Source organism: Ranitomeya variabilis, chromosome 3 (genome assembly GCF_051348905.1).
Source record: "Ranitomeya variabilis isolate aRanVar5 chromosome 3, aRanVar5.hap1, whole genome shotgun sequence".
NCBI lineage: Eukaryota > Metazoa > Chordata > Amphibia > Anura > Dendrobatidae > Ranitomeya > Ranitomeya variabilis.
Window position 1 is genome coordinate 589,471,998 of NC_135234.1, and position 144,179 is coordinate 589,616,176.

Genomic DNA, 144,179 nt, shown 5'->3' on the forward strand with positions numbered 1-144,179 from the left:
GAAGAAGCTGAATTTACTACTCTTAGATATTGACTTATCAGTAGCTTAAAATTCAGATTCTTCCCACTGAGGAGCGTTCAATTAAATGACCCTGCTGTGTAATATAATCCAGCAGTTATGTTTTAAGAAAAGCTCCTATTTTTATAATCTACTTAATACCTTTCTGAAAACATTACTTTTATATAGTTGATATTGCAACATTTTAAGCACAACATTAATATACATATAGTAGTTACCATGCCTTAAAAGATAACAAAAAGGTGATTTATCTCCCCAATGTTCCTATCCCTGCGTTGTTATAGTAGTAATGGAAAAATATTTCATTATATTTTGCCACTGTTTTCATTAATTTCATAACTACTTGACCTTGATAACCTTTGTAAATTAACTGATCAATAAGAAAATAATTTTTCAGTACGATTGATGTCGCAAAATTTTAAACCTGATTTTTATGCATTCATTATATTTTAAAAAGTAGATACATTGTTATCTGTGCCTTACACTAAAACCTAGAACAAACGACAGCAGAAATGGAAGGTGTTATTAAACGTAATATCTGTAAATTAGTCATGTGCACGTTAAATGCACAATGTTTAAAATTCCTGTTAATTTTCCAAGGACTGTATGACTACATTGTCCCGCACCAAATTATGAGGGTTATGAAGGTGTCACCCAATCGTAAAGTAGCACTTCCATTAAGTTTTTTATTCATTGTGCATTGTATATGTGTATGTATTGTAGTGTGAGTGTATTAAAGGGAACCTGTCACCCCCCCAGGCGTTAGTAACTAAAAGAGCCACCTTGTGCAGCACTAATGCTGCATTTGGACAAGGTGGCTCTTTTAGTTATGCTCCTTGCATACGCTGAAATAAACACTTATAAAATGTGTCCCCTCATACCGTGAAATCGCCAGGGAGGTGGGACTTTCCTTCCTAATCAGACGCAGCACAGCTGTCATTCATACCCCCTTGGCGCCGGGCGCCGCCTCCTCAGCGTTGTTTGAATCTGTCCCGGAGCCTGCGCTGTTATGTTATCCCTTGGGCATGCGCAGTTAGCACTGCCTGTCTTCTGACATCATTTGATGTCAGGCTGACTGCGCCTGTGCGGCCGCGCTGCCCAAAATCCCGCCCCGCAGTGTCTTCAGATTTATTCATACTGCGGGGCTGGGATTCACGGGCATGCGCAGTGCATATCTTTGCCTCTCACTCATCTCCCTCCGCCTTCTTCAGACTGTGCGGCATCAGCTGATCCCTAATCGCATGTAATCACACCGAACCAAACAATAAAGATGTCTAATCACTTAACAAGGCTCCGCTCATATTTATCTTGCGTTCTGTGATGAGTTTCCGTGTCAATCTCTGAAATACCTGATTCAGACGGAACCCCCAGCACATGATTCTCTATAATTTCACTCCCATCCTACTTACCTTCTTACAATCTCCTGCAACCCCTCCACCTAGTAAAGAACTAGTCATTTCTCCCCCCATCCTCCCCAGCCATCTCACCTTCTCCTCAGAACTGTTCCTCCACATACAATCCTCTTCTCCAGACACACACGGCCACATCATGTCCTATCCTGCTCCCACCTTCTAACGCTCTGTCTGCTACTCCTCATCTCTGGTAATGTATCCCCAAATCCCGGTCCTCCTCAACACATCTCCACACTCATTTCTAACCCCGTGCCATGATCCTCTGCATGTTTTCCCAACCATGATAACCTCATACCCATTCATCCAGCCCCAATGCCCCCGGTCCCTCTACCTGGAGCACTATGGAACGCACGCTCTGTCTGCAACAAACTGCCATTTATCCATGACCTCTTCATTACCAACAAACTCTCCTTCCTTGGCATCACTGAAACCTGGCTCACCCCCTCTGACTCAGCGTCTCTGGCTGCACTTTGCTAAGGTGGATTCCACCTCTCTCACACCCTTCGCCCCAGCCACAAATGTGGTGGAGGGGTTTGGCTTGCTCCTGTCCGACTCCTGCTCCTTTACTCTTATCCCATTACCACCCTCCACTGCTCTTCCCTCGTTTGAGGTGCACTCCGTCCGTATCTATTCCCCCTCCAACCTCCATCTGGCTGTCATTTACTGCCCCCCAGAACTAGCCATCTCCACCTTTCTCGACCACTTCACTACCTGGCTACTTCATTTCCTCTCTGCTGACATCCCCACTATCATCATGGGTGACTTCAACATCTCCATTGACACTTCCACCTCAGCTGCCTCTGAACTTTTATCACTGACTGCCTCCTTTGGCCTCACTCAATGGTCCTCTGAGGTCACTCACAAAGATGGCCACATGCTGGACCTCATCTTCACCTGCCTCTGCTCCCTTACTAATCTCACTAACTCTCCCCTCCCCCTGTCTGACTACAACCTACTAACATACTCTTTCCTCTCTTCTCCTAGTGTGCAACCCCCACTCCACAAATGCACTCACCCTTGCAGAAATCTCAAACACCTCAACTTACAATCACTTTCTGAGTCCCTTCTCCCTCTTACAGACAACCTCCCTTCATGACACAGATGCTGCTGCCATTTTTTACAACACCACAATAACAGCAACACTCGATTCGGCCGCCCCCTCATGCATAGCAAAACTCGTACACTCAACAGGCAGCCCTGACCAGCCTGACTAAAGAACTGAGACGGGTCTCCAGGATTTCTGAGCAGAGATGGAAGCAATCCCACTCTGCCGACCACTTCACTGCATACAAGCAGTCCCTCGCTATCAGGACTCTGAAAATTTTGATTACCTTTTGTGCATTGCTGCAAGATGGCGTCTTTGGTCTCATGTGCACTGTGTCTTCCTGCTATCTAACTCCACCCCAGCCGTTAGTCTGTGCTAGAGTATTCTGCCTTGTATCCAGCTCCTGACAACTCCCTGGCTTTGCACCTGCACCTGCTCCTGTGAACCTGTGTGGAGATCCTGCTACTCAGCTCTGAGTTTCTCCTGCATACATCGGTTTCCAGTAATCCTCCATCTGGCTGCTTGTGTTTGTTTCCATCTGCATTTGCTGGACATGTAAGCTGTTGCTGCTCTGCTTAAACCTGAGACTTTTACCCAGGCCTCCCTGGTTGTGCTAAGATATTATTTGAACTGCCTTATAAGCATATCTATCTGTGTTTGGACTACCAAGGACTTATTCGTGTCAAGTATCCTCCAGAATAATTGTGCTTCATAGACTTTCTGCGTGATTGCATTTTCCTCTGAAGTTTCCTATAGACTGTTAAGCTGCGTTTAATATTTACACCAAGTGTTGTGGACTTGAGTTTCTCTCTGCACCTGTTTGAATCACCGTGTGATAATATAGACTTTACCACTTCTAAAACTCTGTCCTGTAGTTGTCTTGTTCCATGCAAAGAGTCTCCTGAGTTATCCCTTATAATCTTTACACTCGCCAGCTTCACGTCCATGCTCACTGATGCAAAACAAACTTACTTCTCATCTCTCATATCCTCCCTGTCTCACAACTCTAAACAGCTTTTCAACACTTTCAATTCTCTACTCCGTCCCCCCGCACCTCTTCCCTCCCCTCTCATTTCTGCTGAAGACTTTGCTTTTTTCTTTAAACAGAAGATCGATACGATCAGAAAAATCTTCGGCCCACAGCGCCCAATGTCCCTCTTAGCTGCTCAACCTTGTTCCCCCAAAATCAGCTTCTCCATCATGACAGACGATCAGCTCTCCGCCCTCCTGTCAAGATCACACCTCATCACTTGCAGGCGTGATCCGCTACCATCCCACCTCATCCCTAATCTCGCCATGGTTTTCATCCCAACCCTAACATATCTCTTCAACCTATCACTCACAACAGGTGTCTTCACCTCATCCTTCAAGCATGCCAAGATCACACCCATCCTCAAAAAGACTTGGAATGTACCTTAATGTAACCAGCAGACGTTTCTCCGGTGGAATCGCTCTACGGAGCTGGGTGTCCTGTCTCCGTATGGCTCCTTGGACACGAGCAAGCAAATCCCGGAACGAGTCTTGCGACATCCTTGTATATTCATGGAATTTCTCCGGGTTGGCATTAAGCTCGTCATACAGCGTGTGATAGGCTCCACGGCTCTCACGTTGTTCGATAATGGGGTGTCTCCAAAAACGCCTACGTTGTCTCCTTCTCCATCTTTCGCGATTTCTGTCTTGCTCCCAAGCAAACGCACAGGCAAGAAACAGCTTGATGCTTAAATCCAGGTTGAAATAAAAGCTCTCCATGAGAAGATCCATTATGACACAGCATACAGGAGCAAAATCTGAAGATTTTAGCTGTTCAAGGGTCTATATATAGAGATTCCATAATACACGCCCTCTGTAGTCCCATTGGCGGTGTCTGGTTGTCTAGATTTTTCTCTTGTGAAATTTCACATCATGCGCACCAAAAACGCAAACGCAGGAAAAATGTGAAACTAGCCTAAGAGTGACATTTTATTCACCTTGTTCCTGCCACTCCCACCTAAAACTGTCTCCAAAAAGATAATGTATTTGTAGGAAGGATGGTAGAAGGAGTGATTCCTGGTATTATTGCCCCAATTGCATATCACAACCAGACCTTTGTGTTTTGAAATCTACCACACAACCTCCCATTTTTAATGTGAAATGAATAATTGAATAACTGAATAACTTAGATTTTCTAATTAGTGGGTCCAAGTAGAGAGAAACGTTCTTTGGATAAGTGATAGAAAGAATATTTTTATCATTAAAACACATTTACCCTATTTCAAAATTAATTCTAGGACTTGATAATCACATACTAAACCATTATTGTTAGGGCTAGCGGAACGCACCGAGTAAATATAGATGTTTATTATTATTGATGGGTTCGCAGCCCGGGGTCCACCGTGCAGGGGAACCTGCTGCTAGTAAATGGTGGCACTATTTGGCGCTATAGACTAGCTCTGTTACCTCACAGAGTAGCCAAGAAAGGAAAGCTCTGCGCCCTGTTAGACTTCACAGGAGCACAGGTTAACTGCCCATCAGAGAGCAGTCAGTGGTCATGCAAACATACAATCTCCTCACCGGAGGAGCCGGTATTCTAGGGGCTTATTTCAGCTGGGGCCCTCAATTTTACGCTCAGAATCTCCTCGCCGGAGGTGCCGGCATTCTAGGGGCTTATTTCAGCCGAGTCCCTGAACACACATAAATGACCACACTAGCGCATGCACGTAACAGATTCAATACTAGCGCATGGCCGTGCGGTCATGAGAGCCTTAAATAGCTGCAGCAAGTACAGGACCTTCCTAGAAGGGCCAATGAGAGGCTGCTACAGAGCCTGAGCACCTTCAGGACCTTCCTGGAGGACCAATGGATTTAGCTGCAGTATCTGAACATGTGACCCTCGATCTCCACTGAGAGATCTTATTCTGGGCATGCTCAGAACGAGAAAAGCAGGACTTAGTCCCAGAAGTATCTGCTTGCCGCTGCCCAGCACTGACTTCAATGGCAGAAGCTGGAAAAGCAACAGTAACCCTTTGTACAGAGTCAGACTGAGCGGGATGCTGGGACTGATGTCTCCGCTGAGCAGGCTCCACTGCGGCAGGAGAAGAATGGGAGACCGCAGCGGAGATGGCCCAAGATTCCCCCTGTGCAGAGGTGGGAACTCGACCCCTAACAATTATTCAGACAAATTTTTGTCCATATTCCCACGTCTGTATACTGGATGTTTGGCTTTCCCCAGCCTAAACATAGCAGCCTGCAGCCTTCCCAGAAAAGGCACATCCTTTACATGTGCCAATTATGGCGCTTTGCCTGGCTCTTTTCACTTGTCCTAGAGCATTGGCAAGCGATGTTATATTTTTGCATTGATGTCAGCAGACCTAATGAACACTAATTTATTTTTTTTCTGTTGTAAAACATGATAGAGCCCGCTGTATCCCACTATGTAATTTTATGGCGGTGACATGAAGCTGTCTGCAGCCCTCATGCACATTAAAATATTAATTATTTTCAGTTGATAAATGTGATACAGCCCCTATATCCAACCTTTTCAGTTATTGGCATTGAAATTGCTCTGTGTGGAGAGCTATTGCACATTAACCCCTTCCCGACATGAGCCGTACATACATTCTGCTCTACGGGAGGTGCATTCCCGCAAAGAGCAGTATATCTATGGGGGCACGATCGTGTAGCCTTACGCTGAGTGCCGCAGTGATTGGGTGCATGTGCTGGCACCGATCACGGGCATTTAACCCCTCTGATGCCGCTGTAAGTAGTAGTAGCAGCATAGAGAAGCATTGCGCAGGCAGGGGGCTCCCTGTGTGCCACCATCAGACCAACGCGATGCGATCATGTTGGCCTGATGATCTCCATTGAGACCCCCGGCACCAGGATGGCCGCGGATCCTTCTGGGTCCTGGAGGGAAGGTGGCTTGCCTCCTTCCCTGCCTGTCAGATTGCTGATCTGATACTCTGCTGTGCAGTGTCAGATCAGCACTCTGACATTATATAGTGATGTTCCATACTGGGACAATGTAAAAAAGCTAAAAAAATATTACAAAGTGTAAAAATATATTTTTTTAAATCAGTAAATAAAGAAAAAATATATATTTTTTTTCTAATAAGTACATTTATTTATGTGAATTAAAGAAACAATAAAAGTATACATATTCGGTATCGCCGCCTCTATAACGACCCGCTCTATAAAACTGTCTCCCTAGTTAAACCCCTCAGTGCACACCATAAAAAAAATTAAAAATGAGGCAAAAACAATGCTTTATCATCATGCCGCTGAGCAAAAAGTGCAATAAAACGTGATAAAAAAGACAGATGTAAATAAAAATGGTAACACTGAAAACATAATCTTGTCCCATAAAAAAACAAGCTGCCACAAAGCTTCATCATGCTGTAATCGTACTGACCCAAAGAATAAAGCTATCTTAACACTTATACTACACGCAGAACGGTATTAAAAAAGCAAAAACAAAAAGCAATTGCTGGTTTTTGTTTATTCTGTCTCCCAAAATTCAGATTAGAAAGCGATCAAAAAAGTCATGTGACCAAAAATGGTACCAATAAAAACGTCAGCTCGTCCCGCAAAAAACAAGCCCTCACATGACTCTGTCAGCCTGAAGTATAAAAATATTATAGCTCACAAAGTATGGTGATGCAAAAACTAGTTTTCGCAATAAAAACCGTCTTTTAGTGTGTTACAGCAGCCAAAAATAAAAACCCTATATAAATCTGGTATAACTGTAATCGCACCGACCCAAAGAATAAAGTCGCCTAATCACTTATTCCGCACGAGTAATGGTGTAAAATATAAATAAAACCAATTCTTCACCTACTGTTGATTTTTTCATTCTGCCTTCCAAAGATCGCAGTAAGGCTTGCTGCACAGTCATCCTGCGCTCTGCGCTGAGTGCTTACACCAGGGTTTCCGTGTAAATCTCTGAAATACGTGATTCACACAGAACCACCGGCAGAAAATTCCCTATAATGAGGCACATGGAGTCACTCTGGACACCATATGACCTGTGATCTGGTGGTGTTGTCTTTTTAGGATTACACAGTTTTTTTGCACTTCTAAAAATGACACCACTGAACAGAGGCCAGATGAAGTCCAGAGTAAACTGCTGCCTCATTGTAATAAATGGATCCCTCGAGAGTTTCATCTGTCATGTCACACGGAGACCCCAAGGTAAGTGCGCAGCGTAGAGCGCCAGATAAATGTGATCCCAAACGTTATATAAAATGTTCCCAACAAATGCTTTAACTCAATCCACAAAAAAAAGCAAGTCCCCACTCAGTTCCATCATCTATTAATGGAAATATAGGGGCTTCCATGTTACTGGTAGCACAAAGGCTCTGAAAAAGCAAAATGGCTCCTCCCTGCCCAAAAGCAAATAGGCTAATTCTGCACTCCCAAATTCAAATATCCCCCTCCCTTCTGAGCCGCAGTGTGCCTAAACAACATTTAACACCCACATGTTTGGCATTTGTGTAGTGATGAGAGCCTGTCTAATTTACAGGTGCGTGTCTTCAGAAGCATGAGCTGGGCATAATGTTCTGGTCACTACAGCATACTGTAGTAAATATAATGGCAGCTTGCAATTTTCACTCAGCAACATCCACTGCTGCCTGTTTCTGGAAAACACCCATGGAGTCAAAATCATCACTACATCTGTAGATTAATTCCCAAAGAGTTATAATTTCTAAAATGGGGTCACTTGTGGGGGGTTTCCACTGTTTATGCACATCAGGGGCTTTCCAATCATGACATGGCATCCGGTAATTACATTTTACATTCAAAAGGTTAAATGGTGCTCCTTCCCTTCAAAGCTCTGCCATGCACCCAAACACCAAACAGTAGTATACCCCCACATATGGGATATCGGTGTACTTAGGAGAAATTGACACAACAAATCCAATGGAGCAATTTTACCTGTTACCCTTATGAAAATGCAAAATATGGAGCTAAAAAAGGTTTATCTGGGAAAACTGTGATTTTTTTATTTCCACGACTCTACGTTATAAACTTCTGTGAAGCACCTGGGGGTTCAAGGTGCTCAATACACATCTAGTTAAGTCCCCTAAGGGATCTAGTTTCCAAAATTGTGTCACTTGTGGGGGCTTTCCACTGTTTAGGCACATCAGGGGCTCTCCAAACACAACATGGCAACCACTAATTATTCCAGCATATTTTACATTCAAAAAGTCAAATGGTGCTTTCCTTTCCTTCTAAGCCCTGTAGTGCACCCAAACAGTTGTTTTCCTCCAAATATTGGGTATCTGCGCACTTAGAAGAAACTGCACAACTATTTTTAAGGAGCAATTTCTCTTGTTACCCTTATGAAAATGCAAAATTCAATACAAATCAATACATTCAAAAAGTGAAATGGTGTTCCTTTCCTTCCAAGCCTTGCTGTGTGCCGAAACAGTAGATTTCCCCCACAAATGGAGTATCAGCATGCTCAGGAGAAATTGCACAACAAATTACATGGTCCATTTTCTCCTGTTACTCTTGCAAAAGAAAAACAATTAGGTGTAAAGGAAATTTTGTTGTGAAAGAAAACTAAAAATTCCTGTGAAGCACCTGAAGGGTTTATAATCTTCTTGAATATGGTTTTGAGTACCTTGAGGGGTGTAGTTTTAAGAATGGTGTCATTTTGGGGTATTTTCTGTCATATAGGCCCCTCAAAGTCACTTCAAATGTGATGTGGTCCCTAAAAAAATGTTTTTGCAAATGTTGTAAAAACGTGAAATTGCTGGTCAACTTTTAACCCTTATAACTTCCTAACAAAAAAAATATGTTTCCAAAATTGTGCTGATGTAAAGTAGATATGTGGGAAATGTTATTTATTAACTATTTTGTGCTACATGATTCTCCGATTTAAGGGCATAAAAATTTGAAATTTTAAAATTGTGAAATTTTCTAAAATTTTTTCAAATTTCTATTTATTTAACAAATAAACGCAAGTCATATCAAAGAAATTTTACAACTATAATAAAGTACAATAAGTCATGAGAAAACATTGTCAGACTCATCGTGATCCATTGAAGAGTTCTGAAGTTATGATGACCTCATAAAGTGACAGCGGTCAGAATTGTAAAAATTGGCCTGGTCAGGAAGGTGAAAACAGGCTTCGGGGTGAAGGGGTTAAAATGTATTTTTTTAATTTTTTTTACTAACGTCATACAGCAGCCGAGATTTGAGTTTGAAATTATTTTGAACCTATCTTCTAGACTATGTACATCTTTGGCATCCAATTTCTCACGGGCATCTTTTATGGCTAGGTTGAGATGTGCATCGTACCTCCCATAGCCGCCCTGTTATTAATCCTGTTGTATGATCCCATTCCTGTCGCTGTTATGCCCCTTTTCCTGAGCAGGTCATGTAACAACACTTCGGCCTTATTTCTCTGGAAAACCTGCACCTTACCAGCAGCAACTGTATGAAAGAGGGCATTTCAATGCCACAGACAATCTTCTAGATTATACAGGCCTCATCCACACTAAAAATATGTTTTTTATGTTACTAACGTCATGCAGAAGGGGAGATCTCAGCTTGGAATTGTTTTGAGCCTATCTTCTGTGCATCTTTGGCTTCCAATTTCTCTTGGGCATCTTTTATTTCTAGCTCTGGTAGTTGGTGGTGGGTAAACGAGTAATCATTGTAGGCTGGATCCTGGATCTCATTTCTCCCATAGCTGCCCTGTTATTGGTCCTGTAGTACGATCCCATTCCCGTCATCATCATGCCCCTTTTCCTGATCAACTCATGTAACGACAAGTCAGCCATATTTCTTCGACAAACGTGCACCTTACCAGCAGCAACTGTAGGAAAAAGGGCGTTCCAATGTCACGGGCAATCTTCTAGATTTTACAGGCCTCAACCACACTGAAAATATTTTTTTATGTTACTAATGTGATACATAAGGGTATGTTTCCATGTTCAGGAAACTCTGCGTGTTTGGCCATGTTACAGCATAGTGGAGGGGATTTCATGAAATCCAGTCTCCACTATGCATTAAAAGACGCATGCGGCATACCCACGGAAACGGACATGCGGCGCGTCTTTTAAGAATGCAGCATGTCCTTGCATTGCTGAAACAACGCAAGGACAATGCAGGTGACCTGCCAGTGACCTCAGGTGCAGATTTATCAGGAATTTACCTGCATAAAATCATGACCAAATCCTGATGCAATCCTGAACGTGGACACATACCCTAAGGGGACATCTCAGTTTGAAATTGTTTTAAGCATCTAGTCTATGTCATACAGGCCTCTTCAACAGGACCAAAAAATTCTTCTGTTACTAACGTAATACAGTAGTGGATATCTCACTTTGAAATTGTTTGGAACATGTAGTCAGTGTTATGCTAGCGTCATCGACAGACCTCCAAAAATTCTTCTGTTACTAATGTAATACAGTAGGGGACATCTCACTTTGAAATTGTTTGGAACATGTAGTAGATGATATACAGGCCTCATCCACACACAAAAAAAGTGCAATACAAGAAAAAATAAAAATAAAATAATAAGCAGGTAATAAACCAGATAGGATGACAATACAGACTAAAAGGAGAAAAGAAACAAGGTAAAAAAATATATATACTCTGCACACACTGAGAGCAAAACTTGTACAAAGGAATTAAAAATGGTATGTACCTTTAAGGCCCGCCTATCCAAGTACAGCGCGCCCCGACGCACATTTTGGATTAATCCTTCGTCTTTTTGCTTTTTATTATTTTTCTTATTTCTATTATATTGTATAATAACACATACACATTTTTAAAACTATTATTGTCCTGTTGTAATTCTATATTTTCCAAGCACAGGCACACCGTTTGCCAAGTAATATTTAATAAAGGCATTTTTATTGCATTTTTTAATTATATTTGTATTATTGTTACTGGATGTTGTAGTTTTTAGTGTATTGTATTGTTCTCGCATAATTGCAGTCTCTGATATCTTTAGTGGGGTTTATGTGCCTGCTGTTGCTGCTACTGCTGGAGATGTTAACACTAATTTGTGGATATGGGAACAGTCCTGCTTGGGTGTCCATCTGCTGGGTTGATGTAGTGGAAGACATGTCAGTCCCTATTATAATATTTCTACTGTGGTAAAATTGATGCCACATTCTTGGTGTCTGCTACAAATTTTTTTAAATGTGAGGACTTCTGGTTGGGTGTCCATCTGCTGGGTTGGGTGTAGTGGAAGGCCTGTTGATCCCTATTAGACTGTTTCTATTGTGGTGAAATTTATGTCACTTTGTTGGTGTGTTCAAATACATTTTTGTAAATGTGTAGATTCTGCATTTGGTCTCCTTCATGTGTGTTGCTGGTAGCAGTAGGCCTCCAATACCGGCAGTCCTCCAATTTCTTCGAGTCAATTACCTGTGTTACTATCCTTACATTTTTCTGACAATAGTAATCTGCAAAACTGATCTGTGTGCCACTTGAGTGTGGCTGAGCATCACTTTCAATTTTTTTGTTTGGTTTTATCACTTATATAGTGCCAATAATTCAACATTCGCTTTACAGACATTTACAGATTTACTGGCACTGGCACCATTGGGACTCACAATCTAAATTTACTATCTGTATGTCATTGTAGTATAGGTAGAAAGATAATTACTGGAAGTTAACTCTTGCAAACCCGGGTATAACATACAAACTCTTTGCAGATGCTGTACTTGGTGGGGTTAGAACACAGGACTACAGTGCTGTAAGGCTGCTAATGTTTTTGTGTTGACAGCTGAACGTTTCCATGGTTGGAAGGCTATCTGTTATGATCCGGTGGTAGGATCACCAAACTGACCTGATAGGAAAACCAGAATATTAGGACGAGCTCTGGGGATGTGGAAACTATACTGACCGCAACACTGAACCTATCCAATACACACTAAAGGCAGCCGTGGAGCGTTACCTAAAAACCTAGACGCCTCGTCACAGCCTGAGGAACTAACTACCCCTAGAGAGAAAGCCAAGCCTCACTTGCCTCAGAGAAATGACCCCAAAGTTTAGACAGCCCCCAAAAATAAGAACAGTTAGTTAAGTGGAAAATACAAACGTAGTAATGAAAAACAGGTTTAAGCAAATGAGGCCCGCTAACGCTAAATAGATTGAAGATAGCAAGGGATCTGTGCGGTCAGTACAAAAACTACCAAAAACATCCACGCAGAAAATACAAGAACCCCCACACCGACTCACGATGTGAGAGGCGCACTCTGCACCCCAGAACTTCCAGCAAGCAAAAAATCACATATAAGCAAGCTGGACTGAACTCATCATATAATGAAACACATTTTCAAGAGAAAAATGAGCAAACATGAACTAGCAAGACTTAGCTTCTCTGGATGGAGACAGGTCACAAGGAAGTCCAGAGAGATCAGAACCAGTACTGAATACAACGACAGCAGGCAACAAACAAAGGTGCAGGTGGAATTAAATAGGAACCAGCAAAGCAGGAAATGAGGCAGCTGAGCCCATCTCCAGACCCGCAGTATCGCTAAAGGCCACCAGAGGGAGCCCAGATGGAATTCACAACAGCTATCACTACGTTGCAAACTGTGTGCCTCACTGCTGTCTTGGGGAAATTCTCACAGTGATATGCTGCTTAGTCACTGAGCTTGAACTGCTGTGACTTTATCACTGATTTTTTTTCCATGGTGCTGAGTTCACGGCAGTTCAGCCCTGCTGGAAATGCAGCCTCAGTGACCGGAAATAACCTCGATGACGTCACCGCTGGTCACTGACTCTGCACTCCGCAGCAGCTCATTCACCAGTGGTTCTCAGGCTGGATGGTCACATCTTGGCACCGTCCAGGTGGAAAACTACTAATCCCCAGACATGGATTACAGAACAATCGACACGTGAGTGATATTGTTGTTTTTTTATTTATTTTTATTACAGAAGAACGAGGGCTTTGGTGAAATTAGGCATTACGTGAGTATACCTGTATTTGTTATTTTTAAATAAAATGGAAAACTGTGTTTAGTCTTATTTCTAATAAAGGACTTTATTCTGGTTGTGTCTTTATTTACCATGTAACTATAGTATTAGTAATGGACAGGTGTCTTATAGACCAGGGGTGTCGAACTGCATTCCTCGAGGGCCTCAAACCATGCATGTTTTCAAGATTTCCTTCTCATTGCACAAGGTGCTGGAATCATTCTGTGCAGGTGATTAAATGATCACCTGTGCAATACAAGGAAATCCTGAAAACATGACCTGTTTGCAGCCCTTGAGGAATGCAGTTTGACACCCCTGTTATAGACACCTCTCCATTACTAAGCCATGGGCTTGTAGTTACCTGACAGTACAAAGGTGACATCAACCCCACAAATATGAACCCCACTGGCCACCGCTACAGGGCAAGTGGGAACAGCCAGGCAAAGCGCTAGAATTGGTGCATCTAATAGATGAGCCTTTTCTGGGCAGCTGCATGCTGCTATTTTTAGGCTGGGGGGCTATATCCATGGCCTCATTCCAGCCTGAGAATACCAGCCCCCAGCTGTGAGCTTTAGCCAGGCTGGTTGTCAAAAATGGGGAGGGGGACCTCATGCCATTTTTTAAAATTATTTGTTTAAATAAATAAAAAATATGGCATGGGTTCCCCTCTATTCTTGATAACCAGCCTTGCTGAAGCTGACAGCTGAGGGTTGCAGCCCCAGCTGTGAGGTTTGCCTGGCTGGTTATCAAAAATACAGGGGAACCCATGCAGGGTTTCTTTTAAATTATTTATTTACAGCACAGGAGCGGCTGATGAATACTCCCTTCCACTGCTCCTGTTCTCACTATTATTAGAGGCAGCAGGTTTTAGCTGATGGGAGCTATAGTCCCATCAACTGACACGAGTGACCAGAGGTAAACTTTATACCTCCGATCACAGCTGAGTGCTCATGCTGTCTTCGGACAGTGTGAGAACTATGGCTCTCTGACCGACGGGGAAGATTTCACCTCTGATCAGAAATGATACGCAGGTGTTTCCCACGCTGTCACACAGCGTAGGAAACACCCGCTTTTATACTGTGTATGTTCGGCTATATTAGGCAATTAAATAGGTAACTATTGCAAATTCGGCAATTGTGAGCTGAACCAAATATTGAAATATTCGCTCATCTTCAATCTACTCGTAGTTTTCACCTGCTGCCACTTGTTCGAGTTGAGATTTGGTAGGCCACCTAGTCACGCCTCTTCATGCTTTCAAAGTTATATGGCTCTGTGGTTCCACCACCTTGCCCATTACAGTCTCCATCTGCTGGCTTGGCTGCAGTGGAAGAGGAGTCGGTCCATGCTATGCTAGTTCTACTTTATTGCAATTGATGCCACTTTGTTGGTGTTTGCCACTAATTTTTGTAACTGTGTAGACTTCTGGTTGGGTCTCCTTCATGTGTTGCCTGTATCAGTAGTCCTCCAAGACTGTAAGGCCTCCACCTCCTTGGAGTCAACTACCCGTGTTACGATCCTTACATTTTTCTGACAATAGTAGTCTATGAAATTTTGATGATATTTGTGCCACCTAAGTGTTGCTGAGCATGAAAGCAGGTAGAGGTGTTGCATGTGGTATCAGGGCTCCCAGCACAGCAGGCCTACAGCAATCCCTCACACACCTCGTCTTACTGTGACGTTCAATTGAAAGCTGTAAATGCTGGCCCAGACCCCAATACCTCATGCATGGCTGATTGCTGCAGTGCCATGCTACAATTTGTACTGTGGGTGAATTGAGATCACTTTCATGGTGTCTATCCCTCATTCGATGTGTTTTGGCAGCTCTTGGGGCCGCTATAAGGTGTTGTGCATGCTTTTGCCTACCATTGCCGTGAATGACTTTTGGTTATGTTCGGTGAATAATCGACAAATAAATCGACGAATACTGCAAATTCGGCAATCGTAATGCGAACAGAACATTGAAAATTTAGCTCATCTCTAATTCTAATATCTACTAATAAAAATGTACTTTGTTCGATGGACACCATCTTTAGTTTTGTTTCCATATGAAAATGTTAATAGTTACATTTGATAAGGAAAAAAATCCTCAATTGTAAACTTTTTTTTAATAAATATCAAATTTGGCCCACTAATTTGTCCAAGCTTTTAATTTTGACCTTCTGTGTATTTGAGTTTGACATTTCTGCTTTAACTGAATGATTTTGGTCACATTCTGAAGTAGAACTAAGGAATTTTAATAAATAAAAAAAAAATCATTATTATAGGTCATTCCATGTGGATGCTTGAAATTGAGTTTGGGTATCCAAAAAGCTTCACATAATCCTAATTGGTTCTGCCAATTGTCTCCCCTTACTAGATGAAAAACTTTTTTCTATAGTACGAAACAAAAAACTGGAGGCATCCCCCTTATGTATTGTTATGAAGTGCTTCTCTGCATCAGAGTAACTGGTATAACTATAAATATTATACCACGTTCACACGTTCAGTATTTGATCAGTATTTTACATCAGTATTTCTAAGCCAATATGGGGGAGTAAAACATTCAGAGGAAAGTATAATAGAAACAAGTGTGCCACTTCTGTATTTTTCACCAAGTCCTGGTTCTTACAAATACTGATGTAAAATACGACCAAATAATAAATTTGCATGTTTTCAGTATTCTAGTGGTGTAACCCAAATATCTTAAATTGCATAATTTGCACCAAATCCAGTATACTACATAATGTGAATTGCAGTTGATAAAAAATGTATATAGTACATTACTTTTAGTTCCTGCACATTTGAAAAATGCATTCATGTTCTGCCAGTTTGAAGTCGAGTTTGAAGCTTGTGTCATTCTGGGAGACAGAAAGTTTCCAAATGAATGCCATTTTCTGGCTACATATCTACAGCCCCCACTGATAATCTTACTGATTATATCATTCTTGTTCACCCCAGGTAAATATCGTAAGACTATGTATTTTATTCAATTGAACTGAGGACTAAAAGGTGTAGAAAATGTTAGCATAGAATTGTGTTTGTCATTGCAAATATTATTGTTGTATAACATTTCATCTCTTGATTTGAGTTTTATTTTATTGATCGCATTCTGAATTCTTTATTTATTGTAACCCCAGGCCATTACCATTGTACACAAAAGCTTAGTATATAGTGTCAGTGTACAAGTAATACAATGATCACCAGTGACATTACACTCAGAAGCTCTGTGGATAGTGTCCGTGTACTGGTAATACAATGATCAACAGTGACATTATACACAGGAGCTCTGTGTATAGTATATAGTGTAAAGGTACATGCAATACAGTGATTACCAGTGACTTTATACACAGGAGCTCTGTATACAGTGTCAATGTAAAGGTAATATAGCGATTCTCTGTGACTTTATACACAGGAGCTCTGTATATAGTGTCAGTGTACAGGTAATATAGAGATCACCCATGACATTAAACACAGGAGCTCTGTTTATAGTGTCAGTAAATATCTAATACAGTGATCACCAGTGAGATCATGCACAAAAGCTCTATATATAGTGTGTAGTTTACATCTAATACAGTGATCATCAATTACATTATACACAGGAGTCCCCATATCTCTATATCTCTCCAGATAAGAAAAAAGGTGGCCAGAAAAAAAGCATAATAACCGACAATTAAGGAAAAATCGGTTAACAACATTTATTAATGCAAAGAATTACGTACAAAAATAAAGGATACAACAAATGCCTCTAATGCGAGGGACGCATCAGGCTAGAGACCCTGTTATACATCTATAACTGAGATTTAGTAATAAAAAAGATAAAGTGCATCATGGAAATAAAGCCATTAGAAATTATTGCATACTAATATGAATGACCATCTCAATGAATACAAAGTTGTTTAATAATTAGAAAGTGCTTGTGCAAAGGAGGGTGAATTCAGAAAGTATAAGCAATCAATGTACTAACGAAACCTCTGGTATATAAGCTGGGAGCTAAACAGTCATTTTCTATCAAGAATTATAGTGCTCCATGCAGCATAAGTAATAAAAAAGGGAGACCTCATACTAACATTATGTACTATATAAAATTTGTAAGAAAATTATTATGCTAAGACCAAAGCTAACTGCAGCTTGTAGTATGAACGGGCAAGTACCTATGGTATGTAACTTACTCGGATAAGATGCAGGGTCCGGGCCGCGTCCCTCAAACCCGATGCGCGTTTTGTCCACACTTCTTCAGGGGGCGTTTCGGGGAAGAGGGACACCGAACCATTTAACTAAGCACTGGGCCAATGAATAGAGTGCTGTGTCTCACATGTATGGTCTTTTTGTTTATCTTTCTTTATTCACAAAGGCTGCGTTTTTAGTGGCGAAACAGCTTTTCATGATTTTGTGTAGGCTTTTGTTTTTACTCTTTCGCTAAGTTCCGCTGTGGGACATGCATAATTTTTGCTCTAACAGGTCTCCCGTACTACAGTTCACAAGTACTGCAATGTGTGAGACCAATGATCACAGAGTCACTAACAGAGCCAATAAGACCCAGGTTACAGCTGGATCTCACAGCTAATTGTACCCTGGAGTCATCAGATGACCTCAGGATATCATGGCAATGATGGCTATTTTAGGTGTCAATCCTGCCATAGGGGATCTTTAATCCCTCTATTAGCCACTTAGTTACCTCTGTCACGATTGACAGAAATATTTAAGGGGTTAATCGACCCCAAAACTATCCGGGGCTGATACCACAGGATTTCAAGTACAGATACATTCTGCTGTAATTTTGGTCAATGGAGCGGCGCTACTGTCTTATTCCTGTTTGCTGTTTTAAAACTATGAGGCAATAAGGCCCCTTAATGACCGACATTTTAATGCGTATTGATGGTCATTAATGGTTTAAAGCACTTGTCCAGGTGTGGCACAAAAGCTGGCAGTCACTCTGTGACTGCAAACTTGTGAACCCTCACACAGGGATTCGAGTTAGGCCGGCACTGGAGAATCCTGACAGCTTGTGCTGTGCTCTCTGAGAACTCACAAGCCTGCTGTCACTGTCACATATGCAGACTTTTGTACCAAACATGGATAACCCCTTTAAAGGGGTTGTCCACTACCAGGACAACCCCTTCTTGATCAAAATATTTTTGTGCTGATAAAATAATAAAGTTTATAATCATCCCCCATGCCAGCATCAATCAGGATGGGCGCATGTGTGTTGAGCTCAATTGTCAATGGAGGTGGCGAGGGAGCTCATTGATGACACATGCAGGTCACTGATGTCATGGGGGATTTCCCCAAGAACCGCTGTGCTGCTATGAGTGCCCGAGGCAGGGCCAATTATGGCCTGGGTTTTCACTATGCATGCACCATAATCATTCCCACTCCGGACACAGCTGTCTCCCAGCGTCCTCCTCCATTTTGGGTGAGTGTTTTCACCTGAATCAGCCACAACATAAAGAGGAGCTTACAGAGAATAACAGCCCCATGAGGAAGCCTACATGAAACGAGCATTGGAGCTGCTGTCAGCTGTTTATTTTTCGCACAGGGTACCATGGGTAGGATAGCCTCTTGATATACCTACCTCTACTATTTGTTCCCTCTTCTATACATATTTAATGTTGTCATCATTTGATATTTTAATCACCTATTAATCGCTATGTATATACCTTACAACATTGTGCTATTTTACATATATGAGCATTGAGGGGAGTGTTCACTACAAATGTATAGTGTAATTTGTATGGTGTTGCTGGATTCATGTCCCACCATTGCCTACTTTGATCACGGTCACACATGTGACTTTCTGTAGACAGACACCATCTTTTGGACTTATTTATATCCATTAGCTTATTTTGTTACCCAAACCTGCTATAATAGTGCGTATTCGCAGCAAAATTATATTTCAATTTTTGTTTCATGACTCCCTGTCTCTCTTAGGATTTATGCTCTGGTGGATTGTACATTGTAATTACTAGTTTTTTGGCCATTTACTGACATATGGTCATGTGGTATTAGCATACAATTATATATTGCCTATGGTTTGGAAGACATTGATAGTTTACTATATACAGCTCTGACAAAAATTAAGAGACTACTGCAAAATATTACTAATGGAATGAGTTATATTATTCAGCACACAAATAATAGAAATACAATTATTGGCACTTAATAGCAAAAACGGTTAATCATGTATCACATTCATAATGGTAGTGACTGAAATACACATGTTCCAAATTATTATGCATATGACATTTTTCTCGTATTTTCCTAAATAGTCCGTGCAAATGACAGTCAGTCTAATAAAAGTCATCACCCGTTAGAGTATACATCAAATTTTATTGAAGAAACGTCCCAATGATAACAGTATAATCTCCAAAATGAATAAAAACTCAAAATGCACTGTTCCAAATTATTAGGCACAGTAGAATTTCTAAATATTTGATATGCTTTAAAGAACTGAAAATGCTCATTTGTGGAATTTGTAGCATTAGGAGGTCACATTCACTGAACAAAAAAGCTATTTAACTCCAAAACATCCTAACAGGCCAAGTTACATGTTAACATAGGAACCCTTTTTTGATATCACCTTCGCTATTCTTGCATCCATTGAACTTGTGAGTTTTTGGAGTTTCCGCTTGTATTTCTTTACTGTTTTGATGTGAACTGCCTCCCACCCTCATAGATCTTTTGCTTGATGACACTCCAAGGGTTCTCTATAGGGTTGAAGTCAAGAGAGGATGGTGGCCACACCATGAGTTTATCTCTTTTTATGCCCATAGCAGCCAATGACTCAGAGGTATTCTTTGCAGCATGAGATGGTGCATTATCATGCATGAAGACGATTTTGCTCCTGAAGGCACGTTTCTGATTTTTATACCATGGAAGAAAGTTATCAGTCAGAAACTCTATATACTTTGCAGAGGTCATTTTCACACCTTCAGGAACCTTATAGGGCTCTACCAGCTGTTTCCCCATGATTCCCGTGCCAAATATGACTACTCAACCTCCTTGCTGACGTCGCAGCCTTGTTGAGACATGGTGGCCATCCACCAAACATCCACTACTTCATCCATCTGGACCATCGAGGGTTGCTCGACACTCATCACTAAACAAAACTGTTTGAAAATTAGTTTTCACTTCATTAGAGTTGAGCGACTTTTGCTTTTTTAGGATCGAGTCAGGTTTCGCGAAACCCGACTTCGGCAATAGTCGGGTCGGATGAAATCGTCCGATTATTGCGAAAAGTCAGGGATCCGACCGAAACACGAAACCCAATGCAAGTCAATGGGGAATCAAAGTCGGCAGTGAGTGGAGGACAGGAAAACACCTACAGTGCCCATTTTAATGCCAAAAACATCAATTCTTGTTACTGAAGTTTGTCAATTTTAATTTACCTTATAACAATGGTTAGGGATTGTAAATTGGGGGTCATTTGGCTAAGTTTTTCGTGGCCCAGGAAACGCGGACTACGTCACAGCGGTGGAGCAGGGAGAGGTAAGTATTTCAACTTTGCAAGTGCTGTGATCCTGATCAAGCAGGGGGGGCCCACTCGTTTGCATTGGCACTGGCACAGGGCCCCTCAAAGTACGGCGGTGTGTTTGCACGGTGGGGGCGCCTCCCACCCGCAGCGTCACTTTTGCGTACTCTGAGTGGCCCTGTGCCAGTGACGTCACCAACGAGTATGCCCCCCCACCTGATGAAGGAACCTGCACTTTCATCTGCACCCTCCTCTTTGTCACCGTGTAAGGTGGTATAGTATGCGGGAAGGGGAACCTGACTTTCAGCAGGGTCAGATTGTGGGTGGCTGTGTAGCATGCAAGGGGAATGTAGTGGTCTGGGTCAATGTACCACAAGACTCATCTAGCACTGGCTGGGCAATGGGCAGGATGAGGAGGAAACACAGATATAGGCCCAAATAATAAAGTGGGCGGCTAAATGCAGTTCAAAATTGGTAACAGGACAAAACAGGCGGCATTGCTTTGTTCAGTGGAGTAGAAAACCCAGGAGCTTCAGACACCGTTAGTAGGGCCCAACCACACTAGTAGGCCCAAATGCAATTTAATATTAAAAATATAGGCCGAAAGCCTGAAGATTGAAGCTCAGGAAAATAACACAGGACAACACCAAGGTGCGGCAGACACCGTTACTAGGCCCAACCAAAGTAGTAGGCCAAATGCAGTTTAATATTTAAAATGTAGGCCGAAAGCCTGAAGATTGAAGCTCAGGAAAACAAAACAGGAGAAAACCCAGGAGCGGCAGACACCGTTTTAAGGGCCCAACCACACTACACCAAAGTAGTAGGCCCAATGCAGTTTAATATAAAAAATATAGGCCGAAAACCTGACAATTGAAGCTCAGCTTTTTTCTGAGGAGGACAGCTGTATTGAGTGGCGCAGACAGACACAGGTAGTAGGCCTTAAACTAAAAAGTTGGCTCAATGCAGTTTAAAAATGGTTACAGGGGTACACAGGCAGCATTGGTGTGGTCAGTGGAGGACGATTGGAAAGAGTGGCACAGAATTACTAGGCCTAAAATAAAAAAAGTAGGCTCTATGCAGTTTTAAATAGGTTGCAGGGGTACACAGGCAGCATTGGTGTGATCAGCGGAGGACGATTGCAAGGAGGGACCGCAGACAGACTTTCTAGGCCTAAAATAAAAAAGTAGGCTCTATGCAGGTTTAAATAGGTAACAGGGGTACACAGGCAGCATTGGTGAGGTCAGCGGAGGACGATTGCAAGGAGGGACCGCAGACAGACTTCCTAGGCCTAAAATAAAAAAGTAGGCTCTATGCAGGTTTAAACAGGTTACAGGGGTACACAGGCAGCATTGGTGTGGTCAGCGGAGGACGATTGGAAGGAGTGGCGCAGACTTACTAGGCCTAACATAAAAAAGCAGGCTCTATGCAGGTTTAAATAGGTTACAGAGGTACACAGGCAGCATTGGTGTGGTCAGCGGAGGACGATTGCACCGAGGGGCAGACACAGTTAGTAGGGCTAAAAAAGTAATAGGCAAAATGCAGTTAAAAATAGGTTACTGGAGTATGCAGGCGGCCTAGCTTTGTTCAGTGGAGGACAACTGTAAGGAGTGTCTGACACAGTTAGTAGGCCAAAATAATAAAGTGAGGTTACTGTCTTTCAAAAAAATTTTTTCACAAATAAACAGGTGGCATACCTAGGTAAAGGGGTGGGCTCCTCTACTGACTTGCAGACAGTGGTAGTTGGCGCAAAGTATTAACTGGTGTATATGTAGGACAGGGCCCCTGAATATTTTTACTAGCAACAATCATGTCAACAAATTGGTATTGGCAGTGCCATTGAAGGATTTAACAGCACAGACTAAACAGTGGTGGAGCAGTGAGAGGTAATTTTGCAAGTGGTAGAGCACTGTTTGACCTGGGGGGGAAACACTCTCTCATGGGTGGCGGTACTGGCCCAGGGCCCCTCATGTTACGACGGTGTGTCTGACGTTAGGTGTGCACCACCGCCACCAGAGACATGTCATTGTACTATGAGGGACCCTATGCCAGTGCTGTCGCCCAAAAGTGGGCACACCCACCTGTCCAGGCAAATGGCACTTGCACGGGTGCTTGCGCAAAGTGGTGACCACGGCCCCATGGGGGGAGTCAGGACATTTAGGGAGGTGTTAAAATGGCCTATGATGGACATACTGCAGCGGCAAATGGAGGAATTGGATCAGTCACTAAGAGGAGTCCAAAAGCAAAACCTTTTTACAGGAAAGCTACGTGTCTGCAGGGGAAGGTGGGGCAAAATAATTAGAAATCCATGATTGGTTCATTTTAATGAAGGTTAGATCATCAACATTTTGGGTAGCCAGACGAGTCCTTTTTTCTGTCAGTATTGAACCAGCAGCACTGAATACTCTTTCTGATAGCACACTAGCAGCTGGCCAAGTGAGCTCCTGTAATGCAAATTCTGCCAATTCAGGCCAGGTGTCTATTTTAGATGCCCAGTAATCAAAGGGGAATGACGTGTGAGGGAGAACATCGATAAGGGAGGAAAAAGAGTTAGTAACCATACTGGACAAATGTTGTCTCCTGTCACTTTGAATCGATGCAGCAGTACCTGTCGTGTCTGCGGTCATTGCGAAATCACTCCACAAAACCCCTCTGTCCAACGCCACTTCTGATTTGTGCCCCTCTAACACCTCTTGCATGTTGCCCCCTGCAGCTCGTGTGAGAACCATCACCGCCGCTGTGTGCTGGGAATGCCTGAACCAAACGGTCTACAAGAGTTGCTTGTTTGGTAGCCAATATTTGCTCAAGGTTCTCATGTGGCATGATATTTTGCAATTTCCCTTTGTAGCGTGGATCCAGGAGGCAGGTCAACCAGTAATCGTCATCGGTCATCATTTTGATAATGCGGGGGTCCCTTTTTAGGATACCAAGGCATAATCAGCCATGTGGGCCAATGTTCCAGGTGTCAAATCAATGCTTGTGCTGGGTTGAGGAGCACTTTCTGCCAAATCCACATCACTTGTCTCCCGCAAAAAACCTGTACCTGACCTTGCAACACCAACAGTTTCTATTCCCCCCTGAGAAGCTTCCTCCTCCCATAAATATTCATCCCCATCTTCCTCCTCCTCCTCTTCGTCCGTAACCTCGTCCCCGAGACTTTAATGAGCAGACAATGGCTGACTGTCATCAAGGCTTCCCTCCTCCTCGGCTGAAGACGCCTGCTCCTTAATGTGCGTCAAACTTTGCATCAGCAGACGCATTAGTAGGATGCTCATGCTTATGATGGCGTCGTCCGCACTGACCAGCCGTGTGCATTCCTCAAAACACTGAAGGATTTGACAGAGGTCTTGGAGCTTCGACCACTGCACACCAGACAACTCCATGTCTGCCATCCAACTGCCTGCCCGTGTATGTGTATCCTCCCACAAATACATGACAGCACACCTCTGTTCGCACAGCCTCTGAAGCATGTGCAGTGTAGAGTTCCACCTTGTTGCAACATCGATTATTAGGCGGTGCTGGGGAAGCTTCAATGATCGCTGATGGTTCTGCATATGGCTGGAGTGTACGGGCGAACGGCGGATGTGAGAGCAAAGTCGTCGCACCTTGAGGAGCAGGTCTGGTAACCCTGGATAACTTTTCAGGAAGCACTGCACCACCAGGTTCAAGGTGTGAGCCAGGCAAGGGATGTGTTTCAGTTCTGAAAGGGCTATGGCAGCCATAAAATTCCTCCCGTTATCACTGACTACCTTGCCTGCCTCAAGATGTACACTGCCCAGCCATGACTGAGTTTCTTGCTGCAAGTACTCGGCCAGTACTTCCGCGGTGTGTTTGTTGTCACCCAAGCACTTCATTTCCAACACAGCCTGCTGACGCTTACCACTATCTGTTCCATAATGGGACACCTCGTGTGCAACACTGGCAGCTGCGGATGGAGTGGTCGTGCGACTGCACTCTGTGGATGAGCTTTCGCTTCGGCTGGAAGAGGAGGAGGAGGAGGAGTGGCGAACGCCTACAGCCAACTGTTTCCTAGACTGTGGGCTAGGCAGAACTGTCCAACTGTGGCTGTCCCCTGTGGACCCTGCATCCACCACATTAACCCAGTGTGCCATGATGGACACGTAACATCCCTGACCATGCCTACTGGTCCATGCATCAGTTGTGAGGTGCACCTTTCTACTGACTGATTGCCTCAGTGCAGGGAGAATGCGGCCTTTGACATGCTGGTGTAGGGCTGGGATGGCTTTTCTCCAAAAGAAGTGTTGACTGGGTTCCTCATAGCATGGTACTGCATAGGCCATCAAGGTTTTGAAAGCTTCACTTTCAACCAACCGGTAGGGCATCATCTCTAACGATATAAGTCTAGCAATGTGGGTGTTCAAACCCTGTGTACACGGATGAGTAGGTTTCTTTTCCTAATGAGAGTCTCTTGGAGGGTGAGCTGGACTGGCAAAGTGCATATGGTGGGACTTGCAGTGGTGGTGGTGGTGGTGGACATGGCGGATTGAGAGGGTTGGTGATGGGATTCTCGATGTAGGCCTACATGCTGTGTTTCCTACCAAAAAACTTGTGATTCCCTGACTGCTTTGCCCTAGCGACGACACCTCCACATTTGCTGCTGTTGTTGTTCTAACCGGTGGGCTTACAGTGGGGGAAGCGATGTAGCGTTGCTAACTACCTGGATTCTGAGCAGGTGCACCAACGGTAGGGGACGTTTGGGAGTTATTCCAGGCTTGCAAGTGCATGCTGGTTACATGTCTGAGCATGCACGTTGTATTTAAATTGTGGGGATTCTTCCCTCTGCTAAATGTTTTTGAGCATTTCTTACAGATAAAATTGCACTCATCATTCGGATCTTGGGTAAAAAATTGCCACACTACACTCTTCCTGCTATGGAATACCTTTTCAGGCATTGCACGCTGTGTTACTTTCACCGGATGGCCATGCTGTCCTAAAACTGGTTTTGGTTTTGCCAAACTTTTTTTGGCTAGAGACGGGCCTGCCAGATGAAAGCAAACGTGATGTAGATGGCTGCTGCCGATCCTCCTCCTCCGCTTCTGAGCTACTGCCAGCGGCACCCTCTTCCCCCAATGGCTGCCAATCTGGGTCAACAACTGGGTCATCTATCACCTCCTCTTCAATCTCATGTTTAGCTATCTCTGTGTCACCGTGTAAGGTGCTATAACGTTCAGGAATGGGCACCATCATCTCATCAGGGTCAGTTTCTGGCTCAGTACACTGTGAGGGAAATGTAGTGATGTGAGTCAATGGAACAGCATGACAATCTAGCTGTGGCGGTGCATCAGTGCACTCCATGTCCGAATCATCTTCTAGTGGGCTGTTAACTATTTCCCTTTCTAACCCAGGCACTGTATGTGTAAAGAGCTCTATGGAGCAACCTGTTGTGTCGCCTGACGCATCCTTCACTGTGGTTTTGGGGGAAGGACACAAGGAATCAACTTGTTCCTGACCGGGAGCATCCACCGACGACTTGCTACTTTTCAATTTTGAACTATCCGAAGAGGAGGCAAAAGAGCTAGAGGCAGAGTCAGCAAGGAAAGCCAAAACTTTTTCCTGCTGCTCCGGCTTTAACAGCGGTTTTCCTTCTCCCAGAAAAGGTAGCGTTCGAGGCCTTGTGTAGCTGGACGATGACGCTGGCTCAACAACTCGAGACTTAGGTGCTATTTTGATTTTCCCTCTACCACCCGATGCTCCACCAGCACCACCACCACCACCATCAGCATTACCAGATGGCAATGACCACCCATGGCCACGACCTCTTCCACCAGCCTTCCTCATTCTTGGAAAAATGTAACCAAACTAACAACCGTTATATGGTACTGAAAAACAAGGTAGAAGGTGTATGTTAACTTGTTGTGAATATAAATCTCCCTTTTTATGTGTGGGTGAGTGCTGAATAAATCAGGCCCACTGTATTACAGTATAGTTTCTGTGGCAGAAAATGACAGACTGAGATACCACAGACAGGACTGGCACAGATGCACAGATTTGGCAATATTAATCTCCCTTTTTTATGGGGGGGAGACTAGTGAATAAATCAGGCCCACTGTATTACAGTATAGTTTCTGTGGCAGAAAATGACAGACTGAGATACCACAGACAGGACTGGCACAGTTGCACAGATTTGGCAATATTAGTCTCCCTTTTTTTGGGGGGGAGACTAGTGAATAAATCAGGCCCACTGTACTACAGTATAGTTTCTGTGGCAGAAAATGACTGACAGAGATATCACAGACAGGACTGGCACAGATGCACAGATTTGGCAATATTGATCTTCCTTTTTTTTGTTTTTGGGAGACTAGTGAATAAATCTGGCCCACTGGATTACAGTATAGTTTCTGTGGCAGAAAATGACTGACTGAGATACCACAGACAGGACTGACACAGATGCACAGATTTGGCAATATTAATCTCCCTTTCTTTTTTGGGGGGAGACTAGTGAATAAATCAGGCCCACTGTATTACAGTATAGTTTCTGTGGCAGAAAATGACAGACTGAGATACCACAGACATTACTGGCACAGATGCACAGATTTGGCAATATTAATCTCCTTTTTTTGTGTTTTTGGGAGACTAGTGAATAAATCAGGCCCACTGTATTACAGTATAGTTTCTGTGGCAGAAAATGACTGACAGAGACATCACAGAGAGGACTGGTGCAGATGCACTGATTGGCAATATTAATCTCCCATTTTTTGTTTTTGGGAGACTAGTGAATAAATCAGGCCCACTGTATTACAGTATAGTTTCTGTGGCAGAAAATGACTGAGAGAGATACCACAGACAGGACTGGCGCAGATGCACAGATTTGGCAATATTAAACTCCCTTTTTTTTGTTTCTGGGAGACTAGTGAATAAATCAGGCCCACTGTATTACAGTATAGTTTCTGTGGCAGAAAATGACTGACAGAGATACCACAGACAGGACTGGCACAGATGCACAGATTTGGCAATATTAATCTCCCTTTTTTTTGGTTTTGGGAGACTAGTGAATAAATCAGGCCCACTGTATTACAGTGTAGTTTCTGTGGCAGAAAATGACTGACAGAGATACCACAGACAGGACTGGCACAGATGCACAGATTAGGCAATATTAATCTCCCTTTTTTTGGGGGGGGAGACTAGTGAATAAATCAGGCCCACTGTATTACAGTATAGTTTCTGTGGCAGAAAATGACAGACTGAGATACCACAGACAGGACTAACACAGATGCACAGATTTGGCAATATTAACCTCCCTTTTTTTGTTGTTTTTGGGAGACTAGTGAATAAATCAGGCCCACTGTATTACAGTATTGTTTCTGTGGCAGAATATGACTGACAGAGATACCACAGACAGGACTGGCGCAGATGCACAGATTTGGCATAATTAATCTCCCTTTTTTTTTTGTTTTTGGGAGACTAGTGAATAAATCTGGCCCACAGTAGACTAGTGGACTTATTCACTAGTCTACTGCAACCATTTCTGCTTGTGAACACTGTTTAGGGGTGGCCAAATAGTAGGTTTATGCACCAAAGCAAGCCATTGAAGGACCATACACCTTGAGGTTCGAGGGACTCCAGAGGCACCAGCAGCTTCAAATAACTGTTTGCTGCTTTGTAATGGTATTTTGGCAGCTGCTCTCTTAATCCAATTAATTTGTCAGGCAGAAACCTTCCTCATTGTTCCTTTATCTGCATGAATTCTGTCTGTGCTCTGTTTCAGTTACAAATCTCTTCACAGTATGATGATCACTCTTAAGTTTTCTTGAAATATCTAATGTTTTCATACCTTGTCCAAGGCATTGCACTATTTAACGCTTTTCAGCAGCAGAGAGATCCTTTTTATTTCCCATATTGCTTGAAACGTGTGGCCTGCTTAATAATGTGGAACATCATTTTTAAGTAGTTTTCCTTTAGTTAGAATCATCTGGCAACCTTAGGGGTGGAGCCGCATATTCATCACTGTAATGAGCAGTACCATGTGACCGCTCACACAGGACAGGCTGCCAGCACTGAGAGGAGGCATCGCGGGAGCTGGGTGAGTATTTCTACTGCAAGCGGCGGGCGCACGGGGTGTGGGAGGCGGAAGGTGACCCCAAACTTTATTTTAAACAAAAAAAATTAAAAAACCTTGATTTTTCATTCCTTCTCTCCAGCAAACGCTGCTGGGGAGTAGAAATGAATGCCGGTTTCAGCACCTAAAGCAGGGGACAGCGCTTAACTGTAGCGCTGTCTCCTGCACGGTCCGTGTGGTCCTCAGTCGGCACACGGGCGGCACATGGCTGCCGCACGAGTGCCACACTGATGTGCCACATGAGCACACGGACACATGGACACGGATAACTCCGGTACCGATTTCTCCGGTACCGGAATTATCTGGACGTGTGAGACTGGCCTAACAAGCATTTTAGAGGCTGTACAAGACACACAAAATATGTGGAATAGTTACAAATTCCGTGACAGTAAGCGCTCACTGAAGCGTTCATGGTTAACTCACATTGCAGCTAACAATATGCATGGAAACAAAATGGCACATAAAAGCAATATAATGCAACATTTTTTAATATAGCCCAATTGTAAAAAAAAATATTTTACCACAAAATACATGTATTTACAAAAAAAAATTAAAAATGTCCCCATCGGTGTCCATGTCCTTTACTTATACAAGCAGGACATTTTTTGCTGTAATTTTGTGTCGGTTAAAAAAGTTATTTTTTCTCATATTTTAGAAATTTATATCATTTGAAGTAAAAAGGTAAGAATGCACTGTGAATATTTCAGAGTGTGTGAAAATATGATGCTGTTTCATGTTCCTTAGTGAATAAACTTTTAAATTATAGTTTCAAACAAGATTGCTGAAATATAAAAAGATGATTGCCAGTGGCAAAAATGAACATGTAAGTCTTGTATGATTCACAGCGATTCACAATTATCAAATCAGTCATTGGTCTTATTTATAGGCAGTTGTCAGGTCACCCTTAAGGCTAAACAGTGACTAGGTGAAAAATGTATGGATAAATAAATAGATACATTGACAGAGAGAATTAGAGGCAGAGACGAAGAAACTTCAGAGAACTTTAAATTTTATTTACGTTATGTGCATTTGTGAGGGAGCGCCAGGGCCGTAGCCATGGCTGAGACTAATGGCTCTTGCGCACCCTGGTCTCCCGTCACATACAAGCAATATCCTTTTCTCAATGTACTTGCCTCTCTGCTCTCTGCACCTTCAGGGTCTCGTCTGAGTTGCTGAAGACCATCTCCATACGATTGCACACAAACAAAGACACAGTCCAATTTCAACTGTAAATGAATAACATTATTTCTTTCCTTTCGCAGCATGTCCATATCAGATACAGCATCAATGTAGGATTACATGCAATTCACAATCTTCACTTTCCCTGTACTCTTCCCTACGCCTTTCAGTGAGTGCCCAGGTCATACCTTTCTATCCGGTACCACAGCGTCCTCCCTGTTCAGCCTTACAACGTTCAGAATTCCCTTGTCGGCTTCGCCCCAGACAAGAGGGCATCTGCCCATGAAGGAAGCTGACACATATTGAGCGACCTGCCTTCCTGTACTGCTGTGGCTTTGGCTACAGCTTCTGTTCTCACTGATTCCCTTCTGGCCCACTGGCCGTGGATGGCTGGGTTTCCTGCTTTCAACGTTGCGGAGGCAACCGCACTGTATGGGCTCTAAGGTCCTTCTAATATAAACACGGTTTATTATCCACGGTTGGCTCCTCCTAACTAACTATATTCACTAATGTACCCCCATTTAGCGTAATAACTGAGGTACCGCACTTTCCCTATTAATCATGTACAAATAGCTAGATACAGCAATAAATATACAATAATACATACAAGGCAATATATGAAGGAAGGGAGTCGAGCATTACATGGTCCCTGTACTCCAGTTTATTAACCCCACATGCCTCATTAGGGATAGTAAGCCATAGATGGGAAGGCTGATATTGCATGTGTGATTTGGGTAATTCGGCAGTTAATTGTGGGTTTTTATGGTGTGACATTGAGATATTACCGTATTCGTGCTGTAGTATCAGTATATGTGTATATATATATATATATATATATATATATATATATATATATATATATATATATATATATATATTTATAGTCGCCAGCTTGGGTATAAATATATATGGATGTAATAGACTGTAGATTTGTGTTTGTAATAAATATCCTTTATTGATACACTGTTTTGTCTCAGCTAGTATATAATATAAGTAAAAGATAATGTTGAGGCATTATTACGTGTATATTAATTATTAATATTCAAGTTCAGCGTTAATAGTTAATATCGGACCTCAATAGAGTTGCAGGGAGAGTTCCCCTTTGATAACTATTAATTACCGTAGTATATTTTTGGAGGAAAATCCATCCTTTAACACTTAGGTAACCTAACCACTCTTCAGGACACAGATATTTAGAAAAATTCTTTATTGTCACCGTAGATTTTTACAGTAAAACACAGTGGAGTGGAATTTTAAGGCTATGTTCACACGTTCAGTGTTTGGTGAGTTTTTTACATCAATACTTGAAATACAAAACCAGGAGTGGGTAAAAAATGTTGAAGTAGTGTATGAGTTTCTATTATTTTTTTTCTCTGAATTTTCCTCTCCTGATTTTGGCTTCCAAATGCTGATGTAGAATACTGACCAAATACTCAACACGTGAATGTGTCTTAGATCAGACATTTAAAGGAAATCTGTCAGCAGATTTTTGCTGCCTCATCTGAAACAGAATGTGGGAAAAGAGACCTTGAATCCCACGATGTATCACTTAGGTTACTGGGTGCAGCACAACCAAAGTTTTAGATTAAGCATGAAGAAGATTTGAGAAAGCTAACCAGGCCTTCATCAGACTCTATATGTACAAAGTCCATAGACAGTGAGCTGCTTATCACAGGAGAGGGTGGAGTTGGGCTAGAATGCACGTGTGATGCCCCAGGGTCCTGGTTGTCACAGTGGCATTGCTTTCCTCACGGGGAGAGTTATGTCACGCTTGGAAGCGATGTAGGATTCATTTTTGACAGGTAATCAGCACATACAACACCGTTCTGACTCCAGGCCAGAAGGGGGAGCTGTACAACCGACTTCAGGGGAGCTGCTCTCTCTGGTCGGGAGGAGTTAGTTGCTAGGCAGTTGGGAAGAAATAGACAGTTGGTGCCAGACAGCAGACTGGAGGAGTCTGAGGCAAAATGATGGGGTGAGAGGCTGTACAGCCTGAGGTGCTGTAGCTCCTAGATAGCGAGATACAGAAGGAAGAACAGCCCTTAGCTAATGTTCTGGAGAGTGAAGCACAGGAGTGTGACAACAGGGGAGAATAGCTGGGACTAGGCTACATCCCTGATTGAGCGCAGACACCTGTAGCCGGAAGACCAAGGCTTTTGTGGGACTCTAAGACACATAGCAGAAACCGGCAGGACAGCTGGATTATATATCACCTGTTCGCCCTAACACCCAGGAGACACAGTGACATATAGAGCCCGAATCGTGATGGAGACCCTGTAAAAAGGCTCGAGTCACATGTCATACGGGTTTGTGTCCCACTTCACTAAAGGACAGAGAGAACGGAGAGGACCTTGCTACAAAGCGATAGGCAGTAAGGGACTATAACAACACAGCACTAGAAGGAAGGCTTTTAGCTCCACCTTGTAAAGCTGGACTCTGAACTCACTTCCAAGCCAGCCGAACCCTGCCTGTACCTGGGATCTGGTGCCCTGGACTGTAGCTGCCTGCTACCATCAGAAACCAGGTATAAAGACTGCACCCCTGTGTCCTCTGTTCTTTACTGCACCACTCACCATCTTCCATCTATTCACCGTGAGCCCTGGAGACCTACTTCACCTGTGGGAAGTTATACCATCTGGCTGCCATAACATCGCCCCATAGGACCCTTTAAATCAGCGTTGGTCATCCCTGACTGAATACCACAGGTGGCGTCATGAACATTTATTATTTTACAAATCCCTTTAAAGACTATCCCTTTAACGTGGGAATATTTAGGATGTGACAATAGGCTTTGTTCCTGAGATACAATATCTGTTGGGTACAGCAATTAACCCCTTAATGACCGCTGATACGTCTTTTAACGTCTGCAGTTAAGGGTACTTAAACCACAGATGTGGAAAAAGTGAATAGTGCCCCCAGAGTCAGATTTTCTCTGGGGTCTCGGTTACCGGGAACATGATTCGGGGTTTTTTTACTGACCCCCGGGTTGCGATCGCCAGTAATTAACCGTTTACCGGCAGTCGCAAAAAAAAGCAAAACGCAATTTCCCATTTAATTTCTCTGTCCTCTGATGTGATCATCACACATCAGAGGACAGAGAAATGGGGCCCCGATTGTCCCCCGATACTCACCTGTCTCCCCCGGTGCTCCTCGTGGCTCCCGATGGGCGCCGCCATCTTGTTCCAGCCAAAAAATGGCGGGCGCATGCGCAGTGCACCCGCCGGCCGACACCCGGGAGATCTTTGGGGTCTTGGCTGCCGGTGGTAGCCGAGACCACAAAGAACATGATTGGGGTCGGTTTTTACCGACCCTTGTTTTGCGATCGCCGGTAATTAACTGTTTACTGGCGACTGCAAAAAAAAAAGCGGTGTTTCATTATCTGTCCTCTGATGTGATTGCACATCAGAGGACAGAGAAATAGGGGGATTCGGGGACCCTGTTATACTTACCGGTGTCCCTGGGTCCTCCTGCGTCCTCTCCTGCCCGCCGGCTTCTTCCTCCAGTAAGAAAATGGAGGGCGCATGCGCAGTGCGCCCGCCATGATCTGCCGGCTGGCAGCTAGAGGAGTTGGGGCTAAATTTAGGGTTAGGGTTAGGGTTGGGGCTAAATTTAGGGTTAGGGTTGAGGCTAAATTTAGGGTTAGGGTTAGGGTTGGGGTTAAATTTAGGGTTAGGGTTAGGTTTGGGGCTAAATTTAGGGCTAGGGCTAGGGTTAGGGTTGGGGCTAAATTTAGGGTTAGGGATGGGGCTAAATTTAGGGTTAGGGCTAGGGTTAGGGCTAGGGTTAGGCTTCTTTCACACTTGCGTCAACATACTGACGCACGCTGTGAAATTTGTGCTCAATGTGGGCAGCGTATGCAGTTTTTCAACACATCCGCTGCCAAGTCTATGTCCTGGGGAGGAGGAGGCGGAGTTATGGCCGCAGATTCGCGGTCGGAAATGGTGGACGCGACGTACAAAAAAAGGTACATTGAACTTTTTTTGTAACGACGGACCGCAAAAACACAATGGATCCCGTGCATGACAGATGCGACGTGTGGCCATCCGTCGTGATCCGTCGGTAATACAAGTTTAGGGGCAAAAAACGCATCCTGCGGGCACATTTGAAGGATCTGTTTTTTGTCCAAAACGACGGATTGCGACAGATGCCACACGACGCAAGTGTGAAAGTAGCCTTGGGGCTAGGGTTAGGGTTAGGGTTGGGGCTAAAGTCAGGGTTAGGGTTAGGGGTTGGGGCTAAAGTTAGGGCTAGGGTTAGGGTTGGGGCTAAATTTAGGGTTAGGGCTAGGGTTAGGGCTATGGTTAGGGTTGGGGCTAAATTTAGGGTTAGGGCTAGGGTTAGGCTTCTTTCACACTTGCGTCGGCATGGGGCCGTCGCAATGCGTCGGCCCGATGTACCGACGCACGTTGTGAAAATTGTGCACAATGTGGGCAGCAGATGCAGTTTTTCAACACATCCATTGCCAAGTCTATGTCCTGGGGAGGAGGAGGCGGAGTTACGGCCGCACATGCGCAGTCGAAAATGGTGGCCACGACGTACAAAAAAAGTTATATTGAACTTTTTTGTGACGACGGTCCACAAAAACACAATGGATCCAGTGCATGACGGACGTGACATGTGGCCATCCGTCGTGATCCATCGACAATACAAGTCTATGGGCAAAAACGCATCCTGCGGGCACATTTTCAGGATCCGTTTTTTGTCCAAAACGACGGATTGCGATGGATGCCACACAACGCAAGTCTGAAAGTAGCCTTAGGGCTAGGGTTAGGGTTTGGGTTGGGGCTAAAGTTAGGGTTAGGGTTAGGGGTTGGGGCTAAAGTTAGGGCTATGGTTAGAGTTAGGGTTGGGGCTAAATTTAGGGTTAGGGCTAGGGTTAGGGCTATGGTTAGGGTTGGGGCTAAAGTTAGGGCTAGGATTAGGGTTAAGGCTAAAGTTAGGACTAGGGTTGGGGCTAAAGTTAGGGCTAGGGTTGCGGCTAAATTTAGGGTTAGAGTTGGGATTAGGGTTAGGGTTTGGATTAGGGTTACGTTTGGGATTAGGGTTAGGTTTGGGATTAGGGCTAAGGTTAGGGTTGGGATTATGGTTAGGGGTGTATTGGGATTAGCGTTAGGTTTGAGGTTAGGGTTGAGATTAGGATTAGGGGTGTGTTGGATTTAGGGTTTTGATTAGGGTTATGGTTAGGGTTGGGATTAGGGTTGTTTTGGGGTTAGGGTTGTGATTATCATTAGGGTTGTGATTAGGATTATGGATCAGGTTGGGATTAGGGTTAGGGGTGTGTTGGGGTTAGGGTTGGAGTTAGAATTGGGGGGCTTCCACTGTTTAGGTACATCAGGGGGTCTCTAAATGCCACAGCCAATTTTGCGTTCAAAAAGTCAAATGGTGCTCTCTCCCTTCTGAGCTCTGCCGTGTGCCCAAACAGTGGTTTACCCCAACAATTGGGGCATCAGCGTACTCGGGATAAATTGGACAACAACGTCCGGGGTCCAATTTCTCTTGTTACCTTTGCAAAAATAAAAACTTGGGGGCTAAATAATCTTTTTGTGGAAAAAAATATTTTTTATTTTCACGACTCTGCATTATAAACTTCTGTGAAGAACTTGGGCATTCAAAGTTCTCACCACACATCTAGATAAGTTCCTTTGGGGGTCTAGTTTCCAAAATGGGGTCACTTGTGGGGGTTTTCTACTGTTTAGGTACATCAGGGGCTCTGCAAATGCAACATAACGCCCGCAGACCATTCTATCAAAGTCTGCATTCCAAAACAGCACTCCTTCCCTTCCGAGCTCTGCCATGCACCCAAACAGTGGTTTACCCCCACATATGGGGAATCAGCCTACTCAGCATAAATTGCACAATAAATTTTGGGGTCCAATTTCTCCTGTTACCCTTGTGAAAGTAAAAATTTGGGGGTGAAAAGATAATTTTTGTGGAAAAAATATGATTTTTTTTATTTTCATGGCTCTACATTATAAACTTATGTGAAGCAGTTGGGGGTTCATAGTGCTCACCACACATTTAGATAAGCTCTTTGGGGGGTCTAGTTTCCAAAATTGGGTCACTTGTGGGGGGTTTCTACTGTTTAGGTACATCAGGAGCTCTGCAAATGCAACATGACACCCGCAGACCATCCCATCAAAGTCTGCATTCCAAGCGGCGCTCCTTCGCTTCCGAGCCCTGATGGGTGCCAAAACAGGGCCCCCCCACATATGGGGTATCAGCATACTCAGGACAAACTGGTCAACAGATTTTGGGGTGCAATGTCTCCTGTTACCCTTGTGAAAGTAAAAATTTTGGGGTGAAAAGATAATTTTTGTGGAAAAAATATGATGTTTTTATTTTCATGGCTCTACATTATAAACTTCTGTGAAGCAGTTGGGGGTTCATAGTGCTCACCACACATTTACATAATCTCTTTGGGGGGTCTATTTTCCAAAATTGGGTCACTTGTGGGGTTTTTTTACTGTTTAGGTACATCAGGAGCTCTGCAAATGCAACATGACACCCGCAGACCATCCCATCAAAGTCTGCATTCCAAGCGGCACTCCTTCCCTTCCGAGCCCCGATGGGTGCCCAAACAGGGCCCCCCCACATATGGGGAATCAGCATACTCAGGACAAACTGGTCAACAGATTTTGGGGTGCAATGTCTCCTGTTACCCTTGAGAAAATAAAAAATTGCAGGCTAAAAAATCATTTTTGAGGAAAAAAAAGGATTTTTTATTTTCACGGCTCTACTTTATAAATTTCTGTGAAGCACTTGGAGGTTTAAGGTGCTCACCACACATCTAGATAAGTTCCCTAAGGGGTCTAGTTTCCAAAATGAGGTCACTTGTGGGGGGGTTTCTACTGTTTAGGCACATCAGGGGCTCTCCAAACACAACATGGTGTCCGATCTCAATTCCAGCCAATTCTACATTGAAAAAGTAAAACGGCACTCCTTCTCTTCCAAGCTCTGCGGTGCATGCAAACAGTGATTTACCCCCACATATGGGGTATCAACGTACTCAGGAGAAATTGCACAACAACTTTTGTGGTCTAATTTCTCCTGTTACCCTTGTCAAAATAAAAATTTGGGGGCAAAATATAATTTTTGTAGAAAAAATGTGATTCTTTTTTTTCATGGCTCTACGTTATAAACTTCCGTGAAGCACCTAGGGGTTTAAAGTGCTCACCACAAATCTAGACAAGTTCCTTAATAGGTCTAGTTTCCAAAATGGTGTCACTTGTGGGGGGTTTCCACTGTTTAGGTACATCAGGGGCTCTCCAAACACGTCATGGCGTCCGATCTCTATTCCAGCCAATTCTACATTGAAAAAGTAAAACGGCACTCCTTCTCTTCCAAGCTCTGCGGTGCGCCCAAACAGTGGTTTACCCCCACTTATGGGGTATCGACGAACTCAGGAGAAATTGCACAACAACTTTTGTCGTCTAATTTCTCCTGTTACCCTTATGAAAATAAAAATTTGGGGGCAAAAATATAATTTTTGTAGAAAAAATGTGATTCTTTTTTTTCACAGCTCTACGTTATAAACTTCTGTGAAGCAACTGGGGGTTTAAACTGCTCACCACACATCTAGTTGAGTTCCTTAAGGGGTCTAGTTTCCAAAATGGTGTCACTTGTGGGGGGTTTCCACTGTTTAGGCACATCAGGGGCTCTCCAAATGCGACATGGCGTCCGATCTCAATTCCAGTCAATTCTACATTGAAAAAGTAAAACGGCACTCCTTCTCTTACAATCTGCGGTGCGCCCAAACAGTGGTTTACCCCCACATATGGGGTATACTCAGGAGAAATTGCACAACAACTTTTGTGGTCTAATTTCTCCTGTTACCCTTGTGAAAATAAGAATTTGTGGGCGAAATAATCATTTTTGTGTAAACAAATGCGATTTTTTATTTTTACAGCTCTACGTTATAAACTTCTGTGAAGCACTTGGGGGCTCAAAGCACTCACCACACATCTAGATAAGTTCCTTAAGGGGTCTAGTTTCCAAAATGGGGTTACTTGTGGAGCATTTCCACTGTTTAGGCACATCAGGGGCTCTCTAAACGTGACATGGCATCCGATCTCAATTCCAGCCAATTCTGCATTGAAAAAGTCAAACGGCGCTCCTTCTCTTCCAAGCTCTGTGGTGCACCCAAACAGTGGTTTACCCCCACATATGGGGTATCGGCTTATTCAGGAGAAATTGCACAACAAAATTTATGGTTAAATTTCTGTTTTTACACTTGAGAAAATAAAAAAAAATAGTTCTGAAGTAAAATGTTTGCAAAAAAAGTTAAATGTTCATTTTTTCTTCCACATTGTTTCAGTTCCTGTGAAGCAAGTAAAGGGTCAATAAACTTCTTGAATGTGGTTTTGAGCACCTTGAGGGGTGCAGTTTTTAGAATGGTGTCACACTTGGTTATTTTCTATCATATAGACCCCTCAAAATGACTTCAAATGTGATGTGGTCCCTAAAAAAAATGGTGTTGTAAAAATTTTAACCCTTATAACTCCCTAACAAAAAAAAAAATTTGTTTCCAAAATTGTGCTGATGTAAAGTAGACATGTGGGAAATGTTATTTATTAACTATTTTTTGTGACATATCTCTCTGATTTAAGGGCATAAAAATACAAAGTTTGAAAATTGCAAAATTTTAAAACTTTTTGCCATATTTCCGTGTATCTGGGCCCAATCATTCATTGGTCCCCTGTGTGGGTGCATAAGTTGCACCAATGGTACTGTATGTCTTTCCCTGCCTGTATATGTGTGGCGAAGCGTATCTTTATACTATAGTTATATATATACATATACATTTTTTCTTTATAAGCAAAATGTATCCATATTTCACAGTTTGTTTTCTCTGGATATTTATAGTATTGAATGTGTTTTTATATTGTCGTGTTAATCTCATTCATTTTAAATTATTTCTTTTCCCTAGCTGACAATTCATGATTATTGCAGGTAATGCTTCAAGCTGAATATTTTTCCACAGTAATTAGGGATCAGCTATAGACAGGACATCATTCTCGCAAATGAAAACTATTTTTATTGTGCGATTAGAAATGTCATTAATGCAATATTATTTTCTTAACAGATTACAAAATTTCAGCATGAATATCAATGAGTTAGCTCTGTGGCCTGGATGAGCTGGAGAGTGATACTATACATACAGTGGGGAAAAAGTATTTAGTCAGCCACCAATTGTGCAAGATCTCGCACTTAAAAAGATGACAGAGGCCTGTAATTGAAATCATAGGTAGACCACAACTTTGAGAGTCAAAATGAGAAAACAAATCCAGAAAATCACCTTGTCTGATTTGGCAAGATTTATTTAGCAAATTATGGTGAAAAATAAGTATTTGATAATTAACAAAAGTTCATATCAATATTTTGTTATATATCCTTTGTTGGCAGTGACAGAGGTCAAACGTTTCCGGCAAATCTTCACAAGGTTGGTGCACACTGTTGGTGGTATGTTGGGCAACACGGACTTTCAACTCCCTCCAAAGGTTTTCTATGGGGTTGAGATCTGGAGACTGGCTAGGCCACGCCAGGACCTTTATATGCTTCTTACGAAGCCACTCCTTCATTGCCCTGGCGGTGTGCTTGGGATCATTATCATGCTTAAAGACCCATCCACGTTTCATCTTCAATGCCCTTGCTGATGGAATGAAGTTTGCACTCAAAATCTCACGATACATGGCCCCATTCATTCTTTCATTTACTTGGATCAGTCGTCCTGTCCCTTTGCACAGAAGCCGCCCCAAAGAGTGATGTTGCCATCCCCATGCTTCACAGAAGGTATTGTGTTCTTTGGATGCAAGTCAGCATTCTGTCTTCTCCGAACATGGTGAGTTTTGTTTTTGCCAAACAGTTCTACTTTGGTTTCATCAGACCATATGACATTCTCCCAATACTCTTCTGGATCATCCAAATGCTCTCTATCAAACTTCTGACAGGCCTGGACATGTACTAGCTTAAGCAGGGGGATACATCCGGCACTGCAGGATCCAAGTCCCTGGCGGCGTAGTGTGTTACTGATGGTAGCCATTGTTATGGTGCTCCCAGCTCCATGCAGGTCATTCACTAGGTCCCCCTGTGTGGTTCTGGGATTTTTGCTCACCGTTCTTGTTATTATTTTGACCACACGGAGTAAGATCTTGCGTAGAGCCCCAGATCGATGGAGATTATCAGTGGTCTTGTATGTCTTCCATTTTCTTATTATTGCTCCCACAGTTGATGTCATCACACCAAGCTGCTTGCTTATTGTAGATTCAATCTTCACAGCCTGGTGCAGGGCTACAATTTTGTTTCTGGTGTCCTTGAAAGCTCTTTGTTCTTCACCATAGTGGAGTTTGGAGTGTGACTGTTTGAGGTTGTGGACAGGTGTCTTTTATACTAATAACAAGTTCAAACAGGTGCCATTACTACAGGTAATGAGTGGAGGACAGAGGAGTCTCTTAAAAAAGAAGTTACATGTCTGTGAGCGCCAGAAATCTTGCATGTTTTTAGGTGACCAAATACTTATTTTCCACCATAATTTACAAAATAAATCTTGCCAAATCAGACAAGGTGATTTTCTGGATTTGTTTTCTCATTTTGTCTCTCATAGTTGTGATCTACCTATGATGTCAATTATAGGCCTCTCTCATCTTTTGAAGTGCGAGATCTTGCACAATTGGTGGCTGACTAAATAATTTTTTATCCCACTGTATATATGTACTGTACCTAGTAATATACATGTATATATACTTACATATCTGCACACACACATATACAGTATACTATGTATATACACATACAGGCTTTACTGTTCTACATTTCAAAATAAGGTATTCTCATATAAACATTTAAATGTATAGCAAAGAGACCCTTGTTTTCCCCTTATGCAGACCTATGAGATTGTTACATATTCTGTTTATTTATTTTCAATGTAATAAATGTATAATTCGAAATCTAGTCCAAAACCGTGACTATGCAGGATGTAATAAATGTATATATTCATGATACAATCTGTATGTTCATGGAAATTAATATCTATTGCTACATGCAAATGTACTGTAAGGGTATGTTCAAAAGTACTAAACCAGAAATTGTAATTTGTGGTTAAAAGAACAGTAAAGTGGTTGAGATACTATTAAATATAAACTAGGCACTCAATTCTGGATTTGTTGCAGCCTCGTTGCCGATTTTGTTTACAGAGTTCAATAAGAGAGTTAAGATCTGCAACTAGTGATGGGCAAGCACTAAAATGCTCGTTGCTCGGGTTGCTCAAATTGGAATGCTCGGGTGCTCGACCCGAGCAACGAGCCCTATGTAAGTCTATGGGAAACCCAAGCATTTTTGCTGCGATCCCCACTGGGGGTACTTTTAGAGTCTAAAAACATCTGAAATCGATGGGAACAGTGCTCAAATGACATGAGAACATCATGGTTAAGACCCCTGGAAGCATTTCTGACCCCCAGGTCACTGATTTGAACAATGTTGTCAGAGTTTTATGCCATTTCTAAGAGGACAACTGAACATGCTCGCCTCTTCCTCTTCCTCCATGTCCTCAGGCCATCCATGCTGAACAGACTGTATGACAGTTGTGCTTGTAGTGCCTTCTATAGCGCATGAAATTAGGTCCTGTTTTTCCTCCTCATCTTCCTCATTGTCACCCAATCCACGTTGGGATGAGATGAGGCTGGGCTGTGTGTAATCACCTTGTATGCTTCCTTGCTCTGTCTCATCATGCCCCACCTGCAATGCATCCTTTTTGATTGTGAGCAGAGAGCATTTCAGAACACAGAGAAGTGGGATGGTGATGCTAAATATGAATTATGACATCATCGCCGCACACCATCTTGGTGGATTCCTCAAAGCTTTGGAGGATGGTACATATGTCTGACATCCAAATCTACTCATGAGGTCTTATGTGTGGTGTCTGAATTGAATGCCGATGGCCTTGTTGATGCTGGTAGTCAACAACTGCTCTCTTCTGCTCACAAATCCTTTCCAACATCTGCAGTGTAGAGTTCCAATGCATGGGGACATCACACAAGTCGGTGAGCTGGAAACTGCAAACACTGTTGAAGCATGGCAAGGGCGGCAGAAGCTGCAGCTGACTTTCTAAAATTGTCACACAGGTGGCTTACTTTGACAAGCAGATGCAGGTAGCTTTTGAGAAAGTGTTGTACAACGAGGTTAAGCACATGGGCCAGGCATGGTATGTGTGTGAGCTTGCCTCCCCTCAGAGCCGCCACCATGTTCCGGCCATTGTCACACACAACCATGCCTGACTGTAGGTTCAGCGGTGTTAGCCACAGATCTGTCTGCTCTTTCAGAGTTGTCCACAACTCTTCAGCATTATGCAATTTGTCACCTAAGAATATTAGTATTCAGTACAGCCTGTTGCCGTTTGGCTGAGGCAGTGCTGCAGTGCTTCCAGCTTGTGACTGATATGGTGATTTCAGAGATGGAGGCTGAAGAGGAGAAGGAGGAGGTGCAGGAGCTGTAGACTGTGGAGGTAACCCTGATTGACATAGGGCCCGCAATCCTTGGTGTCAGTAGGACATGTTCCATCCCAAGGTCCGACTGGGTCCCGGCTTACACTCGATTAACCCAGTGTGCCATCAGTAAGATATACCAGCCCTGCTTACAAGCACTTGTCCACGTGTCCGTGGTTAGATGGACTTTCCCAGTAACAGCATTGTTGAGGGCATGGCTAATGTGGGACACATGCCTGTGTAATGAGGAGATGGCACACAGGGAGAAATAGTGGCAGTTGGGGACTGAGTACCTTGAGACAACCGCCGCAATCAAGTTGCAGAAAGATTCAATCTCCACAAGCCTAATAGTCAACATTATGAGTGCAAGCAGACAAGAAATGTGTGAATTTAGTAGTGTGGCCTATGGGGCGTTTGCAGCTTATTTGCACTTGCGTTCCAAGGACTGGGATATGGACAATTGAATGCTGCACTGGGACAAGGACATGGATGTACTTGATGATGGTGCTAGTTGAGTGTGTGCGATGACAGGTGCAGGGCAGGAGGCATCTTTGCAGGCACCATGGAAAGAGGATTGGCGTCCACGCACAACAGAAGAAGAAGCAGTGGTGTCACCAGCAGTGTTCCTGGACTCTGGGGTTTGGCACCTTGCTGCCATGTGCCTGATCATGCTGGTGGTGGTCAGGCTGGTAGTTTTGCTACCTCTGCTGTCATGATTCCCCAATGGCATGGGAACATCAGAAACACAAAAATAACAGACTAGCTCTCGGGTGATGGAAAGTCAAGCTGACCGTGACCTAAATCTACCACACAACTAACAGTAGCCAGGAAGCATTCCTACGGCTGCCTAGATGCCATGCGCCAGCCGGAGAACTAACTACGCCTGGAAGAGGAAGGAACAGACCTGGCTTACCTCTAGAGAAATTCCCCAAAGATGATAGTAGCCCCCACGTATATTAACGGTGAGTTCAGAGGAAAAGACATACACAGTATGAAGGTAGATTTAGCAAAGCGAGGTCCACTTACTAGATAGAGGAAGGATACAAAAGAGGACTTCACGGTCAGCTGAAAAACCCTTTCAAAAAACCCATCCTGAAATCACTTTAAGACTCCTGTGTCAACTCATGACACAGGAGTGGCAATTTCAGTCCACAAGAGCTTCCAGTAACAGGAAATGACAAAACTGTAAACTGGACAAGAAAAACAAAACAATAAGGACAAGAGTCCACTTAGCTGATCAGCAGACTAGTAGCAGGAACATGCAACTGAATGACTCAGGTTACAATGATGACCGGCAAGGAAGTGACTGGAGAGCAAGGCTAAATAGGGAACTCCCAAAACTGATGGAAGCAGGTGAGCTGAGGCAGAAAAGCACACACAAGTCTCCAGTACCACCAGCCACCACCAGGGGAGCCAAAAAGCGGATCACAACAGTACCCCCCCCCTTAAGGAGGGGGCACCGAACCCTCACAAGAACCGCCAGGGCGACCTGGATGAGCCCTATGAAAGGCACGAACCAAATCCGAGGCATGAACATCAGAGGCAGTTACCCAAGAATTATCTTCCTGACCATAGCCCTTCCATTTAACCAGGTACTGGAGTCTCCGCCTGGAAATACGGGAGTCCAAGATCTTCTCTATAACGTACTCCAATTCACCCTCAACCAGCACAGGAGCAGGAGGCCCAGCAGAAGGAACCACCGGCACCTCGTATCTCCGCAACAACGACCGATGGAACACATTATGGATAGCGAAAGATGCCGGAAGGTCCAAACGAAAGGAAACAGGGTTAATAATCTCCAAAATCCTATAGGGACCGATGAATCGAGGCTTAAATTTAGGAGAAGAAACCCTCATTGGGACAAAACGGGAAGACAACCACACCAAGTCCCCAACACGAAGGCGAGGACCAACCCGACGCTGGCGGTTAGCAAACCGCTGAGTCCTCTCCTGGGACAAATTCAAATTGTCCACCACTTGTTCCCAAATCCGATACAACTGATCCACCACAGCATCTACTCCAGGACAATCCGAAGACTCCACCTGACCAGAAGAAAAACGGGGATGAAACCCCGAATTGCAAAAGAAAGGGGAAACCAAAGTGGCAGAACTGGCCCGATTATTAAGAGCAAACTCCGCCAACGGCAAAAAGGCAACCCAATCATCCTGATCCGCAGACACAAAACACCTCAAATATGTCTCCAAAGTTTGATTAGTTCGCTCCGTCTGGCCATTAGTCTGAGGATGGAATGCAGACGAAAAAGACAAATCAATGCCCAACCTGGCACAGAATGCCCGCCAAAATCTAGAAACGAACTGGGTACCCCTATCAGAAACGATATTTTCAGGAATACCATGCAAGCGAACCACATTTTGAAAAAACAAAGGAACCAACTCAGACGAGGAAGGCAACTTCGGCAATGGCACCAAATGAACCATCTTAGAAAAACGGTCACACACCACCCAGATAACAGACATCCTCTGAGAGACAGGAAGATCAGAAATAAAGTCCATCGAGATGTGCGTCCAAGGCCTCTTCGGAATAGGCAAGGGCAACAACAACCCGCTAGCCCTAGAACAACAAGGCTTGGCCCGAGCACACACATCACAAGACTGCACAAAAACACGCACATCACGAGACAGAGATGGCCACCAGAAGGATCTAGCCACCAAATCCCTGGTACCAAAAATTCCAGGATGACCCGCCAGCGTAGAAGAATGAACCTCCGAGATGACTCTACTGGTCCAATCATCAGGAACAAACAGTCTACCAGGTGGACAGCGATCAGGTCTATCCGCCTGAAACTCTTGCAAAGCACGTCGCAGATCTGGGGAAATAGCGGATAATATCACCCCATCCTTAAGGATACCTGTAGGTTCCGAATCACCAGGGGAATCAGGCTCAAAACTCCTAGAAAGGGCATCCACCTTCACATTCTTAGAACCTGGTAGATATGAGACCACAAAATTAAACCGAGAGAAAAACAACGACCAGCGCGCCTGTCTAGGATTCAGGCGCCTGGCAGACTCAAGATAAATCAGATTCTTGTGATCAGTCAAAACCACCACCTGATGTCTAGCACCCTCAAGCCAATGACGCCACTCCTCAAATGCCCACTTCATGGCCAAAAGCTCCCGATTACCGACATCATAATTTCTTTCGGCAGCAGAAAATTTTCGAGAAAAGAACGCGCAAGGTCTCATCACTGAGCAATCGGAACTTTTCTGCGACAAAACCGCCCCCGCTCCGATCTCGGAAGCATCGACCTCAACCTGAAAGGGGAGAGAGACATCGGGCTGGCGCAACACAGGGGCAGACGAAAAGCGGCGCTTAAGTTCCCGAAAGGCCTCCACAGCGGCAGAGGACCAATTGGCAACATCAGCACCCTTCTTAGTCAAATCCGTAAGAGGCTTAGCAACACCAGAAAAACCAGTTATAAATCAACGATAAAAATTAGCAAAGCCCAAGAACTTCTGAAGACCCTTTAGAGAAGTAGGCTGCGTCCAGTCACAAATAGCCCGAACCTTGACAGGGTCCATCTCAACAGAAGAAGGGGAAAAAATGTACCCCAAAAAGGAAATTTTCTGAACCCCAAAAACACACTTAGAACCCTTTACACACAGAGAATTCTCCCGCAAGACCTGAAAAACCCTCCTGACCTGCTGAACATGAGACTCCCAGTCCTCAGAAAAAATCAAAATATCGTCCAAATACACAATCATAAATTTATCCAGATATTCACGGAAAATATCATGCATAAAGGACTGAAAAACTGAAGGCGCATTAGAAAGGCCGAAAGGCATTACTAAATACTCAAAGTGGCCCTCAGGCGTATTAAATGCGGTTTTCCACTCATCCCCTTGCTTTATGCGCACCAAATTATACGCCCCACGGAGATCAATCTTGGAGAACCACTTAGCCCCCCTTATGCGAGCAAACAAATCAGTAAGCAGCGGCAACGGATACTGATATTTGACAGTAATTTTATTCAGGAGTCGATAATCAATACAAGGCCTCAGCGAGCCATCCTTTTTAGAGACAAAGAAAAACCCAGCTCCTAAAGGTGATAAAGAAGGACGAATATGTCCCTTTTCCAGGGACTCCTTAACATATTCTCGCATGGCAGCATGCTCAGGTACAGATAGGTTAAACAAACGACCCTTTGGAAATTTACTGCCTGGAATCAGATCTATGGCGCAATCACACTCTCTGTGGGGAGGGAGAGAACCAATTTTAGGCTCTTCAAAAATATCCCCAAAATCCGACAAAAATGCAGGAATCTCAGAGGGAATAGATGACGAGATAGGAACCAAAGGTATGTCCCCATGAGCCCCCCGACATCCCCAGCTTAACACAGACATAGTTTTCCAGTCCAGTACTGGGTTATGAGATTGTAACCATGGTAATCCAAGCACTAAAACATCATGTAAATTATACAACACGAGGAAGCAAATCATCTCCTGATGGTCTGGAGTCATACGCATAGTCACTTGCGTCCAGAACTGTGGTCCATTACAAGCCAGAGGTGTAGAATCAATACCCTTCAGAGGTATAGGAACTTCCAGAGGCTCCAAATCAAACCCACAGCGCCTGGCGAAGGACCAATCCATGAGACTCAGAGCGGCGCCAGAGTCCACATAGGCATCCACGGTAATAACTGATAATGAACAAATCAGAGTTACAGACAGAAGAAATTTAGACTGTAAAGTGCCAATAGAAACAGACTTGTCAACCTTCCTAGTACGTTTAGAGCATGCTGATATAACATGCGCGGAATCACCACAGTAGAAGCACAAGCCATTTTTGCGCCTATAATTCTGCCGCTCGCTTCTTGACAGAATTCTGTCACATTGCATTTTCTCTGGCGTCCCTTCAGAAGATACCGCCAAATGGTGCACGGGTTTGCGCTCCCGCAAACGCCGATCAATCTGAATCGCCATTGTCATGGACTCATTCAGACCTGTGGGCGTAGGAAACCCCACTATGACATCCTTAACGGCATCAGAAAGGCCCTCTCTGAAATTTGCCGCTAGGGCACACTCATTCCACTGAGTAAGCACAGACCATTTACGAAATTTTTGGCAGTATATCTCAGCTTCATCTTGCCCTTGAGACAGGGCTATTACAGCTTTTTCAGCTTGAATCTCCAAATTAGGTTCCTCATACAGCAACCCTAAAGCCAGAAAAAACGCATCCACATTGAGCAACGCAGGATCCCCTGGTGTCAATGAAAATGCCCAATTCTGAGGGTCACCTCGCAGCAAAGAAATCACAATCTTAACCTGCTGAACAGGATCTCCAGAGGAGTGAGGTCTGAGAGAAAGGAATAATTTACAATTACATTTGAAATTCAGAAACCGAGATCTATCTCTGGAAAATACCTCTGGTGTAGGAATCTTAGGTTCAGAAATAGGAGTACGTATAACATAATCTTGTAAATTCTGAACCTTCGTAGCAAGATTATTTAAACCTGCAGCCAAACTCTGAGGGTCCATCCTTAAACCGGAGAGATCAGAGCCATTCAAGGATTAGAAGGAGAGAAAGGCAAGGCTGTAAATAGAGTAGAAATACAACTGAGCCAACTAAGTAGCAAACATGAGAGGAAGAAAAAAAAAAAATCTACAGACTTCTTTTACTCTCCTTTCTTCTGCCAATTACTTTAACAGCGGCCGGTCATACTGTCATGATTCCCCAATGGCATGGGAACATCAGAAACACAAAAATAACAGACTAGCTCTCGGGTGATGGAAACTCAAGCTGACCGTGACCTAAATCTACCACACAACTAACAGTAGCCAGGAAGCATTCCTACGGCTGCCTAGATGCCATGCGCCAGCCGGAGAACTAACTATGCCTGGAAGAGGAAGGAACAGACCTGGCTTACCTCTAGAGAAATTCCCCAAAGATGATAGTAGCCCCCACGTATATTAACGGTGAGTTCAGAGGAAAAGACATACACAGTATGAAGGTAGATTTAGCAAAGCGAGGTCCACTTACTAGATAGAGGAAGGATACAAAAGAGGACTTCACGGTCAGCTGAAAAACCCTTTCAAAAAACCCATCCTGAAATCACTTTAAGACTCCTGTGTCAACTCATGACACAGGAGTGGCAATTTCAGTCCACAAGAGCTTCCAGTAACAGGAAATGACAAAACTGTAAACTGGACAAGAAAAACAAAACAATAAGGACAAGAGTCCACTTAGCTGATCAGCAGACTAGTAGCAGGAACATGCAACTGAATGACTCAGGTTACAATGATGACCGGCAAGGAAGTGACTGGAGAGCAAGGCTAAATAGGGAACTCCCAAAACTGATGGAAGCAGGTGAGCTGAGGCAGAAAAGCACACACAAGTCTCCAGTACCACCAGCCACCACCAGGGGAGCCAAAAAGCGGATCACAACACTCTGCTGATGTGGACAGGGCAGATGGTGCAAATGGCCTGTTTGGAGTTATCGGCAGAGTTTTTAAAGAACAACCAGACTTGGGAAGACCTAACACTTGTACTGGCAACTTCCATCATGTTGGTGTTACAGGGAATTGTTGCCCATCCTCTGTCTGCGGCTACTACACTGCTTCTTCCTGCCTGTTGGGGTGCTACTCCTCTCTCTCCCTGTGTTCTGCTGTCCTCGCTTTGCATGGCCTCCTGCCAGCTTGGGTCAGTTAATATATTGTTCACCACCTGATCATTCACTTCCCCACCCTAGTCCTCCTCCTGACTATCTGGCAATTGTGTCTCATCATCGTCCACCTCTTTTGACACATTCCCACCATCGCCTTTGTGTGAACGTGGCTTGTCAAATAATTGGGCATCACCTCTTGACCCGCTTCAAGTGCACCGGAAGAAAGGCCTGAATCTCTAAATTGAAAAGTGAACAGCTCTTTGGAGTGTCCAAGTGTGAGATCAGTTGTCTCTGGGCACTCTACATGGTGCAAGGCTACTGAGACTTAACCATGTGGAAGGCAGGGTGGTGGTGGCGGCAAAGTGACCGGAAGAATTATCCGCTATCCAAACTTTTGACGCTGCTCTGGGTTCAATAGAGGTGTGCTGCTGCGGTCCCCTAGTAATTGTGACAGGAAGGTCAAGCGAGAAGATGTAGGTGTTTGATGTGGCCCAATTTCAGGTTGCCCATGTCCTCGGCCTCACCCTCTGCATGCACCATCACATCCACTTCCCCGTCCCCTGGCACTCTCCTTGCCTATTTTAAATGGACTACAATATTATGCATGTTCACTAAAAATGACTGACTTTAGATCGAACTTATACGTGATCCATGTGCGGGAAAAGCACAATTTAAAATACAGCTCTGGCAAAAAAAATGAGACCACTGCAAATTGTTCAGTTTGGCTGATTTTTATCTTTATAGGTATATTTTTGAGCAAAATGTAAATTGTTCTTTTATTCTATAAACTTCTGACAACATGTCTCCGAATTTCCAAGCAATAATTTTTTTTTTTTTTTTTCTGAAAAGGAGAAATGGTGAAAATTTAAAAACCCCCCGTGCTTTCAGACCTTAAATAATGCAAAGGAAACAAGTTCCTAATCATTTAGAAACAATAATAGTAATGTTTTAACTCAGGAAAAGTTCAGAAATCAATATTTTGTGGAATAACCTTTATTTTTAATCACAGCTTTCATTCGTCTTGGCATGCTTTCCATCAGTCTTTCACACTGCTTCTTTGTTTGATGGCTTGTGACTATCCATCATCCTCTTGATTACAATCCAGAGGTTTTCAGGTTTTCAACGGGGTTCAGGTCTGTAGATTGGGCTGCCCATGACAGGGTTTTGATGTGGTGGTCTCTTAACTTTTAGCCAGAGCCATGTGTGTGTATATATATATATATATATATATATATATATATATATATATATATATATATATATATATATATATATATATATATATATATATATATATATACACTCACCGGCCACTTTATTAGGTACACCATGCTAGTAACGGGTTGGACCCCCTTTTGCCTTCAGAACTGCCTCAATTCTTAGTGGCAAAGATTCAACAAGGTGCTGGAAGCATTCCTCAGAGATTTTGGTCCATATTGACATGATGGCATCACACAGTTGCCGCAGATTTGTCGGCTGCACATCCCAAAGATGCTCCATACAAGGCAGGATGGATCCATGCTTTCATGTTGTTTACGCCAAATTCTGACCCTACTATCCGAATGTCGCAGCAGAAATCGAGACTCATCAGACCAAGCAACGTTTTTCCAATCTTTTACTGTCCAATTTCGATGAGCTTGTACAAATTGTAGCCTCAGTTTCCTGTTCTTAGCTGAAAGGAGTGGTACCCGGTGTGGTCTTCTGCTGCTGTAGCCCATCTGCCTCAAAGTTCGACGCACTGTGCGTTCAGAGATGCTCTTAGGCCTACCTTGGTTGTAACGGGTGGCGATTTGAGTCACTGTTGCCTTTCTATCAGCTCGAACCAGTCTGCCCATTCTCCTCTGACCTCTGGCATCAACAAGGCATTTCCGCCCACAGAACTGCCGCTCACTGGATTTTTTTTCTTTTTCGGACCATTCTCTGTAAACCCTAGAGATGGTTGTGCGTGAAAATCCCAGTAGATCAGCAGTTTCTGAAATACTCAGACCAGCCCTTCTGGCACCAACAACCATGCCACGTTCAAAGGCACTCAAATCACCTTTCTTCCCCATACTGATGCTCGGTTTGAACTGCAGGAGATTGTCTTGACCATGTCTACATGCCTAAATGCACTGAGTTGCCGCCACGTGATTGGCTGATTAGAAATTAAGTATTAACAAGAAGTTGGACAGGTGTACCTAATAAAGTGGCCGGTGAGTGTATATATACAGTACAGACCAAAAGTTTGGACACACCTTCGCATTTAAAGATTTAACTGCATTTTCATGACTATGAAAATTGTGCCATCACACTGACGGCATCAAAACTATGAATTAACACATGTGGAATTATATATATACTTAACAAAAAAGTGTGAGATTATGTCTTATATTCTAGGTTCTTCAAAGCAGCCACCTTTTGCTTTGATGACTGCTTTGCACACTCTTGGCATTCTCTTGATGAGCTTCAAGAGGTAGTCACCGGGAATGGTTTTCACTTCACAGGTGTGCCCTGTCAGGTTTAATAAGTGAGATTTCTTGCCTTATAAATGGGGTTGGGACCATCAGTTGTGTGGTGCAGATGACTGGTGGATACACAGCTGATAGTCCTACTGAATAGACTGTTAGAATTTGTATTATGGCAAGAAAAAAGCAGCTAAGTAAAGAAAAACGAGTGGCCATCATTACTTTAAGAAATGAAGGTCAGTCAGTCTGAAAAATTGGGAAAACTTTGAAAGTGTCCCCAAGTGCAGTGGCAAAAACCATCAAGCGCTACAAAGAAACTGGCTCACATGAGGACCGCCCCAGGAAAGGAAGACTAAGAGTCACCTCTGCTTCTCAGGATAAGTTTATCCGAGTCACCAGCCTCAGAAATCGCAGGTTAACAGCAGTTCAGATTAGAGACCAGATGAATGCCACACAGAGTTCTAGCAGCAGACACATCTCTACAACAACTGTTAAGAGGAGACTTTGTGCAGCAGGCCTTCATGGCAAAATAGCTGCTAGGAAACCACTGCTAAGGACAGGCAACAAGCAGAAGAGACTTGTTTGGGCTAAAGAACGCAAGGAATGGACATTAGACCAGTGGAAATATGTGCTTTGGTCTGAGAGTCCAAATTTGAAATCTTTGGTTCCAACCACTGTGTCTTGTGTGACGCAGAAAACGTGAATGGATGGACTCTACATGCCTGGTTCCCACCGTGAAGCATAAGGGAGGAAGTGTGATGGTGTGGGGGTGCTTTGCTGGTGACACTGTTGGGGATTTATTCAAGATTGACGGCATGCTGAACCAGCATGGCTACCAAAGCATATTGCAGCGGCATGCTATTCCATCCGGTTTGCGTTTTGTTGGACCATCATTTATTTTTCAACAGGACAATGACCCCAAACACATCTCCAGGCTTTGTAAGGGCTATTTGACCAAGAAGGAGAGTGATGGGGTGCTACGCCAGATGACCTGGCCTCCACAGTCACCAGACCTGAACCCAATCGAGGTGGTTTGGGGTGAGCTGGACCGCAGAGTGAAGGCAAAGGGGCCAACAAGTGCTAAGCATCTCTGGGAACTCCTGCAAAATTGTTGGAAGACCATTCCCAGTGACTACCTCTTGAAGCTCATCAAGAGAATGCCAAGAGTGTGCAAAGCAGTCATCAAAGCAAAAGGTGGCTACTTGGCAGAACCTAGGATATAAGACATAATTTCAGTTGTTTCACACTTTTTTGTTATGTATATAATTCCACATGTGTTAATTCATAGTTTTGATGCCTTCAGTGTGAATATACAATTTTCATAGTCATGAAAATACTGAAAAATCTTTAAATGAGAAGGTGTGTCCAAACTTTTGGTCTGTATATATATCTATATATATAATTTTCTAAGGGTTTTTCTGTCTGTCTGTCTGTCTGTCCTGGAAATCCCGCGTCTCTGATTGGTCGAGGCCGCCTGGCCTCGACCAATCAGCGACGGGCACAACATGGCGACGATGATGTCATAAAGGTTGCCTCGACCAATCAGCGACGGGCACAGTCTGCCGCGAATTCGCCTCGACCAATCAGCGACGGGCACAGTATCGACGTAGATGTCATAATGGTTGCCATGGCGACGATGATGTCATAAAGGTTGCCTCGACCAATCAGCGACGGGCACAGTCTGCCGCGAATTCTGGAATCAGGGGGCTTCAGGAAAATGGCCGCGGGATGCCGCGCGTGCGCAGATGGAGATCGCGGCGGCCATTTTCTTGAAAGCGAGTTCGCATCTCGGCTTCAGGAAAATGGCCGCCGCGATCTCCATCTGCGCAAGCGCGGCATCCTGCGGCCATTTTCCTGAAGCCCCGTGCAGCAGAGCACTCCATCTACGCACGCACGGCCTCAGGAAGAGGCCGCCCCCACCGATCACCAGGGGAATAGCGCAGATCGCGCTCTTTTCCCTCAGCTGCGCAGTGGATTCGGCAGTTGGACATGCGCAAACCACTACGCCACCAACGGAAAGATAAGCAAGATCTGGGGGAAGAAACAGCGATGTCACCACGCCCATCCGACCAGACCAGCGTGAGTGACAGCCCAAAACGGCGACTTTACAAAGGTATTTCGGCAGCATAGCTGGGGAATAAAGGCACAAAAAAGACACTAATGTAAAGCCCAGCTCTGCCCCTATTTAACGCTATTTTTATCTCATCTTTAAAAAACGGGGTGACAGGTTCCCTTTAATGCCAGCGGTAAGGGACCACGTTATGCCGCGGGTAACGCACTCCGTTATCGCTGCTATTAACCCTGTGTGTCCCCAACTTTTTACTATTGATGCTGCCTATGCAGCATCAATAGTAAAAAGATGTAAGGTTAAAAATAATGAAAAAACAAAAAACCTGCTATTCTCACCTTCCATTGTCAGACGATGCGCTCGCGCCGGCTGCCATCTGCCATCTGCCGTTCCCACAGATGCATTGTGAAATTACCCAGAAGACTTAGTGGTCTCGCGAGACCGCTAAGTCATCTGGGTAATTTTGCAATGCATCCTGGAAACGGAAGATGGCGGCAGCCGCACGCGCATTGCCAGAGCTTCGCTGGATCCCGGCGGGTGAGTATATAACTATTTTTTATTATAATCATTTTTTTTAACAGGGATATGGTGCCCACACTGCTAAATACTACGTGGGCAGTGTTATATACTGCGTGGCTGCTATATACTACATGGACAGTGTTAGATACTGCGTGGGCTGTGAGATATACTGCGTAGGCTGTGCTATATACTACGTGCCCTGTGTTATATACTGCGTGGCCTGTGGTATATACTACATCGCCTGTTTTATATACTGCGTGGCTGCTATATACTGCGTGGGCTGTGTTATATAGTACAGTACGTGGGCTGTGTTATATACTGCGTGGCTGCTATATACTGCGTGGGCTGTGCTATATATTACATGGGCAGTGTTATATACTGCGTGGCCAGTGTTATATACTGCGTGGGCAGTGTTATATACTGTTTGGGCTGTGTTATATACTGTGTGGCCACTGTTATATACTGCGCGGCCTGTATTAACGCATCAGGTATATCACAGGCCACGTAGTATTTGTCTGCTATATACTACATGGCCCCTATATATATATATAATATATATATAATTGTCTAAGGGTTTTTCTGTCTGTCTGTCTGTCCCATTTATTCATTCGCTGATTGGTCGAGGCCGCCTGGGCCTCGACCAATCAGCGACGGGCACAGCATGGCGTCGATGAAGTCATAATGGAAATCCCGCGTCTCTGATTGGTCGAGGCTGCCAGGCCTCGACCAATCAGCGACGGGCACAGTATCGACGTAGATGTCATAATGGTTGCCATGGTGACGATGATTTCAAAAAGGTTGCCTCGACCAATCAGCGACGGGCACAGTCGGAATCATCATTGTCCATATACTACGGGGACATGCATATTCTAGAATACCCGATGTGTTAGAATCGGGCCACAGTCTAGTATATATATTATTTTCTAAGGGTTTTTCTGTCTGTCTGTCTGTCCTGGAAATCCCACGTCTCTGATTGGTCGAGGCCGCCAGGCGACGATGATGTCATAAAGGTTGCCTCGACCAATCAGCGATGGGCACAGTCTGCCGCGAATTCTGGAATCATCATTGTCCATATACTATGGGGACATGCATATTCTAGAATACCCGATGCGTTACAATCGGGCCACAATCTAGTATATATATATATATATATATATATATATATATATATATATATAATGTGTAATCCTGCACTTAGTTATCTGGTGGGATTTTAGAATTTAAATATGGATAATTTGCCTGTTGTGTTGTGTGGAGGCAGCTGCCACAGATGGTTTACTTGTTACAATTCAAATTGCTAAATTTCCTCCATTTTTTGGAAAAGAGTGAACACAGGGTGAGCAAAATAGCCATGGTCAATCATAAGGCTCATTTTGTTCTACTTGGCATGTTTTATTTCTATACTAGGACAAATATTGTTCTGTCCTCGCTACATGTTACCCTGAGGTGTATGCGTAGTCTGACAGGCAGCTAAACCGATCTACTGTAGTCCAATAAGAAGACTATATCTTGAAGTCTGTGGAGTTTATTGAACATTAGTAAACACATTTGGTGAAACTCGAAGCAATGAAATAAGTATATGTATTAGTACATGTATACAGGTAACATAGAAATACATGAGGCAATTGGCTAAACAGTCTATAAACAACATGTGTTATACCAGCCTTCTATCCAGGCTTATAAATGTAACTCACTAATGCAGGGGTGAGAGTCTTAGGTATCTGGAGACTGCAAAAACTATTTAGAACATTAAAGGGCCACTGTCACCCCCCCCCCCCCCAGCCGTTATAAACTAAAAGAGCCACCTTGTGCAGCAGTAATGCTGCAGTCTAACAAGGTGGCTCTTTTAGTTTTTGATTCATTTATTACCTCAATAAAGCGTTTTAAAAATTGGCCACAAATACCAGATATTGTACCTGGAGGTGGTCCGAATCGTCCTCTATGAATCTCCCAACTGCCGTCACTCTTCTCTTCAGGGGCGATGGTCGCCGCCCCCTTCGCGCTGTTGCTTCTTAAATCCGGCGCCTGCGCTGTGCGTGCCTGCCTGGGGCCTGCGCAGTCTTCATTGTCAGTCACAGCTCAGACGCAGGGTGCCTGACTGCGCCTGTGCGGGCAGTGCGGCCACCCTGTTCCTGAATCCCCGCCCCGCACTGTGTTATTCATTATGCACAGTGCGGGGCTGGGGTTCCTGGGCATGCGCACTGCGCTTGTCAGACGCTCCCCAGGTCCCCCGCCTTCCAGCATTGCCGGAATATACAGGTTTCATTGCCGACGTTTTGAACAGCCACAAAGAACAACGCTGGAAGGCGGGGGACCGGGGGAGCGTCTGACAAGCGCAGTGCGCATGCCCAGGAACCCCAGCCCCGCACTGTGCATAATGAATAACACAGTGCGGGGCGGGGATTCAGGAACAGGGTGGCCGCACTGCCCGCACAGGCGCAGTCAGGCACCCTGCGTCTGAGCTGTGACTGACAATGAAGACTGCGCAGGCCCCAGGCAGGCACGCACAGCGCAGGCGCCGGATTTAAGAAGCAACAGCGCGAAGGGGGCGGCGACCATCGCCCCTGAAGAGAAGAGTGACGGCAGTTGGGAGATTCATAGAGGACGATTCGGACCGCCTCCAGGTACAATATCTGGTATTTGTGGCCAATTTTTAAAATGCTTTATTGAGGTAATAAATGAATCAAAAACTAAAAGAGCCACCTTGTTAGACTGCAGCATTACTGCTGCACAAGGTGGCTCTTTTAGTTTATAACGGCTGGGGGGGTGACAGTGGCCCTTTAAGGAAAAATAGACCCCTATTAGTATAAATTACATGATACTTTGAAGCCGTCAGTAGAATTTCCTGATCCTGACGTGCTTCCCCCTGGGGTTTTCAGGGTTCATCAAGGGACCCAGAGGGGATTACATTGTCCCTCTCAGAAGGCCATAGAAAAAATGCCAGATGCCATCAATATATCAGACTCATATGCGGTCACTTCCGGTTTCATGGCGCTGCTCAAGTGAGGTCACCTTCGGTTTCGGGCGAGGTTTGGATATTTGGATCGATTTTCTGTAAGTTCTTTAATCATTTCCACTTCACAGTATGTACTGGATGACGTCTCTTCCAGTGCGTGAATAGTTGAAAAACAGTTTGCTTTCCACAGAGATCTTGGGATGATCCAATCCTTGCCCTGAAACCAGAAGTGACCGCATTTGAGTCTGATATAATGGCGGCACCCGGGGGTAAAGACGTCGCACACAGCATTTTTTCTATGGCCTTCTGTGAGGGACATGGTTATTCTCTCTACGTTGCCTGATAACCCTTAGAACCACAGGCGGAAAAGCATCGGGTGAGGGAATTCTACTGACAGCTAGTAAGTATCATGTCCTTTATACTAATCTCACATTAATGATTGTGTTTGTCTTGGTGCCCCTAACTATGGGACACTAGCAAAATTATTGAAAACAATGTATAAAGTCGCATGTTTACTGAATAAGCTAAATGTGGAGTATATTTACTTGTGATCTATATGTGATGGAGTCTATGATCTCATACTGATCTAGAATATGAAGGGGTTACCAATGTGAGCGATATCCCAGTCTTTATGTCCTGGCTTCTTTTCTGATTTTACAGCATTATTCTGGGCTTGAATTTATGTGCACTTATTTTTAAGCCACATGCATAAACTTTTTACTAAATAATAAGCATGCTTATAAAGGATTTATATTCAAGATTTAAAAAATACATGGCCCTATATGTTTACATTTTATAAAAATAGTAAGATTAGACATGTATATTGTTCTCTGTTCAGCAGAAGTTTAACTCACTGAAGTTGAGAATATGTCTCTGCAGCCCCCAGGTGACCGGTTGCTGCATTGATGATGCTTTTCCTTCGGGGAAGGTAATATCATGCTCAGAGGCAATGGAGTTCTCTTCACCAGGTAAGGCACACATATGCAATACATTCTGAATCCAGGCCTGGAGGGGGAGCTCAGCACCTGGATTCCAGGGAGCTTCCCTGGGCTTTATGTATCCTGACCTGGAGGAGGAGTTAGTTTAGTCTGGGAGACACACTGAAGTAGAAGGAAGTCTGGAACTGAGTGCAGACAGAGAGGCCTGGCAGCTACGAGGGAGCTGCAGCCTCTGGAAGGAGGAAGACCTGAAGGGTTTGAATGTGGAGTAACAGAAGGGAAGGAGCACAGGAAAGGAGCAGAGCTCAGAGGGGAACTGTGGCAGGGCACCCTCAGAGCTGAAGCACAGTAGCCAGGAACCGGGAGACCAAGGCTTTTGTGGGACTCTAGGACACAGGGCACAACCGGAGGGCACGACACTACACATTACCTGCCCGCACCACACCTGAGACGCAGCAGCACCTGAGGAGCCCGGGCATGATAGAGTCCCTGAAAAAAGGCTCAAGCTGCCCATCATACAGGTACCTGTCCCAGGGGGAAACTGGAGGACCCTGTAGGAAGCTTCAGGCAGCAGGGACCTCACCTTTAATAGCGCTAATTGGAAAGGCTCATGGACCTCTACTGGAGAAGGGAACCCTTTCTTGCCTCTGAGCCGGCTTGACCACCTTCACCCATGCCTGGTACCCTGGACTGTGGCCAGCAACCTGCAGTAAACCAGGTGAAGACTTACAACTGTCTCCTCCATTTAATCATCGGCATACCATCATCTCCGCCACACACTATAGGACCCCTGGCGACCCCGCTTCATCTGTGGAAGTGTATCACCCGTGCTGCCTCAACATCCCCCAGGGGACCTCTTTAATGCAGCGTTGGTCCTACTACTGACCGAACTCCACAGGTGGCGTCACGACAAACTTTGAACATTTTCGCATTTAACGTTAAGGCCCAGGGCCATGGACTGGGTCACAGCCACCAGGACACCCCCCTTGTGACCGGACCTGGTACCGAGTACCCCACTGTCCTGCAGGTGATTCATCTGCCTCTTGCCCTTCTATGGTGATATAGGATGTTTTTTGAATATTGTGTGTGTTTTTCTTTCACTGTATGTCCTTTTAATATAGTATCGGGGCCTAATATGCAGATTCAGGAGAAAGATCAGCGTCCCTCCTGGCATCGCCCCTGGAGGAAGCGGATGCGAAACATGCGTCAGGGTGAGCAGGAACGCTGATCTTTCTCCTGGGTCTGCAGTGCACTTCACTAATTGGGTAAAAACTAATTGTATTCATCCCTTTTATGTATGTACCATTATAGTCCCTGCATTATAGGTATTTCTAGCACTGATTAGGCAGGTCTATATAATGTCATTAGACTGGATATCATTTTGCTGTACGTCTGCCTCATGTACTCTTATGCCTTATTGTATACTAGATTGTGGCCCGATTCTAATACATCGGGTATTCTAGAATATGCATGTCCCCGTAGTATATGGACAATGATGATTCCAGAATTCGCGGCAGACTGTGCCCGTCGCTGATTGGTCGAGGCAACCTTTATGACATCATCGTCGCCATGGCAACCATTATGACATGTACGTCGATACTGTGCCCGTCGCTGATTGGTCGAGGCCTGGCGGCCTCGACCAATCAGAGATGCGGGATTTCCATTATGACATCATCGTCGCCATGCTGTGCCCGTCGCTGATTGGTCGAGGCCTGGCGGCCTCGACCAATCAGAGACACGGGATTTCCAGGACAGACAGACAGACAGACAGACAGACGGAAAAACCCTTAGACAATTATATATATAGATGTAGTTTAAATTTGCTGCCTGATTGGGTGTAAAGACTCTTCTGCTATAGCAGCAGCCCCACATTATAGTTGTGAAGGACTGAATCTGACCCAGTGTCCCTCCTAGTTAGGGCACTCTTGCTTCTTATCTTGTTTTTATTTGATATAAAATGGTTGTTTTGGTTTTTAATATATTATATTAATAAATATTTGGATTTTAATATCTCAAGCTCTTCTTTCGGCTTCTTGAATAGTGTCAGTCCATACTTGTGTAATTATTTGATATGAAGTGCCAGTCTTTTGTTTATACTATTGGACATAATAAAGTTTATTCATTGGTGGTCGACGTGTATGTGGGTTAGGTGTTAATGTCAATAAAAGCTCAACTGAACAAATAGCTTCTCATCCTATCCAAAGACTACTTACAACATCTGTACTGGATGGGATACTCAACTCTCTTTCTTTGGCAGTCACACATCAGTACGCCATGCAGATGAGGCTCAGAAAGAGTATGTGCTCCAGTGGATAGTAAGTGCTGCATCAAGCATTTTAATATCACGCATAGTACAATCATCAGAGATAGCACCCCAATTACCCTTATTTTCACACACATCACAAATTTCCAAATGCCCAACTGAATGTGGGGAACCACAGATGAACCATTCTGCAGCGCTGCTCACACATTCTATTCCATTGGCATCAGAGGTCTGCTCCAAAGAATCATAGAATCAGAGGAGGAAAGCATCTGCACCGATCCCCATAATGTTTTCATGTTGGATCTGGTGGCGAACATAGTAGAGTCCCAGCAGAATCCAGTCCCTCATCACTAAACATTAACCACTGAGAGTGGAGGTGATCCTGATGAGACTCAGATACCAGAGGTGCATGCAGAGTGTACTATGGTGTCAGGGCAGGAAGAATAAGAGGGTGACTCTCAGGGTGAGGATAGCACCGACAAAGCCATCATCAGCATAATTATTCCAGTCACCTACATGCTGGAGCACACTTTGAATATTCTGTGTGAGGATGTGATGGTCCCAGAGGAAAAGGTGGAAGCAGAGGAAGATGCGGAAGGGATAACAATATCGTCAATTTCCAGACCGTCATGGCACTGGCAGATGCCATGGGAGAGTGGCTTAGAGCAATCAAGGGGGGTTCTAAACAACAGACAAAGAGACAAACTGTTAGTAAAGGTGCAGGAGCCAAGGATCAAATGTAGGAGGACAAGGTGAAGGACGTGCAAAAGTCAGGAGATGAAGAGGATAACGATCCTCTCTGATGTCCATGGTTGGTGGGAAGGGAGTAAGGAAGCAACCTTGAGTGCTACTCCACCACCAACACACAATGGACTAGGACCTCATGGAAGCACCTGAAACATGAGCACCTTCTTGCTGCTCTACGTTCAACATGATGCCCGTATTCTTAGGGTTAGAAATAGTGCTGACTACTGGGTTGCCACTCTGTTAAATCCACGGTACAAGAGTAAATTTAGCCAAATGCTTCCCCTCCTGGAAAGGGAGGTGCGCGTGCTGGAGTATCAAAACTGCATGTAAACAATCTTAAGATTGTTTTTTTCCAAGGCACCAGAGAGGCACACAGTGTGCATCCCAGTCCTAGACGTCCAACCCCGGGAACACCAAGGTGTCATCTGAAAAACATTAGCAGCAGTGTCAGTGGTGTAAGCCATTTCTGTGAGTCGTTTAACACATTATTTAGACCAGCCCATGCACCAGGCAATTGATGCCACTTTAGTGGTGTGTGACAATAATTTTTTTTAACTGTGTACACTCCATGTTGTTTCTCCAACTGGTGGGTTGCCTGTAGTGGAAGGTATGTCAGAGGGCTATTATACTGTTTCTACTCTGTGTAAATTGATGCCACTTTAGTGGTGTGTGACAATATTTTTTTGAAATGTGGAGAATCTAAGTTGAGTCTCCCTTCATGTGTGTTGCCTGTAGAAGTAGGACTTTCAGACAAGCAGGCCTGCACTTATTTTCAGTCACCTACCTGTGTTACTTTCCTTATGTGTTACTTTCCTTACCCATCTGAGAGTGGCTGGAAAACAAATAAGAGGTCTTGCATGAGGTATCATGGCTCCCTGCTAAGAAGGCTTACACTGCTCCCTTAATCACCAGGTCATCATTGAAACTTCAATTCCAAGCTGTAAATGCTGAGCCAGACTCTGACACCTCATGCATGGCCCATGACTGAGTGCTGCTGTGCCATTTGCAAATTTCTACTGTGGGTCAATTGATGACAATTTTTATGGTGTCTACACCCAATGTTAGCTGTTTTTGAAGCTTTTTATCTGCCCTTAAGGTGTTGTGTATACGTTTGGTTTGCAATCCCATTAAATCTAATAGTGGTTTGAGTATGTTCATCCAACTGTTCGGTGAACGTCTAAATGTTCGGCGAATTAAACCAAACCGAACCTTGAAAGGTTTGCTTATCTCTCATGAGCACCAGGGCAGCTAAAGGTTTTAATAGATCTTTGATTTAATGAAATAATTTAAAAAAAATCATGTGGACCTTGGTTCATTTGTGACCCTGATTGGGCACCCTCTAGAATACTATTTTTAGAAGTTTGCTGTGTAGCATTACTTTTTTAATTGTCTAAATAAATGTTCTTTTATAGGGATCTTTTTTTCTTTAAGGTTCTAAGTCTATTAATGCCCTGCTGGTCTATTTTGTTTTTGTGTGCCTGCAAAAAGTACCACATAATGCTTCTTACAAGCAAAGCTCTCACAAGGGGAATGAAATGGTGGATATGCTCTGAACACCAGTCTTTGAGGTAATGTGCTTCTTCTTCCCAAAATACACCACTACAGAGCAAGTGACAGGAAGAGCAGAGGGACAAAAAGCTAGTGCCGACAAATAAATTCAACCACTAGACTGAGCCTGTTTACTGCAAAACAAACTCGACAATGAAAATTAATGCTTATGGCAGTGATTATCTAAAGCAATACAGCTACAGCAATACATAATATTACATACATCTGCCACTCTCTGAAGACGAAAAAGACTAAGAAAAAAATCTGCTTTCCCTGTCATTGATAATTTGGCACAATATTGGTATGGCAAGTGCTGCAATGAAGACTTTGACTGCCTAATGCAAACACCCATCAGAAGTTATTAGTAGGTTAAGTTGAATTATGTCTATGAATTACATAATGCCCAAAGCACACTTATCCATGCACTTACTGAATTGACTGCAATGATTTATTTGTTTCTGCTTATAAACAGCAAATTACATATTGTGAAATGTTTCCACACGGTGTCAGAATGCTGAAAATAAATATCATCATGTTAGATGACAAATTGTAAATTAGTAGGATATAAAAGGTTTATGAAACATGAGTGTAATGGGCCGTTATGCCCTTTAAGCCCTTTTCTATGGCAATACAGCACAAATACCGAAAATATTCTGAATAGTATCTTAACAAACCCAATTCTTGGTAGTTCCTATAATTATAGGAGCAATTAGTTTAAAACTTTCCTTTAAATTGTGTTCATTCATGTGTAAATTTGCTGTCATTCACTTTGTTTTTTTTCTTTGCTTTAATTGTAACACATTATGTTATATTTCACAATAGCAATGTGTCAGTAATTTGCATAACTTTCCATAAGTCTTCCTAAATTTAATTATTAAACTTCCAATGTCAAGATGTGCTCCGTATCTTGTAGTATTTTATGTGACATGAAGCCACTGGCAGATGTTAAATTACAAAGCGTAACTTTGAATCATCACTAAGCCAATGACACACAAACTTATTATTTCCTTCATAATCAGCTGAAAAACTAAAATTAATTTCACCAGACAACTGCATAAGAAATGAAGATGATTTTTATGAAACAGAAACTTGTGCTTGACTTTATCTTAATTGGTGTCATATAGGTTCTCAGAGGACTGACTATACATATTTCCATGTACATTTATTTTAACAAAATTAGAGATGATTGAATCTTTTGAAATTTGAACTTGCCAGGTTCCACAACATTTTCCAAAACCTTTATTGCACAGCAAATTTATTTGTCTTGAGTCGCAATAATATAATTTGTTCCAATTGCCCTGAAAAGATGTGTGTAACTCTCTGAGGTTTCCGAGACGCTATGCTCATGCCCATATTGGTTTGATTTTCTTGTACTCCATGTCTGGATTTGCTAGTACCTCTGCATGCACCCATGTGATAAACTTCCTAGGTCTATTCAAGTGCTCACAAGACATACACCCATGTCTTTGTTTTGCTCTAAGATGTGCTATTAACTTTCTTGGTTGCCTGTGAACAGCTCCAGTCCACAGTCATCAGGAAGTCTCCTGGCTGTCTGTGGTTTCCTGTCCATAAGCTACTTGTGTGCGGTTTTCAGGTACCTTACTCACCTGTTTGTCTATGGTTTCCAGTAACCTTGTTACAGATCAGACTTTATCTCTTGACTGCAGTTTCCAGGATCACAACCTGCGCCTGAAGTTTTCAAGACATCTTCATGGCTGTAAGCGACTTTCAAGGTATTCAGACTTTCTAGTTTATCTGGAGTTCTGTCTGCTACCTGTCCATGGTCTTTTAGGACCCATACTTTGTGTCTGCCTGATGTTTTCTGTCTTCGTGGCTGTGTGCGGCTTCCATGGTATTTGACTTTCTTGTTACTCCAGAATTTTGTCTGCTACCTGTCTGTGTCTCCTTGTTGCCTCCTGTTGGTCTACTATCTGACCCAGATGTTCAGTCACTGCTATCTGCCCATGGTATTCAGTAACTCTGACTTTCTGTTGATGGTTTCCATGACTATATTAAAATTAAAGTTTGCATTCTACGTGTCCATGTTCTGCATACTCCATCTAGCTGCTGCATGCTAAATACTGTAAACCAATAAAATTATCTTCATCCAATTTGATCTCAAGTGTGTTTATTTACCATTTCACACTAGATATTATTGCTAAAGTGACAGTGCATATGACTAAATTAATGAAGTGTAAATACGTATAAACAAGATCTCCTTCAATTATTGGCATTAAAATAGAACATATACACTCACTGGCCACTTTATTAGGTACACCATGCTAGTAACGGGTTGGACCCCTTTTGCCTTCAGAACTGCCTCAATTCTTCGTGGCATAGATTCAACAAGGTGCTGGAAGCATTCCTCAGAGATTTTGGTCCATATTGACATGATGGCATCACACAGTTGCCGCAGATTTGTCGGCTGCACATCCCTGATGCGAATCTCCTGTTCCACCACATCCCAAAGATTTCATGTTGTTTACGCCAAATTCTGACCCTACCATCCGAATGTTGCAGCAGAAATCGAGACTCATCAGACCAAGCAACGTTTTTCCAATCTTCTACTGTCCAATTTCGATGAGCTTGTGCAAATTGTAGCCTCAGTTTCCTGTTCTTAGCTGAAAGGAGTGGTACCTGGTGTGGTCTTCTGCTGCTGTAGCCCATCTGCCTCAAAGTTCGACGCACTGTGCGTTCAGAGATGCTCTTAGGCCTACCTTGGTTGTAACGGGTGGCGATTTGAGTCACTGTTGCCTTTCTATCAGCTCGAACCAGTCTGCCCATTCTCCTCTGACCTCTGGCATCAACAAGGCATTTCCGCCCACAGAACTGCCGCTCACTGGATTTTTTTTCTTTTTCGGACCATTCTCTGTAAACCCTAGAGATGGTTGTGCGTGAAAATCCCAGTAGATCAGCAGTTTCTGAAATACTCAGACCAGCCCTTCTGGCACCAACAACCATGCCACGTTCAAAGGCACTCAAATCACCTTTCTTCCCCATACTGATGCTCGGTTTGAACTGCAGGAGATTGTCTTGACCATGTCTACATGCCTAAATGCACTGAGTTGCCGCCATGTGATTGGCTGATTAGAAATTAAGTGTTAACAAGAAGTTGGACAGGTGTACCTAATAAAGTGGCCAGTGAGTGTATATCCACAATCTTAAAATCCCTCAAATTTATTTTTACAGAGCCAATAAGAAATACCGTGTTCTGGCACCAACAACCATGCCACGTTCAAAGGCACTCAAATCACCTTTCTTCCCCATACTGATGCTCGGTTTGAACTGCAGGAGATTGTCTTGACCATGTCTACATGCCTAAATGCACTGAGTTGCCGCCATGTGATTGGCTGATTAGAAATTAAGTGTTAACAAGAAGTTGGACAGGTGTACCTAATAAAGTGGCCAGTGAGTGTATATCCACAATCTTAAAATCCCTCAAATTTATTTTTACAGAGCCAATAAGAAATACCGTGTATGCTCGAGTATAAGCCGAGACCCCTAATTTTGCCACAAAAAACTGGGAAAACGTAATGACTCGGGTACAAGCCTAGGGTGGAAAATGCAGCAGCTAATGGTAAATTTCAAAAATAAAAATAGATACCAATAAAAGTAAAATTAATTGAGACATCAGTAGGTTAAGTGTTTTTGAATATCCATATTGAATCAGGAGCCCCATATAATGCTCCATACAGTTCATGATGGGCCCATATAATGCTCCATAAAGTTCATGATGGGCCCATATAGTGCTCCAGAAAGTTCATGATGGGCCCATATAATGCTCCATAAAGTTCATGATGGTTAACAAAAAAGTGTGAAACAACTGAAATTATGTCTTATATTCTAGGTTCTTCAAAGTAGCCACCTTTTGCTTTGATGACTGCTTTGCACACTCTTGGCATTCTCTTGATGAACTTCAAGAGGTAGTCACCGGGAATGGTCTTCCAACAATCTTGAAGGAGTTCAAAGAGATGCTTAGCACTTGTTGGACCTTTTGCCTTCACTCTGCGTTCCAGCTCACCCCAAACCATCTCGATTGGGTTCAGGTCTGGTGGCCAGGTCGAATAGCCCTTACACAGACTGGAGGTGTGTTTGGGGTCATTGTCCTGTTGAAAAATAAATGATGGTCCAACTAAACGCAAAACAAAAGGGAATAGCATGCCGCTGCAAGATGCTGTGGTAGCCATGCTGGTTCAGTATGCCTTCAATTTTGAATAAATTCCCAACATTGTCACCAGCAAAGCATCCCCACACCATCACACCTCCTCCATACTTCACAGTAGGAACCAGACATGTAGAGTCCATCTGTATGTATGTTGTATGTATGTTGTATTGATGCAGTATGTTGTATGTATGTAGTATGTATGTATGTAGTATGTATGTAGTATGTTGTATGTATGTTGTATGTATGTTGTATGTATGTAGTATGTATGTAGCATGTTGTATGTATGTAGTATGTATGCAGTATGTATGTATGTATGTATGTTTTATGTATGTTGTATGTTGTATGCATGTTGTATGTTGTTTGTATGTTGTATGTATGTAGTATGTATGTAGTATGTATGTATGTTGTATGTATGTATGTTTTATGTATATAGTATGTATGTATGTTGTATGTATGTTGTATGTATGTTGTATGAATGTATGTAGTATGTAGTATGTATGTAGTATGTGTGTTGTATGTATGTTGTATGTATGTAGTATGTATGTTGTATGTATGTAGTATGTTGTATGTACTATGTAGTATGTATGTTTGTGTTGTTGTTTTTTACATTCAACAATTAGCCGGATGATGGGACTACTACTGTCCCATCATTGGCTAATGTGTCAATCACTGTCATTGTAGCAGGCATAGCCCGATGGGACTTGTAGTCCCATCGGACGATTTCTGCACACACGCACAACCCCCAAGAGGCCCGCACAGATCCCCGGCTGCCCGCTCAGACCCCCGGCAGCCCGCACAGACCCCCGGCAGGCCCATACAGACCCACCTGCAGGTGCATACAGACCCCCCATGGTCACGCACAGACCCCGCCCACACACACAGACATTCAGTCTCCGCCCACACACCACCCACACTCCATTATAGTGCATCATTGCATTATGAGAACTTCTGATTCCAGTATTCGATATTGCAAAAGTATCAGTACTCAGTATCGAAACTCCGATACAGTAAATATTGGCCGATACCTGATATTTGCAGTATCGGAATGCTCAACACTAATTACGAGCTCTTAAAAGGCAAAACGGCATCTGCTAATGACTCCAGCAAATTTTGCAGCAAAGGGAACCTGTAAGCAGGATTGTGAATACTAACCTACCATCAGTGTCTCCTTCCCCATAATCCTGCAGAATGTAAGCCCGCAAGGGCAGGGTCCTCGCCCCTCTGTATCAGTCTGTTATTGTTAGTTTGCTTATTGTAAGTGATATTTGTAACTTGTATGTAACCCCTTCTCATGTACAGCACCATGGAATCAATGGTGCTATATAAATAAATAATAATAATAATAATAATAATAATAATAATAATAATAATCACTGTTAGTGCCATTATACTGAATAAAATAATACCTTGGTTGATGAAATTCATCTTGTGGTTGTTGTTTAATCTTTATTTTTAGTTTTGAGTTAATGATATACTTGTGCTTCAGAGCGAGCCTGAGGGAGGTCTTCATGTGGTGCTCTGCATAACTATTCATAAATAAGACTGCTGACTAGGGTTGAGCGAAACGGGTCGATCATTTTCAAAAGTCGCCGACTTTTGGCTAAGTCGGCGTCTCATGAAACCCGATCCGACCCCTGTGCTTGTCGGCCATGCGGTACGCGACTTTCGCGCCAAAGTCGCGTTTCAATGACGCGAAAAGCGCCATTTCTCAGCCAATGAAGGTGAACGCAGAGTGTGGGCAGCGTGATGACATAGATCCTGGTCCCCACCATCTTAGAGAAGGGCATTGCAGTGATTGGCTTGCTGTCTGCGGCGTCACAGGGGCTATAAAGGGGCGTTCCCGCCGACCGCCATCTTACTGCTGCTGATCTGAGCTTAGGGAGAGGTTGCTGCCGCTTCGTCAGAAGCAGGGAGAGCGTTAGGCAGGGTCCACTAACCACCAAACCGCTTGTGCTGCAGCGATTTCCACTGTCCAACACCACCTTCGGTGTGCAGGGACTGTGGAAGCTATTTTTTTTTTTTTTTCCCCTCAGCGCTGTAGCTCATTGGGCTGCCCTAGAAGGCTCCGTGATAGCTGTATTGCTGTGTGTACGCCACTGTGGAAACCAACTGCTTTTTTCAAAGCACATATCCTCTTGTTCCTTCCTTTCTGCACAGCTATCTTTTTTGTTTGTCCACACTTTTTATTTAATTTGTGCATCAGTCCACTCCTATTGCTGCCTGCCATACCTGGCTTAGATTACTGCAGGGAGATAGTAATTGTAGGACAGTCCCTGTTTTTTTTTTGCTTTTTTTGTGGGAGATTAAGATTGGCATTTCTGCTACAGTGCCATCCCTGTGTGTGCCATCTCTCACTGAGTGGGCCATAGAAAGCCTATTTATTTTTTCCGTGATTTGTGTTCTAAATTCTACCTCAACACAAAAACACTACATCAATCAGTGGGAGAAAAATATTGGCCTCAGTCAGGGCTTGTGTGCCACTGCTGTGTGTGCTATCTCTCATTCAGTGGGCTATAGAAAGCCTATTTATTTATTTTTTTTTTTTAATATTATTTGGTTTCTAAAGTCTCCCTGAAAAAAAAAAAAATACCTAAAAAAACAGTGGGAGAGTAATATTGCCCTTTCAGCTTGTGTGCCAGTCTTGACTCCTGGGTGTGCCACCTCTCTCTAATTGTGGGCCATAGAAAGCCTATTTATTTTTTCCGTGATTTGTGTTCTAAATTCTACCTCAACACAAAAACACTACATCAATCAGTGGGAGAAAAATATTGGCCTCAGTCAGGGCTTGTGTGCCACTGCTGTGTGTGCTATCTCTCATTCAGTGGGCTATAGAAAGCCTATTTATTTTTATTTTTTTTTATATATTATTTGGTTTCTAAAGTATCCCTGAAAAAAAAAAAAATACCTAAAAAAACAGTGGGAGAGTAATATTGCCCTTTCAGCTTGTGTGCCAGTCTTGACTCCTGGGTGTGCCACCTCTCTCTCTCATTCAGTGGGCCATAGAAAGGCTATTTTTTTTTTTTGTTTTTTTAATATTATTTGGTTTCTAAAGTCTCCCTGAAAAAAAAAAAAAAACATAAAAAAACAGTGGGAGAGTAATATTGCCCTTTCAGCTTGTGTGCCAGTCTTGACTCCTGGGTGTGCCACCTCTCTCTCTCATTCAGTGGGCCATAGAAAGGCTATTTTTTTTTTTGGTTTTTTTAATATTATTTGGTTTCTAAAGTCTCCCTGAAAAAAAAAAAAAAACATAAAAAAACAGTGGGAGAGTAATATTGCCCTTTCAGCTTGTGTGCCAGTCTTGACTCCTGGGTGTGCCACCTCTCTCCCTCTCATTCAGTGGGCCATAGAAAGCCTATTTATTTTTTTTTTTAAATATTATTGGGTTTCTAAAGTCTCCCTTAAAAAAAAAAAATACATAAAAAAACAGTGGGAGAGTAATATTGCCCTTTCAGCTTGTGTGCCAGTCTTGACTCCTGGGTGTGCCACCTCTCTCTCTCATTCAGTGGGCCATAGAAAGGCTATTTTTTTTTTTGGTTTTTTTAATATTATTTGGTTTCTAAAGTCTCCCTGAAAAAAAAAAAAAAAACATAAAAAAACAGTGGGAGAGTAATATTGCCCTTTCAGCTTGTGTACCAGTCTTGACTCCTGGGTGTGCCACCTCTCTCCCTCTCATTCAGTGGGCCATAGAAAGCCTATTTATTTTTTTTTAAAAATATTATTGGGTTTCTAAAGTCTCCCTTTAAATACAAAAAATACATAAAAAAACAGTGGGAGAGTAATATTGCCCTTTCAGCTTGTGTGCCAGTCTTGACTCCTGGGTGTGCCACCTCTCTCTCATTCAGTGGGCCATAAAAAAGCATTTTTTTTTTTTCCTTGATTTGTGTTCTAAAATCTACCTCAACACAAAAACACTACATCAATCAGTGGGAGAAAAATATTGGCCTCAGTCAGGGCTTGTGTGCCACTGCTTTGTGTGCTATCTCTCATTCAGTGGGCTATAGAAAGACTATTTATTTATTTATTTATTTTCTTATTATTTGGTTTCTAAAGTCTCCCTGAAAAAAAAAAAAAAACATAAAAAAACAGTGGGAGAGTAATATTGCCCTTTCAGCTTGTGTGCCAGTCTTGACTCCTGGGTGTGCCACCTCTCTCCCTCTCATTCAGTGGGCCATAGAAAGCCTATTTATTTTTTTTTTTTAAATATTATTGGGTTTCTAAAGTCTCCCTTAAAAAACAAAAAATACATAAAAAAACAGTGGGAGAGTAATATTGCCCTTTCAGCTTGTGTGCCAGTCTTGACTCCTGGGTGTGCCACCTCTCTCTCTCATTCAGTGGGCCATAGAAAGGCTATTTTTTTTTTTGGTTTTTTTAATATTATTTGGTTTCTAAAGTCTCCCTGAAAAAAAAAAAAAAAACATAAAAAAACAGTGGGAGAGTAATATTGCCCTTTCAGCTTGTGTGCCAGTCTTGACTCCTGGGTGTGCCACCTCTCTCCCTCTCATTCAGTGGGCCATAGAAAGCCTATTTATTTATTTTTTTAAATATTATTGGGTTTCTAAAGTCTCCCTTAAAAAAAAAAAACATAAAAAAACAGTGGGAGAATAATATTGCCCTTTCAGCTTGTGTGCCAGTCTTGACTCCTGGGTGTGCCACCTCTCTCCCTCTCATTCAGTGGGCCATAGAAAGCCTATTTATTTTTTTTTTTAAATATTATTGGGTTTCTAAAGTCTCCCTTAAAAAACAAAAAATACATAAAAAAACAGTGGGAGAGTAATATTGCCCTTTCAGCTTGTGTGCCAGTCTTGACTCCTGGGTGTGCCACCTCTCTCTCATTCAGTGGGCCATAGAAAGCATTTTTTTTTTTTTTCCTTGATTTGTGTTCTAAAATCTACCTCAACACAAAAACACTACATCAATCAGTGGGAGAAAAATATTGGCCTCAGTCAGGGCTTGTGTGCCACTGCTGTGTGTGCTATCTCTCATTCAGTGGGCTATAGAAAGCCTATTTATTTATTTATTTTTTTTCTTATTATTTGGTTTCTAAAGTCTCCCTGAAAAAAAAAAAAAAACATAAAAAAACCGTGGGAGAGTAATATTGCCCTTTCAGCTTGTGTGCCAGTCTTGACTCCTGGGTGTGCCACCTCTCTCTCTCATTCAGTGGGCCATAGAAAGGCTATTTTTTTTTTTGGTTTTTTTAATATTATTTGGTTTCTAAAGTCTCCCTGAAATAAAAAAAAAATTTAAAAAAACAGTGGGAGAGTAATATTGCCCTTTCAGCTTGTGCGCCAGTCTTGACTCCTGGGTGTGCCACCTCTCTCTCTCTAATTGTGGGCCATAGAAAGCCTTTTTTTTTTTTTTTTTTTTAATATTATTTGGTTTCTAAAGTCTCCCTGAGAAAAAAAAAAAAATAAATTAGGTGGGAGATTAATATTGACATTAGTGCTTGAGTGACAGTCCTGCGTGTGTGTCATCTCTGTGATTTTGTGCCACAGAAAACAGAGTGTGTACCATTGTGCCTGATTTTCCTTGTGGTCTCACCAACCTGTTAAGGGATATTGAAATCATACTGAAGTTATAGCTCACCGTGTAAGTTGTTTGACAGCAACAAATAAAGTTACTTTGGTTAAGATTTTAAAACAATGAGGAAGTCTGGTGCAAGAGGTCGTCGTGGGCGTTCATTGTCAGCTGGTAATGATGGTAGTGGTAGTGGAGCATCAGGTGGTCGTGGGGATAAAAATATTCCACCTAAGTCTGGAGCTGTGGAGCCAGTTTCGTCGTCAGGCTACACAAGGCCTCGAACGCTCTCTTTTCTGGGAGTAGGAAAACCGCTTTTAAAGGCGGAGCAGCAACAGCAAGTTTTGGCTTACATTGCAGACTCAGCCTCTAGCTCTTTTGCCTCCTCTTCCGAAACTGGTAAATGTAAAAGCAGCGCGTCGCTTGTGGATGTTCACGGTCAGGGACAAGTCGCTTCCTTGTCCTCCTCAGCAAAAACTACAACAAGAGAGAAGGATGCAGCAGGCGACACAACGGGTTACTCCATGGAGCTCTTTACACATACCGTCCCTGGCTTACAAAGTGAAACACTTAACAGGCCATGCCCATTACAAGTATATTCTGACATGGAGTGCACTGATGCACAGCCACAGCCAGAGTACTATGCTGCTCCTTTGACTCAGACCACCACATTGCCCTCTCAGGGTACAGATCCACAATCAGACCCTGATGAGACTATGTTGCCCCGCCACGAACGCTATACCACCGACCGACACAGTGACACAGACGAAGTTGCACACGAGCTCGAAGAGGAGGTAATAGATGACCCAGTTATTGACCCCGATTGGCAGCCATTGGGGGAACAGGGTGCAGGCGGCAGTAGTTCAGAAGCGGAGGTGGAGGAGGGGCCGCAGCAGGCATCAACATCGCAACAGGTTCCATCTGCCGGGCCCGTATCTGGCCCAAAACGCGTGTCAAAGCCAAAACCTGTTGGAGCACAGCGTTGCCATCCGGTTAAAGCTCAGTCTGCAATCCCTGAAAAGGGATCCGAGTCTAGGAAGAGTGCAGTCTGGCATTTTTTTAAACAACATCCAACTGATCAGCGCAAAGTCATCTGTCAAAAATGTTCAACTAGCTTAAGCAGAGGTCAGAATCTGAAAAGTCTAAATACTAGTTGCATGCATAGACACTTAACCACCATGCATTTTCAAGCCTGGACTAACTACCAAACGTCCCTCAAGGTTGTAGCACCCTCGGCCAATGAAGCTAGTCAGCAACGCAACATCCCTTCCGTCACTGTAAGGCCACCATTTTCCGCACCACCGGCAGTATCTGTGCAGGTTTCTTTGCCAGCCAAAAGCAGTCAGGGTCAGGGAATCACCAGTTTTGTAGGAGGAAATATTGCATCTAGGGCACCGGCGGAAACAATACCGTCTCCAACCGTCTCTCAGTCTGCCATGTACACCGGCACACCCGAAAGTTCCACGATCTCCAGCTCTCCAGTCCAGCTCACCCTACATGAGACTCTGGTTAGAAAAAGGAAGTCCATATCCTCGCATCCGCGTACACAGTGTTTTAACGCCCACATAGCTAGACTAATCTCGTTAGAGATGATGCCCTACCGGTTAGTTGAAAGCGAAGCTTTCAAAGCCCTGATGGAGTACGCTGAACCACGATACGAGCTACCCAGTCGACACTTTTTTTCCAGAAAAGCCATCCCAGCCCTGCACCAGCATGTTAAACAGCGCATCGTCCATGCACTCAGGCAATCTGTGAGTACAAAGGTGCACCTGACTACAGATGCATGGACCAGTAGGCATGGCCAGGGACGTTATGTGTCCATCACGGCACACTGGGTGAATGTGGTGGATGCAGGGTCCACAGGCGACATCAATTTAGGGACAGTTGTGCCTAGCCCACGGTCTAGGAAACAGTTGGCTGTAGGCGTTCGCACCCCCTCCTCCTCCTCCTCCTCGTCCTCCTGCAGAAGCTACAGCTCTTCCACAGAACGCAGTCTGCCAACCACTCCATCGGCAGATGACACTGTTGCACACCAGTTGTCCCATTATGGGCCAGCTACTGCCAAGCGTCAGCAGGCTGTATTGGCTATGAAGTGCTTGGGCGACAACAGACACACCGCGGAAGTTCTGTCCGAGTTCTTGCAACAAGAAACGCAGTCGTGGCTGGGCACAGTAGATCTTGAGGCAGGCAAGGTAGTGAGTGATAACGGAAGGAATTTCATGGCTGCCATCTCCCTTTCCCAACTGAAACACATTCCTTGCCTGGCTCACACCTTAAACCTGGTGGTGCAGTGCTTATTGAAAACTTATCCTGGGTTCTCCGACCTGCTCCTCAAAGTGCGTGCACTTTGCTCACATATCCGACGTTCGCCTGTACACGCCAGCCGTATGCAGACCTATCAGCGGTCTTTGAACCTTCCCCAGCATCGCCTAATCATAGACGTTGCAACAAGGTGGAACTCAACACTGCACATGCTTCAGAGACTGTGCGAACAGAGGCGTGCTGTTATTTATTTGTGGGAGGATACACGGGCAGGCAGTAGGATGGCAGACATGGAGTTGTCAGGTGTGCAGTGGTCTAAGATACAAGACATGTGTCAAGTCCTTCAGTGTTTTGAGGAATGCACACGGCTGGTTAGTGCAGACAACGCCGTAATAAGCATGAGCATCCCCCTAATGCGTCTGCTGATGCAAAGTTTGACGCACATAAAGGAGCAGGCGTCTGCACCAGAGGAAGAGGAAAGCCTTGATGACAGTCAGCCATTGTCTGGTCAGGGCAGTGTACAGGACGAGGTAGCGGGCGAAGAGGAGGTGGAGGACGAGGAGGATGATGGGGATGAGTATATTTTTAATGCCGAACCTTTCCCGGGGGCACAGGAAATTGGTTGCGTGTCACGGCCGGGTTCTGGTTTTTTGAGGGACACAAGTGACGTAGATTTGCCTGCAACTGCCCCTCAACCAATCACAACCGGAGATTTGACAACTGGAACTTTGGCCCACATGGCGGATTATGCCTTACGTATCCTAAAAAGGGACACACGCATTACGAAAATGATGAACGATGACGATTACTGGTTGGCCTGCCTCCTTGATCCACGCTATAAAGGCAAATTGCAAAATATTATGCCACATGAGAACTTGGAACTAATATTAGCAACCAAACAATCAACTCTTGTTGACCGTTTGCTTCAGGCATTCCCAGCACACAGCGCACGTGATCGTTCTCACACGAGCTCCAGGGGGCAGCAGACTAGGAGTGTTAGGGGTGCACACATCAGAAGTGGCGTTGGACAGAGGGGTTTTCTGACCAGGTTGTGGAGTGATTTTGCTATGACCGCAGACAGGACAGGTACTGCTGCATCAATTGAAAGTGACAGGAGACAACATTTGTCCAGTATGGTTACTAACTATTTTTCATCCCTTATCGATGTTCTCCCTCAACCGTCATTCCCATTTGATTACTGGGCCTCCAAATTAGACACCTGGCCAGAATTGGCAGAATATGCATTGCAGGAGCTTGCTTGCCCGGCAGCAAGTGTCCTATCAGAAAGAGTATTCAGTGCTGCAGGTTCAATATTAACCGAAAAAAGGACTCGTCTGGCTACCCAAAATGTTGACGATCTAACATTCATTAAAATGAACCACAACTGGATTTCGAAATCTTTTGCCCCACCTTGCCCGGCCGACACCTAGCTTTCCTATGAAAGGCTCTTGCCTGTGAATTACTTTTCTAATGTCTAATTTGCTGCAGCTGATTGTACAGCATACGACATGTTTACACCTCCCTAAATGGCCAAACTCCCCACACGGGGCCGTGGTATCGCGACTTGGCGCAAGCACCCGTGAGACTGCTGTTTGTCTGAAGAGGTGGGTGTGCTCGCTTTTGGTTGACGGCATTGCTACTGGGTCCCTCATAGTACAATGTAGTGTCTCTGGCGGTGGTGGTGCGCACCCAACGTCAGACACACCGTTGTAACATGAGGGGCCCTGGGGCGGTCCCGCCGGCCTCTACAGAGTTCCCCCCTACCCCAGCTCAAAATGTGCTCTACCACATGCAAAATTATGTCGCACAGCTCCACCAATCTTTAGTCTATTCGCTGACATCATTCAATGTCTGGCACTGACAATACAAATTTGTAGACATCTATGATGCAACTTAAAGTAGTCTGTGTCTGTGTCCTATATTGGCACCATTAAATAGTTACTGCCAAATTACTATGTCAGAAACTCAGCAGATGAGCCCACCCCTGTACCTAAGTATGCCACCTTTTTTTTTGTTTTGGTTGTTTTGCGAGACATTAACATCTATTTATATTTTGGGAGTACTGGGACAGACACTCCTTGCACTACTCCTCCACTCACCACCAAGCTGCCCGTGTATCCATGTAACCGCTGTAAAACTGCCATGAGCCTATTGTTTGTTATTTTAGGCCTTTGAAGCCTGTCTGCGGTCTCTCCTTCCACTAGTCCTCCACTGACCAGACCACTGCTGCCCGTGTACCCCTGGAACCAATTATAAAGTGCCTACAGCCAGCCCATTTTTTTATGTTAGGCCTTTGAAGTCTGTCTGCGGTCCCTCCTTCCACTAGTCCTCCACTGACCAGACCACTGCTGCCCGTGTACCCCTGGAACCAATTATAAAGTGCCTACAGCCAGCCCATTTTTTTATGTTAGGCCTTTGAAGCCTGTCTGCGGTCCCTCCTTCCACTAGTCCTCCACTGACCAGACCACTGCTGCCCGTGTACCCCTGGAACCAATTATAAAGTGCCTACAGCCAGCCCATTTTTTTATGTTAGGCCTTTGAAGCCTGTCTGCGGTCCCTCCTTCCACTAGTCCTCCACTGGCCAGACCACTGCTGCCCGTGTACCCCTGGAACCAATTATAAAGTGCCTACAGCCAGCCCATTTTTTTATGTTAGGCCTTTGAAGCCTGTCTGCGGTCCCTCCTTCCACTAGTCCTCCACTGACCAGACCACTGCTGCCCGTGTACCCCTGGAACCAATTATAAAGTGCCTACAGCCAGCCCATTTTTTTATGTTAGGCCTTTGAAGCCTGTCTGCGGTCCCTCCTTCCACTAGTCCTCCACTGACCAGACCACTGCTGCCCGTGTACCCCTGGAACCAATTATAAAGTGCCTACAGCCAGCCCATTTTTTTATGTTAGGCCTTTGAAGCCTGTCTGCGGTCCCTCCTTCCACTAGTCCTCCACTGACCAGACCACTGCTGCCCGTGTACCCCTGGAACCAATTATAAAGTGCCTACAGCCAGCCCATTTTTTTATGTTAGGCCTTTGAAGCCTGTCTGCGGTCCCTCCTTCCACTAGTTCTCCACTGGCCAGACCACTGCTGCCCGTGTACCCCTGGAACCAATTATAAAGTGCCTACAGCCAGCCCATTTTTTTATGTTAGGCCTTTGAAGCCTGTCTGCGGTCCCTCCTTCCACTAGTCCTCCACTGGCCAGACCACTGCTGCCCGTGTACCCCTGGAACCAATTATAAAGTGCCTACAGCCAGCCCATTTTTTTATGTTAGGCCTTTGAAGCCTGTCTGCGGTCCCTCCTTCCACTAGTCCTCCACTGGCCAGACCACTGCTGCCCGTGTACCCCTGGAACCAATTATAAAGTGCCTACAGCCAGCCCATTTTTTTATGTTAGGCCTTTGAAGCCTGTCTGCGGTCCCTCCTTCCACTAGTCCTCCACTGACCAGACCACTGCTGCCCGTGTACCCCTGGAACCAATTATAAAGTGCCTACAGCCAGCCCATTTTTTTATGTTAGGCCTTTGAAGCCTGTCTGCGGTCCCTCCTTCCACTAGTCCTCCACTGGCCAGACCACTGCTGCCCGTGTACCCCTGGAACCAATTATAAAGTGCCTACAGCCAGCCCATTTTTTTATGTTAGGCCTTTGAAGCCTGTCTGCGGTCCCTCCTTCCACTAGTCCTCCACTGGCCAGACCACTGCTGCCCGTGTACCCCTGGAACCAATTATAAAGTGCCTACAGCCAGCCCATTTTTTTATGTTAGGCCTTTGAAGCCTGTCTGCGGTCCCTCCTTCCACTAGTCCTCCACTGACCAGACCACTGCTGCCCGTGTACCCCTGGAACCAATTATAAAGTGCCTACAGCCAGCCCATTTTTTTATGTTAGGCCTTTGAAGCCTGTCTGCGGTCCCTCCTTCCACTAGTCCTCCACTGGCCAGACCACTGCTGCCCGTGTACCCCTGGAACCAATTATAAAGTGCCTACAGCCAGCCCATTTTTTTATGTTAGGCCTTTGAAGCCTGTCTGCGGTCCCTCCTTCCACTAGTCCTCCACTGACCAGACCACTGCTGCCCGTGTACCCCTGGAACCAATTATAAAGTGCCTACAGCCAGCCCATTTTTTTATGTTAGGCCTTTGAAGCCTGTCTGCGGTCCCTCCTTCCACTAGTCCTCCACTGGCCAGACCACTGCTGCCCGTGTACCCCTGGAACCAATTATAAAGTGCCTACAGCCAGCCCATTTTCTTATGTTAGGCCTTTGAAGCCTGTCTGCGGTCCCTACTTTAAATACTCCTCCACTCACCACCAAGCTGCCTGCCCGTGTATCCATGTAACCGCTGTAAAACTGCCATGAGCCTATTGTTTGTTATGTTAGGCCTTTGATAGCCTGTCTGCGGTCCCTACTTTAAATACTCCTCCACTCACCACCAAGCTGCCTGCCCGTCTATCCATGTAACCGCTGTAAAACTGCCATGAGCCTATTGTTTGTTATGTTAGGCCTTTGATAGCCTGTCTGCAGTCCTTACTTTAATTACTCCTCCACTCACAACCTAGCTGCCTGTGTATCCATGTAACCGATGTAAAACTGCCATGACTGCCTACTGTTTGTTATTTTAGGCCTTTGATAGCCTGTCTGCGGCCCCTACTTGCAATACTCCTCCACTGACCACAATGCTGCCTGGAGTGCCTGCCTGTGTATCCATGTAACCGATGTAAAACTGCCATGACTGCCTACTGTTTGTTATTTTAGGCCTTTGATAGCCTGTCTGCGGCCCCTACTTGCAATACTCCTCCACTGACCACAATGCTGCCTGGAGTGCCTGCCTGTGTATCCATGTAACCGATGTAAAACTGCCATGACTGCCTACTGTTTGTTATTTTAGGCCTTTGATAGCCTGTCTGCGGCCCCTACTTGCAATACTCCTCCACTGACCACAATGCTGCCTGGAGTGCCTGCCTGTGTATCCATGTAACCGATGTAAAACTGCCATGAGTGCCTACTGTTTGGTATTTTAGGCCTTTGATAGCCTGTCTGCAGCCCCTACTTGCAATACTCCTCCACTGACCACACCAATGCTGCCCGTGTACCCCTGGAACCTATTTAAAAGTTCATAGAGCCTAGTTATATATTTTATTTACTATTAATAAGGCCATGATGGACTACGCTGTACCACGCTACAAGCTAACCAGTCGACACTTCTTTTGCGAGAAAAGCCATCCCAACCCTCCACCAGCATGTAGAAGACCGCATTGTCCATGCACTCTGGCAATCTGTGAGTACAAAGGTGCACCTGACAACAGACGCATGGACCTGTAGGCATGGCCACGGAAGATTACGTGTCCATTACGGCGCAATGGGTTAATGTGGTGGATGCATGGTCCACAGGGGACAGCCTACTAAGTCTGTCTGCAGTCCCTAATTCAAATTGTCCTCCACTGTCTAAATTGGAGCTTCCACCTTCTGGCTTTCGGCCTATAGTATCAGAAATTAAACTGCATTTGGCCTTCACCTTTGGTTAGGGCCTACTAACGGCTTCTGCCCCTCCCTGGTGTTGCCCTCAACTAAATAAAGCTGAGCTTCAACCTTCCGGCTCTCATTAAGTGGTTTTTAAAAAAAAAAATGGTGGTTAGGGCCTACTAACGGCTTCTGCCCCTCCCTGGTGTTGCCCTCAACTAAATAAAGCTGAGCTTCAACCTTCTGCTCCAAATTACCATTTTAAAAAATGCAATAGGCTTTTCCGGCCTACTAAAGGTGTCTGTCTGTGTGCCCCTGCCTGGTGTTGTCCTCAACTAAATAAAGCTGAGCTTCAACCTTCTGCTCCAAATTACCATTTTAAAAAATGCAATAGGCTTTTCCGGCCTACTAAAGGTGTCTGTCTGTGTGCCCCTGCCTGGTGTTGTCCTCAACTAAATAAAGCTGAGCTTCAACCTTCTGCTCCAAATTACCATTTTAAAAAATGCAATAGGCTTTTCCGGCCTACTAAAGGTGTCTGTCTGTGTTCCCCTGCCTGGTGTTGTCCTCAACTAAATAAAGCTGAGCTTCAACCTTCTGCTCCAAATTACCATTTTAAAAAATGCAATAGGCTTTTCCGGCCTACTAAAGGTGTCTGTCTGTGTTCCCCTGCCTGGTGTTGTCCTCAACTAAATAAAGCTGAGCTTCAACCTTCTGCTCCAAATTACCATTTTAAAAAATGCAATAGGCTTTTCCGGCCTACTAAAGGTGTCTGTCTGTGTGCCCCTGCCTGGTGTTGCCCTCAACTAAATAAAGCTGAGCTTCAACCTTCTGCTCCAAATTACCATTTTAAAAAATGCAATAGGCTTTTCCGGCCTACTAAAGGTGTCTGTCTGTGTGCCCCTGCCTGGTGTTGCCCTCAACTAAATAAAGCTGAGCTTCAACCTTCTGCTCCAAATTACCATTTTAAAAAATGCAATAGGCTTTTCCGGCCTACTAAAGGTGTCTGTCTGTGTGCCCCTGCCTGGTGTTGCCCTCAACTAAATAAAGCTGAGCTTCAACCTTCTGCTCCAAATTACCATTTTAAAAAATGCAATAGGCTTTTCCGGCCTACTAAAGGTGTCTGTCTGTGTGCCCCTGCCTGGTGTTGTCCTCAACTAAATAAAGCTGAGCTTCAACCTTCTGCTCCAAATTACCATTTTAAAAAATGCAATAGGCTTTTCCGGCCTACTAAAGGTGTCTGTCTGTGTGCCCCTGCCTGGTGTTGCCCTCAACTAAATAAAGCTGAGCTTCAACCTTCTGCTCCAAATTACCATTTTAAAAAATGCAATAGGCTTTTCCGGCCTACTAAAGGTGTCTGTCTGTGTGCCCCTGCCTGGTGTTGCCCTCAACTAAATAAAGCTGAGCTTCAACCTTCTGCTCCAAATTACCATTTTAAAAAATGCAATAGGCTTTTCCGGCCTACTAAAGGTGTCTGTCTGTGTGCCCCTGCCTGGTGTTGTCCTCAACTAAATAAAGCTGAGCTTCAACCTTCTGCTCCAAATTACCATTTTAAAAAATGCAATAGGCTTTTCCGGCCTACTAAAGGTGTCTGTCTGTGTGCCCCTGCCTGGTGTTGCCCTCAACTAAATAAAGCTGAGCTTCAACCTTCTGCTCCAAATTACCATTTTAAAAAATGCAATAGGCTTTTCCGGCATACTAAAGGTGTCTGTCTGTGTGCCCCTGCCTGGTGTTGTCCTCAACTAAATAAAGCTGAGCTTCAACCTTCTGCTCCAAATTACCATTTTAAAAAATGCAATAGGCTTTTCCGGCCTACTAAAGGTGTCTGTCTGTGTGCCCCTGCCTGGTGTTGCCCTCAACTAAATAAAGCTGAGCTTCAACCTTCTGCTCCAAATTACCATTTTAAAAAATGCAATAGGCTTTTCCGGCCTACTAAAGGTGTCTGTCTGTGTGCCCCTGCCTGGTGTTGTCCTCAACTAAATAAAGCTGAGCTTCAACCTTCTGCTCCAAATTACCATTTTAAAAAATGCAATAGGCTTTTCCGGCCTACTAAAGGTGTCTGTCTGTGTGCCCCTGCCTGGTGTTGTCCTCAACTAAATAAAGCTGAGCTTCAACCTTCTGCTCCAAATTACCATTTTAAAAAATGCAATAGGCTTTTCCGGCCTACTAAAGGTGTCTGTCTGTGTGCCCCTGCCTGGTGTTGCCCTCAACTAAATAAAGCTGAGCTTCAACCTTCTGCTCCAAATTACCATTTTAAAAAATGCAATAGGCTTTTCCGGCATACTAAAGGTGTCTGTCTGTGTGCCCCTGCCTGGTGTTGTCCTCAACTAAATAAAGCTGAGCTTCAACCTTCTGCTCCAAATTACCATTTTAAAAAATGCAATAGGCTTTTCCGGCCTACTAAAGGTGTCTGTCTGTGTGCCCCTGCCTGGTGTTGCCCTCAACTAAATAAAGCTGAGCTTCAACCTTCTGCTCCAAATTACCATTTTAAAAAATGCAATAGGCTTTTCCGGCCTACTAAAGGTGTCTGTCTGTGTGCCCCTGCCTGGTGTTGTCCTCAACTAAATAAAGCTGAGCTTCAACCTTCCGGCTCTCATTAAGTGGTTTTAAAAAAAAAAAATGGTGGTTAGGGCCTACTAACGGCTTCTGCCCCTCCCTGGTGTTGCCCTCAACTAAATAAAGCTGAGCTTCAACCTTCTGCTCCAAATTACCATTTTAAAAAATGCAATAGGCTTTTCCGGCCTACTAAAGGTGTCTGTCTGTGTGCCCCTGCCTGGTGTTGCCCTCAACTAAATAAAGCTGAGCTTCAACCTTCTGCTCCAAATTACCATTTTAAAAAATGCAATAGGCTTTTCCGGCCTACTAAAGGTGTCTGTCTGTGTGCCCCTGCCTGGTGTTGTCCTCAACTAAATAAAGCTGAGCTTCAACCTTCTGCTCCAAATTACCATTTTAAAAAATGCAATAGGCTTTTCCGGCCTACTAAAGGTGTCTGTCTGTGTGCCCCTGCCTGGTGTTGCCCTCAACTAAATAAAGCTGAGCTTCAACCTTCTGCTCCAAATTACCATTTTAAAAAATGCAATAGGCTTTTCCGGCCTACTAAAGGTGTCTGTCTGTGTGCCCCTGCCTGGTGTTGTCCTCAACTAAATAAAGCTGAGCTTCAACCTTCTGCTCCAAATTACCATTTTAAAAAATGCAATAGGCTTTTCCGGCCTACTAAAGGTGTCTGTCTGTGTGCCCCTGCCTGGTGTTGTCCTCAACTAAATAAAGCTGAGCTTCAACCTTCTGCTCCAAATTACCATTTTAAAAAATGCAATAGGCTTTTCCGGCCTACTAAAGGTGTCTGCCCCTCCCTGGTGTTGTCCTCAACTGAACAAAGCTGAGCTTCCACATTCTGGCTTTCGCCCTATACTATCAGATATTAAACTGCATTTGGCCTACTAGTGTGGTTAGGCCCTTGAAACAGTGTCTGCTGCTCTTGGGTTTGCTACTCCACTGAACAAAGCAATGCCGCCTGTTTAGTCCTGTTACCAATTTTGAACTGCATTTAGCCTACTTTATTCTTTGGCCCTATATCTGTTTCCTCCTCATCCTGCCCATTGCCCAGCCACTGCTAAATGAGTCTGCTGGTACATTGACCTAGACCACTACATTCCCCTTGTACTCTACACAGCCAGAATCTGACCCTGCTGAAAGTAAGGTTCCCCTTCCCGCATGTTATACCACCTTACACAGGGACAAAGAGGAAGGTGCAGATGAAAGTGCAGGTTCCTTCATCAGGTGGGGGGGCATACTCGTTGGCGACGTCACTGGCACAGGGCCCCTCAGAGTACGCAAAAGTGTCGCTGCTGGTGGGAGGCGCCCCCGCCATGCAAACACACCGCCGTACTTTGAGGGGCCCTGTGCCAGTGCCAATGCGAACGAGTGGGCCCCCCCCTGCTTGCTCAGGATCACAGCACTTGCAACGTTTAAATACTTACCTTTCCCTGCAACACCGCCGTGACGTAGTCCGCATTTCCTGGGCCCACGAAAAACTTGAGCCAGCCCTACTCCCCCCACAACTTTCCCCCAATTCCCTATGCCCAACTATTATTATACAGTTAATTAAGATTGGCAAGCTTCAGAAACAAGAATGGATGTTTTTGGCATTAAAATGGGCACTGTAGGTGTTTTCCTGGCCTCCACTCACTGCCGACTATGCTTCCCCATTGACTTGCATTGGGTTTCGTGTTTCGGTCGATCCCCGACTTTTAGCGATAATCGGCCGACTGCACTCGACTCGACTCTGGACAAAATCGGGTTTCCCAAAACCCTACTCGATCTTAAAAAAATGAAAGTCGCTCAACCCTACTGCTGACAGGTCCTTTCTCCCACAGTGGCCTACCCCCTAGTTTACAGAATGAACATTATATATTCATGTTAAAAAGAAAACCTTCTGCAGGCAGGCGCCAACCGTGGCACCAGTGCTGCAGCATAATCGCATATGTACTGTGTATATATAGTATATGATATGTCTGAGATTCTCCTGATATTACAAAGAAAAAATCAATTTGAAAATGGTGCCCCTCGTGCCTGTGCAGCAGCATCTATTGGTCAGTTGACATGTCAGTTTAGGGGTGTGTAATTATGTTGGTTCTGTACACATCTTTCACAATTAATGCAACAAAACATTATACATGTTTTTCTAAGCATCATTAGAATTCAGCATAGACTTCACCATTCATGGTTAGTCTATTTCAATAGGCACTGGCACTTTAGTATCATATTCACTTTAAAATCTTTTTAACTCCTTTAACAGACCTTTCTTTGGGACCATCAAGCACATATTTGCACAAGTATGTTTCAGTATTGATAATAGATATGAAAGCCATACTTTATGTATTTTTATATACCGTATACAACCCCTGGCAACAATTATGGAATCACCAGCCTTGGAGGATGTTCATTCAGTTGTTTAATTTTGTAGAAAAAAGCAGATCACAGACATGGCACAAAACTAAAGTCATTTCAAATGGCAACTTTCTGGCTTTAAGAAACACTAAAAGAAATCAAGAACAAAAAATGTGGTAGTCAGTAATGGTTACTTTTTTTTAGCCAAGCATGGGGGAAAATTATGGAATCACTCAATTATGAGGAAAAAATTATGGAATCACCCTGTACATCTTCATACCCAAAAATAACACCTGCATCAAATTAGTCTGCATCTAAAAAGGAGTGATCACACCTTGGAGAGCTGTTGCACCAAGTGGACTGACATGAATCATGGCTCCAACATGAGAGATGTCAATTGAAACAAAGGAAAGGAATATCAAACTCTTAAAAGAGGGTAAATCATCATGCAATGTTGCAAAAGATGTTGGTTGTTCACAGTCAGCTGTGTCTAAAATCTGGACCAAATACAAACAACATGGGAAGGTTGGTAAAGGCAAACATACTGGTAGACCAAGGAAGACATCAAAGCATCAAGACCGGAAACTTAAAGCAATATGTCTCCAAAGCAGGAAATGCACCGCAAAACAAATGAGGAACGAATGGGTGGAAACTGGAGTCAACATCTGTGACCGAACTGTAAGAAAACGCCTAAAGAAAATGGAATTTACATACAGAAAAGCTAAACGAAAGCCACCATTAACACCTAAACAGAGATAAACAAGGTCACACTGGGCTAAGGAAAACCACTCTTGCACTATTGATTACTGGATGAAAGTCATATTCAGTGATGAATCACGAATCTGCATTGGGCAAGGTGATGATGCTGGAACTTTTGTTTGGTGCCGTTCCAATGAGATGTATATACAGGTCCTTCTCAAAAAATTAGCATATAGTGTTAAATTTCATTATTTACCATAATGTAATGATTACAATTAAACTTTCATATATTATAGATTCATTATCCACCAACTGAAATTTGTCAGGTCTTTTATTGTTTTAATACTGATGATTTTGGCATACAACTCCTGAAAACCCCAAAAACCTGTCTCAATAAATTAGCATATCAAGAAAAGGTTCTCTAAACGACCTATTACCCTAATCTTCTGAATCAACTAATTAACTCTAAACACATGCAAAAGATACCTGAGGCTTTTAAATACTCCCTGCCTGGTTCATTACTCAAAACCCCCATCATGGGTAAGACTAGCGACCTGACAGATGTCAAGAAGGCCATCATTGACACCCTCAAGCAAGAGGGTAAGACCCAGAAAGAAATTTCTCAACAAATAGGCTGTTCCCAGAGTGCTGTATCAAGGCACCTCAATGGTAAGTCTGTTGGAAGGCAAAAATGTGGCAGAAAACGCTGTACAACGAGAAGAGGTGACCGGACCCTGAGGAAGATTGTGGAGAAGGACCGATTCAAGACCTTGGGGAACCTGAGGAAGCAGTGGACTGAGTCTGGTGTGGAAACATCCAGAGCCACCGTGCACAGGCGTGTGCAGGAAATGGGCTACAGGTGCCGCATTCCCCAGGTAAAGCCACTTTTGAACCATAAACAGCGGCAGAAGCGCCTGACCTGGGCTACAGAGAAGCAGCACTGGACTGTTGCTAAGTGGTCCCAAGTACTTTTTTCTGATGAAAGCAAATTTTGCATGTCATTCGGAAATCAAGGTGCCAGAGTCTGGAGGAAGACTGGGGAGAAGGAAATGCCAAAATGCCTGAAGTCCAGTGTCAAGTACCCACAGTCAGTGATGGTGTGGGGTGCCATGTCAGCTGCTGGTGTTGGTCCACTGTGTTTCATCAAGGGCAGGGTCAATGCAGCTAGCTATCAGGAGATTTTGGAGCACTTCATGCTTCCATCGGCTGAAATGCTTTATGGAGATGAAGATTTCATTTTTCAGCACGACCTGGCACCTGCTCACAGTGCCAAAACCACTGGTAAATGGTTTACTGACCATGGTATTACTGTGCTCAATTGGCCTGCCAACTGAACCCCATAGAGAATCTGTGGGATATTGTGAAGAGAAAGTTGAGAGACGCAAGACCCAACACTCTGGATGAGCTTAAGGCCGCTATTGAAGCATCCTGGGCCTCCATAACATCTCAGCAGTGTCACAGGCTGATTGCCTCCATGCCACGCCGCATTGAAGCAGTCATTTCTGCCAAAGGATTCCCGACCAAGTATTGAGTGCATAACTGAACATTATTATTTGATGGTTTTTTTGTTTGTTATTAAAAAACACTTTTATTTGATTGGACGGGTGAAATATGCTAATTTATTGAGACAGGTTTTTTGGGTTATCAGGAGTTGTATGCCAAAATCATCAGTATTAAAACAATAAAAGACCTGACAAATTTCAGTTGGTGGATAATTAATCTATAATATATGAAAGTTTAATTGTAATCATTACATTATGGTAAATAATGAAATTTAACACTATATGCTAATTTTTTGAGAAGGACCTGTAGATGACTGCCTGAAGAGAACATGCAAATTTCCACAGTCATTGATGATATGGGGCTGCATGTCAAGTAAAGGCACTGGGGAGATGGCTGTCATTACATCTTCAATAAATGCATAAGGTTATGCTGATATTTTGGACACATTTCTTATCCCATCAATTGAAAGGATTTTTGGGGATGATAAAATCATTTTTCAAGATGATAAAGCATCCTGCCATAGAGCAAAAACTGTGAAAACATACGTTTTAAAAAGACACATAAGGTCAATGTCATGGCCTTCAAATAGTCTGGATCTCAATCCAATTGAAAATCTTTGGTGGAAGTTGAAGAAAATGGCCCATGACAAGGCTCCAACCTGCAAAGCTGATCTGGCAACAGCAATCAGAGAAAGTTGGAGCCAGATTGATGAAGAGTACTGTTTGACACTCATTAAGTCAATGCCTCAGAGACTGCAAGCTGTTAAAAAAGCCAGAAGTGGTTCAACAAAATACTAGAGATGTTTTGGAGTCTTATTTTTGTTTGTTTGTTCTTCATGATTCCATAATTTTTTCCTCAGAATTGAGTGACTCCATAATTTTTCCCCTATGCTTGGTTAAAAAATCTAACCATTACTGACTACTACATTTTTTTTCTTGATTTCTTTTAGTATTTCTTAAAGCCAGAAAGTTGCCATTTGAAAAGACTTTAGTTTTGTGCCATGTCTGTGATCTGCTTTTTTTCTACGAAATTAACTGAATGAACATCCTCCAAGGCCTGTGATTCCATAATTTTTGCCAGGGGTTGTATACTAGAGTATAAGCTGAGATTTTCAGCCCATTTATTTAGGCTGAAAGTTCCCTTCCCGGCGTATACTGGAGTTATTGTCCCACGGGATCGGTGGGGGAGAGGGGGAGCAGCAGCTGTCACATCATACACACCTGCTCCCGGCGCAGTCCCTGCTTCTCACTGACAGATGGTCTCCAGGCGCCCACAGCTTCTTCCAGTGTTGAGCGGTCACATGGTACCGCGCATTAAAGTAATGAATATGGACACAACCCCACTCCCATTGGGGTGGAGCGTATATTCATTACTTTAATGAGTGGTACCAGTGACTGCTCAACACTGGAATAAGCTGCAGGCACCTGGAGACCATCTGTCAGTGAGAAGCAGGGACCGCACCGTGAGCAGGTGAGTATAAGGGGAAGGGTTAGCATTCTGATATTCACCTGTCCCCATTCCACCGCCTGGCTCTGTCTTCCGTAACCTCTGGCTATGACGTTCAGGTCAGAGGGCACGATGACATGTTAGTGTGCACCCTCTGTCAGAATAGTCACTGCAAAGAGACGGGACGCTGAGGAGCAGCGGGCAGCGACGGGAGGTGAGTATGTCTTTTTTTATTGCAGCAGCAGATATACAGTACGGCTAATCACATACGCATAAACTGCATCTTATGGGGCCATAATCAACTTTTATGCAGCATAACATGTGGCATATTTTTCTATGAAGCATCTTATGGGGCCATAATCAACTTTAATGCAGCATTATATGGGGAGAATTTTCTATGGAGCATCCTATGGGGCCATAATAAACCTTTATGCAGCATTACATGTGGCATATTTTCTATGAAGCACCTTACGGGGCCATAATCAACTTTTATGCAGCATTATGTGGGGCAAATTTTCTATGGAGCATCTTATGGGGCCATAATCAACTTTTATGCAGCATTACATGTGGCACATTTTCTATGGAGCATCTTAAGGGTTATAATCAACTTTTATGCAGCATTATATAGGGCAATTTTTTTATGGAGCATTTTATGGGGCCATAATCAACCTTTATGCAGCGTTACTTGTCGCATATTTTCCATGGAGCATCTTATGGGGCCATAATCAACTTTTATGCAGCATTATATGGGGCAAATTTTCTATGGAGCATCTTATGGGGCCATAATCAACTTTTATGCAGCATTACATGTGGCACATTTTCTATGGAGCATCTCAAGGGTTATAACCAACTTTTATGCAGCATTATGTAGGGCAATTTTTTTATGGAGCATTTTATGGGGCCATAATCAACCTTTATGCAGCATTACGTGTGGCATATTTCCTATGGAGCATCTTATTAGGCCATAATCAACCTTTATGGAGCATTACATGTGGCATATTTCCTATGGAGCATCTTATGGGGTCATAATCAACTTTTATACAGCATTACATGTGGCATATTTTCTATGGAGCATCTTATGTGGCCATAATCAACCTTTATGCAGCATTACATGTTGCATATTTTCCATGGAGCATCTTATGGGGCCATAATCAACTTTTATGCAGCATTATATGGGGCAAATTTTCTGTGGAGCATCTTAAGGGGCCATAATCTACTTTTATGCAGCATTACATGTGGCATATTTTATATGGAGCATCTTATGGGGCCATAATCAACGTTTATGCAGCATTACACGTGGCACATTTTCTAATGAGCATCTTATGTGGCCATAATCAACTTTTATGCAGCATTACATGTGGCACATTTTTTATGGAGCATCTTATGTGGCCATAATCAACCTTTATGCAGCATTACATGTGGCATATTTTCCATGGAACATCTTTTGGGGCCATAATTAATTTTTATGCAGCATTATATGGGGCACATTTTCTATGGAGCATCTTATGGGGCCATAATCGACATTTATGCAGCATGACATGTGGCACATTTTCTATGGAGCATCTTATGGGGCCATAATCAACTTTTATGCCGCATTATATAGGGCATATTTTTTATGGAGCATCTTATGGGGCCATAATCAACCTTTATGCAGCATTACATGTGGCATATTTTCTATGGAGCATCTTACGTGGCCATAATCAACCTTTATGCAGCATTACATGTGGCATATTTTCCATGGAGCATCTTTTGGGGCCATAATTAACTTTTATGCAGCATTATATGGGGCAAATTTTCTATGGGGCCATAATCGACATTTATGCAGCATGACATGTGGCATATTTTCCATGGAGCATTTTATGGGGCCATAATCAACCTTTATGCAGCATTACATGTGACATATTTTCCATGGAGCATCTTATGGGGCCATAATCAATTTTTATGCAGCATTAAATGGAGCACATTTTCTATGGAGCATCTTTTGGGGCCATAATAAACTTTTATGCAGCATTACATGTGGCACATTTTCTATGGAGCATCTTATGGGGCCATAATCAACTTTTATGCAACATTATATGGGGCATTTTTTATGGAGCATCTTATGGGGCCATAATCAACCTTTATGCAGCATTACATGTGGCATATTTTCTATGGAGCATCTTATTGGGCCATAATCAACTTTTATGCAGCATTACATGTGACATATTTTCTGTGGAGCATCTTATGGGGCCATAATCAACTTTTGTGAAGCATTACATGTGACATATTTTCTATGGAACATCTTATGGGGCCATTATCAACTTTTTTGCAGCATTACATGTGGCATATTTACTATGGAGCATCTTATGGGGCCATAATCAACCTTTATGCAGCGTTACATGTGGCACATTTTCTATGTAGCATCTTATGGGGCCATAATCAACCTTTATGCAGCATTACATGTGGCATATTTTCTATGGAGCATCTTATTGGGCCATAATCAACTTTTATGCAGCATTACATGTGACATATTTTCTATGGAGCATCTTATAGGGCCATAATCAACTTTTGTGAAGCTATACATGTGACATATTTTTTATGGAGCATCTTATGGGGCCATAATCAACTTTTATGCAGCATTACATAGGGCAATTTTTTTATGGAGCATCTTATGGGGCCATAATCAACCTTTATGCAGCATTACATGTGGCATATTTTCCATTGAGCATCTTATGGGGGCCATTATCAACTTTTATGCAGCATTACATGTGGCATATTTTCTATGGAGCATCTTATGGGGCCATAATCAACCTTTATGCAGCATTACATGTGGCACATTTTCTATGGAGCATCTTATGGGGCCATAATCAACTTTTATGCAGCATTATATGGGGCATTTTTTATGGAGCATCTTATGGGGCCATAATCAACCTTTATGCAGCATTACATGTGGCATATTTTCTATGGAGCATCTTATGGGGCCATAATCAACTTTTATGAAGCATTACATGTGACATATTTTCTATGGAACATCTTATGGGGCCATAATCCCCTTTATGGAGCATTATATGGGCCCAAAGTATATAATTCCACATGTGTTAATTCATAATTTTGATGCCTTTAGTGTGAATGTACAATTGTTATAGTCATGAAAATACAGAAAAATCTTTAAATGTCAAAGGTGTGTCCTAACTTTTGGTCTGTACTGTACCTGTAAGCCAAGCCACATGGTGCTCTTTTGGAGGCAGAATGAACAAATCAACAGCAGGTCAAGAATTGGTTTTTATTTATCTTTTTGCTGTTCCTCATGCTGAATAAGTGATTAGACGACTTTATTATTCAAATAAATGCGATTGCAGGGATATCAGATAAATATTGTTTTTTTGTGTTTGGCTGCTGTCAGAAGCTAAAACATATTTCTGCCAACAGGGTTATATGAGGGCTTGTTTTTTGAGAGATGGGTTGACGTTTTGACTGGTACCATTTTCGAGCGCATGACCTTTGGTAGCTTTCTGTTCCAATTTTTGGGAGGCAGAATGAGCAAAAAACAGATATTCATGAATAGTTTTTTTTTTTTTTAATGCCGTTGTACATCGGGAAAAATTGATAAGGTGGCTTTACTCGTATGATTACAGTGATATCACATTTATATTATTGTTTTAAGTTTTGCCACTTTTTAACAATAAAAACTAGTCTATAGAATAAGAATTAGGGTTGAGCGAAACGGGTCGACCATTTTCAAAAGTCGCCGACTTTTGGCAAAGTCGCCGACTTTTGGCAAAGTCGGGTTTCATGAAACCCGACCCGACTCCTGTGTGGGGTCGGCCATGAGGTCGGCGATCTTCTGAATCTGGTATCGGAATTCTGATACCGAGTTCCGATATGTTTGCGATATCGGAAATCGGTATCGGAATCCACATTTAAGTGTAAAATAAAGAATTAAAATTAAAAATATTGATATACTCACCTCTCCGACGAGCGCTGGTAGTAATCGGCATCTTCCATTCCTAAGAATGAGCGCGTTCAGGGCCTTAGAAGACGTCACGGCTTTGTGATTGGTCGCAGCGGCCCACGTGACCGCTCAGCGACCAATCACAAGCCGTGACGTAATTCTCTCAGGTCCAAAATTCCTCATTCTAGGAATTTAGGCCATGACAATTACGTCACGGCTTGTGATTGGTCGCTGAGCGGTCACGTGGGCCGCCGCGACCAATCACAAAGCCGTGATGTCATCTAAGGCCCTGAACGCGCTCATTCTTAAGAAGAAAGGCTGCCGGAAAGAAGCCGAGGGTGAGTATATTCCTATTAGGTATATACTCACCCTCGTACGTGCCCTGCTTCTTTCCGGCAGCCTTCCTTCTTAAGAATGAGCGTGTTCAGGGCCTTAGATGACGTCACTGCTTTGTGATTGGTCGCGGCGGCCCACGTGACCGCTCAGCGACCAATCACAAGCCGTGACGTAATTCTCTCAGGTCCTAAATTCCTCGTTCTAGGAATTTAGGCCATGAGAATTACGTCACGGCTTGTGATTGGTCGCTGAGCGGTCACGTGGGCCGCCGCAACCAATCACAAAGCCGTGACGTCATCTAAGGCCCTGAACGCGCTCATTCTTAAGAAGAAAGGCTGCCGGAAAGAAGCCGAGGGTGAGTATATTCCTATTAGGTATATACTCACCCTCGTACGTGCCCTGCTTCTTTCCGGCAGCCTTCCTTCTTAAGAATGAGCATGTTCAGGGCCTTAGATGACGTCACTGCTTTGTGATTGGTCGCGGCGGCCCACGTGACCGCTCAGCGACCAATCACAAGCCGTGACGTAATTCTCATGGCCTAAATTCCTAGAATGAGGAATTTAGGACCTGAGAGAATTATGTCACGGCTTGTGATTGGTCGCTGAGCGGTCACGTGGGCCGCCGTGACCAATCACAAAGCCGTGACGTCATCTAAGGCCCTGAACGCGCTCATTCTTAGGAACAGAAGATGCCGATTACTACCAGGGCTCGTCAGAGGGTGAGTATATCAATATTTTTTATTTTAATTCTTTATTTTACACTTAAATATGGATCCCAGGGCCTGAAGGAGAGTTTCCTCTCCTTCAGACCCTGGGAACCATAGTATCCCATTGCACTGCATTGGGTTTCGCGTTTCGGCCGACCCCGACCCCGACTTTTTTATAGGATCGGCCAATTTCACTCGACCCGACTTTTGAGAAAGTCGGGTTTCGTGAAACCCGACCCGATCCTATAAAAATAAAAGTCGCTCAACCCTAATAAGAATTATTTTTGCATCCCTTTATTCTGAGAGCTACAACTTTTTTTATTTTTCCACTAATAGAGCTGTATGGCAGCCTGTTTTTGTGGGATAAAAGGACATTTTTAGTGATGCCATATTTTTTTTACATTTTTCTTTTTAATCACATTTTATTTCACTTTTTGCTTAGCAGTTTGATGAAAAGCATAGTTTTTTCCTATTTTTTTATTTATGTATTTTTGCAGTGTTTACTGAAAATGTTAATTAAAGAGACAGTTTTATAGGTTAGGCTGTTCCAGACAGGACAATACCAAATGTGTACATTTTTAAAAAATACATATTTATGGGTAAAATATATACATAACTATATTGGGTCACCATGAGAACAATCGGCTCCTCGCGATTATGTTGCAGGTTGTGTCGATCAGAGGGGATAGAGGGCCTCCTCTCTCTCCCTGCCATCTAAATATTGCAATTGATATTGATTGCACAATTTAGGTGGTTAAATTGTCAGGAGCGATGATTGCACTGCTCCTGGCATTGAATGTCAGATTTCAGCTGAACATTCTGGGGCAATCGCAGGCGCACAGCTCCTGTGCGTGCCAAACTGCCATGCGTCGAAAGTTAGAAAGTACTTCTCAACCTGAAGGTATGGATACGTTGAAGATCTTGAAGGGGTTAACAATCACATACGGTGGCATGTAAATGTTTGGGCACTCCTGGTCAAAACTACTGTCAATGTGTACCATTGAAGATGAAATGATCTCTAAAAAACCTAAAGTTACAGATGACACATTTCCTTTGTATTTTAGACAAAACAAATGTATATACTGCCATATTTTTCATTTTAAAAATTACAAAAAGGAAAATGGGTCAGTGCAAATGGCTGGGTACCCTTGGAGGTTTGATTTCACAGATAACGTTGACCAAGTTTTGAGAACTTAATTAGCTTGTTAGGGTTATGGCTTGTTCACTATCATCATTAGGAAAGGCCAGATTATGCAAATTTTCCAGCTTTATAAAAACCAAACCTCCTCTATCCTTGTGTCAAAAAACAGCAGCCATTGGTTCTTCTAAGCAGAAGCTACTCTGGGGAGATCTCAACCGCGCAGTTCATGCTAGACACCCCAGGAATTTACAGGAACTGGAGGCATTTTGCCAAGAAGAGAAGGCAGCTTTACCATCTGAGAAAACAAAGAACCTCATCCACAACTACCACAAAAGACTTCAAGCTCTCATTAATGTTTAGAGGGGGAAAAACATGGTATTAAGAAATGGGGTATGTAGGTATGTAGACTTTTGATCAGGGTCATTTGTATATTTTGGGTTGTCATTATGATTTAAAAAGCGAGAACACAGTAGTTTGACAATAAATGGCTTCACCCAACCACTAACCATGAGTGGCGAAAAAGTTTTGGTGTTATCATTCATATTCTCTAAAAAAAAGGCAGAGAAAGCAAAAATTCTGCTGGGGTATGTAAACTTTTGTGCATAACTGTAGCAGTGCTTGCAAGATGACCCAGGAATCTCACAAGACGGGAAGAATTTCAAAACAAAGAATTGATGAAAATCTCTTAACCAAGAATTGAAAACTCTTGTCTGGATACAAAAAGCGTTTACAAACTTTGATACATTCAAAACAGAGTGCTACTAGGTACAAACCATGCATGGTGCCAAAACTTTGTCATCTACCATTTGCCTTTTTGTAATTATTTAACATGAAAAAGATGAAAAAAATCTATTTTTTTTGCCTAAAATACAAAGGAAATGTGTCATCTTTAACTTTAGGCCTTTTAGAGATCATTTCATCTTCAACTTGCTTAACTGTTCATAATAACAGTAATTTTCACCAGGGGTGCCTAAACTTTTACATGCCACTGTATAGTGTAAAATAATAAGTAAACACACTTGTGATCAAATAGGATGACTACAATTTTATTGCTTTTCAGTATTTAGTATTGGCATAAATTTATTTATATGTTTTATATACTGTATATATTGTATACACAGGTATCTTTATTCTAGTTAACAGCAATTTTTGTGCACAGTCACTGTTAGTCGTATAGGTTTATAAATAATTTTTTATATTCACTTAAACAAATATAGTTTAAAGTTTTGTTATCTTGTATCAGACCAAATCCCTGTCTAATCTTTGCACATAGCAATATTTGTCAGTGTACATTTTTCACCCAAGTAATTTTCCTTTTGTCCACATACACATTTTCATGTTTATTTATTCTAATCTGTACATGCCATATATATTTTCTTTACTGTATTTTTTATATAGTCCAGAATTTCACATGCTTCCTAGTGCCTAAACCTAGACCTCCAGGTCCCTTACAAACCAGTGACAATCCTCCCTTACATTGGAGTATAGGTTAACATAGAGCTTGTTCATACCCAATAGATCACACTGTGATTCCATGTGTGCATGCGCACTGGGGCATCTCCAGATCCTCAACCAAGCCAGGCAATGTGATCGGTGAGTGCATGCATCTCGTAGGAGACATGACAAGATCTGATTGCAGTCCCAGCGGGCGGAGGATCAGGCAGGTTGAGGCATGAACCGCCGTATACTATCTCATTGATGAAGCCTGACATTACATTGTATTCCTCTGCTGAATGTGTGTTAAATAGTCGAGGTCAATACACTGATGCTTTGGCCTTTTTGATAGGTCGCTACGGTAAGCAGCATAAATACACTGCAGGTGATTGGCCAACATCCACAAAGAGCATGTTTAACATCTGGAATATACGGTCATTTGGATAGGATATTCCATTGTACATCACTGACCCACTTTTTGTGATAAGCTGCAGGATCAAATTACATAATTTAGGGGAGGATTGTATTAGATAAATCACAAATACTCTAATTGGCTGAATTCTTTAATACCTTTGTAAAATGATATCTAATATGTTGATATGTATTATGGCAAATAGTGCCGCATGCTGTTTTTGGTTTAGCCTCATGATTCTTCTATGACAATTTGCTGATCAATTAACCCTAGAATGCATACCTGGGGCCTCGCAGGCCTGCCAGGTTACTTGTTTTCTATTTTCTGTAAAAGTACTTTAGTTAGAATTTTGAAAATCTAGATAATCCTCAGGTATATAGTTGTTAGTAATTTCCAGTTATTCATATATTTTTATGTTACGGACATTTCGGTATAACAACCTTTTTTTGGGACTACCCCATATTCACGCACCTGGGGCCTTTTAGGCCTGTACTAGGTTTACATGAGATACTCAGTCTTTTTGTCTGTATTGTTGCTGGGGAAGAACTTTTACGACTCTGCTATTGCTGGGAAGAGTGTGGATTCTGCATGACAACATGGTCATGTGATCTTGGAATGGAGGCTCCCTCACAAAGTCATGTGTCTCTGACCTCATTGCAGGTCTTTTTGTACTAATTGCTGGAGAGACTTTGGAGGAAGAAGTCAGCTTTCTTTTGTCTGGAAATAGAAACTTTCTGAGCTCCAAAACCAGAGGCTTCTACTGCACTTCAAGAAAGTGATCTGTTGAAGGTAAGAGGAGGGGGGCTGCACTTTACCCGCTTTATATCGCTTGCTGTGCTGGGACCCTAACAAAGAGTCTTATCACATTCTGTTTACAGTGCACAAGCCTGATTGTAATATATTTTTTTTCTTTTTAGTTTACTGACATCTAAAATTACAATGGCACAGTCTACTTCCAGGGGATTGACTGACCATGAAATCGAGGAGATTGTTTTCAATAGTGATGAAGAAAGTGAAATTTCTTTGTCTGATGAAGAGTACATGCCACCAGCTAATGTATCAACTTCATCGTCCAGCGATTCTTCAGATGATGAAGAAGTAGTGGATCCAGCAGAACGTTCAAACAGAACATCTAAAACGAATATTTTTTGGAACAGTACTGCTGCGGCTCCTGCACTCACCCCATCACATAACATTATTAGAGTTGCTCAAGGAGCTGTCGGAATTCCCCAATTCATGTCCAAAAGAGATGTTTTCTGTAAATTTGTTTCGGATGATATTGCAGATGAGGTAGTTTTGTGTACTAACATAGAAGGAAAACGTATCGCGTCAGGAAGAAAACAAAAATGGAAAAATATAACTAAAGAGGAACTATATGCTTATATTGGCCTTACTCTTCTGGCAGGGTCGACAAAATCATACGATGTTCCAATCAGAGAGTTATTTCAGAACCCATTTGCAGATTCACACTACAAAGCTACTATGTCCATCAATAGATTTGAGGGTATTCGGAGATGCCTTCGTTTTGATGAAAAGAGAACTCGCCCTGTGAGGTTGGCAACCGATAAATTAGCCCCTATTAGCTGTATCTGAAATCTTTTTATCAAGAACTGTACAAAGCTTTACCATTCCAGTGATAATGTGACAGTGGACGAGCAACTTCTTGCCTTTAGGGGACGTTGCAAATTCATTCAGTATATGCCCAGTAAGCCAGCTAAGTATGGTAGAAACATTTTCTGGATGTGCGATTCAGCAAGCTATTATGGGATGAATGGTCTGATTTACTGTGGCAAAGAAGCTGATGCTCCAGTCCAGAAAGACCTATGTTCCGACAGTAAAAACACTTGCTCTACCAATTTTCAATTCGGGAAAAAATATTACAATGGATAATTACTTTACCAATTTTGAAATGGCCAACTTTTTGCTTCAAAAGCAACATACACTTGTTGGTACTATGAGGCCAAACCGCCGCAAAATTCCTACAATCATGAAGCACAATGCACAGCGAACAATCTACGAGAGTGTATTCGGTTTTTGCAATCAAGCAACAATGGTGTCTTATAAAGCCAAGAAAGAAAAATCCGTGATATTACTGAGTACAATGCATCATGATGGAAGTATTGACACCAATGACAGGAAAAAAAAACCTGAAATCATACTGCAATATAATAAGACAAAAGGAGGTGTCGACAAGATGGACGAAATGATTGGAGAGTATTCGTGCAAAAGGCAGACTAAACGTTGGCCTGTTGCCCTTTTTTCCAATATCCTTGATGTGTCAGCCCTCAATAGCTACATTGTTTATTGTCAAACTAATCCAGAATTCCATGCCAACAGGAAAGACAAGAGATGTCTATTTTTGACAGAACTTTGTTATGAACTTTTGATGCCTACTATGATGGAGAGAAGCAGCATGATATGCTTATCAAGGCAAATTACAGAGGCAATGATCCTATGTGGAATATGCTTTCTGGAACATCCAGAGCAAAGAGAAAAAAAAAGAAAGCGCTGCTATATTTGTCCAGCAAAGAAGGAAAGAAAATCGGAGCGTTTCTGTTCTACTTGCGGACAAAATGTATGCAAGGAACATTCAGCCGAAAAAATAATATGCGAGAATTGTCGGGGGAATATGTAAAGTTACAAATAAATATTCCTGCACCAAGTTTGCTACAACCAAAAAAAATTTTCATGAGAAAATTGCTTATACAATGCCTATATTTGACGTGCCCGTTTACTTACTTTTTTGTTGTTTTATGCACATAATTATGTTTTGAAATATACACATCTTAGGCTGTGTTCCCAGTAGCGCTGGGGTTCGCCAGAAGGGAATCCATAATGGATCTGACCTCCTGGTAACTCCAGCTAAGGCTGCCGGAATGGCGGGATTCCGCCAGCCTTTGCTGGGGTCATCAGGAGGTCAGATCCATTACGGATCCCCTCCTGGAGGACCCCAGCGCTAGTTGGAATGCATCCTTACCTTGCAATTGTAAAATAAATTTTGAAAAGTATTTTTATTTGAGTTATTCCATGTTATTTGCACACAGGCCTTAAAGGCCCCAGGTGCGTGAATATGGGGTAGTCCCAAAAAAAGGTTGTTATACCGAAATGCCTATAACATAAAAATATATGAACAACTGGAAATTACTAACAACTATATACCTGAGGAATACCTAGAGTTTCAAAATTCTAACTAAAGTAATTTTACAGAAAATAGAAAACAAGTAACCTGGCAGGCCTGCGAGGCCCCAGGTATGCGTCCGCCAGCCTTAGCTGGGGTCACCAGGAGGTCAGATCCATTACGGAATCCCATCCTGGCGGACCCCTGCGCTAGTGGGAATGCATCCTTACTTTGCAATAAACTTTGAAAAGTATTTTTATTTGAGTTATTCCATGATAATTGTAAACAGGCCTAAAAGGCCCCAGGTGTGTGAATGTGTAGATTTCTATGGGTATGCGTTCTAGGGTTAATGCACTTACGTTATATATCCACCTGTTGTCTCCTAATCTGACACGCCCCCTGTTGAAACTTGTGTGAGACATGGGTTGAGGCACACAGGACCATAGTATTGCACTATGCTCTTTGCCATGTTCACATTACCTTGTAATTTCTGCATTGCCAATATGGTAAATTTTGTATAATTAAAAGAACACAGGGCATTGAAAATAATATATCAAACATTCCTAACACATGCAATCAGTATAAAGCCTATATTATGCATTTCTAGCACATGGTATCTCTTAAGGAGTGATATTACATTATAATTCTTTTTTATTTCTCTGTTTTTGTATGTATGTCAAACTTTAAATATTTTTTAAATATTCAGTAAAGGTTATATTTTATGAGCATCTGTTGTCCTTTTGATGGTATCTAATACATAAATGTGTGTGTGTGGGGGTGTGTTTTGATTTTCACTTCACTTCATGCAACATTTTGTTATTGAGGATTCTCCAATAAATCATCTGACCGGCAAGGGTTCACTCACTTCTCCACAGTGTCTATCACTCTGTCTGGATCAGGATGTCATCAGGAGTGGGGCTGCAGTCACTTATCACAGTTTCTTTCATTGCCTCTAAAACTGTCCTGAATCCATGGTGCTGATAGAAATTGTGGGAGAATTTACCAAGGCACAGGCACTTTGCTTTTGTCACCATCAGCTGCAGCTACTTAGGCTTCTTTCACACTTAGGTCGGTACGGGTCCGGCGCTAGGCGTCGGCGCGACGTACCGACGCACGTTGTGAAAATTTGGCACTTGGGCAGCGGATGCAGTTTTTCAACGCATCCGTTGCCCATTGTAAAGTCCCGGGGAGGAGGGGACGGAGTTCCGGCCGCGCATGTGCGGTAGGAAATGGCAGACCTAAAGTACGAAAAAACGTTCCCTTGAATGTTTTTTCGTGCCGACGGTCCGCCAAAACACGACGCACCCAGTGCACGTTGGACGGGACGTATGGCCATATGTCGCGATCCGTCAGCAATACAAGTCTATGGGCAAAAAACACATCCTGCGGGCCTTACTGTGAAAGGATACATTGTCAGGGAGCAGTGATAGAAGCAGGGTGAGTGACAGAATCACCGCCCCACAGCTTCTGAATCATTATCATCAGGGTTCTGCTTCTATCACCTTGTGTTGATGACATCTCCTTTCACAGTAAAATGCTGGCAGCCTGTTGGGACAAACAGAGTGGCAGCGCCTTGGTCACTTTTCCCATAGCTCCTATCAAGGCCATGAATTTAGGACATCTTTCGAGCACGGTAATGAAAGAGATTGCAGCAATGCCCCATAATGATATTCTGTTCTAGTTGGGTGATAGACATTGTGAGGAAGTGAGTGCAGCCCCAGCCTGCTGATGATTCTCCATTTAAGATTTCTCTCAAATTTAACATCACAAAAAGTGCAGGAAAAAAAAACAAAAACAAATTGAGAGATTAGTTTTATAGGAAGTCTAAAATATTTTATAGTAAAGCAAATTGTAAAAGTTCTTAGATTGTAAAAATAGGTATTTATAAACAACATTTTAGGAATTGAACCACCCCTTTAAATTATTTAGGGAGGTTTAGTTTTTGCTAAAGAATAGTTCTTACTTTGAAGTCCTCTACAGCAACAGCTTATTAATAGTGTTGAGCATTCCGATACCGCAAGTATTGGGTATCGGCCGATACTTGCGGTATCGGAATTCCGATACCGAGATCCGATACTTTTGTGGTATCGGGAATCGGAATCGGAAGTTCCCAGTGTATGGTTCCCAGGGTCTGAAGGATAGGAAACTCTCCTTCAGGCCCTGGGATCCATATTCATGTAAAAAATAAAGAATTAAAATAAAAAATAGGGATATACTCACCCTCTGACGCGCCCTGTAGTAACCGGCAGCCTGCTTTGCTTAAAATGAGCGCGTTCAGCACCTTCCATGATGTCGCGGCTTGTGATTGGTCGCGTGGCGGTCACATGAGCGGCACGCGACCAATCAGAAGCCGTGACGTCATGGAAGGTGCTGAACGCGCTCATTTTAAGCAAAGCAGGCTGCCGTTTAACAGCGGTAAGGTGCAGGGGCCTCCGGACGGGTGAGTATATCAATATTTTTTATTTTAATTCTTTATTTTACACATTAATATGGATCCCAGGGCCTGAAGGAGAGTTTCCTCTCCTTCAGACCCTGGGAACCATCAGGATACCTTCCGATACTTGGTGTCCCATTGACTTGTATTGGTATCGGTATCGGCGATATCCGATACTTTTCGGGTATCGGCCGATACTATCCGATACAGATACTTTCAAGTATCGGACGGTATCGCTCAACACTACTTATTAATCTTTGGTATGGTGTAGTACTAAGATCTGAACTTAAAGTTATAATAGACAATTAAAGACAGGAACAGGACTGTATCAGTGAGGTAAGAAATCAAAAACATTAGAAGTGTCCACAGAACAAGTCAGGTGAAGGAGGATCAGCGAATGTTAATATGTGAAATACCAAGGACGACAACAGAATGCTGTTAACTATACTGCCCAGGCAACTGCATGCTGAGCAAAACCAGAATCTAAAGCCATAGGTGACGAGGAAAATTTGAGTAAGGGCTCGCTGACACAATCATATATATCGGACGAGTTCTACCTGATGTTTTATCGGATAGCACTCGGACCAATATTATTCTATGGTCTAGTGCAGATTAGTTCCATACTGATCACACTTACCCAAACAAGTCTATGGTTGCATATAAAACATCCGAGTGCCCTCTCATACCACCTGAGCACAGTCTGATTTACGCGAACACAGGCAATGGAGAAGATTGAGAAATTAAGTTCTCCGTTTTCTTCATACCTGTGATCCAATTCTCTCTGCGAGAGAATCATATGACAATAAGCTGACACTTGTGGCTCAACCAGCTTCATTTACATAACTGATCCAAAAACTCGTCACTCGTGTGACCCCCAGTTAAACACATTGAATCTGAGACGTAAGAAAATGGCTGGTTTATCACTCTGAATCATCATCAAAATTGAACTCAAATAGAAAAAAAGAAGGAGCAGCACATCTAAGCTAGTGTGAATAGGTGCCAACCAAAGAAAGCGTATAAGTAAACTACAGTCAAGTTTGCACAATAATTTACCAAGAATTATTACTCTAGAATATTGAAACTGCATTGCTGCCATAGAAAATGGGAAAAAATAGAAAAAGTGCTATATAATGTATATATGAAATATGCATCTGCAAAAATTGCCACGTCAAGGCATCCTTCGAAAATTGGGTCTCTATCCTGATATGTCACCTCTTCTGGGCAAAAAAGCCTACAATTTATGGGCTTAAAATCACATGTGGCTAATGGGAGTGGTAGTGCACAAGTCAAAAAGGCTTTAGTACAAATATGGGCTCACACATATTGGCCAATCTATGCACTGTACCTTCCTTAATTTCATAGCAATTTTTGCAGATGCATATTTCATATATACACAATATATCACTTTTTCCATTTTTTCCTATTTTCTATGGCTATTTTCTATGGCAGCAATGCAGTTTCAATGTTCTAGGTTAATCATTCTTGGTAAATTATGGTGCAACCTTAACTATTTTTTACTGATATGCTTTCTTTGGTTGGCACTAGTGATGAGCGAGCATACTCGGTAATGCTCGTTACTCGCCTGAGCATCGCTGTACTCGCGGTACTTGGTGAGCACTGAGCATTTCCAGGCTTGCTCGGCGGGAGCTCGGGTCTACGCCCTTTATAGAGCAAATCAACATGCAGGGATTGTCAGCAATGCACTGTAATGCCGCAGCCATCTTTGTTGTGATATTACAGTGATTGGCTGGCCGCACAGCATCATCAGGTCTATAAGAAACCTGGCGCCGCCCTGCTTGGCGCATTCAGCTCCACATTCAGATAATGTAGGGAGAGCTGCTGCTGAGATAGGGTCAGATTTGGGGATTTATTAGTTAGTATGGGTCTACCATCATAGAATCCACAAATCCAGCTAAACCAACAGTCCTTCTAAGGACTAATTGCGGAGTATAAAGATTGCAGTGCTAGGTAGGCAGGGGAGTGTATGTGGCTCTATACATATCAGTGCAAGGCATGCAAGCACTGTATCTGGGTATATAGATATCATTGCATACATCAAGTGGGTCCATTCCATTACTGTCTGCTGCTGCCTATTACATATAATACCTAGCCCCAGGTATCAGTGGCTAGGAAGATTTTTTTGGCTTCTTAATCCATATTATTTTATTCCAAAGCAATCCAGAGCCCCCCTTTTTTGTTTTTGCTTGTTCACATATTTAATAGTGTGGTACCTCTGCCAGACGCCTGATCTATCAGTTGTCTCTAAATTTGGGCATGTCAGGCCTCCATTCCACTGTATTTGCTGTCTGTTACCCTCGTTCTATACAGTATTTTCGGGTAAAAAAACAAAAGCAGTCCACATATTGAACAGTGTGGTACCTCTGTCATACCCCTGATCTTTATGGGGGCTAGAAATTTGGGTATTTCAGGCCTCCATTCCACTGTACTTGCTGTCTGTTACCCTCGATCTATACAGTATTTTGGGGAAAAAAATACAGGCCACATATTGAACAGTGTGGCACCTCTGTCAGATCCCTGATCTATCTGTGGGCTACAAATTTGGACATTTCAGGAATCAATTCCACTGTATTGGCTGTCTGTAACCCTCGTTCTATTCAGAATTTGGGTTAAAAAATACAGGCCACATATTGAACAGTGTGGTACCTCTGTCAGACCCCTGATCCATCTGTAGGCTTTTAATTTGGGCATTTCAGGCCTCCATTCCACTGTATTTGCAGTCTGTTACCCTCGTTCTATACAGTATTGTGGGGTAAAGAAAACATAAACAAGCCACATATTGGACATTGGGGTTTCTCTGTCAGACGCCTGATCTATCTCTGGGCTACAAATTTGGGCATTTCAGGCCTCTATTCCACTGTATTGGCTGTCTGTAACCCTCATTCTATTCAGTATTTTGGGGTACAAAATACAGGTCACATAATGAATAGTGTGGTACCTCTGTCAGACCCCTGATTTATCTGTGGGCTACTGTCATGTCGGACGCCGTTCAGACCAGGTCGTCCGACAGACAGCGGTAGTTCCGCTTTTGACCACTATTTGCTCATTGGCGTCGGCTAGATTTTGTCTAGCTGTTCCGGGGTTAATTTACCTGATCCTCGGATTGGAAGCTGGGCCATGCCCATTGCCTTTAAATAGCTTTCCTGATCATTGGGCGTCGGCGATTATAGCTTCTGTCTTGCGTTGTTATCTCGGTCTGGAGTGGAGAGCTGGTTGTTGGAGAATCGTTGCTGGTGGTGTATTTTCCTTTGTCTTATTTACTCCTTCCTATATTTGTGTTTATTTTGCCCTGCACATTTATAGTGTATTCCTGAGTGACTGCGGCGTGGTGTATATTTTCCTTTCTCCTTGTCTGTGCTAACTGTGGGTATTGGTGTATTGCATTCACCGGGTGGAGGGCAGAGGTTTTCAGCCTAGGGTTGTAACAGGAGGCAGGGTGAGGTTCGAGGTCTGGACATGCACACCATCAGTGTAAACTTCAGGTAGAGGGTCAATCAGCATTTCCCTAGTCTGAGGGAAATTGCAGGGGCCCGGGTTATTAGCTCTCGCCCACCTAGTCTCCCCGTGACATTATAATCGGCCCAACAAAAAAAAAAAAAAGGGGGTTTCTTTTTTTTTGTGTTTTGTCATGGATCCCATGACTTCCATAACCCGCCAGTTGGAGGCACTGTCCCTACAGGTCACGGAGTTGAGGGGGGCAGTACAGCAACAGGGACTAGCAGTATCTAATGTGCAAGCTAGAGCGACAGAAAGAGTTGCTGAGCCTAAATTTCCTTTGCCTGAAAAATTTGCTGGGGAACGCAGTAAATTTGTTTCTTTTCGTGAAGCTTGCAAACTATATTTCCGTATGCGCCCGATCTCCTCAGGTAATGAGGCTCAGCGTGTGGGCCTGGTGTTGTCATTGTTAAGTGGGGATCCCCAAGCATGGGCGTTTTCTTTGCCATCTGATTCTTCTGCATTTGACTCTGTGGAGAGTTTTTTTTCTTCGCTTGGGAAAATCTACGATGAACCTGACACAATGGCTCTGGCAGAATCTAAGATACGCTCTATTCGCCAGGGGGAGCGAGTAGCAGAGGATTACTGTTCTGAATTCTGCCGCTGGGCGATCGATACCCAATGGAATTATCCAGCATTGCGGAGTCAGTTTATTCATGAGGTTTCTGGAAGGGTTAAAAAAGCCCTTCTGATGTACGAGACTCCTGCTTCTCTATATTCCGCTATGAGTCTGGTTGTCCGCATTGATCGCTGTCTGCGTCAGGGGGAGCATGAGACACCGCCTGTGGGTGAAGGTTTAGGTACACGTGAGGTTGCTGCAGATGAGCCCACGGAGTCTATGCAAATCGCAGGGGTGTCACACGTAAAGCGTCGAGCCCCAGAGATCAGGAAGCAGGGAGCCTGTTTTTACTGTGGTAAAATTGGTCATTTTATTAACATCTGTCCTCTGCTGACTAAGAAAAACGCAACGGCGGAAAGCTTCTGAGCTCAGAGGGTGTGGAGGAGACCAATCTGAGCTTACGTATATCCTCCATGGTGGTTTCTCAATGCATGCTCCCTGCTAAGGTTTTTATCGCTGGCAGTGAGCTGCCAATTACTGTTTTTGTGGATAGTGGTTCAGCCACAAATCTCATTGATGAGGAGTTTGCACGCACAGCAGGTTTTAGGATTGAGAAACTGTCTCATCCTATCCGCGTGGTCACCATCAATGCAGCTCCTCTCTCTCAGGGGGAGATTACTGAATTTGTGGCTGAGGTGAAACTCCACATTGGGGTTCTACATTCCGAGCGGGTTACTTGTAAGGTGCTCAGGAATCTTCCTGCTCAGGTGGTTTTGGGTTTTCCTTGGTTGTCTATGCACAACCCGGTAATTGACTGGAAAACTCAGGACATAATTCAGTGGAGCGAGTTCTGTCAGGAGAATTGCCTGGCCACATGTATAGCTGCGGTGACTTCAAGTGTTCCGGAGTCACTTCTGGATTTTGTGGATGTGTTCTCTGAGAAGGGTTGTTCAGAGTTGTCGCCACATCGTCCCTATGACTGTTCTATCAGGTTTAAACCAGGGGCCAAATTGCCTAAAGCAAGGATGTTCAACATCTCCGGTCCAAAGAGACAAGCGTTAAAAGATTATATTGCTGAAAGCTTGAGCAAAGGGCACATCAGGCCGTCATCCTCGCCGGTGGCAGCAGGGTTCTTCTTCGTGAAGAAGAAAGATGGCGGATTACGCCCGTGTTTGGATTTCAGGGAGTTGAACCAGATTATGGTTCGTGATCCATACCCTATGCCACTGATACCAGACTTGTTCAACCAGGTGGCAGGTGCTAAGTGGTTTACCAAGCTTGACCTCAGGGGGGCGTACAACCTCATAAGAGTCCGTCAAGGTGATGAGTGGAAGACGGCTTTTAATACCCCTGAGGGTCATTTTGAAAATTTGGTGATGCCATTTGGGTTGACTAACCTGCAGTGTTCCAACATTTCATCAATGATGTGTTCTCGCATGTTTTGGGGAAATTTGTTATCGTGTACCTAGATGACATTCTCATATATTCTTGCGACCGTGATGCTCATTTAGATCATGTCAGGCAGGTGTTACAGCTTCTCAGAGAGAATAAGCTGTATGCTAAACTTGAGAAATGTGTATTTTTTGTTCAAGAGTTGCCGTTCTTGGGTTATATTGTGTTTGCTTCTGGTTTTAAAATGGACGCTGCTAAGGTGCAAGCGGTGCTGCATTGGGAACGTCCTGATAACCTGAAAGCACTTCAGCGGTTCCTTGGGTTTTCTAACTACTATAGGAAATTTATCAAGGATTTTTCCATCATTGCTAAACCGCTAACTGACATGACTAAAAAGGGTACCAATTTCTCCGTTTGGCCTGAGGCTGCTGTGCGTGCATTTGAATTTCTTAAGAACAGTTTTGTTTCAGCCCCCATTCTTGTGCAGCCAGATGTATCAAAACCCTTTGTTGTGGAAGTCGATGCGTCTGAGGTTGGTCTGGGGGCGGTACTATCTCAAGGCTCATCTTTGAGTGGTTTGCGTCCATGCACCTATTTCTCCAAGAAACTGTCGTCCGCCGAATGTAACTACGATATCGGCAACAGGGAGTTGTTGGCTATTAAGTTGGCCTTTGAGGAATGGCGACACTTCTTGGAGGGGTCGGTACATCAGGTTACGGTTATTACCAATCATAAGAATCTGCTGTATTTGGAGTCAGCCAAGCGTCTGTCCCCCAGGCAGGCTCGCTGGGCATTGTTTTCACGTGGTTCAATTTTGTTGTCACTTACAGACCGGGGTCTAAAAACACTAAGGCGGATGCTCTGTCCAGGTGTTTTCCGGGGAGAGAACCTCGGGAGGATCCAGTACCCATCCTCCAAAAGGGTGTTGTTGTTTCGGCTCTCACTACCGAGGTTGAGGCTGAGATTGCTGAGGCTCAGGAGGAGGTACCATCTGAGCTTCCCATCAACAAATCTTTTGTACCGCTTCATCTCCGCTTAAAGGTTTTGGCGGAGCATCATGATGCTGTCCTGGCTGGCCACCCAGGGGTTAGAGGTACCTTGGAGTTGGTGTCACGTCAGTTTTGGTGGCCCAAGATCCGACAGGACGTGGTCTCATACGTGTCAGCTTGTACCACGTGCGCTAGGGCTAAGACGCCTCGCTCCCGTCCTGTTGGCACACTACTTCCTCTTGAGGTACCTAGTAAGCCATGGACGGAAATCTCCATGGATTTCATCACTGATTTGCCCTCATCAGCTGGGAACACGGTCATCTTGGTGATTGTTGATCGGTTTTCAAAAATATCGCACTTTGTGTCTTTGCCTTCGTTGCCTAACGCTAAGACTCTGGCTCAGGTATTTGTGCAGGAGGTGGTCAGACTTCATGGGGTTCCGTCTGACATCGTGTCTGATAGGGGGTCTCAGTTTGTGGCAAAATTTTGGAAAGCATTTTGCTCACGGCTGGGGATCAAGTTGTCCCATTCTTCTGCGTTTCATCCTCAGTCAAATGGTCAGACTGAGCGTATGAACCAAAATTTGGAACAGTACCTACGCTGTTTTGTCTCTGATAACCAGGAGGAGTGGTCTACCTTTCTTCCTTTGGCTGAGTTTGCCATCAATAATCACTGCCAGGAGTCATCTGGGGAGTCTCCGTTTTTCTGTGTTTACGGGCTACATCCTCAATTTTGTACTTTGAGTCAGAGGGGCTCTTCCGGCGTTCCGAAGGAGGACCAGTTAGGAGCACAATTGTCGTCAGTTTGGAGGAGAGTTAAACAGCGCCTGTTGAGTGTGGGTGCCAGGTACAAACGTGTGGCTGACAGTAGGCGTGTGCCAGGTCCGGACCTGAGTGTGGATGACTGGGTGTGGTTATCCACAAAAAACATAAGACTCAAGATACCATCCCTTAAATTGGGTCCAAGGTTTATTGGTCCATTTAGGGTCACCGCCGTCATTAACCCAGTAGCGTACCGACTGGAGCTCCCTACGGTGTATAAGATACACAACGTGTTCCACAGGTCTCTTCTGAAGAAGGTGGTGGGTTCTGTGGACGCGGCGCCTATGCCACCTCCAGTTTTGGTGGATGGTAACCTGGAATTTGAAGTCTCTAAGGTGGTTGACTCTCGTGTAGTGCATCGCACTTTACAGTACTTGGTACACTGGCGTGGTTATGGGCCTGAGGAGAGGTCCTGGGTACCAGCCTCGGACGTTCATGTGGATCGGCTGGTCAGGTTTTTTCATCGTCGCCATCCGGACAAGCTGGGTCCTATAAGCCGTGAGGGCCCTGGGGTCCCTCGTAGAAGGTGGGGTACTGTCATGTCGGACGCCGTTCAGACCAGGTCGTCCGACAGACAGCGGTAGTTCCGCTTTTGACCACTATTTGTTCATTGGCATCGGCTAGATTTTGTCTAGCTGTTCCGGGGTTAATTTACCTGATCCTCGGATTGGAAGCTGGGCCATGCCCATTGCCTTTAAATAGCTTTCCTGATCATTGGGCGTCGCCGATTATAGCTTCTGTCTTGCGTTGTTATCTTGGTCTGGAGTGGAGAGCTGGTTGTTGGAGAATCGTTGCTGGTGGTGTATTTTCCTTATTTACTCCTTCCTATATTTGTGTTTAGTTTGCCCTGCACATTTATAGTGTATTCCTGAGTGACTGCGGCGTGGTGTATATTTTCCTTTCTCCTTGTCTGTGCTAACTGTGGGTATTGGTGTATTGCATTCACCAGGTGGAGGGCGGAGGTTTTCAGCCTAGGGTTGTAACAGGAGGCAGGGTGAGGTTCGAGGCCTGGACATGCACACCATCAGTGTAAACTTCAGGTAGAGGGTCAGTCAGCATTTCCCTAGTCTGAGGGAAATTGCAGGGGCCCGGGTTATTAGCTCTTGCCCACCTAGTCTCTCCGTGACAGCTACAAATTTGGACATTTCAGGAACCCATTCCACTGTATTTGCTGTCTGTTTCCCACATTCTATACAGTATTTTGGGGCAAAAAATACAGGCCACATATTGAACAGTGTGGTACCTCTGTCAGACCCCTGATCCATCTATAGGCTTCTAATTTGGGCATTTTAGGCCTCCATTCCACTGTATTTGCAGTCTGTTACCCTCGTTCTATACGGTATTTTGGGGTAAAAAAACATAAACAAGCCACATATTGGACATTGGGGTTTCTCTGTGAGACGCCTGATCTATCTGTAAGCTACATATTTGGGCATTTTAGGCCTCCATTCCACTGTATTGGCTGTCTGTAACCCTCGTTCTATTCAGTATTTTGGGGTAAAAAATACAGGCCACATATCGAACAGTGTGGTTTCTCTGTCAGACGTCTATCTGTGGGCTACAATTTGGGCATTTCATGCCTCCATTCCACCGTATTTGCAGTCTGTTACCCTTGTTCCATACAGTATATTGGGGTAAAAAAAAACAGGCTACGTATTGGACATTGTGGTTTTTCTTTCACACCCCTGATCTATCTGTGAGTTACAAATTTGGGCATTTCAGGCCTACATTCCACTCTATTAGCTGTCTGTTACCCTCGTTCTATACAGCATTTTGGGATAAAAAATACAGGCCACATGTTGAACAGTGTGGTACCTCTGTCAGACCCCTGATCTATCTGTTTTCTACAAATTTAGGCATATCAGGCCTCCATTTCACTGTATTTGCTGTCACCCTTGTTCTATACAGTATTTTGGTGTAAAAAAAGCAAAAACAGGCCACATATTGGGCATTGTGGTTTCTCTGTCAGATGCCTGATCTATCTGTGGGCTCCAAATTTGGGCATTTCAGGCCTCCATTCTACTGTATTTGCTGTCTGTTACCCTCGTTCTATACAGTATTTTGGGTTTAAAAAAAAACAAAACAGGCCACTTATTGAACATTGCGGTTTCTCTGTCAGACGCCTGATCTATCTGTGGGCTACAAATTTGGGGATATCAGGCCTCCATTCCACTGTATTGGCTGTCTGTTACCCTCGTTCTATTCAGTATTTTAGGGTCAAAAATATAGGCCACATATTGAACAGTGTGGTACTTCTGTCAGACCCCTGAACTATCTGCAGGCTCCAAATGTGGGCATTTCAGGCCTCCAATCCACTGTATTTGCTATCTGTTACCCTCATTCTATACAGTATTTTGGGGCAAAAAATACAGGCCACATATTGAACAGTGTGGTACCTCTGTCAGACCCCTGATCTATCTGTGTGCTACAAATTTGGGCATTTCAGACCTACACTCACCTATTTTGCGGTGTGTTACCCTAGTTCTATACAGTATTTTTCTGCTTAAATTAAAAATATACAGGCCTCATATTGAAAAGTGTGGTATCTCAGTCAAACGCCTCCTCTATCTGTGGGCTAAAAATTGTGGCACTTGCGGTCTCCTTTGAACTGTTTTTGCTGTGTCTTACCCTAGTTAATAAAAACAGTTTTAAAAAAATTACCTACAGTCCAGATAATTTAAACTGTGGTTTTAAAGCACACTGATCACATGTAAGTTTGCTCCAAATTCTGTCATTTGTAGTGAACGTGTAAAATATTGTAGTAGTCCATTTAAAATGGGCAAGGAGTGTGGCAATGAATGGGGGGACGTGATGATGATGGTGCATGCAGAGGATGAGGCCGTGGGCAAGGTGAAAGTGGGACACAACAAACACCCACATCTTTTCGCATGACCTTCCTGTCCCAATTACTATGGGACTGCAGCACAGAGCTACTGAACCCAGAGCAGTGTCAAAAGGTTGTTGGTTGGATAGCGGATAAGGCTTCCAGCCACTTTGCCACCATCATCACCACCACGTCTTTCACACGGTCAAGTCTGAATAGCCGTGAGTCTGGACTGCATATTATTCATGCTGATTCTCCTTCCTCCCACCATGCTGAGTGCCCAATGACAACTGATCCTACACTTGGACACTCTGAAGAGCTGTTCACTTTTCCATTTATAGATTCGAGACTCTCGGCTGGTCCACTTGAAGCGGGGCAAGTTAAGATCGCATGCAGCGGTGCCCAAATATTTGAGCAGCCACGGTCACACAAAGGCGACAGTGTCAAAGTGTCACAAGAGGAGGACGATGATGAGACACACTTGCCAAAAAGTCAGGAGGAGAACCAGGGTGCGGATTTGGAAGATAAGGTGGTGGATGATATAGTAACTGTCCCAATGGGGCAGGAGGACATGCAGAACGAGAACAGCAGCACACATGGGGAAAGAGTCGTAGAACCACAACAGGCAGGAAGAAGCAGTGTGGTGGCCGCAGACAGAAGGCGTGCATCCGTTCCCTGTAACACCAACATGACAGAAGTTTCCATTCCAAATGTTAGATCTTCCCGAGTCTGGTTGTTTTTTAAAAACTCTGCTGATAACCCCAAACAGGCCGTTTGCACCACCTGCCATACCTGCATCAGCAGGGGTAGCAAAACTACCAGCCTGACCACCACCAGCATGATCTGGCACATAGCAGCAAAGCACCTGACTTTGTGGGCAAACCCCAGGCTCCAGGAACAGTGTCTGAGGGTTATACCACTGCTTCTTCTACTGTTGTGCGTGCAAGCCACTATCCTGTCCATGGTGCATGCGAAGATGCCTTGTGCCCTGCACCTGTCGTTGCACACAGTCAACTAGCACCATCATCAAGCACATCCACGTCCTTGTCCCAGCTGCCCATGGAAGCTTTCTGCAACCTGATGGTGGCGGCCATCCCAAAGTACTCGGTCCCCAGCCACCACTATTTCTCCTGGTGTGCCATAGCGGCCTTACACAAGCATGTGTCCCACAACATTACTCGTGCCCTAAATAATGCTGTTACTTGAAAAGTCCACCTAGCCATAGACACATGGACAAGTGCTTGTGGGCAGGGACTGTACATCTCACTGATGCACACTGGGTTAACATAGTGGAAGCCGGGATGGAACACATACACCCATCGCCGAGGATTGCGGGACCTACGTCAATCATGGTTGCCCCCACAGTCTACAGCTCCTGCACCTCCTCCTCCTCCTCTTCAGCGTCCATCTCTGAAATGAGCACAATGGTCACAAGCTTGAAGCACTGCAGCACTGAATCAGCCAAGCGGCAACAGGCTGTGCTGAAGCTAATCTGCTTAGTTAACAAAATGCACAATGCTGAAGAGTTGTGGACAGCTCTAAAAGAGCAGTCAGATTTGTGGCTGGCACTGCTGAACCTATAGCCTGGCATGGTCGTGTGTGACAATGGCCGGAACCTGGTGGCGGCTCTGAGGCGAGGTGAGCTCACACACATACCATGCCTGGCCCATGTGCTCAACCTCGCTGATCAACGTTTCTCAAAAGTGACCCGGAGCTGCCGGATCTGCTTGTGAAAGTACGCTGCCTGTGTGCCCATTTTAGAAAGTCAGCTACAGCTTCATCCTCCCTTGCCGTGCTTCAGCAGCGTTTTCAGCTTCCGGCTCACCGACTGGTGTGTGATGTCCCCACCTGTTGGAACTCTACACTGCATATGTTGGAAAGGATCTGTGAGCAGAAGAGGGCAGTTGTTGACTACCAGCATCAAGAAGGCCACCATTTTTCAGTTCAGACTCCACACATAAGACCTCAGGAGTGGACATACTGTAAATGTCAGACATATGTACCATCCTACAAAACTTTGAGGACTCCACCAAGATGATGAGTGTCAATGACGCCATAATTAGCATCACCATCACGCTTCTCTGCATTCTGAGAAGCTCTCTGCTCACAATGACAGAAGGTGCATTGCAGGCGGAGCATGAGGACATGGACAAAAGAACCATACAGGGTGATTACACACAGCCCAGCCTCATGTCTTCCCAATGTGGATAGGTAGACAATGAGATAGAGGAGGTGGAAGAATAGGAGCTACTTTCATGCACTATAGATGGTACTACAAGCACAACTGTCATACCATCTGTTCAGCGTAAATGGCCTGTGGGCAGGGAGGAGGAGGAGGAGAGCATGGTCAGTCATCCTGTTGGTGAGGACACAGAAGTCTTGCCTGTTAGCAGTCTGGCACACTTGGCTGACTTTACGGTGCACTGTCTTTCCTGTGACTCTCGCATTATGAAATTTTGGAAGACACTCATTACTGGTTGGTGACACTTCTAGACCCACGCTACAAGGAGAACTTTAAATCTCTTCTTCCAGAGGCAGACAGGTCTACTAAACTGGGGCAGTACCAGAGGGCCCTTGTTTAGGAATTACTAAAAAAATTCCCATCTGAGAACGCTGGCAGCAGACGTCTTAGTTCGTTGGACAACCAAGGAGTACAGGCGAGAGAGACACAACTCCAATCCAGCAGAGGCAGGAGAACACTGACGGCAACGTTCTGGGACAATTTTCTCGGAACCTCCCATCTCCCTGGCCCAGAGGTGTGGTATACTACCACAAGGAGTGCAATGTTTGGAAAGATGCAGAGGGAGTACCTTTCTGACCATACCAACATCCTCCGGGATTCCTCTGTGCCTTTTAATTATTGGATATCCAAACTGGACACGTGGCATGAACTGACTCCCTATGCCTTGGATGTCCTGGCCTGCCCTGCCGCTAGTGTTTTGTCAGAGCGGGTTTTTAGTGCTACTGGCAGAATTATGGCTGATAAGCACATCTGCCAGTCAACTGAAAATGCTGACAGGCTGACTCTTATAAAAATTAACAAGGGCAGGATTGGGCCAGACTTCTGTACTCCACCAAATGATAACAGTGAAACATAATCTCCAATACAGTGTCTTTTTTGGGAGGTGTATTTCCATGCACCTCTTCACACCCACACATGGGTATACACTTCCTGATTTTGGCTAGTTGGTGTTATCCTCCTCCTTCTCATCCTCATCATCCACCACCACTAGAACACCAGGGTGAACATGTTCGGTGATGCTACAGCCACTCTCTTTTGCAAGGGTGTTTATGATGCCCGCAAATAATCAAAAAATAAATGTGCACCCCTCAGGGGGAAATGTTTGTCAGCCCATACACTTAGTGTATGGGCATTCCAAATATAGGAGACCCACTCCTTTAAATTGAGAATAGATTCACAGGAGGACATCCTCCCATCCTCCACATCTCTTCAGACACCACCACTAGAACACCAGGATGAACGTATTCCGTGATGCAACAGTCACTTTATTTTTTGGCAAGGGTGTTTTTGTTGCCCGTAAAAAAAAATTTGAAAAAAATAATGTGTACACCCAAGGGGGAAATGTTGGTCAGCCCACACACTTAGTGTATGGGCATTGCAAGTATAGGAGGCCCGCTGCTTTATAATAGGAACATTTTTTTATGAGGCCCTCCTCCACAACTCTTTCAAGGGGCATTGTAATGCCTCCTAATTTTTTGAAGGCCTTGCATTCACTGCATAGGCAAACACTATGGGAGACCCACTTCCTAATAATGGGAACATTGTTTTCATGAGGCTCACCTCTACGTCTCTTCCAAGGCTTATTTGGGTGCATGTGAGTTTAGGGCAGGGCAGGCCTTGCATTCAATGCATAATCAAATAGTATGGCAGTACCAAATGAATAATGTGAACTTGGTTTTCCTGTGGCCATCCAGTACATGGGTTCAAATGCTTATTGGGGTGCCTGTAACTTTGAGGCAGGGCAGGTCTTGCATTCAATGCATAGGCAAACACTATGGGAGACCCATTTTCTTATAATGGGAACATTTTTTCAGGAGGCCCTCCTGTACGTCTCGTGAAAGAGGTATTGCGGTGTGTCTTAATTTTTGGCAGCCCAGCCGCTCACTGCATAGACAATAACAGTATAGGAGACCCACTGTATAATAATGGCCCTGTAAGAATATTAATGCCGCCTGATGCCCCTATAAAAATAGTCTTTGTGACTTTAAGAGTCCCTCCTTCATAAATGAAACAAGATGTGTCTAATGATGTCACACACCACATGGCCAGCTAAGGTTGTTAAATTTTACAATGACATTTCCCATAGAATGCATTTGTATTTGTTGAAAGCAATGCTAAAGTTGAAAAACACATCAAAAATGCTACGTGTGAACGAAGCCCGAATGTGGAAGTGCATTTTTTGGGGTGGTCATTATTTTGCCTTACATACAAATCATTACCCTGGAAAAGATGTTCCTTAACATATTTCTCAGGAAAATCCATTTTGGTTTCGTTTTTTCATGTTTTAGTGTGCGTCTGTAAAAGTGGCGTCAAATTCTGACAACATTGGTCACAGCTGTGACTTAGGAGTCAGAAATGCTTCCAGGGGTGTTCCCCATAATGTTCCTGTGTCATTTGAGCGCTGTTCCCATCGATTTCAGATGTTTTTAGACCCTAAAATGACCCCCAGAGGGGATCGTGGCAAAAATGCTCGGGTCTCCCATAGACTTACATTGGGCTTGTTGCTCAGGTTGAGTACCTGAGTATTCCAATTTGCTCGACCCGAGCAATGAGCACCCGAGCATTTTAGTGCTCGCCCATCACTAGTTGGCATCTATTCACACTAGCTTAGATGTGCTGGTCCTTCTTTTTTTCTATTTGCATCAAAGCCTTTTGGACATGTACACTACCACTCCCATTAGCCACAGGTGAGTTTAAGCAGACTAGCTGGTCCATTCCTGCTCATAAATTGTTGGCTTTTTTGCCCTGGAGAGGTGACATATCAGGATAGGGACCCAATTTTTTAAGGACGCCTTGACGTGGCAATTGGGCTCACATATGTTGGCCAAACTTTGCGCTAAGTACCTTCCTTTTTTTCATAGAAATTTGTGCACATGCTTATTTCATATATACACTAGATAGCGTTTTTTTCCATTTCTTCCCATTTGCTATGGCAGCAATGCAGTTTCAATGTTCTAGAGTAATCATTCTTGGTAAATTGTGGTGCAACCTTAACTGTTTTTTACAAATTGAACTCAGACATGTTTATTTCTGTTACAATTTTCCTAAAAGATAATTTTGTCTGTATACTTGCAAAAATGTAGTAAAGTAAACCTAAGTTCACAGAAGAGTTATCAGCCAATCGTTGCCAATTCGGATTAAGCAATGTGGTTGGTAACTCACACTGTGCCTTTTGTAACCAGCAATATTATAATACATGTGATTGAGTGGGAGAAATGTCAAATTTCCTCTCTAGGATCTCTTCTGCTGATGGTAAATGGAACAGCATCATTGTAGATCTAGGATTTTTATTTCCCAGGCTGACAGATCTATTACATCACAAATGAAAATCTGAGTACAATGCGCTGCAAAACAACATGCCGCAGGCCAGTCTAGCATGTAATTAATTGTGCTGTCATTTGTCATTAGCGTTTACCAGTGACATGAGTGAAAGTGAAGTTTTAGGGAACTGTAGTCATAGGAACATCATCCGCTGTATGATGACCCAATTTACTTTACAATATGTTAATGCACTTTAGTTCACGATGCATACTGACAAAAATTAGAAGATAAAGTTTATTAAAAATATCTCAATTTCTAGAAATATAAATTGAACAGTGATATAAAGTGATATATAAAGCTGGTTTATAAATGCAAGATAAAATATCGAATACCCTCATATTGAAACATTCCAACAAGGTTTATCTAATACCCAGTCCCTTCTTCACTTATGTAAAATTGGTTCTAATCATTGCTATATGCAAATGGATATTCTGATTTGGCTTTATATCATATATCAAGTGGCAACACTTTTGGGGTTAAAATGCAGATTTCATGTGTCACATGTCAGGCTGTGTAGTGTTGTTTACTTACACTGAAGGTTTTATCACCTGGTAATTATCACTGCCTGAACTACAGCAGCATGTGCATGCTAGTCCAGCTTCTTTCCCTCCTGTGATAAGCAGGTCAATGTCTCTAGACAATGTACATAGAGAGCACGGTGTGTGCTAATTGCACACGTCGCAGAATTGCTGCAGAAATTTCCACGGCAATTCTGCAACTCCTGCCGCGGGTATATCGCATGCGGAATTGGCATGCATATTCCTGCTAAACACTAGTGTTTTGCAAGCATAATTAGCTTGCAGAATGCTAGCGTTTTCCAAGCGATCTGCAGCATCGCTTGGAAAACTGATTGACAGGTTGGTCACACTTGTCAAACATAGTGTTTGACAAGTGTGACCAACTTTTTACTATTGATGCTACCTATGCAGCATCAATAGTAAAAAGATATAATGTTAAAAAAAAAAAAAAAAAAAAGGTTATTCTCACCTTCCGAAGGCCCCCGATCTCCTCAGCGGTGCACGCGGCGGCTTCCGTTCCCATGGATGCTTTGTGTGCAGGACCTGCGATGACGTCATGGTCACGTTACCACGACATCATCGCAGGTCCTTCACACAAAGCATCCATGGGAACGGAAGCAGCTACGTGCACCGCTGAGAGGCAGGAGGACTCCGAGAGTATATCACTATTATTTATTTTAATTCTTTTTTTTTTACAATTATATGGTGCCCAGTCCGTGGAGGGAAGTCTCCTCTCCTCCATCCTGGGTACCAACCGCACATGATTAGCTTACTTCCCGCATGGTGGGCACAGCCCCATGCGGGAAGTAAGCAGATCAATGCATTCCTAGGTGTGCGGAATCCCCGCAATTCTGCAAATTAATGAACATGTTGCGTTTTTTTCTGGAATGTGTTTCCGCTCAGAAAAACAACACAGCATGTGCACAAAAAATGCGGATTACATTCTATTTAATAGGATGCTTAATGTGAGCGGTTTTTTTCACTGTTTTATAGCGAAAAACCACGAAAAAAACGTGACGTGTGCACACATCCTAAAGGTTATTTGACTCACAGGACTTTTGCTTATCACCGGTATCAGTAGAAAACCTATTATCTTCCTCTATGGAAAGGCAATTTGTATATTTTATTTCCCAGAGAACATTTCAAAGCCTGTAATCTCCCTTTGCCAATTTGGTGTTTTCCACCAGGAGAAACCTTACCACATAGACCACTTTAGTTACTTTAGCTTCCTTTGCATATTTTACTATATATAAAGTTAATGTCAGGCTAAGTAGACAAGTAAATACAATTATTTTCAAAGCCTTAGAATATATTTATGTACATAAACTGTAAAATGATGAACATACTCTTTAAAAATGTTTTACGTACAGAAGCCCAATATTCAAGTGCAGCTTTTCCTTTCAAATCCAGCTAAAGTTAAAGTGACCCAAGTCACATTTTACTATAATCATCTTCTGATTTCCTGTGCGCTGCCCTACACTTGTTCTTTCCTGTCTAACTGATCATAGTTTCCAAGAAAAGCTTCCACAAATGGAACATTTAAAATGTGTTTTTATTGAATTTATTAGCAAATATTCAGTGGCTTCTGTCCTGAGATGTTTCCTACTTACTTGTTTAGACTTTAATCCCTTTGACATTTGATTCTAAAATTGCAGCTATTTAATGTGTTTGATTAAAGGTACTGCAACATGAAACAATTGAAATCCCTCTGACATACAGATTTACAGAAAATCAATGCAGTTTTCTAATTCATTGCTAAAATACCAGTGTGAATAAAGAAGAGCAGTACAAGGAAAGCAAAGTACCTAAAAAAGGGTTAATGGTGGGTACAAAAGTCATGTGGAAGACAAGCTGAAGATAAGCAGATACTTTAATGATTAGAAAATACACCCACAAAATCCTCTGTTTTATTTATCAGGACCTAAATAAAAATTGTGTGGTAAGTACTAAGGGTATTGTCACACAGTGCAATTTTGATCGATAGGACGGCACGATTCATGACGTTCTAGCGATATCGTTACGATCTCGCAGTGTCTGACACGCAGCAGCGATCAGGGATCCTGCTGAGAATCGTACATCGTAGCAGATCGTTTGGAACTTTCTTTCGTCGCTGGATCTCCCGCTGTCATCGCTGGATCGTTGTGTGTGACAGCGATCCAGCGATGCGTTCGCTGGTAACCAGGGTAAACATCGGGTAACTAAGCGCAGGGCCGCGCTTAGTAACCCGATGTTTACCGTGGTTACCAGCGTAAAAGTAAAAAAAAACAAACCGCACATGCTCACCATCTGATGTCCGTCAGGTCCCTTGCCGTCCGCTTCCTGCTCTGACTGTCTGCCGGCCAGAAAGTGAGAGCAGATCACAGCGGTGACGTCGCCGCTGCGCTCTGCTCTCACTGTACGGCCGGATCTCAGTCAGAGCAGGAAGCGGACGGCAAGGGACCTGACGGACATCAGATGGTGAGCATGTACGGTTTGTTTTTTTTTACTTTTACGCTGGTAACCACGGTAAACATCGGGTTACTAAGCGCGGCCCTGCGCTAAGTAACCCGATGTTTACCCTGGTTACCCGGGGACTTCGGCATCGCTCCAGCGCCGTGATTGCAACGTGTGACCGCAGTCTACGACGCTGGAGCGATAATCATACGACGCTGCGACGTCACGAATCGTGCCGTCATAGCGATTAAAATGGTACTGTGTGACAGTACCCTAACTTCTATAAGCAAACACACAACCACTGATCACAAAACTAGTAAACCAACAATATAGAAACCAGGAAAGACTAAGTACACTCTTCCTATTTTCACAATTATTAGCAAATATTAAGCAAATAACCCATAGCAAAGTGTTTTAGCCAATATATGACTCTTTAAAGGAATTAGTCCATTAATCATTTTAATATGCAATATAGTGAAATTCTGTTAATAACTGTTTTGAATTAATTTGCAGTATTTCTAGCATATACAAATATTTTCTTTTCTTTATGCTTCAAAGCAACTATCTGAAAGGATAAAAAATTTAAAATAAAATCACAGAAAAAAGGGAAGTGTACTGTATTTACCAACACCAAGACACAATAGTAAATGTCCTGCATTATGTAGCAGGTGCCCATGATAAAGACTGAATCAGCACAAGTGAAAAATACTGATGAGCAGCCACTCACGTCTATCATTGAGAGTTGACAAGCAAAGGGTAACGATGTTTTGAACTTTTGGACTTTCTGGCTCCACATCTCACCATCCTACTGCTTTGAGTGTGAGACTACCATCATTGTATAGACAATCATCTTGGCTATATCATACATAAATTTGACTTGCAACTATTTAGCATACGATTCCTTATGCTTAATCATATTCATCATAAAAATCATCAGGATTACATTTTTGTTTCCTGGTGTGTTCTGAATGACATTTGTTGCCTCTTCAAAAGTCTTTAGACAATATGCATCCCTGCTTTGCTGTTAATGTCTCGTATCAAGCTCCAGTTTGACTGTTGCATGATATAACGTGTCACTGCTTTACACTATTTGTAAAAATGCTGCAACATATACAGGACTAAATTCCATTGGGTTGCAACTTTGCAAATCAGATTGTGCTTCTCATGCATCCTTGTTCAAACCCTTGAGGCCGTGCTTTGTGGTCAGCTTCTTCATCTGCTGAGCCACAGCAGTTACACCTTTTCTACACGTTTTAATGCCTGTTATCATTGCTGTAGTCTTTTTAGGCTAACAGGTGTTTTCATTTATTCATTTGTCCATCAAATCAACTTTTGGGTGCGGCTATGTATACGTTCTCCTCTGTGAGTATTTTCTGCTGGTGATATTCTCATTTGGCTGTCCAGCAATACTGCCATTGTTTATGCCAGTCAGTGAAAGACTAGCTAGGGTTTATCTCTCTGATGCTTATGCTTTTCACTCTGCACTTACTGTATATTCTGTTTCTTGTTTAGGAACAAGGTGGCATACTCTCTAGCATTGCATACCTTATGTTTTCATTTTGTGGTTTTGTGGGATCTCTTTCAATCTCAGCACTCCTTCCCTTCTGTAGGTAAATTGCACTCTACTCTTCCCTCTCATTCCTTAGGAGGAACGTGAAGAGATTGACGGCCTTTCAGGCATCATAGGATCGAGCTGCCATCATATAGTCTGTTGTTAGGTCGTGTTACAAACCCCACCCATCAATACCTCTGTCATATGATCGTGGGTCGCTGATGGTTTGGCATGACTACACAGGGTCTGCAGGAGAAGCCTGTGGTTGTCTTAGCCTGATAGCTATGAGCACCACCCAGCGGTTGGCACTCATAGCAGGTGATCATTTTAGCAACACAAAGCAGGGCTGAAGCTTCTGGCCTCCTGTGGAGACTATTGAGGCTAGTAAAAAGTAAAATAAAGCTTAATAACATACTAAAGTTTAAATCACCCCCCATTTGGCCCATTCAAAATAAAACAATAAAAAAAAAAAAATATGCGCACTTGGTATCACCATGTTCAGCATCGCCCTATCATATCTATCAATATATAAAAAGGATTAATCAAATCGATAAACAGTGTAACAAGAAAAAAAAAATGATCAAAACTCCAGAATTAAGTTTTTTTGGTCTCCGCAACATTGCAATGCAATAACAGGTGATCAAAGCATCATATCTACACCAAGATGATATAAATAAAAACTTCAGCTTGACATACAAAAAACAATCCCTCACCCAGCCCCAGATCCTGAAAAATGGAGACTCTATGGGGTCTTGGAAATCTTTTTTTTCACCACTTAAATAAAAAAGAACCTAGACATGATTGGTATCTACGAATTCATAATGACCTGTAGAATTATAACGGCAGGTCAGTTTTAGCATTTGTTAACTTTCGATGAACATGATATAAAAAAAAGACAAGAAACAATTGTGGAATTGCACTTTTTTTTTTCAATTTCACCTCACTCAGATTTTTTTTTTACCATTTTATAGTACATTATATGGTTAAATCAATGGTGTTGAAAAGTATAAATCATCCCACAAAAAACAAGCCCTCACATGGCCATATTGATGGAAATATAAAAAGGTTATTGCTCTGGGAAGAAGCTGAGCAAACAACAGAAACGGGAAAATGGAAAATGGCCCTGGCATGAAGGAGTTAATGTGCAAGTATACTGTTTCTGAAGATTTGAAGTTATCTCTGATGTATCTCAGATGTATCTACTATTACATGTGTTTTTTGTTATCAAATCTGGATTTACAGTTACCTATGCACTTTTTCATTCAGGTTCTGCATAAGATCTCATTGATTTTGCTTTCGAGTGGTGAACAGCCGGCTTCTTTAGCAATGATCCTTTGTGGCTTACCCTCATTATGGAGTGTATCAATGACTGCCTTCTGGACATTTATCAAGTCAGCAGTCTTCCCCATGATTGTGGAGCCTACTAAAACAGACTAAGTGACCTTTCTTTTTAAATGCTTTGGAAACCTTTGTGTTTTTTGCTAATTATTTTAATTTACTAAGATAGTGACTTTTGGGTTTTCATTGGCTGTAAGCCATAATTATCAACATTAACAGAAATAAACACTTGAAATAGATCACTCTGTTTGTAATGACTCTATATAATATATGAGTTTCACTTTTTGTATTGAGGAACTGAAATAAATGAGCTTTTTGATGATATTCTAATTTAGTGAGAACTAAGAAGCACTTGTATATCCACATATATACACACACACACACAATACATGTATATATACACATGTACTGATGCACCCGCCAGGGCCATGGGGTACTCGATACCGGGTCCGTTACTTAAAAGGAATGTTTCACGGCGGCGGCCTCCGCCCGGTCCATGGCCCTGGGCGCCTATGTTAAAGTGACGGTCTTTAAAGGGATTTTTGTATAAATAAGGAAAGTTAGTGACTCCACCTGTGGTACTCGGTCAGTAGGGACCGATGCTGCTTAAAGGGGTCCTCTGGGGTGATGTTATGGCAGCTAGATGGTATAAATTCCCACAGGTGAAGTAGGTCCCCAGGGCTCCCGTGTGTAGATGAAGATGGTGTAATAAGAAACAGAGGACACAGGGTTACAGTCTCTTTACCTTTTTACTGAAGCAATTTAGGCAGCCTCAGTCCAGGGTACCGGATCACAGGTGTTGGTGGTGGTCCGGCCGGCTTGGAAGCAAGTTAAGATTTTCCCCTTACCAGATCAGATTAGAAGCCTTACCCTTAGCACTGTGGTGTAGTTCCTTGCTGCCTAGAGCTGTCCAACAAGGTCCTCATGAGTTTTCTGTCCTTTTTGTAAGTGGGACACAAACCTGTATGACAGGTGGCTCGAGCCTTTTTACGGGGTCTCTATCATGACCCAGGCTCTACACTCACTGGCCACTTTATTAGGTACACCATGCTAGTAACGGGTTGGACCCCCTTTTGCCTTCAGAACTGCCTCAATTCTTCGTGGCATAGATTCAACAAGGTGCTGGAAGCATTCCTCAGAGATTTTGGTCCATATTGACATGATGGCATCACACAGTTGCCGCAGATTTGTCGGCTGCACATCACCACCACCAGCCTGAACCATTGATACAAGGCAGGATGGATCCATGCTTTCATGTTGTTTACACCAAATTCTGACCCTACCATCCGAATGTCGCAGCAGAAATCGAGACTCATCAGACCAAGCAACGTTTTTCCAATCTTCTACTGTCCAATTTCGATGAGCTTGTGCAAATTGTAGCCTCAGTTTCCTGTTCTTAGCTGAAAGGAGTGGTACGCGGTGTGGTCTTCTGCTGCTGTAGCCCATCTGCCTCAAAGTTCGACGCACTGTGCGTTCAGAGATGCTCTTAGGCCTACCTTGGTTGTAACGGGTGGCGATTTGAGTCACTGTTGCCTTTCTATCAGCTCGAACCAGTCTGCCCATTCTCCTCTGACCTCTGGCATCAACAAGGCATTTCCGCCCACAGAACTGCCGCTCACTGGATTTTTTTTCTTTTTCGGACCATTCTCTGTAAACCCTAGAGATGGTTGTGCGTGAAAATCCCAGTAGATCAGCAGTTTCTGAAATACTCAGACCAGCCCTTCTGGCACCAACAACCATGCCACGTTCAAAGGCACTCAAATCACCTTTCTTCCCCATACTGATGCTCGGTTTGAACTGCAGGAGATTGTCTTGACCATGTCTACATGCCTAAATGCACTGAGTTGCCGCCATGTGATTGGCTGATTAGAAATTGTGTTAACAAGAAGTTGGACAGGTGTACCTAATAAAGTGGCCAGTGAGTGTATATGCCACTGTGTCTTCAGGTGATAGGGTGGGCAAGTCACCTGTAGATCAGTTGTCCTGCCAATTACTGCTGTGAGTCTTAGAGCCCCTCACAACCTCCGTTTTCCGGCCACTGATGTCTGTGCTCTGTCAAGAGGTAGCTAAATTGCAGATATTCTCCTCTGGTCTTAACTTCACCTTTGCCTCTTTTCCCTTTCAGTCTCTTTATCAATTGCTCTGTTCTGGGTTTCCTTCCCAGGAGCTCCAGCTTTCCTTCCTCACATGTCGCTCTCCTCTCACCAACTACTAACTCTTCCTAACTGCCTAGCAACTGCCTAGCAACTCACTCCTCCTCCTGACCAGAGAGAGCAGCTCCCCAGAAGTTGGGTGTAGAGCTCCACCTTCTGGCTGAAAGTCAGAATGCTGCTGTATGTGCTGATTACCTGTTAAATGGATCCTTCCCTGCTTCCTAGCGTGACATCACTCTCCCTGTGAGGAAAGTAATGCCACTGTAACAACTGGTTACCTGGGGTGTTACACTACCACAGGTGGCTTCACGAACATTTCCCCATAGACTTTATTTCCCACTACACTTCATCCCTTTTAATTGGATGCCCAGGGCCACGGACCGGGTCACCGCCTCTGTGACCACCCTTTAAGTACCGCCGGACCCAGCCCGATTACCCCACGGTCCTAGCAGGCGCTCCACATCTGGGATCGAATCTTTGATCCTATGCTTCATGGTCAGCTTCTCTATTCACTGACCCATAGTAGTTCACCTTTTTTCTGGGTGTTTATTCTGTTATCCTTGATTTCATTTTTTTAGGGTTAACAGGTGTTTTCTTTTTTTCATTTGCCTGTCCATTTACCTTTCGTTTGCGGCTATATATATGTTCCCACTGCTAGTAGTTCTTACTAGTGATATTCTCTTTTGGATCTCCAGCAATGCTGCTGTTGTTTATGCCAGTCAGTGAAAGATCAGCTAGGGTTTATCTCTCTGCTGCTCATGCTTTTCACTCTGCACCTATATTTTGATTCTTGTTTAGGAAGTAAGTAGCAAACTCTCTAGCAGTACATATCTTATGTTATGTTTTCATTTTGTATTTCATGGTTTGTTTTAACTCACTCTGAAATCTCTTTTAATCTCAGCACTTCTTTCCTTGTGTAGATAAATTGCAGTCTGCTCTGCCAGCTAGTTCCTTAGAAGTAAGTTAAGCGCATGTCACTATTTCTCAAAAGGCATCAGAATCCACAAGCTGATATGGAAGCGACTGTACCACCAGCAATTCGACATTGTTCAATTTTGTTTGATAAACCAGCAGATGACTGTGAGCGTACACTTGTTTTCACAACACAATCCACAAATTCAGGGATGTTTTTTTTCCCTTGCAATGTAGGAGGAAGAAGACATGATCAGAGTATGAAACAAAGTAGAGGAAAATGATTATGGTGATGATGACAGGTAGTATGTAAGGGTGCAGCCTGACTGACAGGAAGTTGGGCCTGGTCTGAACAGGGAGGGAGGACAACTGGAGGCTGTCTCTGATTGCTGAACCACTTGACTTTGCCAATTGAACAGGTGATGAAACTTAATCTGCTGATAAAGATATGTAATTTCTAGTCTATGAGACAGGACATCCACAGCTTATTTTTATTAAAGAGTCATCTGGAGTCATCTGCAGGCAACGCGTAAAAGAACTCACACATGATGAGCATGCAAGTACAACTCAACACCACCGTAAATATACCTTTCAGTTGCTGTAGAGCTTCCTCCACCAACAACATTTGTGGCATACCCATACTCCAGAAATTACAGCTGAAAAGGATGATTTTTCCCCACATCAATGCTAGCAACCTCCTCCTTTGATGACCTCACTTCCTCGTCACCTCTGACCATTGTGGTCCACAAAAGAACAGTCGATAACATCATCAGCATCGTTATCATCGTCATCAGTGATTTGACTGACATAAGCCTCTGTGTGTGAAATGCCCAGCACTTCTTGTCAGAACTAAACTGTCAGAAAAATGAACTATGCATAGCTTGCTGTGCATACAGTGGGTACAGAAAGTAGACACCTTTAAATTTTTCACTCTTTGTTTCATTGCAACCATTTGGTAAATTCAAAAAAGTTCATTTTTTTCTCATTAATGTACACTCTGCACCCCATCTTGACTGAAAAAAACCAGAAATGTAGTAATTTTTGCAAAAACTGAAATATCACATGGTCACGTGGTCATAATTATTCAGACCCTTTGCTCAGTGTTGAGTAGAAGCACCCTTTTGAGCTAATACAGCCATGAGTCTTCTTGGGAATGATGCAACAAGTTTTTCACACCTGGATTTGGGTATAATCTGCCATTCTCCCTTGCAGATCCTCTCCAGTTCCATCAGGTTGGATGGTGAATGCTGGTGGACAGCCATTTTCAGGTCTCTCCAGAGATGCTCAATTGGATTTATGTCAGGGCTCTGCCTGGGCCAGTCAAGAGTGGTCAGAATTGTTCTGAAGCCACTCCTTTGTTTTTTTAGCTGTGTGCTTAGGGTCATTGTCTTGTTGGAAGATGAACCTTTGGCAAAATTTGAGGTTCAGAGCACTCTGGAAGAGGCTTTCATCCAGGATATCTCTGTATTTGGCCACATTCATGTTTCCTTCAATGACAACCAGTCATCCTGTCCCTGCAGCTGAAAAACACCCCCATAGCATGATGCTACCACCACCATGTTTTACTGTTGGGATTGTATTGGGCAGGTGATAAGCAGGGCCTGGTTTTCTCCACATATACCGCTTAGAATTATCACCAATAAGGTCTATCTTCATCTCATCAGACCCTAGAATCTTATGTCTCATAGTCTGGGAGTCCTTCATGTGTTTATTAGCAAACTCTATGCAGGCTTTCATATGTCTTGCACTGAGGAGAGATTTCTGTTGGGCTACTCTGCCATAAAAGCCTGACTGGTGGAGGGCTGCAGTGATAGTTGACTTTGTGGAAATTTCTCCCATCTCCATACTGCATCTCTGGAGCTCAGCCACAGTAATCTTGGGGTTCTCCTTTACCTCTCTTACCAAGGCTCTTCTCCCTCGATTGCTTAGTTTGGCTGGACGGCCAGGTCTAGGAAGACTTCTGATGGTCCCAAACTTCTTCCATTTAAGGATTATGGAGGCCACTGTGCTGTTAGAAACCTTGAGTACTGCAGAAATTCTTTTGTAACCTTAATCTGTGATCTGTGCCCTGCCTCTGAGCTCCTTGGCCAGTTCCTTTGACCTCATGATTCTCATTTGGTTTGACATGAACTGTGAGCTGTGAGGTCTTATATAGACAGGTGTGTGCCTTTCCAAACCAAGTCCTATCAGTTTAAATAAACACAGCTGGACTGCAATGAAGGAATAAACCATCTCAAGGAGGATCACAAGGAAATGGACAGCATATGACTTAAATATGAGTGTCTGAGCAAATGGTCTGAATACTTATGACCATGTGATATTTCAGTTTTTCTTTTATATTAAATTGGCAAAAATGTCTACATTTCTGTTTTTTTTCAGCCAAGATGGGGTGTAGAGTGTGCAATAATGTGAAAAACAATTAACTTTTTTGAATTGAACAAATGGCTGCAATGAAACAAAGAGTGAAAAATTTAAAGGTGTCTGAATACTTTCCGTACCCACTGTATGTTTAGCTTTTGAGCTGTTTTTAACCACTTCATGTTTATAAAGATGCAGATTGGTTAAAAAAGGACCTAACCCGTCTTCAGATGGCTTCCACTTGAAAGCTGTTCACTATTTTAAACTTGACAGCGTAAAAAAAATGCTAGCGGTAAAGCCACAGTGACAGATAAAATGCAAAAGTTCCAAAAAAAGATGCTTCTAGATAAACACCATTGGCCTGTTTCCTTAAGCACCTTCTGCTTTGACTGTGTCTAAAAGACACTGTGTGCACAAATTCTAATACTGTTTAACCTAAATTTACACTCTTTAACCCCTTCTCGACCTTTGCTTTTCTTGTCGAGCCCACATCTTTCCCCGCACATGATGACTGATTTAATCTGTCATTATGCACTTTTAAAAGCCGCTGGTGACTGTTAGGCTGCCGTCACACTAGCAGTATTTGGTCAGTATTTTACATCAGTATTTGTAAGCCTAAACCAGGAGTGGAACAATTAGAGGAAAAGTATAATAGAAACATATGCACCACTTCTGCAGTTATCACCCACTCCTGGTTTTGGCTTACAAATACTGATGTAAAATACTGACCAAATACTGCTAGTGTGACGGCAGCCTTAGGCTTCTTTTACATTTGCCGTGATTTTGCAGCCCGTTTTCGCGGCCCCAATAGATATCTATGGGGCCGCAAAAACGGGCCGCAATAACTTCATAGTGCGCCATGTGCCGTATGGCCGTGAGGGCCGTATTTACGGCCGTGAAAAAAGTTTGAGCCTGCTCGATCTTTTTTATGGCTTAGAGACATTAAAATCAATGGGGTCGCAAAAACAATGGAAAGTTGTTTTTGCGGTGCACCATGACTTCCGGTTTTGCGGACCGCCGTTTTTTCCCCAATACTTTTGCTATAGTTTTGGGAACTCCCCGAAAAACATCGATCCGCAAGTTATTTTGCAGTCCATTATTACGGCAGACCATGAAAGTTGCGGCCATATGGCCTGCAGAATCGGGCCGCAAAAAACACGGCAAGTGTAAAAGTAGCCTTAACCAGGTAAATCTCACTGTCAATCTCTCAGAGTGGGATTTAGCACTCAACAGCAGAATGTGTGTCATACATACAACTATCGGTGCCCCGTCACATGATCACGGCACAACGTTGGGTTGTCATGACAGCTGAGGCTCTACTGAAGACCCCCATGCCCATGATTACGATAGTCCAGAGAACGATACTCAGGTGAGATTAAAAAAAAGTTTTAAAATTATGAAAAAAATAAAGAAAAACACAAAAGTTCAAATCATCCCCCTTTTGCTTCATTGAAAATAAAACAATAAAGAAAAAAAAAATACACATATTTGGTACCGCTGCATTTAGAAAAGTCTGATTTATCAAGGGCATAAATAGAAAAAAAATTTAAAAACTTAAAATTATGTTATTTTCGGCTGCTGCAACGATGCAATAAAATGCAATAAGAGGCGATCAAAACATGGTATATACCACAAAATGGTATCGATAAAATCGTCAGCTCAGGTGCAAAAAAGACAAGCCATAACAAAGCCTCAGATCCCGAAATATCCCAAATTATTTAAGGTGGTTTGCCACTTTCATCTGTCTTTACTAAATTGCTGTGCCCATGTTAAAAATATTAAAATCACCTGTTACTCATTTGCCCCCGGTCCAGCACTGCATCTTAGAGGCTCATGTCGTCTACAACAGCAGAGCTACAGAACCTATTGATTGACTGCAGCACTGCTAATGTAATGTGACCACTGCAGCCTGTAAACAATAACAGGATCAGCATGTGCAGATGCAGAACCGGACCTGAGGGAGATAAATAACAGCTGTTTTTAGTAGTTTTAACACAAGTATGATATAGTAAGGGAAGTTAAAAAGCAAAAGAAAAATGCTTTTTCCCATCAGTTTTTCAAAGTAGTTCGTAATTAGCTTTCATTACCTCAGGAAGCCACACACAGCCATAAACTGCTAAGGTGCAAATAGCCAGTGCATACCAAAAGGCCTGGTTGGATGACAGTGACTCGGTAGTAGCAATTCAACCTCAAACTTACATGCAACATACTTTTTGCAGAAATTTCTTTTGACTGCCTCTTTCATCCAACAGCATGTGCACATGATGGCTATGTCAGCAAACCTGCAGAGTTTTTCAAGAAGTTGTGTGAGGAAAAAGTAGCATCTTTTTCTGAAGTGTTTTTGTCACCATTTTAGTTTTTCAGCCATTTCCTGAAGCGCTTTTTTTTTTTTTTTACCGCTGTGATGTCTTATTTTTACTTACGTTTTAGGAATAGTTATTTAAAATCCATTCGACTATGAAGAAACCATTACCATCTCAAAAATGACTTCTGCGTGGCTTTTTTTGAGCCTTCCAATTGACTTTACAGTATTGGAGTATATTGAATATACTTGTTTGTAAGTAAAGAGAGTCTTCAGAACGGAAATCCTTGAGTATGGTCTACTCATGTCGTTTATCTGCTTGGAAACCTGAAGTGGTTAACAGATGCTGAACAGTCTGAACATACTGTATGAACAGCAAGTTGTTTTTACATATACATGTAATATATATATATATATATAATATTAATATATATATATATATATATATATATATATATACCGTATTTTCCGGCATAAAAGATGACTTTTTAACCCCTCAAAATCTTCTTAAAAGGCGGGGGTCGTCTTATACGCCGGGTACAGACAAATGTGCATATGGTGGGTGGGGGGGAGTGGTCCCGATGACGAAGAGAGGGGGCATCTCACAGGAAAGTGTGAGTGGAGTAGCCCCCTATTACCTCATTGCGGCAGCGTGGGGGTCTCTGTGCTGGAGAGCGGCGGCTCCTCATTGCCGCAGCATAGGGTTTCTGTGCAGGGAGCGGCAGCTCCTCTTCGTGCCGTGGGAGCTCTGTGCTGTGGGGCGATGCATCTTCTTGCAGTGTCGGGGCTCCTCCGGCATCTCCTCAAGGCCCGGAGGCACCGGCAGCTCCATTGCTGCGATGCGGTGGCCTCCGGGAAAATGGCCGCTGGGGGCGGCGCATGCTCAGATTCAGATCTCGTCCCGAGATCTCGGGAGACGAGATCTGAATCTGAGCATGCGCCGCCCCCAGCGGCCATTTTCCCGGAGGCCACCGCATCGCAGCAATGGAGCTGCCGGTGCCTCCGGGCTTTGAGGAGATGCCGGAGGAGCCCAGACGCTGCAAGAAGATGCACCGCCCCACAGCACCCACAGCACGAAGAGGAGCTGCCGCTCCCAGCACAGAAACACTATGCTACCGCAATGAGGAGCCGCCATTCCCCAGCACAGAGACCCCCACGCTGCCGCAATGAGGTAATAGGGGGCTTCTCCACTCACACTTTCCTGTGAGATGCCCCCTCTCTTCGTCATCGGGACCACTCCCCACCCCAAAAGGCACATTAGTCACCGGCCCTATAAGACGACATACGGCATATAAGAAGACCTCCGACTTTTAAGAAGATTTCATATTTTAACTGGAAAAGTTGGGGGGTCGTCTTATACGCCCAGTCGTCTTATATGCCGGAAAATACGGTGTATATATATATATATATACATATAATATACCACAAATCATGTGGTAGTTGTATATCCAAAAAGACTATAAATCCTGTAAATCTAATATATAAAGCTGAATGTGTGTATGTGTGTATGTCCGGAATTGGCATCTGAACCGTCGCAGCTACAGCCACAAAATTTTGCACAGTCACACGTCTGGACCCCGAGAGCGTCATAGGCTATGTTGTGAGGTGAAATTTTAACCCCGCGCTTTCCAATTCACCAAACAATTTTGCCCCTATCTACATAATGGGGCAAAAGTTGCAACACATGCAAAAGTTGCCTCACACAAAACTTGCACATACTCAAAAGGCACCACACATAAAACTCGCCACGCGCAAAACTCGCCATGCGCAAAACTTGCTGCACACAACTTGCTACACTAACCTGTCACATGCAACTCGACACATAAAAAGTTGCTACACGCATGTCGCCACACAAAACTCATCTCACAAAAGTCGCTACATGCATGTCGCCACACGCAACTCAACACACACAACTTGACACACGAAACTCGCCCTAAAACACACACAAGTCTGGTATTATCCTTCAAAAATAAAAATCTGATTAATAAGCAGACAATCTACAAGAGCAACAAATGTACCATATAGGAATCCGGCAGCTGTCAGTCACATGACCAGTCTATTATGTGTATGTGTGAGCTAATATATACTGCCAGGGGGTGGGCTTACTGTTGGCTGGGGATTTATCAGGCTGCCAATTTAGCTTACAAATACTGAGGTAAAAATACTGACCAAATAACGTGTGAACGAGGTCTAATACAGGAGGAGATGACATACAGATATACTGTATACTATATTCAGGAGGAGATGACACACAGGTATATACTATTTACAGGGGAGATGACACACAGGTATATACTATATACAGGAGGAGATGACACACAGATATATACTATTTACAGGAGAGATGACACACAGGTATATACTATATAGAGGAGGAAATGACATACAGGTACATACTACATACAGGAGGAGATGACATACAGGTATATACTATATACAGGAGGAGATGACACACAGGTATATACTATATACAGGAGCAGATTACCTACAGGTATATAGTATATACAGGAGGAGATGACATACAGGTATATGCTATGTATAGGAGGAGATGACATACAGGTATATACTATATACAGGAGGAGATGACACACAGATATATACTATATATAGGTGAGATGACACACAGGTATATACTATATACAGGAGGAGATTACATACAGGTATATACTATATATAGGAGGAGATGACATACAGGTATATACTATATACAGGGGAGATGACACACAGCAGGTATATACTATATACAGGGGAGATGACATACAGGTATATACTATATACAGGAGATGACATACAGGTGTATACTATATATAAGGGAGATGACAAACATGTATATACTGTGGTGAAAATGAGAGGTGTGAGGTGAAAATGAAAAGGTGTGAGTGCAAAATGAGAGGAGTGAAGGAAAATAGTGGAGTGATCGGAAAATGACAGATATGAGGTCGAAATGACAAGTGTTAGGAGGGAATGAGAGGAGTGAGGGGGAAAATAAGAGGAGTGAGGGGGAAAATGAGAGGTGTGAGGAAGAAAATGAGAGATGTGAGGGGAAAAATGAAAGATGTGATGGGGAAAATGAGAGGCGTGATGGGAAAATAAGAGAAGTGAGGTGCTATAACTAACCACAGATATTTACTATGCCCAGGCAACGCCGGGCTCTTCAGCTAGTATCACATAAAGTCTCTTATATAGTGTTGAGCGATACCGTCCGATACTTGAAAGTATCGGTATCGGAAAGTATCGGCCGATACCGGCAAAGTATCGGATCCAATCCGATACCGATACCCGATACCAATACAAGTCAATGGGACTCAAGTATCGGACGGTATTCCTGATGGTTCCCAGGGTCTGAAGGAGAGGAAACTCTCCTTCAGGCCCTGGGATCCATATAAATGTGTAAAAGAAAGAATTAAAATAAAAAATATCGCTATACTCACCTCTCCGACGCAGCCTGGACCTCAGCGAGGGAACCGGCAGCGTTGTTTGTTTAAAATTCGCGCTTTTACTTGGTTACGTGAAGTCCCGGCTTGTGATTGGTCAGGGCGGCCATGTTGCCGGGACGCGGACCAATCACAGCAAGCCGTGACGAAATTACGTCACGGCTTGCTGTGATTGGTCCGCGTCCCGGCAACATGGCCGCCATTAACCAATCACAAGCCGGGACGTCACGGGAGGCTGGACACGTGCCCATTTTAAAAAGCACGCGTGTCCAGCCTCCAGTGACGTCCCGGCTTATGATTGGTCACGGCGCCATGTTGCCGGGACGCGGACCAATCACAGCAAGCCGTGACGAAATTACGTCACGGCTTGCTGTGATTGGTCCGCGTCCCGGCAACATGGCCGCCATTAACCAATCACAAGCCGTGACGTCACGGGAGGCTGGACACGCGCGCTTTTTAAAATGGGCGCGTGTCCAGCCTCCCGTGACGTCACGGCTTGTGATTGGTTGCGCCGCGGTCAACCAATCACAAGCCGGGAGGCTGGACACGCGCGCATTTTAAAATTTTAAAATGGGCGCGTGTCCAGCCTCCCGGCTTGTGATTGGTTGATCGCGGCGCAACCAATCACAAGCCGGGACGTCACGGGAGGCTGGACACGCGCCCATTTTAAAATGCGCGCGTGTCCAGCCTCCCGTGACGTCACGGCTTGTGATTGGTTGCGTCTCCCATGTGACTGCGACGCAACCAATCACAACGCCGGAACGTAATTTTAAAATCCTGAAGGACCTGAAATTACGTCACGGCTTGCTGTGATTGGTTGCGTCCCGGTCACATGGGCGGCACGCAACCAATCACAAGCCGGGACTCACGTAAAGGAAAGAAAAGCGCGAATTTTAAACAAAGAACGCTGCCGCTTCCCTCGGTAAGGTGCAGGCTGCGTCGGAGAGGTGAGTATAGCAATATTTTTTATTTTAATTCTCTCTTTTACACATTTTTACATTAATGTTGTTTCGATACCGATACCTGATATCACAAAAATATCGGATCTCGGTATCGGAATTCCGATACAGCAAGTATCGGCCGATACCCGATACTTGCAGTATCGGAATGCTCAACACTACTCTTATATTAACCCCTTAGTGACAGAGCCAATTTGGTACTTAATGACCGAGCCAATTTTTACAATTCTGACCAGTGTCACTTTATGAGGTTATAACTCTGGAACGCTTTATCGGATCCCGCTGATTCTGAGATTGTTTTTTCGTGACATGTTGTACTTCAAGTTAGTGGTAACATTTCTTTGATATTACTTGCGATTATTTATGAAAAAAATGGAAATATGGCGAAAATTTTTAAAATTTTGCAATTTTCAAACTTTGTATTTTTATGCCCTTAAATCAGAGAGATGTGTCACAAAAAATAGTTAATAAATAACATTTCTCACATGTCTACTTTACATCAGCACAATTTTGGAAACAATTTTTTTTTTTGTTAGGGAGTTATAAGGGTTAAAAGTTGACCAGCAATTTCTCATTTTTACAACACCATGTTTTTTTTAGGGACCACATCACCTTTGAAGTGATTTTGAGGGGTCTATATGATAGAAAATAACCAAGTGTGACACCATTCTAAAAACTGCACCCCTCAAGCTGCTCAAAACCACATTCAAGAAGTTTATTAACCCTTTACGTACTTCACAGGAACTAAAACAATGTGGAAGAAAAAAATTAACATTTTACTTTTTTTTGCAAACATTTTACTTCAGAACCATTTTTTTTAATTTTCACAAGTGTAAAAACAGAAATTTAACCACAAATTTTGTTGTGCAATTTTTCCTGAGTACGCCGATACCCCATATGTGGAGGTAAACCACTGTTTGGGCGCACCGCAGAGCTTGGAAGTGAAGGAGCACCGTTTGACTGTTTCAATGCAGAATTGGCTGGAATTGAGATCGGACGCCATGTCGCGTTTGGAGAGCCCCTAATGTGCCTAAACAGTGGAAACCCCCCACAAGTGACACCATTTTGGAAACTAGACCCCCCAAGGAACTTATCTAGATGTGTGGTGAGCACTTTGAACCCCCAAGTGCTTCACAGAAGTTTATAACGTAGAGCCGTGAAAATAAAAAATCGCATTTGTTTTCACAAAAATGATTTTTTTGCCCACAAATTCTTATTTTCACAAGGGTAACAGGAGAAATTAGACCACAAAAGTTGTTGTGCAATTTCTCCTGAGTACGTCGATACCCCATATATGGGGGTAAACCACTGTTTGGGCGCACCGCAGAGCTTGGAAGTGAAGGAGCACCGTTTGACTTTTTCAATGCAGAATTGGCTGGAATTGAGATCGGATGCCATGTCGCGTTTGGAGAGTCCCTGATGTGCCTAAACAGTGGAAACCCCCCACAAGTGATACCATTTTGGAAACTAGACCCCCCAAGGAACTTATCTAGATGTGTGGTGAGCACTTTGAACCCCCAAGTGCTTCACAGAAGTTTATAACGTAGAGCCGTGAAAATAAAAAATCTCATTTTTTCTACAAAAATGATCTTTTTGCCCCCAAATTTTTATTTTCACAAGGGTAACAGGAGAAATTAGACCACAAAAGTTGTTTTGCAATTTCTCCTGAGTACGTCGATACCCCATATATGGGGGTAAACCACTGTTTGGGCGCACCGCAGAGCTTGGAAGAGAAGGAGTGTCGTTTTACTTTTTCAATGTAGAATTGGCTGGAATTGAGATCGGACGCCATGTCACGTTTGGAGAGCCGCTGATGTGCCTAAACAGTAGAGACCCCCCACATATGACACCATTTTGGAAACTAGACCCCTTAAGGAACTTATCTAGATGTGTGGTGAGCACTTTAAACCCCCAGGTGCTTCACAGAAGTTTATAACGTAGAGCCGTGAAAATAAAAAAATCGCATTTTTTCTACAAAAATGATCTTTTTGCCTCCAAATTTTTATTTTACCAAGGGTAACAGGAGAAAATGGACCCCAGAAGCTGTTGTACAATTTGTCTTGAGTACGCCGACACCCCATATGTGGGGGTAAACCACTGTTTGGGCGCATGGCTGAGCTCGGAAGCAAAGGAGCGCCATTTGACTTTTCAATGCAAAATTGACTGGAATTGAGATCGGACGCCATGTCGCGTTTGGAGAGCCCCTGATGTGCCTAAACAGCAGAAACCCCCCAAAAGTGACCCCATTTTGGAAACTAGACCCCCCATGGAACTTATCTAGATGTGTAGTGAGAACTTTGAATGCCCAAGTGCATCACAGAAGTTTATAATGCAGAGTCGTGAAAATAAAAAATATATATTTTTTAACAATAAAGATTTTTTAGCCCCCAAGTTTTTATTTTCACAAGGGTAACAAGAGAAATTGGACCACAAAAGTTGTTGTCCAATTTGTCCTGAGTATGCTGGTACCCCATATGTGGGGGTAAACCACTGTTTGGGCGCATGGCAGAGCTCGGAAGGGAAGGAGTGCCATTTTGGAATGCAGACTTTGATAGAATTGTCTGCGGGCGTTATGTTGCCTTTGCAGACCCCTAATGTACCTAAACAGTAGAAACCCCCAACAAGTGACCCCATTTTGGAAAATAGACCCCCCAAGGAACTTATCTAGATATGTGGTGAGAACTTTGAATGCCCAAGTGCTTCACAGAAGTTTATAATGCAGAGTAGTGAAAATAAAAAATATTTTTTTTCCCACAAAAAAGATTTTTTTAGCCCCCAAATTTTTATTTTCACAAAGGTAACAAGAGAAATTGGACCCCAAAAGTTGTTGTCCAATTTGTCCTGAGTATGCTGGTACCCCATATGTGGGGGTAAACCACTGTTTGGGCGCACGGCAGAGCTCGGAAGGGAAGGAGCGCCATTTTGCAATGCAGACTTTGATAGAATTGTCTGCGGGCGTTATGTTGCCTTTGCAGACCCCTAATGTACCTAAACAGTAGAAACCCCCAACAAGTGACCCCATTTTGGAAAATAGACCCCCCAAGGAACTTATCTAGATATGTGGTGAGAACTTTGAAAGCTCAAGTGCTTCACAGAAATTTATAATGCAGAGTAGTGAAAATAAAAAAATATATTTTTTTCCAACAAAAAAGATTTTTAGCCCCCAAGTTTTTATTTTCACAAGGGTAACAGGAGAAATTGGACCCCAAAAGTTGTTGTCCAATTTATCCCGAGTACGCTGATCCCCCATATGTGGGGGTAAACCACTGTTTGGGCGCACGGCAGAGCTCAGAAGGGAGGGAGTACCATTTGACTTTTTTAGCGCAAAATTGGCTGTCGTGTTTGGAGACCCCCTGATGTACCTAAACAGTGGAAACCCCCCAATTCTAACTCCAACCCTAACCCCAACACAGCCCTAACCCTAATCTCAACCCGATCCATAATCCTAATCACAACCCTAACGATAATCACAACCCTAACCCCAAAACAGCCCTAATCTCAACCCTAACCATAACCCTAATCAAAACCCTAAATCCAACACACCCCTAACCCTAATCCCAACCGACGCAAGTGTGAAAGAAGCCTTAGGCTACTTTCAGACATAGCGCATTTTTGAGCGCTATTTTGCGGGCGCTTTTCAAAAATGCGCAATGTCATTTTCGTCTGCCGGCAAAGTGAATGAGAAATTCACTTTGCCGTTCAGACACACCGCAAAAAAACGCGGCGCTTTTGTCTGCAAACACGCCGGCGTAAAAAGAATTGACATGTCAATTCTTTACGCAGCGGCGTGTCTGCGTATCCCCCTAGGGCCCCATATTACCTTCCACACACAGCGCCTTTGTCCTGGGTGTCGGCGTCTTTGTACGGAGGGGTTGACACCCAGGACCGGACGTGACGTCGGACAGGAAGAGGGAAGCCCCCGCCCCCCAGTGAAGCAGCATGGAGTCCTTCTGTGTGTGTGTGTGTGCGTGTGTGTGCGTGTGTGTGCGTGTGTGTGTCCCCATGCGACGTTAGTGCCACCATTGTGCTAAGTCGCCGTATGGGACTACTACTCCCATCCGGTATTAGGATGGGAGAGTTGTCCCTGTGTCCGGCGACTTAGCACAATTGTAAAGTTACACAAAACACCTACACACAATACACATACATGACACACAGTACATACAACATATAACACAGAGTATATACTCACCAACAGCACACTTGTAGGCGAAGCCCTCGATCCTCCAGGAAAAAATCCAAAAATAATAAACCAAATTCATACTCCCTGTCCGCAGAATCCATAAAACGAGTGTCCCACGCCGATCGGCTGCTCTCCGGCGATACACTGCCAGGAGCGAAGCTCCTAGCAGTGTATCGCGTACTGTTCCGGAGTTCAATGACTCCGGCGTCTCGGTTAACAGCAGTACAGCTGCGTTGAACTTTCCCACGCAGCACTGCCGTTAAGCGAGAGTGCCGGGGTCAATGACCGCCGGTAAACTCGCTCGCGCATGCGCAGTGACACACCGACAGGAACTATGGCTCCTGTCAGTGTGTTGCTGCAGCCGTGGAGAGCAGACATATCTCTTGATGTGTCTGTTCTCCATGGAAAATCTTAATACGTGGCACTTAAATATGTGGCAATTAAATACGTGACACGTGGCACTTATACGTGATACGTGTCACTTAAATACGTGGCACTGAAATACGTGATACGTGGCACTTTGATACGTGGCACGTGTCTCTTAAATACGTGGCACGTGAAACTGAAAGATGTGGCACGTGGCACTTTGATACGTGGCACGTGGCACTTTGATACGTGGCACGTGGCACTGAAATATGTGGCACGTGGCACTTTGATACGTGGCACGTGGCACTTTGATACGTGGCACGTGGCACTTTGATACGTGGCACTGAAATATGTGGCACGTGGCACTTTGATACGTGGCACGTGTCACTTAAATACGTGGCACGTGGCACTGAAATATGTGGCACGTGGCACTTTGATACGTGGCACGTGTCTCTTAAATACGTGGCACGTGGCACTGAAAGATGTGGCACGTGGCACTTTGATACGTGGCACGTGGCACTTTGATACGTGGCACGTGGCACTGAAATATGTGGCACGTGGCACTTTGATACGTGGCACGTGGCACTTTGATACGTGGCACGTGGCACTTTGATACGTGGCACGTGGCACTTTGATACGTGGCACGTGGCACTTTGATACGTGGCACTGAAATATGTGGCACGTGGCACTTTGATACGTGGCACGTGTCACTTAAATACGTGGCACGTGGCACTGAAATATGTGGGACACGTTGCACAAAAAAGTTACATGTAGTTTTTTTTGTGTCGACGGTCCGCCGAAGCACGACGCATCCGTCGCACGACGGATGCGACATGTGGCAATCCGTCGCAATGCGTCGCTAATGCAAGCCAATGGAGAAAAAACGCATCCTGCAAGCACTTTTGCAGGATGCGTTTTTTCTCCAACGACGCATTGCGACGGAAGCCAAAAAACGCTAGTGTGAAAGTAGCCTAACCCTAGCCCTAACCCTAACCCTAAATTTAGCCCCAACCCTAACCCTAACTCTAACCCTAACCCTAACCCTAACTCTAACCCTAACCCTAACCCTAACCCTAATTTTAGCCCCAACTTGTCTTCTCCTGCCGGCCGGCAGATGGCAGCAGATGGCGGGCGCACTGCGCATGCGCCCGCCATGATGAAAAAGCCGGCCGGCAGGAGAAGACAGAAGAGGACCCAGGGACCCCGGGTGAGTATGATAGGGTCCCCGAATCCCCCTATTTCTCTGTCCTCTGATGTGCGATCACATCAGAGGACAGAGAAATAACTGATCGCTTTTTTTTTTTTTTTTTTTTTTTTTGCGGTCGCCGGTAAACTGTTAATTACCGGCGATCGCAAAGCAGGGGTCGGTGCAAATCGACCCCGATCATGTTCTTTGGGGTCTCGGCTACCCCCGGCAGCCGAGACCCCAAAGAACATCCGGGTGCCGGGCGGCGGGCGTACTGCGCGTGCGCCCGCCATTTTTTCCCGGAAAAAAGATGGCGGCGCCCATGGGGAGACACGAGGAGCACCGGGGGAGGTAGGTAAGTATTGGGGGGCTATTGGGGGCCATCGGGGACCACATTTCTCTGTCCTCCGATGTGCGATCACATCGGAGGACAGAGAAATTAAACGGCAAATCGCGTTTTTTTTTTTTTTGTTGCGACCGCCGGTAAACGGTTAATTACCGGCGATCGCAACTCGGGGGTCGGTAAAAACCCCCCGAATCATGTTCTCTGGGGTCTCGGCTACCCTCGGCAACCGAGACCCCAGAGAAAATCCGACTCTGGGGGGCGCTATTCACTTTTTCCACAGCGCCGTTAATTAACGGCGCTGTGGTTTAAGTACCCTTAGCGGCCGCCGTTAAAAGGCGTATCGGCGGTCGTTATATTTTATTTACATTTGATTAAATCAAGATAATTGATAACAAAGGAAAGGGATTTTATAAAAAGTAAAAAAATACATGATGTAAGTGTTTAAAAACCTTCAGCCACAACCCCTTCAGATTCTCTTGTCAAAGCAATAGGTGAAATGTATGTTGAACATTAGTAATCTGTCTATACATCTGGACATATTAATTTGGCAACATATCATTCTTCCAGGATTTTATTAAATTTGCTTCATGATTTTTGGGCATGTTACCTGATACATGCACATTATTGGTATACAGCTACATGTATTTTAACTTTTTGTGTTTTCCCTTTCCCTTAAGCTATTTTATCAATTATTTTTATTTAAATAAATATAAACATTTTTTATTTAATATACAGTAAGAGGTTGTATGTCATATTTCTAGGTTTTATGCAAATGCATATGTTCATTCTTTTGAGTGTTTTCTAATTGCTTTATCGGGCAAGATTTCAAATAGACCTGAAGAGGACGTAAGGCATGTGGAAATCCATGTGCATGCTGCAGAACTAAATCCACTCAGATGTATGGAGCTGATATTCAGTCACATATGTTTCTGCAACATATTGTTCTTGTGCATGTACTCTTGGACATATTTCACAAAAAAACTACAATATAAACACAAAGTGTCAATGTACTCTAATGTACAATACAAACTCTTAGGACTAGCAGAACGCACCGAGTTGTTATGACCCCAATGGCAGAGGGTCTCAGGAATAAATACCAAGTCTGCAAACACAAAAAACCAGCTCATAGGGCAGTGGTAACTGGGCTGACCATATATCTAATCCTAGCACCACAAATAGAAGTAGCCGGGGAACGTGCCTACGTTGGTTCTAGACAACTCGCGCCAGCCGGAGAACTAACTAACCCTAGAAGGGAAAAGAAAGACCTTTCTTGCCTCCAGAGAAAAGACCCCAAAAGTTGGATACAAGCCCCCAACAAATAATAATGGTGAGGTAAGAGGAAAAGACAAACATAAGACTGAGCTAGGTATTTAGCAAAGAGAGGCCCACTAGCTAATAGCAGAATATAGTAAGATGACTTATATGGTCAGCAAAAACCCTATTAAAATATCCACGCTGGATATTCAAGAACCCCCGAACCGTCTAACGGCCGGGGGGACAACACCAGCCCCCTAGAGCTTCCAGCAAGGTCAGAAATCACATTTAGTACAAGGTGGACAAAAATAGTAGCAAAGCAAGTAACTCAAAAAACAAAGAAGCAAGACTTAGCTTAATTTTGCAAGAGCCAGGACCAGCAGACAGGAGCAACAGAAGGATCTGATTACAACGATGCCAGGCACTGGACTAAGGATCCAGGAAGTTAATATAGCGACACCCCTGGACTAACGACCCAGGTGAGTGCCAAACAGAAAAAAGACAATCCCAGAGTCATACCACTAGTGACCACAAGAGGGAGCCAAAAAGTCTAATTCACAACAGTACCCCCCCCCTTAAGGAGGGGTCACCGAACCCTCACCAAGACCACCAGGGCGATCAGGATGAGCAGCGTGAAAGGCACGAACTAAATCGGCCGCATGCACATCAGAGGCAACCACCCAGGAATTATCCTCCTGACCATAGCCCTTCCACTTGACCAGATGCTGAAGCCTCCGCCTGGAGAGACGAGAATCCAAGATCTTCTCCACCACGTACTCCAACTCGCCCTCAACCAACACCGGAGCAGGAGGCTCAACAGAAGGAACCACAGGTACAACGTACCGCCGCAACAAAGACCTATGGAACACTGTTGTGAATTGGGTTTCTGGGCTCCCCCGGTGGTCACTGGTGGTACTGTACTTGTGTGCTTCATCTCCTCTGTTCACCTGTTTCCATCAGGATGTGGGAGTTTTCTATTTAACCTTGCTCCTCAGTCATTTCTATGCCGGCCAACAATGTTACCAGAAGCCTTTCTGTTGCATGTTCCTGCTCCTAGACTACTATCAGCTAAGTTGGACTTGTAGTCCTAAGTTTGTTTTGCATTTTTGTTCCAGTTCTCT